The following is a 136,593-nucleotide window of genomic DNA, read 5'->3' on the forward strand; positions in this document are numbered from 1 at the left end:
AAAATACATATCAGTTCCTGCATAGTTATACTGCAGTCTACTTTAAATAAAAGCTTTTTTCTTATGTATGTATTTGGTTCATCAGTTTATTTGCTAGGTTTTGGCTGTCTCCATTATTCACAATCCCCTGGTTTTCATCAAGCCAAGTATCTTACTATAAATGAGGTTGCATGAATGCTGTTAAAACTGTCTGACAACTGTTTGAATGCTCTTGCCACCTCTGTTACAACTGGCTGATGCTTTGAACAATTGGAAAGGTGGCTAGTGATATTACCATTTGTAGATAATATGCATGTCCACTGGTTGTGTCACCAGTAAAAATGCCTATTGTGCTTCTCAAAATCAAGACACATTGTCATCGTCAGCATCATAAAGTTTCATTTATCTGAGGGGTTACATCCACCATTTCTTCTCATACTCTTATCACTCAATACTGTCTGCATTTATAGTCAGTATGAAGAATGCAGTCTTATCATATATTTAATGGTACAATTTAAAGTCTTGCTCAGAAATGTCTCATCAGCAATTTACTGTGCTTAGATTAAGGAAATGAGCTCCTAATCAAAATCTGCAGCCTGGAAATGTGAGTTTGATCAGATGGCTCACTAAATTCTATCCAGTCTCTTGAATAGTTGTGTAGGGGGTCGTGCTATTGTATTTACTGTGTTTTACTGTATTTGCTTACAACCAACAATGAAAATAGGTGCGCTCCAAAATTTAATATGCAACTGCAAATTATAATTCACAGATGTGTTATAAAGAGCAAATTCTATTGCATAGTCCAATGCAAGCCATAAGAATATGTTTAACAAACTTTATTAAGTTTCTTAATGTTAAAACATCTTGCTTTATCACAGATTTACTGTTCAGATAGCATAATTTATTGTTTAACCTAGTAAACCTGTGCTGCAGATTTAATTTCCAGGGAATTGGTGTTGTGAAGTTAGATTTCAAATTATTCCCCTATGAAACTGTAACCTGGTCAAAGAGGGGCTCTCTCCCACCTCTGAGCCACAGACCAGACCCAGGACCAACTGCTGCTTTGAGGTTGAGTAATAAAGCCAAAAACAGCCTAGCTATCAAGATGACCTGGTGTTCTGACCCTCAACCCTCTCTCCTTTGATATCACAAAACCAGAGAGGGGAAGGCAAAAAGCTCTTATCAGTGTGATTATACTTCAAGGAACTATGGTCATAAATTCCATCAGACTCAAATCTCAAATCAGACAACATGCAGATTCAGAAAGTAACAACTTGCCATTTAATCATGTCAAGTCATAATCAACCAGTAATGTGTGGTTATTGTAATATAATCTCCAAATTGTGATGTTTGCGCCTGTTACTGTTACTTTTGTCAGTTTGTAATCAAATCAAGTTTATATAATGCTTTTTACAACAGATGTTATCACATAGCAGCTTCACAAATGTCCAAGTCCAAGCCCCCAGTGAGCAAGTCAAGGGTTACAGTGGCAAGAAAAAATTCCCTAGAGCATGAGGAAAAAACCTTGTTAGAAACCAAGACTAAATGGGGGGGACGGGACAGCATCATAACATCCTACTTTACCATAACTCTAATTGCCCATGGACCCCCAGATCTACACCTTTACCTAAGATGGGAAATAATTAATAAAATGCCTGACTGTACAGATAGGTTTTCAGCTTAGCCTTAAATATTGAGACTGTATCTGAGTCTCGAACATTTACAGGAAGGTTATTCTATAGTGTGGGAGTTTTATAGGGAAAAGCTCTATCCCCTGCAGTAGATTTCCTTATTCTTGGTATTAGAAAAGAGCCTGCATCTTTTGATATAAGCAGATGTGGTGGGTCGAAATGAACTAGAAGTTCTCTAAGGTACTGTGGGGCAAGATCATTCTTAGTTATGTGCCTTGAAAACCACAGGTCAGCGCCTTGAGCACCTCAATATAAAACTGGTCTAACTTCAAAAATTAGCATTTCTGACCATATCCTTAATTATAGGTCAGCTCTAAATACTCCCTGTTCATGCTTTATTTCTTGTGTTATCAATGGTCCTGGACATAAGCCCAAAATGCTCTTTTCCACTATTAATAAGCTCCTTCAGCCTCCATCTTCTTCTCCATTTTTGCTCCCATCTGTCATCTATTTAATGCATCCCTTACTTCAGGTTATGTTCTTTCAGCTCTCAAAACCTCAGCTATCACACACATTCTTAAAAAACCTGGACTTAAATGCTGAACGTCTTGATAATTACCAGCCCATTTCCATTTTCCCCTTTCTAGCAAAGGTATTAGAAAAAGTTGTAGCCTCTCAACTGCAGTCTTTCTTAAATACACAGGCTCTATTTGAACCTTTTCAATCTGCTTTGAGTCCTATGCACAGCACTGATACAGCCCTTTTAGATGTTCTCAATGATCTTTTTCTCTACTGATTCTGGTGACCTGAGTATTTTGCTTCTTCTATATTTAAGTGCTACATCTGACACAATTAACCATAACATACTCATTGCCCACCTCTCAACCATTGGCATTACTAATATGGTTCTTGAATGTTCACATTCTATATTTCAATTAGAACACATTTTGTTGTTTTAGGCAAGCAAAAATTGCACACTGGTACTGTCACTCAAGATGTTCCCCAGTGATCAGCCCATGGCCCTCTCCTGTTCAATATCTGTATGCTACCACTTGGTCAGATTATCTGCAGGCATTGCCTTCATTTCTACTGTTATGCTGATGACACTCAGATTTATATTAACACCAACCCTACCACCTCCTATTTTACTCTCTTGTATCCAAGATCTCAAGCAGTGGATGAACATAAACTTCTTAAAACTAAACTCTCAAAACAGAATTTTATATATTGGCCCAAAGTCCAAAACCTCAAATTTCTCCAATTTAAAAATTAAATCTGGATCGTGTCTTGATCAAATCCACCTTGGTGTACTTTTTGACTCCTCACTTTCTTTTGAACCCCACATCAACTCACTGGTGAAAAATACCTTTTTTCACCTTCATAATATCGCTAGGCTTAGGCCCATGCTCTCCAAACAAGATGCTTAGACTACTACTGATGCTTAGTCTTGACTACTGTAACTCTCTCTTTGATTGGCATCCCATACAAAACTAACCACTCACTTTGATATGGCCACAATTCAGCCGTGGGAATTCTCCTTCATATAAAGAAATCAGAACACATCACCCCTAGTCTACACCAGTTACACTGGCTCCCCATCCCTGAATGCATTCTCTGCACTGTCTTGCCCCTCTCTACCTAGCTGAACACATACACTTATACTGCCCCACCTGTACACTTTGGTCTTCTGATGCAGGTCTCCCCAGATTTAGATTGGTCTCTGTAGGAGGCAGATCCTTTAGTGTCATGGCCCCAAAATTATGGAACACTTTACCTCAATCTCTCTGTCTCTGCTCTTCACTTTCCTCTTTTAAATCATAATTTAAAACATACAAATTTTCTCAACAACTTCTCTTCCTATTTGTATTTGTTAATTAATGTGTTGATTCTGTTAATTAATGTATTTTTTCTCTCCATCTTTGTCATTGTAAAGCAACCTTGACTCTGTGAAAGGCACTATATAAATTAAACTTATTATAGTTATTATTACCATTCAGTGCTTTGTAGGTGTAATGTGTGGCGGCCCGAGAAATACTCTATTATATGCTGAAACATTTCATTCCACAGCTCTAATGGAGCGCTGGCCTATTGGCCAATTCACTAGACTCAAGAGTCTGTGAGGATAAGGAATATTATAAAACAAGTAAATATTACATGATATTTAAGGAAGATTGGCTTGTTTTTGCAGACATAAAATATGAGATATTTTTACACTTAATGAAAAAGTCCAAATCAGATTTAATCTGAACCATTTATATAAAAATGTTTTATTGTAGCATTTACATGGTTTATAAGTGATCTTCCTTTAATATACAGTTAAAGGCCCATCTATTTAACTTTTAAGAAAGCCAGGAAATATAAAAATAGATTGGTTAGAGTTAGTCTCCCAAAATAAAAATAGGTTATAGGTTGGAATTATTAAAATAACCAACAGGGGCTAGGGGGAATTACTGGGACAGATTATTGTGCCAAATGGAAGTATTAGGAATTTCCCTAAACTAATTCTAATATATAAAAATTAGTTACCCAATCAACATCAACAATTAAATATATGAGGAGAATTGTGAACTTGCTGTCGTCTGTTTGGATCATGCCAAAGTTACATTGCAGGCTAATCCCAAGGCTTGTTTGGAGTCTCAGAATTGGAGTCTCTGAATTGTTTGGAGTTTGGAGTCTTGGAATTGCAATGCAATGACCCAGCTATCTGATGGATCTTCCAAAAGAGGGGATATGGTATTTTCCTGGCTCAGTAAAAGAGCTGCTTTATTCATATCAAAATATAGGCAATCTCCATGGATGTCTGACTGGTAAATCCTATATTTTGTTCCTGTCTTTGCTGAAGCTATTTTATTTAATCACTGGCCACAAAAATGTCTGTCTGTATCAGCAACAAACAAAAAAAATGGGTCTACTTAATGAAAAATGTAGGACACCGTCATGCTTCCCCTGCAATAGCATTGTGGTTCCTTTGGTAACTTGTCACTTGTTCTTGTTTTGCTTTGTTTCCTATGTAGCCTTTCCTTGTTTGTAATCTACGCCCTTTGTTAGTTTCACCTGTTCCTCATTTCCTTCTCATTAGTCTGTGTATTTAAGCCCCCTGTTTCCCCTCATTAGGGCTGGTCATTGTCTAATGTGGCTGTTTCTATGGTTCATTGCTTTGGTCTGTTCTGTTTTGTGTACCCTGTTTTAACTCTACTCTAGTTACATATTACCCATTTAACCTGTTAGCCTGTTCTACATTGCCATGTATTCTGATTATGCAACCTCTGATTATAACAAGTGTGGTTATGGATTTGCCCAAAATACATGTCACTCCTCACAGCATTTGCATACACCTTCCTATTGCTTAGTATTACAGTCACTGAGAAAGAGAGTGATTGAGTAAAATAAGACAAGCATGTAATAAAGTAGACAGCAAAAAAAAAACAATAGACCTAGATTGAAGAAAATAACATGAGTGATTTCCAATTTTCTCATGAGGCTCTTTTGTTTCATTTAACTTTTAATTCAGTTTCTTCTTTAATCACTCATTTTTCTTCCAAGAGAAGCAACCAATTTTCACCTATAAGGTAATTCTCCACTGTTACATGACCTTGCCAAACAAATCAGACACGAGATAGGGGACATCCAAAAAATAACAATGCAAAAGAGTCCAGGTCAAAAACAGGAAAGACAATGATATCAGGCAGACATAACCAAGCAGAGTAGGTAAAGAAAATAGTAGAGAAACAAAAACAAACAAAAAAAACAGGTCATCAACTAGAATAGACAACAATACCAGGGAAACCAAGAATATTGAATAGTGACAACTGAATAGCAGCAATACTTTGCATTGATTGAACAAAACAGAAGTGGTTAAATAGGTACATCTAATGAGCTACAGGTGAATTCAATAGTCCAGTGATGAGGATCTCGGGAGGCTGTGCTTAGGAAACTGGGAGTTGTAGTCCGGTATGCTGTTGGCAGAGGACGGCTGCATGACATTGCACAACAGCTGGGAGAGCACGGTTAGATATGTGTTTCATCCAAGACACATGCAGCCAAATCATTACATGTTTTTGAACTGCAGCTCATGCAATATCATGGGGCAGAGTAACACTCAGAGAATAGTGCTATAAGCCTCCTTCTGATGCATGAGCTGACAGACCTGTGATTGGCCAGTGTTGCTGCACTTCACAGAGGAAAACAAGTTTGTCACCCCTCCCTCCCTTTCAGCAAAGCCAAATTTGCTCTCTCACGCATCCAGCCAAGTATGGCTATGGCATTATCAGGCATCAAACTCACAATCTCCTGATAATATGGCAACCACCTTTTTGTTGCACCACTCGGGAGCCCTGTGTAATTCAAAGTTTAAATTATGTGAACTTGTGACTCAATTATAAATCATAACCTTTAAGCAATTGTTTATAATTATACCAAAAATGTTTCGTACTGGAATGCATGGTTTATGAACATCACTTCACATCTCTGTCACTATGTGGCACTGTAAATCTATCACAGAAAAAAAAGCTATTTATTTATATTTATAATCACATTTTGGTAAAAATAGTCACAGAGACATAATTTTAGAATCCTTAGAAAGCACATGGAGAGATATTTCATGTTATGTAAGATAAAATCAGATAGAATGTTGGGAACATATAATTTTAAGAACAGTGGTAATAGGCAGAATAGAGTGCAGTACCACCGTGTGAATTTTGACTCCCTGGATTTTCTGGTAGGTGGACAGAATTCTTTCTCTGCAGATGGTGATAAGGCTTTGCTTGTTTTAGGGCTTTAAACATTATTTATGATGTGGAGTACAAGTTGTCTGACACCAGAGGTTACAATTACAGTGTCGATAAACGAAAACATAACGGGGAGGAAACTAATTACATTGCAAGACATAAAATTGGTCAACCTATTTCCTCCTTTTTTACTTGGTGCTGATCAATATACAAATAGAGGAGGCAATATTTTTCTAATAGAGCAACAATATACAAACAGAGGAGACAATATTGATCACATCAGGGGGAAAAAGCCTTCTGGATTTACCTGGAGGGATAAATGAGCATTTTACAGTTCAGGATAAAACAGTGTGTGTTTTATTTGTATCAGGTGGAGACATCACATTATTGATTGTTTACATTTAGGCATGGTTTTAGGCCATTTGTCATATTTAATATCTCTTTGTTTTTAGACTGTGAATTAGAATATAGAAAGACAAAAACTCAGACAATGAGGAGGACACATAAGAATGGAAAGAAATCTGACTGGGGTTGTTAGCCATGTCTGATGACTCTTCTTCCGCTTTTCCCCATGCCATATTTACCTGCTACAGATCTCAGTGCCATTCTGATTCTCTCCCAAGTGAGCCACAACAATCTGAGAGATATATTATTACCTCTGAAATACTGGACTTCACCAACCAGGCAAAATATCCAAAATAACTACTTTTGCATTTGAAGAGCAGTAGCCACACATTATGATGTGAGTAGAGTAACTAGTAACATTCTTTTAAGTTATGTGTAACGCTTGGTGGCCCGAGTGCCGAGGGGCAGGACCCACATACTTCTTCGACAAAGACGAACATTTAATTGAAATAAACACAACGGCACTCACACGTATTACAAACAAACCCGAAACAGTTAGCAATAAACAGGAATACTTGTAGTAACGACGACGCTAACATTTAACATCAATAAGCAATATTAACAATGACCAACAACGCTTCACACCCTGACGTGGGTTTAAATACACATAGATAAACGAGGCACAGGCAAACGAGGCGTGGCCACAAATGAGGGCCCTCCTACTGCACGTAGCTGGCCAAACCACGTGCCCCGCGGGAGGCGAGCGTTCCGTGACATTATGCACTAAAACAGCAGTTCAAGAGAGGTCTGTTTAAGGGAAAGCACCTTACAATCATTTTAAAATTGTTTAATATGGTTGCATTAAAAATAGTACTTCTGTCATTTACATAATTTACAGAGTCTTCAAAGTTTAGAACTAAAATATAGACTACTGCCAGAAAGAGAAGAACAGAGATCCTGTGCAGAAACGTATGGTTTCAGTATAATATTATATAAAAAAGCACATATATGTACTGGAGGTCAAAAAGCTTTCTCTGATTGAAATGTATGCACATAACAATTGGACCAATCACAGTTCAAAGGTTCATCTAAGTAGTCTTGTCCATTCAACTCTGCACAATTAATATTTGAGAAGTTTAAGGGAGATGCTGTGATTTAAGGAGTTTGATAAGACATCACAACCTGCTCTACCATTACTAAGGTGGACTGGCAATGTTGTGGATGTCCAGCAGGGTCTTTCTCTCTCTTGCTCTCTCTCTCTTTTTCATCCCCATTTATTCCCCCTTTCCTCTCTCTCAGCTGTTAGTGTCTTTAAATAGACCCAGCAGGTTTTGTTGGTTGCTATTCTCAGAGGTAATTTGAGTCGATGTCAAGAACTGAGCTTCCACTTGTTCTTTTGTCCCTAGTCTGCCAGGGGTGAGGCACTGATAGTGTGAAAGGGAAATGCTGATGGTTGTATTATTATGATGATTCAGTCACCATTTTTCCTACTACACAGTAAAAATCACCTTGGCTAAATAAACTTTCACAATATACTTTGAAATCCATTTTACACCATGCAAAGATAAATTGGACTGAAATATGCACTTTATGAATTCATTCATGTTGACTTTACTGATCAATCCTGTTGTTTATTGTGCAGGTGTACAATATAGTTGGAGTTCAATTGTCAAGATTAAGCAATCACAAATTTAATAGGTATTGTGAGTAAAAGAGGAGAAGGACATGGAGTAAAACCAATGATAGATGAGGGCTAGAGGAAGCAGAGTTGTTTTCATCAGTACTGTACAGAAAATTACATCTCCACTGTTAGTGCATGGGAATATAGCACTTACCCATCCCTATGTCAGAATGCTCTTTTTATCTCCCACAGCTCCAGGAAAGATAGAACTACTGCTGAGGCATGCACAGAGGCAGACACAAACACGTGGGTGTCTGAGTTGGACCTAAACACTTGTTTGCACACACACAGACACACTACAGATTTGAAAAGCTGATTTAATCAGTTATGTATATGATAATAATTATTTTATACTGCACTGATAAACACTGCAGGGGCATGAGGGATCATGGAGGCATTAATGACTGATGAAGTTAGTATTCAAAGGTAATTGTTTGTAATGTGGATTTTCAGCAGCAATGTTATAATTATACTGAAACCAAATATTTATGATGGTTTTCAATAAACATCTAAAGTGTCATGAAATAAATGAATATAATATTGATAATATCAATAAATAAAATATAATTGAAATATAGTAGCAAAAACAGGGGGAAGGTTATACAGTAGTAAAAACAGGGGATTTTGACTGTCTAAACAGGGAATCTGTTGAAATATATCTAGAATATATTTGAATAGAAAGAACCAAAAATATGAAAAAACACCCAAATACTGCAAAAAGATTTTTATGCTAGGATGACGTGGAAAAGTCAGAATATCGGTTAAAAAAGATGGAAAAGGGTTTTTCAAATAACCAATGACATATCAAACTGTAGACCAGTTAAATCGCTCTAGTTTGCTTGTTTCAATGCTGCCCCTTATCACTGTAGCCTATGTAATCTAATCTCTATTCACATAACTGTGTATGGAAGCACTACCTAATTCATTTTTTTTCTGCCAGAATTTTGTAAATTAGCTGACACTTTTATCCAAAGCAACTTACAATTATGATTGAGTACAACCTGAGTAATTGAGGCTTAAGGACCTTGCTCAGGGGCCCACCAGTGGCAACTTAGTAGTGGTGGGGCTTGAACCAGCAACCTTCTGATTACCTAACCACTGAGCTACCACTGCCCTGCCATAATATTACAATATTATGACTATATTCTACAATTAACAATGTATGAAGCATTATTTTGGTATTACAAACAGAAACACAACAGCCCACTATTCACTGCTTCAAAGTTTCAATTTCATTTAGAATGTTCTAGTTTTTTCTGAACTGAATTGTGTAATATGACTGCATGTCTGACAAATGGGTCACTTTTATATACCTGAATACCCACTGCTAATAGCTATGCAGTAGTCATTTAGCACCAAATATCTCTCTGTTATTTTGAGATCAAAGCAGAAACCAGCCACCTTGATGTGTGATAATGTAATCGTTCCATCAGCCGCATCTGTCGTTCCATCTGTCTGTCTGTCTGTCTGTCTGTCTGTCTGTCTCTCTCTCTCTCTCTCTCTCACACACACACACACACACACACACACACACACACACACACACACACACACACACACACACACACACACACACACAAAAACGTATTAAAGCATCTGGTATAAAGGAAACTGTATATACCATGGTAAATGAATGAAGATCAGGCTACTTCTTTCATACTAGTAGGTTAGCTAATGTTTCACACAATGCCACTGAAAAATAGCTTACGTAGACAACGGCATCAATAACAGTAGACCTACAAAACATCTGAATGTGTCTAATGACGTTATCTTGTACAATTTGTTTCTTAGAAGTATGTCCCTTACAAGGTCTCTTTCTATGTATGTAATGTTTAGATTTTTTTTATATTTAATTGTGTGTAATTTTGACTAAACCTAACCCCCTGTCAACAATACTAACAACAAAACCTAAACCCTGCCCCCACTCAACCCCCACAAACATCACTATTTAACCCTGGCACAGCCCTGGCTAGTAATGTTATTGAATTCTGCATTGAAATTACATACATTTGAATATTTACTTACCTTTACTCACACTGACTACTTCTGTTGCATATTAAACTGCAAAAGCCATTATGTACTTGCCTGAGAATGCCTACTGCACTATATATGTGGATGAACAAGATGGCACCAATGCGAATGGCTGCCATGCTACAAGCTCCCACCAAGTGTAGTGTGTTTTGTGTGTATTTTGTGTGTCTACACACCAGTGGTTTTGTTTTGAGTGTTATTATTTACAACTGTCAAAGGGTGTTAAGTCATAAGATTAAAAATTTGTGATATTAAACCTAACTTTGACCTCCTATATGATCCTGTGAAGTAAACAAGGTGACAAGGTGACATCATGATCACATGTTGCCCATTCTAGATACTGAGGAAATTCTGCACTATAATAGCTAATACTGCAGTGACATAGCACTGCAGTTCTTGTATGACACGACCATGCAACATGAGGTTGTGTTCACTGGGCTTGGGAACTTTAATAAGGCAAATTTGAAGATGGTACTACTATTGTACTTCCAATTTATAGCACAAAGCAGACCTGCACAATAGATCACTGCTGTTCTCCCTTCCTAGTAGTCTACAAAGCTCTCCTGTGCACCCTGTTTGGCCAATCAGATCACTGCTCCATTCTTCCCCTCCTCGCTTATAGGCAGTTATTTAAACAGAGTAAGACAGTCTATTGCTGGTCGAACCAATTGGATGTTATGTTGTGGGACTGATTTCACCATATGGAATGGGAATAGTACCGTGATGCCTGAAACAACATCAAGGAATACATGGAAATGGCCTGCAGGTTCATCAGGAAGTGCAAAAAACATGTTGTTCCAACCAAATAAATAAAATTATACTGCAACAAAAAGCCCTAGATGAACAAAGAAGTCTGTGCTGCTCTTAAAGCACTGCATTCAATTCCAATGACATGGTAGAATTCAAGACAACCAGCTATTCCCTCTGTAGAACCATTAGAGCAGCCAAATAAGAATACAGGAATAGAGGCATGCAGCAGTTTAACAGTGACACTGAGAATGCTGTTTGTAGATTACAGCCCTGCATTCAACACTATAGTTCCCAGTTGGGTCTAAATAACTCCATATGTGAAAGGAGCCTGAGTTTCCTGTCAGACCAGCACCAGTTGGTCCTAATTAGCAGTCTTATCTCCTCACCTCTCACACTTAACACAAGTGCTCCGCAAGGATGTATACTGAGCCCTCTTATGTACTCATGCATCTCCACACATTTTTGTGATATATACTGATGATGGTGGGTCTCATTTCCAATGGCAATGAGAATTTGGAATATCATGACAAATTCAGTGTCCTCACACAATGGTGCCAGGAAAACCAGTCTCTCCCTCAACATTGCCAAGACCAAAGAACTTGTAGTGGACTTCAGGTAGTGGAAGGCAAATCACACACCTATAACCATCAATGTAACCCCTGTGGAATGGGTTAGTTCCTTTAGGATTCTTAGCGTACACAATCTATGAGAACGTCATGTGGACAGAGAACTGACTGAAGAAAGCACAACGCCACCTGTTTCCTCTGACCACTAAAGAGGTTCGGCATGAGTTCCCAAATCAAAACACCATACCTGTTCTGTTAAAAGCAAGCATCCTGACAGGATGTATCACAGCTCGGTATGAGAGTTGCATTGCCCTCAACTGAAAAGCGCTGCAGAGGTCTGGCTATCCTTCACAAGCATAAAGGGAGCAGAGTGCTGAGGCCCTGGTTACAAAGCATCCATGGAAAGGCATCCATTTTAAGGACCCAGTATTGTTTAAGAGGTTATATATAACAGCCTGAAGTACAAACCTGGCAATTACAGAGCAAAGGTACAACACCTTGGACTACCAGAGCTAAATGTAAACAATTGTATAGAAAATCAGCTGCAGATAGAACTCCAGCAAAAAACAAAAATCAGGTAAACCACCTCCCACCAGCCCATCCTCAAGGTGAAACTGATAGAATCCTTAAAAGGGGGAGATTGGAGGTTCTCTGAATGAATACAAAAAGAAACAGTACGATCACGAAGCACACACCCTCAAGGGCCCTCAGATCATCTTATAAAAGCTGCTGATAGTGCACACCATAGAACTAAAGAGTTCCAAGGATGCTTTTACTGCCATTGCCCCAAACTATGACTTTCTTCCAAATGACCTGAGGGACCTTGATACTTTCAAGAAGAAAGTTAAGACATTTCTATGTCATAAGGGCTTTATTTAAGATGCTTTGCTTTTTCTCATGGATTGAGAGAACACTGATATCCTCTCAGGGATTGAGATAAGACTGTTGTTATAGCTGTTAGTGGTTGTGAGAAGACTGATATCCTCTTAGGGATTGAGAGAAGACTGTGTTGCTACTGCTGTTTGTGGTCCTGTTACCACAACTGATGGGCAAGCTCCAGTCAATCTGGAAAAAAATATCAATACCCTATTTTTATCAGGAACTTGCCAAGGGAGGGGGTGTGCAGGGGGTGTTCAGTGTTCATGCATATTAATATCCTTTGTTTTAAAGATGGGGGAAATACATTTAAGACATTTTAAGGACTTTCACCATAAACAAAATGAAAACAAAGTAAAATAATCATCCATTCACAGTCATTGAATGTTGTTGGCAACCAGTAAAGTATCAAACATGTAGAATGTGTGAAGCACTTTAATTAATTTGCTATTTTAGCTACAGACTTTAACTGAAATATTTTGTCTAGTTAGTTTCTATAAGATCAGCAGTAAACACAATTAGAAGTGGCTAAGAATGTTGTTTACAATAAGCACGAGGTAAGCACCATGTAAAGAAGATAATTGTAATGATAAAAAGGAATAATGAATAAATAATGAAGTGAATAATAAAAGAAAGCAACAGACTAATTAACAAAATAATAAATATCAGTGCGGGCATTGAACCCGTCCCCTGAATTTTACTCAGCAACACCCCCCCCCCCCCCCCCCCCCCCCCTCCAGCTCAAACCACACAAAGGCTATTTTTCTTTAAGTTGTGCCATTCTCTCTGAACCAGTCACAAAATTGTGTTTTTGCTGTTTAGTGTAAAGTTAATTATTTGCTTATTTCTGATTTTGCTTGATATTTCTTTCACAATTACTACAATTACTTTTAATATTTTTGTTGCTAACTTTATAATGTTTTATTAGCAGTTAGCCATTATCTAGTGGCAGATAATCTCTTGTTAGCTTGGCCTGTTCATATAATTGATATCTTTTCACATATCAGTATCAATTGATATCTATTTTTGGGCATTTTACATTCTTATATTGATAAGAAAACCAATGATGCATCGTTTTCTGCTAAAAAAAAGAAAAAGAATTTGACAACACCACATCTGCGAGATTTCTGCTAGCTGTGCTCATGGCTTGAACGATTCTTTGCTGTCACAGCCAGTTTTGAAGGCCTTTGAAAAGTGCACGTTTGTCCACAAAGACAAATTTAAATATTGAGTGTACACATTTGAATACATTTTTTTCATTTTCTTTCTTTACCTCATATTTCGATTTATTAGCTCTGCTGTCATCATTTACCATCAGGGTCAACTGCAAACCCTTTCTCTGAACCTTTATGTGGTCTAAATGCACAGATGTAATGTAACTTTAGTCACATTGCTAGCAGTAATAACTCACTAAATTAGCTTAGTAGTTCTCATCTTGATGCTGCTATTGATGGTGTAATGTTTTATATTTGCCTGTTTTTTGTTTTGTTTTGTTTTTATTTAATTAAATGTCAATCCCAAAGACAATGTCATTACATTTATGGCATTTAGCAGACCCTCTTATCCAAAGTGACTTACAAAAGTGTTTTGTCATTTACTCATAGAATACATCTTAGCCAGTAGAGTAGGTTAGAATCCAATATACCAATGATCTAGAATACTGTAGAAATACAAGGATCACTGCTGATGCCTAGAAGTACAAAATTCATAAAGGTCTATCTTAAACAATGATAAGTACAACAAACTAAGTACTAGAGTTTGTTAGACAACATCAGTGTAATAAACAATACCCTACAATAAGTATTAGTTTAGTTAGTCAAAATAGGAGCAGGGTCAGTGTCATTTAAATATTCCACAAATAGATGGGTCCTTGGTCTGCCTTTGAAGAATGCAAGGGACTCTGCTGTCCGGACAGCAAGTGGAAGTTCATTCCACCATCTGGGAGCCAGGACAGAGAATGCTTATCTTCCATGAGACTTGAAGCATGGTATTTCAAGCCGAGCTGTACTTGAGGTTCACAGTACTCTAGGTACGGCTCGGGCTATGACCATAGACCTCATGTATGGAGGCGCTGGTCCATTTTTGGCTTTGTAGGCAAGCATCAAGGTTTTAAATCTGATGCCTCCAGCTACTGGAAGCCAAGTTATGCCCAGATTATGGGCATCTTTGGATGGTGATACCAGGGAGTTCTCGAAAGAAACTGTAAGGTCATGGTAAAGGTTGGAAGTACATGGGATGTACAGAAGCTCAGTTTTACTGGGGTTGAGCTTACAGTGGAGAGTCTACATGGTTTGGATGTGTATCCTCTCCATGTCACCTGATAGGACCGTCCCTCCAGATAGGACTGAAACCATTTCCATGCAGAGCCAGTCCCACCAAGCCTGGAGAGAACAGAGAGGTGAATGTTGTGGTTTAATGTTGTGGTGTCAAAGGCTGCTGAATGGTCTAAAAGAATCAAAACAGATGACAGTTTAGCAGTTTTAGCAGCATGAAGTTTCTCCATCACTGCTATGAGGACAGTTTCTGTAGAATGTGCTGGTTTGTAGCCAGACTGATTGGGATCATGCAGGTGAGTGAGAAAAAGAGACAATTCATTGTCTCTTTCATTGTCTCTTTTCTCAATTCACTCACTTTGAGCTGTTGTTTAAATGTCCAGAATTTCAGAAGAAACATCCTGTTAAGGTCTAATCTTGTTTGAAGGGAAAAGCAGAGAGAAAGAAGTTCTGTGGATCAAGTGTATTTAAACACCTGGGTGTTGCGTTTTATTGAACACACATCCTTTTCCTTTTTTTTAAAATGCAAGCTTGCTTTGCGCATTGCTGGTGGTACTGCTACCAGCTGGTCTGCATGATAGCTACAAAGGTCTCTATTGAATCTTGAAGAACCAAGACAATTTGATAGTAAGTGGGCTACTGGAACACACCATACAAGCCACAATCACAAGCAAACAGCTAGCTACCCAGTGGTCAAACATCATCAAACTGAGCCTCCTCTCAATTGTAAATCAGGGGAAATGCCACTTTACAAATACATCAACTACTGCTGCACCTGTGAAAGAAACATCAGAACCCATGAATCCAGGCATACCAGAGTGGATAGTGGAAACATTCTGTGGGCAAGTTATATGACAAGTGGAATATCATCATAAGTAAGCTAACTACTCTTAGCCACTGGCAAGCTACCAGTAGGAGGGAGTGGAGCATACAAAATACACGCCTGACGAAAAAAAAAGTCACCACCTGGATTTAACTAAGCAAATAGGTAAGAGCCTCCCATTGGATACTGCATGGGTGATTGTTTTAGCTGGCAACAAGTTATTTAACCTGAACTGATGCAGTGAGTAGCTTCTCGTTAAACAACCATGTCAAAAGACATCCTGGGGTCATGGAAAAGATGTTAATCTGTTTCAGAAGGGTCAAATTATTGGCATGCATCAAGCAGAGAAAACATCTAAGGAGAATGCTGAAACTGCTAAAATTAGGTTAAGAACTGTCCAACGCATTATTAAAAAGTGGAAGGACAGTGGGGATGCATCATCTTCGAGGAAGGAGTGTGGTCAGAAAAAAATCTTGAATGATCGTGACTGCCGATCACTTAAACGTGTGGTGAAATCAAATCGTAGAAAAACAACAGTTAGAACTCAGGGATATGTTTAATAGTGAAAGTAAAAGCATTTCCACATACACAATGCAAAGGGAACTCAAGGGATTGGCACTAAACAGCTGTGTAGCCTTAAGAAAACCATTTGTCAGTGAGGCTAACCGGCAAAAACAGCCTCAATTTGCTAGGGAGCATAAAGATTCTGGAGCAATGGAAGAAGGAAGTGGTCTGATGAGTCCAGATTTACCCTGTTCCAGATTGATGGATGCATCAGGGTAAGAAGAGAGGCAGCTGAAGTGATGCACCCATCATGCCTCGTGCCTACCGTACAAGCCTGTGGGGGCAGTGCTATGATCTGGGGTTGCTGCAGTTGATCAGGTCTAGGTTCAGCAGCGTTATGTATCCAAAGAATGAGGTCAGCTGACTACCTGAATATACTGAATGACCCGGTTATTCAATAGATTTTTTCTTCCCTGATGGCACGGGCATATTCCAAGATGACAATGCCAGGATTCATCAGGCTCAAATTTTGAAAGATTGGTTTAGGGAGCATGAGACATTTTCACACATGGATTGGCCACCACAGGGTCCAGACCTGAACCCCTTTGGGATGTGCTGGAGAAGATTTGTACAGTGGTCCAAATCTCCCATCATCAATACAGGGTCAGCACAGGGTCACTAATCATGGTGGTAAAAGAACAAATACTAGTTCAACTAAAGCTAGGGTGTATCTCATCAAACAAGACCTAAGGTGCAGATTATGCAATGGTGCCCATGAGACAATTAAGTACCTAGAAACAGGATGCTGACAGGAGCAGTGTATACTGAGAGATATAGCCAAGTGGTAGGGAACATATACACACACATATGCAAGGCATATGAGCTGGACATCTGAAAGTTCCAATAGGAGGAGCCAAAGAGAGGGGTCAATGAAGCTAAAATCCTGTGGGACTTCCAGATCCAGCCAGACAAGCATGTAATGTTGATCAAATCAGACACAGTGCTAATATATAAAAAACAAAAAACAGCAGTAATGATAGATATGGAAATCACATATGATAGGAACATACAAAGGAAGTAGTATGAGAAGTTAGAGAAAAACCAGAGTAAGAGAAATAGAGAGAATGTGGAAGCCAAAAATACTACCAGGATTGTTTCAGTCATGATATGGATACTTGGGACAGTGACTCTAATGTTAGCCTTGCACCAAATGACTTTTCATGCAATTCCACTGTCACAAGCAAATTTACAAATCTTGAATTTTGCTAGAGTTGTGGTGCACTCACATCATCTTGATTGTTTGTTGTACGGACATCAAGATAGCTGTCTTAAGTCTTTTTCTCTACCTGACATTCCAATAAAATCAATCGTTAACTTTATCATGAGTTTTTAGTCTTGGCTTATGCAAATAGTGATATGACATCGTTAACAACCAAAAGGTGAGTTCTCTTCAGCACCAAACAGGAAGCAGCAAAGCAGGTACAGGAACATCTCGAGCAGGTAGATGAGCGAGACATGGAGGAAACTCTGGGGAGGCCTTGGAAGTTGTGGTTCTTGTCTTTTATGTTTTGGCTGGAGTTTTTTTTTTTTTTTTTAGAAAAAAAATCACTGCACACACAATGCAGCTGTGGCCAAAGGCATTCTGGTTCATTTTTCAACAGTTTCTCTACTTGTAAATTTCTATCAGGTGCATGATGCGAAACAATCTCAAAAGGAATCTAGTTCCAGTCTTGCTAATAATGACCCTGCAAGATCCACAGTCTTTGCAAAATAATAGTTTGTGACTACAATGTGTTTAGATGTGAGAGTTTATCAGACTTTTGTGTTTAAAAGTCTTTTTGAAGTCTATGATGTATGGTTAAGCTGGAGGAGTTGCTTCAACAGATCTCAGAAATGACAACATTAACCTTAGTCCAGAAGAAAGCAATCCTATGAACAGAGGAAGTACTGCACAGCTTTTTAAAATTGCCAAGCTTCTGGTAGAAGTCCTGACTGTGAGGAAGAAAAAAGATATGAGTGCTCTTAGTGATAAAGGGATTTTTATGTATATACACTTAATTATAATAAAAGTATGCAAATGCAACTAACAAATATATTTGCCTTCCACCACTACAGTTTCTGTGCTGGCTTTTTTTCTAGAGTATTTCCAAATGTCAGGAAAGTGGCAATGTAAAACTAATTTCTGTAATTAAGTAATATACATTTTGCAAGAGCTGTTTAGCCCATTTTTAAATACAACTTGGGCTGGTGTCAGAGTAAACGGATATCTATTGTAAAAGTGCATAAAGATAACTATACAGTTTCAACACAGAGATGATGTTCGTATAAATGCTCTTCTTAATAATCTAGTACTGCAAGAAAAGTATCAAACATAAAGAAATAAAGATAAAGAAAGATTTATTTATATATTTTTTTTCTTTTATTCAATCAGGTTATTAGACTGGTAAAAAAAAATAGCTTTAAATAAAATAAAAGAATAATGTCACATGTCTATCACTGGTAGCATGTATCCAGTGTTCAAAATCCTCTGAGTACTAATTGCTCCTCATTTCACTCTCATTATTAGACTTCATTTACACTCACTGTCTCTTACATTTACTGTTGCTCTAACTTTGTTCTCTCTGTTTGCATCCCATTACTCTCTATGTTTTTCTTTTACCAGCATCTAATTAGTTTTTTAAAAAATATTTTTTAAATATTTTTTTTAAATAATTGTCTTGAGCTTTTCACATACTGGCAATTCAAAGTGCTTCACATAAGAGTTAAATGTCAAAGCTTATTACATCGTGAGAGCTATTACCACATAAGAAGGGGTTTTCTCAGATAATCAAAACTATTGTTTTAAAATAAAAAATTAAATTAAATTCAACATATTTAAATTGAATAAACCAAAAACAAAGTTTCAAAACAAAAGATCTAATCAAACTAGAAATTAAACAAAATGCTAAAAAATAAGTGCTAAATGAGTTAAATGTAAAAAGATAAGATACATAACACTTTATTGCTCCCAGGGTAAGTTGCTGAAATGATCAAGATAAAAGATTAAAATAAAAACTTTAAAAGTGATATACATGCATTGTACTGTTAAAGGTGATGAGGCACAAAAAAAACAAGAACATTTTCAATCAGGACTTGACAAAAATGACTAAACATATCAGCATGTATGTTGTGATATCTGAAAATTTGTACATGACCACAGACAAATAGTTGTATATATTGAGTTACTGGTAGGCTTGCTATCTTAGGATTCTCATTTATGATATGGTTACTGAAACTCTTGGCCATTTTGACAAATCATCCTCTCAGTCTACTGTTCTCTAGGTATCTGGGATCATTTCTCCTGTTGGTAGGGGTGAGTTTGCTCATATAACTGATATGATCCTGATCATTAAATTGATTCGCATAGGGACGAAGTAGAATTTAACATTATTAAAGTCTTTCATTTTAAAGGACCTTATTTAAATGCCTGTATATATAGATCATCACTGTGTAAGAATAAAAGAGAAATAATCTTTTGACACACATATGTTCAATATCTTGACATTATCCTTTATTAAATAATCTAGCTGTTAAAGAAATGGGTTCAGTACTGTGGCTCAATGTCACAAATCTCAACTTCTGTTGCCAAGGTGAAACAGCCCTGTGTCAACCATGGAGACCTTCAAGTTTCTGGGAATTAACATTTCCCCCTAAGACCCAAGGTTGGAGACCAACATTAACTTTATCCTCAAAACAGCCCAGCAGAAAATGTACTTCCTGTGACAACTGAGAAACTATGGTCTACCACAGGAGCTGTTGAGTCAGTTCTAAACCGCAGTTACTTAATCTGTCCTCTGAACATCCAACATGATCTGGTTCAGAACAGCCACTAAATACTAAAACTTCCATGCACAGGAACAGTTTTTTTCCTCATATTATTACCCTCAAATAGCTGACTAGTACCATCTGCAAGGCCATAGCTACTTTTTTTTTCTCTAATAACCTTAGTACATTGGTGAACCAGATCAGAGATGTTGGTGGGAAGAAGTAGGTGTGGCAGTGCTGGGATTTCTAATTAATTGGTTTCTCTCATAAAATGTCCAAAGTAAGATAGTGTGTTAGTCTCTATGTTAGACAGTATCATATAATGTGTCACAATTGGCCACCCTCCTGGCATCCCTGTTTCCATGGTTTCCCTGTCACGTCTGTTTTTCTTTACTTCCTTGTTCTTCCATTCCTTGGTTTTGTTTTCTCCGCCCCTCATCTGATTTTCCATACCTGTCAGTACCTTCACGTGGTCCTGAAGTCCTTGTTTTGGTTTTCGCTGTTGATATTTCACGTGTGTCTGGTTTGACAATTGACAATGTGATGGTATAATTAGCAAAATAATATCTGATGAACACTGCCTAAGTATTCAGTTGCCTTGGCAAAGCAGGACTAACACACCACACTTGTCCTTTACAACACCACATCATGCGCTAAAGTGCAATTAATTGAAATGGCAATGGAGTGAGAAATCCAAAAGCACATTTAAAAATCTGCAAAGCTTAGTGGTTAAGGTTCTTACACAGTAACTAGAAGGTTGCCAGTTCAAGCCTGACCGCCACTGTTGGTCTCCTAAGCAAGACCCTTAACCTTCAATTGCTCAAGATGTACTACTAACTTATAAACTTTGTGTGAATCAATACCTGCTATTTAGTTAATGCAGTATTAAAGTTTTGCATTATATTAATTTAACATTGTTTTCATTTGACATGAATATATATTTGAGTAAACATTATCACCTACATTATAATTTATGAGTAAACCAATACACGGTGTCTAACGTCACCCATGTGCCTTGTATCCTGGATTTACTTTTCCAAATGATCAAGATGGCTGCATGTTAGTGGGGAGAGGTTTTCGAGCAAAATGGGTAAGTAGTTGTTACACACAACTTGTGAAAGCACACTTTTGTTTCAATGTTTTGAATTAAACAGTTTACAGGTCATTTTTTCAAACCAAGATTTGTGACTATCAGTATTTGATGCCAGCTTGGGAAAATATTCGTTAAGTTTAAGATAGTATGTCATTATTCAAAAAGCTAATTATCTTTTGGCTTTACTATTCCATTGTTTAAAAATTCACTTGCGCTTCTTGTAGTTTTACTTGATATCCTACTTCTAATAAGTGTTTTGGTATTGAAAATAAAATTTACATTTATGACATTTAGCAGATGCTCTTATCCAGAGTGACTTATAAGTGCTTTGCTATTTACTCATAAAATAACCTACTCTACTGGCAAGGATGTAGAGTCCAATATACCAATGATCCAGAATACTGTAGAAGTACAGGGATCAATGCTGATGTCTAGGAGTACAAAATACATAAGGTCTATCGTGGACAATGATAAGGGCAATAAACAATAAGTACTAGAGTTTGTTAGACAACATCAGTGTAATAAACAATACCCTACAATAAGTACTAGTTCAGGTAGTCAATATAGGAGCAGGGTCAGTGTCATTTAAATATTCCACAAATAGATGGGTCCTCAGTCTGCCTTTGAAGACTGCAAGGAACTCTGTGGTCCAGACAGGACAGCAAGTGAAAGTTCATTCCACAATCTAGGAGCCAGGACAAAGAATAGTCTTGATGCTTGTCTTCCACGAGACTTGAAGCATGGTATTTCATGCTGAGCCATACTTGAGATTCGAAATACTTGAGGTACAGACTGGGCTTTGACCATTGACCTCATGTATGGAGGGGCTGGTCCATTTTTGGCTTTATAGGCAAGCATTAAGGTTGTAAATCTGATGTGTGCAGCTACTGGAAGCCAATGAAGGGAGCACAGCAGTTGAGTAACGTGTGAACTTCGGAAGATTGAAGACCAGCAAAATGGTTTTCCACATTTTTTACCATTTTTTAACTATTAACACTAGTCTGTTGGCAGTTGGGGTAATAAAAAGAGTGTTAACAGGGAAAAGAGGCCTAACAGTGCATTAGACATATTAACAAAACATAAGGGAGTATAGAGATTTGTTGTCCCTTCAATATGATTTGCGTACAGGGCAGAGGCCTCTGCAGGCTTCAGCAAAGGATCCTGGGTAGGCTTTTGTGGACTGCAGGGTAAGATATAAGGGTGCCTCAGTAATGCTTGTTAACGTTAACCTGCAATAAAGGACAGGACCAGCTATTTTCTTCTACTAAGTCTGCATCTTCATTTTATATTTGAATGTTTAACTTTAAGACTAGCTGACCGGGAGATTTAGGAATGACACAGTCATGATAACATAACTGTAGGGCTGATAAATTGCTGGGTAAGGCAGGAAGGTAGGTAACGCTAACTTTTACTTTGCATCATTTATAGGTTAACTGCTCATGAGCAAAATACAACAGGCACAATTTTTTTTAAGAACAGCTTGCCTGATACATGCATTTTGTCTTGCTGCAGGAGCACTTGTAACCAGGCCTTGTCTGAAGCAACACTTAAGTCAGTCATTTATGAAAACATGAGATGGTAGCATGCCCATTCAAGTACTGTAATTACTATACAAATGTGTACTCCTTATTTGACACAAACAAAAGTAGAAAATGTGGATAGTTCAGACTTTGGTAATGTTGTACCATCAGACAAGGATCGTGGTAGCGTAACTTCATCTGCTGACTATGATGCTGAAGGACCTGCTCAGTGTGAGAGCTCAGCACTTTTTTTTTACCTTTTTGAGGTTGCGAGTCAATGTGACACTGATAATTTGAGAGGCCAGTTGCACCATAATTTAGCATCATTATTTTTAATGATGCAAACTGTTCTTCACATAACTCACATGGCAACTCAGGAAACAGTAGAATGTTTGACTCAACCCCTTATTAAGAAGACTATTGGAGAGGACTTACAGAGTCATCACATTGCTGCCACCGAAGCATCTCTTGATCAGGTAGCTGGTGCTGTTATGGGCAGTAATGTTTTTGCCAGTGCAGCATCTAAAGGTGAAGACTTCTCTTCAACCAAGAGAGGAAAAACTCATACTGAGCAAAATTTCCATGTAGTAATACAAGTACAATATGTACTAGAGCCAGGGCATACAGTAGTACACATTCCTGAGATGATCCAGGAAATTTTCAGACATACTTATGTTCCTGACAAAATTAAAGAAACAAAGACAGCACTAAAAGGCTATTGTGTGAGCCACCAAGATGGGTCATATTTTTTAAATAAGGAACTATTGTCTTTTTCAGATGACCTAATGCTACCTCTCCTTTTGTACACTGATGATCATGAAATACCAAACCCACTTGGCACATCACATAAGCTAAGTGCAGTCTACTGGGGACTTGCTAATCTTCCTAGTAAATACAGATCAGGCTTGCATATGATTTAGGTTGAAGCATTGTGTAAAGTTTCTGACATTCAGAAATTTGGCTACAAAAGAGTACTTTGTCCTCTGTTAAAAGTCAAAGTCAAGTCAAATTTATTAATATAATGCTTTTTAAACAGCTGTTGTCACAAAGCAGCTTTACAAATGTCCAAGTCTAAGCACCCAGTGAGCCAGCCAAGGGTGACAATGGCAAGGAAAAACTCCCTAGAGCATGAGGAAGAAACCTTGAGAGAAGCCAAGACTCAACGGGAGGCCAATCCTTCTCTGGCCAAAAATGGACACCACAAACTCAGTGGACAGCTAAAAGACATCAGTACTCGTGAACAAGATTTCATTGAGTCAGTTGGTAAGGCAGTTTGGGGCACTGTCATGTGTGTGGTGTCTTGCAGTTCATGCATTAGCAGGCTTTACAAAGTCTTTCAGAGCCAGATATTTTTGCAGATTCTGCACAGCTATTCAAGGCCAAATTCAGTCTTATAAAGTTGGATGTGGGGACTTTAGTCTGAGGACAAAAGCCAGTCACGACTGACGTGCAAGCTGTGCATGGAGAGAATCAGGATCAGCGTGGCGTTCAAGGAGATTGTGTTCTTAAACAGAGTTTAGAATAGTTTCATACAATTACTGGTTTCCCACCTGATCTTTTTGAGGACATTGTGCTCATAGAGCTTGCCCTGTGTATTGGGGAGATGATACACTGCAAATACTTTAGTCTGCAGTATTTTAACAAAAGGACTGTCTCATTTCAATACCAGCACACAGACAAGTTTGACAAACCAAAGCTTACCACAAAGACATTTGCTGTAAAGAACACAATCAGTGGCAATGGTCATGAAAATGCTACATTGCTTAGACTGCTCCCTTTATTATTGGTTATTGGTGATACAATTCCAAAGGGAGATAGAGCATGGAAAGTACTCATTTGAGATTGGTAGTTCAGTTTGTGCTGTCCTTGACATTTACAGAGGAAACTATCCAGTATTTGCAGACAAAAATACAGGACCATAGACAAGTGCTGCCAGAGGTTTTTTTCTCATTTCACATCCCACTCTAACCATCACTACATTGAACATTATACTGATCTCATACACTCTTTGGAGTCACTTGTCCACCATGTGGACAATGAGATTTGAGGGCAAACATCACTTTTTCAAGCATATTGTTCAGGATACACAAAACCTAAAGAATGCACTAACCACATTAGCAAGCAAGGATCAATACATGGTGGCATACCCTCTCAGTGCCCCATCGTTCTTTAAACCACACCAGCAGACTAATCTAATATCTCCTCTGTGATTGTTTCAGGGCTTCCTGATATCGCAAAGGCATACATTGTTTGGAAAACAGAAAACATGATCAAAGTACTAATGTAAGAAGTAGAGTCCCAAAATGTAAATAAAAATTACATTCACTGTAACATGCAAAGTGGATACTTGTTTTGTTGACTGCCAAAGAAAAATGGAGGTCACACTTTCCTCCTGATCCCTAGTGAGTTTGAGGAAGATATTTCTTAGTATACTACTGCAGAAAATAAATTTTCTATGTGTAAAGCACATAATTCAATAAAGCCCTATTTGGATGGAATTAGTTTTACATGGGAAGGTGGAGTAATGTAATTTTACTACAGAAAGTCTGCAAAAATTTAATGAGTGAGTTACATGGGATAAGAAAACTCAGCATAAATTACTGAGATGGAGTGACTACTCAATTTATGGACTGCCATCATCTCATAATATGCTCATAATACGTGGCAGAGTTTTACGCTCTTTGCGTGCACACATGTCACACAAGCATATGGACGTTATAGATGACACTCGCGATGGTGTTCCAGGTTGTTGATATGGTTTTGCTAGGTTGTTACTATGGTATCTCAGGTGGTTACTATATTGTTGCTAGGTGTTTACATGGTTGTCATGGAGTCCCAAATTGATAACCAGTTAGTGTGTGTGTGTCTTTGTGTTTGTGATGGATACAAACATTCCCTATGGGAAAAAATCTAAAAAAAAAGGTTGCTACACGGAAACCGTTTGTAGAGTCAAAAAACTGAATACAAGCACTGATCAGACTGAATGTTACCTTCAAGTCATGTCAGAAATATTGTATTTACGAGATGAGTGCACATGAATGCCACCACAACCTTGTATTTACTAGTGGGAAACTCACTTTTTCGATATTTTTTCAATAAGGATTTTTCAATAAGGCCCGTATTTCCAAGTTGGGGGCATGTCAGCAAAAAAAAACATCACGGCAGCTGGCAGTATGGATGCTGATAGAATAGACATTTTAAGCTTATTAGTGGCAGTATTGCATGACATCTGTACAGTTCAAGCTTGTATACAGTTTATGCACTTATGTTGATGAGAAATAGCAATCAGAAGCTGATCAGAAGAGCCCAGAAAGTGTTGCCTAGTGCAGATATTGATGTTGTGCACAGATATTTGTGTTGTTTATGTACATTCATCCACTTGTTTCAGTATATTCAGTCTATGAAGAAGCTGCATTACATATAAATAATTGATTGGTGGCTCTTACCATATGCTTTGTTTATTTTTGTGGAATTGACATTTTTTTCTGCTGTTTTGTGATGTTTGTAGATGCAGCAAATAAATTGCACTGGAATCCAGCTCTTACTATTCCAGTGACGGAGACATTATATCAACCTCATGGTTCTGCTGCCCTGTATCTTGATGAGGCCTTGACAATCCATCTCAACCTCAACAAAATCACATGTACAGGTGTGGATCTCTCATTTACAATATTTTTATCATCAAGACATTTAAGTGTGGGATATTTGCACAAGCAAATTTAACATTGATGGCATTTAGCTGACACTTTTATACAAATTGACGTACAATTATGACAATATAGTTTGAGCAATTGAGGGTTAAGGGCCTTGCACAGGGGCTCAACAGTGGCAACTTTGCAGTCATGTTCCTTAACTACTGAGCTACCACTGCCATTTTATACTTGGAAAGTGTAACATCATTAAGTAAATTGTTATCCAGGCTAAATTATTTTACACAAGGGCATGATATATTTATACTTTTATATTATGTTTCATATACAGGTTCCTGCTGTGTTCCTCCTCCAACCACCGCAGCTCTGCTATCTCCTGTCACCAATACCAACCCCCTTCCTTCTTCTAACCAGCCTGCCTTTAATGCAGAATGTCTCAGTCTACAGCTCTTGTTTTTCCTCTCACTCCTCCTCTACATCAAGTCTTTACCAGAGAACTTTTTTTTCCTAATTGACTTGATGCGTGAGCACCTGACTAGAAGTTATGCTCACTAAGTTGGGAGCTAGAGTGCAAATGGCACATGGCCAAAAAAAGGGCTCTTTTGATGGAAATATCACAGAAGCAAACAGAGCAGTTTCATTTGCAATTTTCTCAGGCAAACACTGCAAGAAAGTGGGCAACCCTAGAGAACGCTTTCAAGAAATAAAAGACAAGTCATGAAGATTGAATTCTATGATGACATGGAAGCTCCGATTGGAGGAAAACATCATCATGATGTTCCAGTCCTAGGCTCTGCAAGAGATGTGGCAATCAAAAAACTGGAGGCACTGAAGGGATACTTCAAGGACCAGTTCTCCTTGTATGATCCACTGATTTAAACTTGTTTATTTGTTTCTATGTTAGTAGAAACCTGTGCGTCTATATTTTTAAGAAGACTGCTCAGATCATTTCATTTATAATTGTATACTTATTCCTGTTGTTTATTTAGAGATGCACTTAACACTTATTCCAGAACATTGTGGTCTGATCTTTGTTTTTAGTTATCACCATGTTAATAATCCAGGGACATGTTAACCAAGTGTTGGTTTCATGTAAAAAAAAAAAAAGTTTCCTTAAACATAATCTCTCTCATTACAACTCTGGAAAACTTTCTGTTCATGACATTACAGCATGACATTACAGAAGTAAGAGTCAGGCAGATACACATATGTCAACAGTGTAGACTATTAAATGAATCATACAAAAAAAAAACCTGCTTTATATAAAAAAACAGACATGCTTCTGAATGTGATGAATCATGATGTCTTCACTCAGCATGTAGCCTATACAGTATTGTGGTGTGGAAAGCTTGGCCTCCCATATAATCAAATGTTGTCATCCTTGAATCTAGGAATCAAGGCCTACACTAATGCTCATATTATGTAGTTTACATGCTGCCACAGTAATTTTGACCAAAACATCCAGATGTGAGTTCTGGAGATCATGTAGATGTCTACATTTGCATTTCATTCTATTAAAAGCTTGTTCCACCATAACTCTCCCACGGCTGATGTTGGCATTTCTCTGCAAATCATCTTCACTTAGTTAAGATTATCACATTTAGGGGTAATGATAAAAGGGTAGTCAGTAGAGATATATGTGGTATCTCCCCTCTGGATCTCCCCTCTGGATTTGTATATGGCACTGATGATGCAACTAATGCTACAGAGATGCTAAAACACAGCTGAACTAATTCTTTTATCACACTGACTGGGCCATTTAATGTAAACATTTGCCAGCAAACAGGTCAAATCCAAAACCTCCAGGAGGATATTATGACTTATGAACTACTAGTAAATCAGTTGAGCTGGTCCTCCCTCAACTGGATTAGCTAGCATGCTACTATTTTCCCAGTCAGCTCTGTCTCAACAGAGCTGTCTGTGTTGAGAAAGTGTTAATACTGCAACAGGCCAGAAAGAGGTGTGATAAAAAAGAAATACAAGGTAGGATCATATGCAATGTAGGCTGCCTTGTTTCATGCAGCTGGAAATAGATCTAAAAGAAAATGTAGCTTTCCCTTTGTCTGTTGTGCCATCTGAGAGTGGCACTAAAAATGATGAGGCCAGCGCTGCATCTTGGCCATAGTCTACCATCATGGAATCTGCCTTTAGAACAGGGACACTCCATTGTGCCCCTTGTCTTGATTGCTTCAGTGCAAGAGGATGAACAACGCTCATCATGATTAGAGCACTCTCCAGAAGCAGACCTTCCATGACCTGTGAGAACCCTGTGAGAGTCCTTTCTTACATCATTACTCTTATAAGATTATCACTATACAAATACATTTGTTTTTAATTGAATAAATATTTCTGTTGAATAAATAATATTTATTATTTAATAAATATAATGCCTATACTACAGTGATATGATATTTGTATTTAATATATGTCTGTCTTATATTCTTTTATTGTTGTTGTAAATGTCATGGATAAAATGGGAATCCAAATTGAACTTTTCATGTATCTGTGGATGTATTTAAAGAATTGTAAAGTCTAACATTGGAAAGTGTAAATTTTGGGATTTTAGAATTTTTTTTAAGGATTCTGTAGGAGCCAGGGTTTACCCAACTGTTTTTATACTGAGCAATGGTCTCCATGACTTATAGTTCCTATCTTTGATTTTCTGGTAGAAACATTACCTGGTTAAGCAGAGGCACAGCAATAGTGACCTTTTCATTTGGACAAGCCAAATTTTATTTTTCAATAAATCAAAAATAATCACAGAAGAACACTGAACTGTTAAAACGTATGACTATGAACCAAGTCTCTGAAACCTCTGAAAGATATGTGTATAAGATAAAAAGTTATAAAGTTACTGAAATATATTTCCTGTGATTAATGTTGTAATTATACACAGGATAAAGTGTCAAATCCTGTGCCAAATCATTACAGATACATATAGGGCCCAGCCCTCACAATTCATAAAAGAACCCACAACCTCACAGCTTCACAAGCTTTTTACAAGGCTGATCAAGTAGGCACCTCCTTTCATTAGTATTTTTCTGAATTATACCCAGAAAACCTCCAGAATGCTCAACAGTGAGGTTTGGCATCCTGGACCCAACCCCTTCAAGCTCACTTTTAAACTAACCACAGAACCTCTTTAGACCCGCATTGGCCTCCCTGTACCCAGTACCCCAATGATACTGTTAATGTGTGCTGAGAGTTATCTGTCCCATATGGGTCCTGCACACTACACACTACACCAGCAGAACATGCTGAATTATTCTTCCTATATTTACCCAATGCACTGCCCTCATGTCACTTTCACTTTCTAACTCATAAAATCCATATTGGCATGTCCAGTAACTAAGGCTGTACCAAGTTCCACTGGCACCACTAATGCGTATGCAGTGCCACCAGTATATTTTACATGTTCCACCACCAAACACCATACTATTTTAGACATCAAATCAAATGTATTTATAAAGCACTTTTTATAACAGATGTTGTCACAAAGCAGCTTTACAAATGTCCAAGTCTAAGCCCCCAGCGAGCAAGCCAATGGTGACAGTGGCAAGGAAAATCTCCCTAGAGCATGAGGAAGAAACCTTGAGAGAAACCAAGACTCAAAGGGGTGGCCCATCCTCCTGTGGCTGACAAACGTCACCACAATGTCCAAAACCCATCCCACAAGAGAACGTCCATCAAGGGCAATGGAGAAGTAGTTGGCTTGGGTGGCACTGTGGTTGGCTATAGTAGGGGACATCTGGGGTGGTGGGAGTAGACATGACACCTAAGACGGGTTGAGGCTCAGTAACATCGTGACATCAGGTGTAGGTGTACATCAGGAGAAAGAGAGAATAGATTATTAGGCGTGTCCCGGTACCAGAGTGTGTAAGTTACGGTAATTAAGTAAAATTACTCTAGTTGAGGCATGGTCAAGGTACATTTTGAAGCTTGTATCCACATATATGATTCAGTTATATATATTTATTGTAATGAACTCTATAACACAATTTATTTTGAGGTCCTCATTCTTTAAAATGAAAATTTAAGCAATTCATGTCTATTCCAGTTTTCTAGAGGTCCTAGTCTTGTCCCGGTTGTGTGCATGTGTCTGAAACCCATCCCACAAGAGAACGTACCTCGGCAGAAATAGAGAATAGATTATTAGGCATGTCTAGGTATGGGGGTGTGTAAATTAGGGGACTATAATGTGCAAAGAGGGACTCCTCTAGTAGATCTAGCTATGACAGCACAACTAAAAGGACAGAGCCAGAAGGAAACACAGGCATTAGGGCACCCTGGAACATCAGCAATCCGCCAGTCTCAGTCAACAAACTCGAGTAGCAAAAGAGAGGTATACGTATAATGTCACCTAGAGGTAGCATATATACAGAAAAACTTGTGGACCTAGTCCCAAATGATGAGTCTGGGAGATTCTCAATAAACTTAGGTGCAGTAGCTGAGGTGTTCATGCGTCTGGTATGATAGCAAGGCAAGGTTACTATATTGTGGCTCATATGTAGGTCAAATTGAATTAGGGAATGGTCTGAGATGGCATCTGACTGGGGTAGTATAACTACTTTCTCTATGTCTACACTGTATGTAGTCCCCTATAACCAGAGCTCTTTCAACAGGCTTCTCAGCGAGTGCCTCACTGAGTGGGGCAATCCTGTTGGACACACAAAATGGGGATGTGTAATGTTCCCAGGGGTGAGCCGAAGCTCAGCTATTTTGCTGTAACATCACCAATTTGCCCCACTGCAAGGGCTGCAGAGTTGAAGGCTTGCTAACTTCCCCTAAGACATCCAGAGCTTGTACTTCTAGTTCCTCAATAGGTGTAATACTTTCTAAATTCTGGATGTGCACTTCTAGTGCTAGAGTCTTCTCCATCAGACTAGCAATTAATCTACACTTCTCACAGATAAAATTACCACTAATGATGGACGAAGAATAGCTAAACATATTGCACTCAGTGTACTGAAGGAGAACGGAAGTGGCCATGATGGAAACACAAAATGTTTACTTATGTTTTTGTTAGTTCTTTGGATGTAATTTTTGATGATAAAGTAGTTTTCAATGTCTGGTGGGAGTTGCTGGTTTCCAGGTAGAATGTACCAAGGAAAAAACTGATAAACAGCTAGAGAGCAGTATGGACTAGTATTCCAACACAGTGGTGTTGGCACAAAGTTTTCATGACATGACTGTGTCATGACACAATAATCCACTGACCTGCTCAGTCCTCCATGTACCTGAGACATCACCAAAACCCTCAGCCATTCCATCTTTATAATGCATTTCCACAACTAGCCTGTGCTCTCCTCATCCACAGCGACTGACTAGCTACTTCAAAGCTACCCTTAGCTCACAGCCTCTAAAACCAAATTCCACAAGCAACGATGTGGCAGACCTAACTACAGATCTCCCAGCAGCTCTCTCTCTATATATTTGCCTGCCACCCATGTTCTCTCCTCTGCACCCAGTCCATATATTTCAGCTTTTTCTTTTGGAATTCTTCATCCACAAATGGAATTGTTAACTCTTTAAAATAAACTATGCTTACTTTCACAGGAAAACACCATCTCTGGCCTGAGTGTTCTTAAAGCAATCCACATTGGGCCGTGTAGTTAGGGCTTGGCTTGATGGCATTGGGTGTTAAGTTGCACCAGAAAAGATAATATATTGTTTATAATATAGTTGAGCACACATAATATAATATGATAAATTCACAAAGCCCTAAGTTTTCTTGAAATAAAAGCCTCATTTAATATCTTGTGTCTCCCCATTTACATGAACTTCTCATCTCCAACTTTGCACTGTCATGAAAATACCAATATGACATAGCTCTACATTATGCAAAAAGTGAAGCTACAGTCTTTGAAAATGCATAAAAATACAATTATGTATTTTCATTTTGTAACACTGGCCCGAGTGCCACAGGGCGTGGTACAGAACGCGCAGACTCCCTCGACGGTGACAATGCAGACATTAACAGTGGCACTCACATGTAACATTTACGAGTAACATGACTCTACACTTAACATGTAACAAAGCTAACTAACATGCAACTGAAGATGATACAAACAGGCATAACAACTACACAGACGTTTCAACATTACAGGGCGACAATGCCTAAAGGGGATCATACACTGACAGGGGTTTAAGTAGGCAGACTAACATTTAACATTAATCCCTGTCCAGGTGTACACAATCCCTGGTGGGGGGGGCGTGGTTACAAATGACACCTGCGCGTCCCCCTGCACGTGTCGGGCCGTACCACGTGACTCGTGGGGGAGGAGTGTTCTGTGACACATTTGGTGTTTTAAATTTTCATTCAAATGTCTGATATCAATATAACATTATAATAATAGTGATCATTCTAATAGTAAAATTACAATAGCCTCCCAGTTCAGTAATGCAAATACATTAGTCCTCATAAAGTGCAATACTGGGTTTAGGAAATATTTACCTTCACACTTTTACTGAATATTTTCTATTTAGGGTGATAATTCCTGAGCAGTTTTGGTCAATTATAGAAACAGTCCAGGCATCCTTAAGATATAACACATTAAACCTCAAAAGTGCGGACAGACAATTTGACAATTTGTTAGCATGTGAGCAAATGCTATTGAATATGAGCAGCATGTGATCATAGTATTGTACATGCCCAAGAATGTTCTTGTATACATATAACTTCCCTCCCCCAAGGAATTCAAATTCACCATGTAATGCATCAACTCTATTAAACATACAGACTGACAACTATTATATATAAAAGGAAAGCACTTCCAGCCTTCCCCTCTTCATTAATGTGTGACTGACCTGTCCTATTAATGATTTTTTTGGCTGGAGCACCACAATATTAATTATGTCCTGTTAGACAGACAAAAGAGACATTTGTGGAAGATTGCAATTCCAGTGACTTGAATTATGAGGAAATGAATATTCAACAGCATAGAGCCTGCAGAAATTAGGCATTTACCTTTTTTCCTGGATTATTCTCTCTGGTGATACAGTATCTGCTTGTGTGTGTTGTTTTGACTTTGCTTTAACAACTGGTTTCTTTGATGAATATTTGCATGGCTTTGACACAAACATGACCTTCATAATTAGTTTTTAGTTTTGCCTAGTTCTTATTTTTAATAACTATATAGGTGAAATATAGATTACTATTAAAAAGTCTATATGCAGTATCATTTTCTGTGCCTACTCAAATGTTTTGGGGGGTTTTTTGTGGGGGGGGGGGGCGGTTTGGTTTGTTGGTTGGTTGGTTGGTTTTTTTTCCCTTTTGCCTGCCATTTTCATCATAGTGACAGGTGACTAATACATTCAAGTTCAACTTTGGTTTATTTGTCACATACATAGTCATACACAGTATAACTCGCAGTGAAATGGTTGAGAGTGCTCTGTCCAAACTGAGGAAAAGAAAACAGGGGTGCATAGAGAAATATAGATATTCTATATATGTGAAATATATATATGCAAAAGGAAATATATATATATTCTATGTATGTACAAAATATATTAACAATGTATGTACAATATATGTATATTATGATTATATACACAATGTACAATGTATATGGTTGTGTATATATGTACACAATGTACAGAATGTACAGATCCATTTTGTAGAATAACATATTTACAGTTGTTGTGTTTTATATATATATATACACACAGTTATACAGTTATGTTACATGGTGGTGGTGGTCCCCACAGTTTATCAGTTTCCCTGATTCAGGGCCCGAATGGCCTGTGGGAAGAAGCTTCTCTTCAGTCTCTCTGTCTTGGTCTTCAGGGAGCGAAAGCACTTCCCTGACCTCAACAGAGAGAAGAGTCTATTGTTGGGATGGGTGGGGTCCTTCACAATCCTCCTGGCCTTGGTCTGGCACCACTTGTAGTAGATGGTCTGCAGCCCAGGAAGTTCCGTGTGAGTGATGCGCTCTGCTGAACGCACTACCCTTTGGAGTGCTTGTCTGTCCTGCTTGGTGCAATTCCCAAACCAGACTGTGATGTTCCCCGTGAGGATGCTCTCGATAGTGCAGGTGTAGAAGCTCTGCAGTACCTTGGAGGGCAGTTTGAAGTCTCTTAGGCATCTGAGGTGGTAAAGACGCTGACGAGCCTTCTTTGCCAGGGAGTTGGTATGGCGGGACCAGGACAGGTCCTGTGAGATGTGAACACCAAGGTACCTGAAACTATCTACTCTCTCCACCGTGGTTCCACTGATCCTCACAGGTTGGTAGTGCCGCTCCTGCTTCTTGCTGCAGTTCATAATCAGCTCCTTTGTCTTACTGACGTTTAGGAGGAGATTATTTTCCTGGCACCAGTTTTCCAGGTGTTTAATCTCCTCCAGGTAGGCCCTCTCGTCGTTGTCCAAGATCAGACCCATGACAACGATGTCATCAGCAAACTTGACAATGATGGTGGAGCTGGAAGTGGCTGTGCAGTCGTGGGTGTACAGTGAGTAGAGCAGGGGACTTAGGACACAACCCTGAGGAGCTCCAGTGCTGAGGGTGAGGGTGGATGAGGCGCAGTTGCCCACCCGTACTGATTGTGGTCTGTCTGTTAGGAAGTTGCAGATCCAGTCGCACAGGGATGTATGCAGTCCTAGATCCCCCAAATTAGTAGTGGGGGATCTGAGTACATCCATGCAAAACTATTTATTATAGTGTAAAACTGCTTTTCACCAGAGCACTGCATATTTATGATTTTAGCCTTCATGACTTGGAGGAGAATAACTCTGGTATCATTAGCTTATTCTTTGTGTTAAACTTGACAGCAGAGTAAAGTATAGCACCCCAAAACAAAATTACAAAAACCATCTTGGTACAAATTACAAAAATAATGATGTAACACTCACTGTTAAGTTTGTGTTAGGTACACAAAAACAAGTTACATGCATTCAGTAAATGCATAATGCATAGTTTTGCTCCATAAACCTGTCACACACCAGTGCACAGCATTTTTGTACTATGGTTTGTTCTGTGCTTGGTACAGGAGAGTGCAAGAGTTTTGATCCATTTTTACTTTTTTTTTTTTTTTTGCATTTTCTCTGTGGATTTATATTGTATTTAGTTATATGTTGACGCCCACTGAATGCATAGAAAGTAATTCACAGTGCAGCAAATCCAGAACGCATAAACACTGGTTTGTCTCCCCCAGTAAACTATAATAGAATCTCCTCTACAAGGTTGTCTTAAGCTAACAGGGTTCAACAACATTAGGAGGAGAGGGGGCTCTCAAGAAACAAAGTGAAGCCATTAAGCTGGAAGAGCTTCTAAGCTTCTACTGGAACAGATGCGAGAATCCTAATTTGAGACAATGATGCTTGGATTTATTTCCTTTCTTTTTTTCCATTTTACATCTCCTTTCCTTTTAGCTGAATTCTAGGTGCAGAGGCTATAGTATATAATTTCACTTTCAAGAAGTAAAATTTCGTAGGGCAACATCACGTATCACAGTAAAAATGATAATGCCATCATGCCTCCCAGACACAAGAGTGTGATGCCCATTCTAGCCAACTGCTTTACCAAGAAGAATTTGTAGAGTACTTGGGTAGCTAACCTGAGAAGACGATACGTATCTGATAAGTTTCTTAAACAGCCTTTCTCCCGCAGCCTCTCTTCCACAGCTTCTGTCTCACTCCACCACCTGTCTTATGACTACCAGTAAACTTAATTACTGAGCAAAAGTCTTTATTTATTGCCATGTAAAATTATGATATACATGTAAATAAACACAAATTCAGTAAAATGCAATAAAATGTTTTTGGGGTGAGATTGTTAGAATAACACAAGCTTGGTTCCAAAACCTCTCTTTGAAAAATCTAGTCCAAAAATGACAACATTTTGAACACTTATAACTTGGGCAAAACATTGTTCAAGCCTTGCTGCTGCTCAATGTGACACTCCTATGAACTATATAAACACAAAATGAATGTGAAATGGCTGTGTAAGACCCTGGAGATACGGCAATAAAAATATGTGAGTAAACATCTCAGTAATCCTATCTGTGGGTGACTGGCACTGTCTTATACTCTTCACTCTGTGTGTGTGTGTGTGTGTGTGTGTGTGTGTGTGTGTGTGTGTGTGTGTGTGTGTGTGTGTGTGAAAGGCGGTTGTGAGTGATAGGGAGTTGGACTAAACGGTGGCTGCGTCTCTTGTGTGTGTGTGTGTGTGTGTGTGTGTGTGTGTGTGTGTGTGTGTGTGTGAAAGGCGGTTGTGAGTGATAGGGAGTTGGACTAAACGGTGGCTGTGTCTCTTGGTGAAACGTGTCGAACGGTAAGGCGAGTATATATATATATATATATATATAATAGCTGCACTGCACAGCATTTCGAGCACCCCTACTTGGTAATAATGGTTGCATCCACATCAATACTCTTTAAGAGCGGAACGACTGCTCTCTTGATTCATTACCTTGCTGGTATTACTGGCTGCGTAAGTTCTCGTCATTGCTCTTTTGTTGATTTTGCGACATTTTTTACTCATTCAGACCTTATAATTGGTGAGTACTTCTTTTCTAAATCTCAAATTTCTCTTTCATCTTCTTTTACCTTTGGCCCGCACTTCCTCTTCTTACGTCGCTTCTAGCTCTTTTTTTGTTGTTGTTCATTTATATAAACATTAGCTGACATTACACTTATGGACAAGTGACAGGTTTCTGGTTTGAGTGTCTGGGAAAAGTATAGGATATTTTTGTTTAGTCCCAGATTTTTGTCATGGTCACTATAACTTTTAAAACTGTTGTACTGAATGGATGCTTAAACGTCGTGCAGGACCAATTAATGACGGGTGCATCAAACAATGTATATCTTGATTATATCTTTTTAATCTCGCTTTTCGGTATTTCAATTTTGTTTCTTCTTGTAATCTGTCCGAGGCTGAGATGATTTTCCTGACAGTTTGGTTGCTCTTTGGTTTACTTTCTTTATATAAAAAAGAGTTAGTCTGCAGACTTTGGAGGCGAGTAGTTTTACGCCGTTAACGGAAACACGGTTGCTAACCGGAGGGAATGGAACTGTATGCAACATACTTGACTACTCATCTGCAAATCCAGATCTCTCTGAACATTACAACCGGTCACTGCCGGCAGTTCCTAGAACTAATAAGCCTACGCATGCCTAGTTTAGTCATATATATTTTTCTTTCTTTCCATTCTTTTTGGGTCTTCCAAGGACAGATGCCGCGACTCCAGACGACATGCTTCACATAATGTAGAGAACTAGTGAGCTGTGTTGTCAATGTTTTCTATTCTATTCTATTCTGTTGTTTTATAACAGGTTCTGTGATCGTTACTGTCTTACTGTAAACGATCTTTTTTGTTTGCGTAGACCGAGAATGCAGTTAAAACTGTGAAATATCCTTATTCTAATAGACATTTTGTCACCTAATTGAGTGTCTTAGATAAAACCCTGTTGTAGACTTTACAGAAAAAAATATACGCTTAATTTAGTTGTGTGTTTGTTACTTTTTTTCTAGGTAGCCTTAATTTCACTTATTGGATTGTTCTGAAAAACACTTTTAATGTAATGTATGATATAGTAAAACAAATTTACATTTAAAGTTTCAGCATGCACATAACACTTAAAGTCTTCAAATATTTATTTTCCCTAAATTTGTTTAATTTTTTATTATGAAAATAAAGTAAAAATCACTTAAAAAAAAAACAAACTAATTCTGTGCCACTGGATTTAATTTTGTCTGAAGCCTTTTTGGATTTTATATTGGCACAAGATTTTTTTTTTTTCCCAATAAAGTGTTTTAGACTAAAGCAATGTGTTATGATTAACATTGACGCTTTAGAATAAATGTCTTATGCGTAATGGACACTGTCAGTCAGTTTTCCAAGGAAATCTATAATGTCATGATTTATGTTTATTTACCCTTATTTGCCAAATTAATATGAATTATATGGTCAAAGGATTAAGAGCTGGCAAATTTAACACAAAGTCTGGGTAAACATGACTCACTATCTGAAAGCTGATATTCAGTTAAATAAGGTTTATGTATGGCCAATGAAACCCAACCTGAAGAAACTTTACAAGGGCTGATGATCCCACAACACTTTCAGATTTTCTCATTTATTCAGTTAGTTGTATGGCTTGTCTAACTTGAATAAACTGCAAGTAAACAAAGCTAACACAAATCTTAGTTTAAAATAATTGTACTTGTTCAATTTGTACTTGTAGAATTTACTGGTCAAAAGTTCCTCCCCAAAACTCATTATGATTCAAATGTTTCTATACTTGTATATGGCACTACTGTATTTGTACACTTACTGTGTGCTATGATAATTCTGGGTTTTGGTGTGCAAGTGAGTGTATGACTGGAATGCTACTCAAATATCCGTGCCTCTGCTGCAGGCTCAGCTTTACCTCATGGTGGCAACTTTGCAACAATACTGAACATATCTAGACTCATTTAAAGCTCCTGTCAGAGATTTAGAGAATCTAGGTTTGTTAACTGTGGTTGCATAGGGAAAAAATACTGTGTCCCCAGTATTGCTTTTCACATTTCAGATCTTTCAGATCTGCAATCAGAGCATAACTGTTAATAAATTACTTACTGTTAACATACTGTTAGTGTTTGGATGTGTTGAGGAAAAATGCAAGAAGGGTAGAAAAGTGAAGGTGCATTTTAGGAATGGAATCATTCCAAAGAGATTTTCAGGAAATCGAAAAACGGGTCGAAATGCACATACTAAATTACTGTGAACAGTCAATAATAATAGCTACAGCAGAATGAGAAGAATCTATGTGCCTTCTTTTGAACTGAAGGAAACCTTGCACACTTTGAACCACAATGAGATATATGCATTTATTGTCACATTCATCCACTGGTCAGAATGGAGATGATGTGACATTTTTGCTCATAGGACAGGGTTTGACAGCCACAAAAATTAACTAAAAAGGTGCCTCAGTACAAGTTATAAATACACCTGCAACAACTGTATCAAATTACATAATTACAAATCATAATCTAAAAATATTTATAAAAGATGTCATTTGTAGTTCAATCATAGTAAAATACCTTGAAAATATACCTTGCAATATTTTCCTTATTGGGTGGCATTCATATGAAACCTATAAGTTGCTAGGCAGTACTAGGCTGCTTAAAATTTCATACATGTCAGATTGCACTGATCTTCAATAAGCCTGGAAGTCTTGGCTGAAAAGTCACCTAAAGAAAATATACATTTTTAGTTTTGTAGTCAAGACCACTAGAGCCAAGTCAAGACTGAGACTGGGACACACTGAGTCCAAGTCAAGAGCAAGACATTTGAATAATATATAGCCAAAAAATTGTATTAATTATTTTTATATTATATTCTTAATCAGACTAAGGCATTGGAACTTGCAATGATTGTCAGGTTTTTCTGTGTCCCTTCTCTAAAATGTATTCAAAAGTGAAACACACAGTAATAACATTTAAATCTGCTCCATATAAAAAAGATATCCAGTTGAAGTTGCATTATTCAATGTTCCTGCTTTTGTTACTAATGCAAATAAACTGTGAAATACATAAAACATAATAAAATTATTTTTGCGATGGCATCAGCACATGTATATCAAGTTCATGAGAGAACCTGTTTAAAACCTGCATTATGGGACAGCATCTTGTTTAGTGTTTATATTGACCTTTATAACACCCTCCTCAGCACAGCATTACTCCAACCCCATGACTATCTGACTAAGAAGACATGGTGAAATCCGTTAAGCACCCTGCATCACCAGGAGCAAAAACTTTACAAAAAGAAACATTAAAATAAGAATTACCACTAGAATTGCTTTTCTAAACTGGAAAGAATTATTTCATATGATGACCTTGGATGCAGAATTAGTGATGTACCTCCTGGACAGAAATTCAGTATAATGCATTGAACTGTTTTGAGGACAGAGTTTTCATGAATTTCAACTTGAAACTTTCTTGCAGCCAGCAGTACTAACTCTCTAGCTAACACATGAGTGTTAATTGGAGTGAAAACACTCAACTCAGGGAAGCAAATCATTATTGGCTGAATTCTAGGTGTGGAGGCTATAGAATATATTTTCACTTTCAATAAGATAAATTTTGTAGTGGGCAACATCACGTATCATTGTAAAATGATAACGCCATCATGCCTCCCAGACATGAGAGTGTGATGCGCAGTCTAGCCAAATGCTTTATCAAGAGGAATTTGTAGAGTACTTGGGTAGCTAACATAAGAAGTTGATGAGTTTCTCTGGGAAAAAAACCCCAATATGGTTCACTTTTGCTAACAATAATAAAATATTAATAAAACGCCTACCTCATCAATCAAAATTGAGGTCATGACAACTTTGGTAGCTAATCCTAGAAAACTTTGAAGTTGAACTCCACTGGCCACCATAGATCTCCAAGGCATGTTTTATGTTCATGGGCAGGAAAAGGTGGATACCAAGAGTAAGAAAAATCATTCCAGTATTGTGTTCACCTACTTAAGATAGAAGTGCTGTTTCTTGAATCTTGACTAATGTACCTAAAAAAACTGCCAAGGGTTAAGCCATCATGGAAAGTAAAAGTTAGATACTCAACAACAATGTAACAAACTTCTAAGACACAGAAAAGTATTCCAGTTTCTCTGTCAGTGAGTTACTGACCTGCCAGCCAGCCAATTAATATTCAAGTAAAACAAAAAAGCAATTAATAGAAAATGAAACAAACAAACAAAAAAAACTGACAAAAGGTGACAGCCATTGTGCACTGGAGTATATAATAATATTATAATTTGCATGATAATTATCAAATCAAATTTATTTATATAACCCTTTTTACAACAGATGTTGTCACAAAGCAGCTTTACAAATCTCCAAGTCCAAGCCCCCAGTGAGCAAGCCAAGGGCGACAGTGGCAAGGAAAAACTCCCTAGAGCATGAGGAAGAAACATTGAGAGAAACCAAGACTCAAAGGGGTGGCCCGTCCTCTTCTGGCTGACAACGGTCACCACAATAGTAATAATTTTAAGAGAAAAAAATAAAATAAAATAATAAAATGAAAAACAAAATAAGCAATTGTCTAGTTTTGTTTTCTAGAGGTCCCAGTCTTGTGCTGATGGTGTGCACATGTCCATAACCCATCCCACAAGAGAACATCCATCAAGGACAATGGAGAAGTAGTTGGCTTGGGTGGAGGTGTGGTGGGCTACAGTAGGGGATATAGGGGGGTGATGGGAGTAGACATGGCACCTGAGATGGGTTGAGGCTCAGTAACATCATGACATCAGGGGTGGGTGTACCTCAGGAGAAAGAGAGAATAGATTATTAGGCATGTCCAGGTACAAGGGTGTGTAAGTTGGGGTAATTAAGTAAAATTACTCTAGATGATGCATGGTCAAGGGATATTTTGGAGCTTGTATCCACATGCATGATTCAGTTCAATTTATTTATTGTAATGAATATGAGGTCCTCATTCATTAAATTTTACAGAAAATGTTACTTATTCATAAATAAGGCTGTTATTACACTTAAAATACATACAATCTTTAACCTCCCTTTTAAGTCTCCGGTAATAGTTTGCCAACATAGAGGGGCTCCACTTTCCTTGGTACCAACTTTCTATAGGCCTACTATATAATGATGATATATGAATATAATCAGTTGTAAACTATTATTCCTATCTTAGACAGCTAAAAAAAGCACTTTGGTAGATCATGTCTGCAGAAATGCCATACAAGTAGATGCAAATATAATGGAACAAAGAACCCTATGGTTACTAGAGAAATTCTGAAAACGTATTTGGCATGCTAAAATTAATATAAACAGCTGATTTTATTTGGGTCTGTCCTACTTAGCTTATGTGTTGTCAAGTTACATGAGGTTTTTCATATCGGCAAAATATATTGTTAGTCACAAGCGTCACACTGGACTTGGTGATCGCTTTTGTTATAAATACAGTTTAGGGAATATTCTGAGCTCTTGCCCAAGGTCACTTACTACTTTGTTATATTTATATTGCAATTAGGCGACCAATCAGTCAGCCTGGCTGGCTAGTTAAATATCCTACGTTGTCCTTCTAAGAACTGCACCTGAATGTGGTCGAAACAAATAGCAGTCAATAACAAACCTTAATTTTTATAACCTTGAAAAATTTATAATCTTGAAAATATGCCTCAAAATGGGACATGCATTCCTGCACGCCAGCTCAGTGAGTTCAGTTGAGCTGCTGCATTTATTGTTCTACTGCTTATAGCTACCTAGCTAGCTAGCCATTTATGCTCAGAATATAATATCAGACCACACTTTACTTTCATATTCATAATGAGAGAGCAGTATGAGAGAGCACCAAATTCACACACGTGAGCCTTAAAGAAAAGGATATATTCTGAGCTACTTTTCATAAATAATTTGAGTCTCACACCGGAAAATGTGTCTGTTCTCTGTTCATTGTGTCAGTCTACTGTCCATTTGTCTAACTTACTGAAGTAATGTGTTGACACTCAGTGAACATCTTTAGGGATTTCACTAACCCTCCCACACCTGATAGGTTGTGGTGAGATGTAGAAAATGTAAACATTATTTTAAAATGGAAGGAACGTTGATGAATATAATGTCAATATAGAATATATATTCACTAAACAATGCCAAATTGTAGAGGGACCATGCATTACAGTGAAAATGTATTGAAAATTGTTTATGTATTTAAATTAACTAAATAGCGAAAGGTATTTGGATACATGACCATCATGCCTGTATGAGTTTGTTGGGCATCCCATGCCAGAGGTTACAACAGCCTCCACTTCTCTGGGAAGGCTTTCTATAAGGCTTTGAGGCCAAAAGAGCATTTGTGATGTTAGGCACTGATTTTGCATGGCTCACAATCCGCATTCCATTTATCTGAAAGGTGCTCAGTGGAGCTGAAGTATGGTATCTGTGCAGGTCAATGCAGTTACTCCAATTCATCAAACCATGTCTTTATGGACCTCACTTTGTACACAGTAATACTGTCATGCAGGAACAGGAAAGGGCCTTCCCCAAACTGTTACCACAAAGTTGGAAGCATATGATTATTTAAAATGTCTTTGTATGCTCTGCCCATACTATTACTTTCCTCTGGAACTAAGCAGCCTAGTCTCTTAAGTAGTGTCAGCAGAGCTGCTTATGTGGGTTTGCATGGGGAAAATCCTGGTGCATGTGCTCAAACTGCATTCTTTTCATTAGCATATATAATTATTAAATTACCTTAAACATTCAAGTAAGATATTGGAGATATGAATGGTTACTCTTTAAAAAGAGCTATTTAAACAGTTTTATATGTTGTATGTCCTGGTGAGATGACACTGTGGAATCAGGTGGTAACATGACTATTTGGATCAATCTGTTTGATACATGGGAAACCCCTAACTGTCAGTGTTGCCTTTCTATAACATTTGAAACCATCCTATGGGAGGTATCTGTTAGGAGATCTGTTAGAAGAATGTAAAAATACTCCATACAATTGTTTTGCTTCTTAAAGTGCATGACGATATGCCTCCTAAAGCCACATGAAATTGTTAAAAACTTGTGTATGGATTACCTTTTTGTACATTAGTAGAATAAAGAGTAACAACATAAACTAAGCAAGAAGGGAAGGCAGGTTTATTTATTTGCATTTATTACATGAGGCAATTCAAGCAGTACAAATAAAATAAAAATAGATGGGTGCCAACTGCAGCCAATTCTTCTTAATGAGGGATAGTAGGTTACTCTAGGCAACACAAGCAATGTTCCTCTCTCTGAGGAAAGTTTGTTACTGCAGAGACCTAATGAGTGGGTAGCTGTACATGCCCTCCCACAGCCCTTGCAGGAAAACCCTCCATTCTTTTGGGCACACTCCAGACCCCCACAATAGGGGAGAGTGCTGCAGGAGGATTTTGGGGAGGCTCCGAGTGTGGTCCAGGGTCGGACTCAGCGGAGTCATACGGACCCACGTTGGACTACCGGGACTGGTACAATGGGGTCCAGTACTCGGAGTCTGACTCCGCAGGGTTCTACGACCCTACCATGAACTACGACAAGGGCTGCGTGGATTCTGAAAGGAAAGGGGAGTATAGTGACATTAGTCTGTGGTTGGACTTTGAGTCTGATCCTGACGAGCACCCATCTGTGGAGGAGGTCCTCCATAGGGACCCTCTATCTGTTGGCGACACTGCAGACTCTAAAAGCAACGAGCCTCCAGCACCCAAGGCTCCACCTAAGGCTCCGCCTAGGGCATGCCGCTCCGGAGCAAGCAAGCTGCCCCGGGTGAATTGCAAGGAGGCATCGTTGTTGTCAGAGAGACACTCCTCCCCCTAAGGCAAATAGCCCCAGAGCACATGCACCTATACCTAAGCCTCGCAGAAGCAACAAGGCGGCTGCACTAGCACCCACCCCAGAAACAGGCAAAACAGCTGGTGCGCTTCCTGACACGCATGCGCCTAAGCCAGAACAGCCGCCGATACTCAAGCCAGTGATGGACAATCCCCGCCCCCCAGGCTGGTCGGTCTTCGACCCAGCCGATGACTGCGGGACTGGTTGGGGTTTCCGTCTCCCTTTCCTGGACTGTTGTCCAACCCTCTATGTGGTGTTCTTTATGTATCTGTCTCCGTCACCCTGTCTATCCCCCCATCGCTTTATCCCCCTTTGTGTCTGTGCCCATGGCCATTAGTGTGTGCATCCCTGTGTCTGTCGTCAATCTGGTCCCTGTCCTTCCCCCTGCTGTCCTGTTTGTGCGCTGTTTGTGTGTTGTTTGGCTTTGGTTTCTGGACCGTAGCCTGATAGGCTGGCACGCTGGGAGTCGTGCTGATGGGGAGGGGCTCTATCACGGTACGGCCCTTCCTCCCCCAAACGTGTGCGTGTGTGTGTGTTTGTCTGGATGTTCGTCTGCTTGGTCACACCCCCTCATGTCTCTCACCTGATCCTTGTTGTTGTATGTGTATATAAGTCTCTTGTCTTACCATGGATGTTGTCAATGTATGACCCATTAGCCTGTGTGTTACGTAGTGTGTGTTAAGTGTGCAAATAAATGTATGTTTCTGTTCAAGGTGACTCACCCCCGCATCTTGCTTACCCTCCTCACGTCACATAAGTGATCTACAGAAAAGTTATGACAAAATATATTATAGTATAAAAATACTTTTTCCATTGCTGCTCAGCAGTGGAGTGATGTGTGAATTTCTGATGGATCTTAGAGGAAGACCAGCAAGTAGCAAGTCTAGCTTTGAGATTACAAGAGACTACACAAGTACCTGGGCAGCTGCTTATGAGACAAAGGGCAGAATCCTTCGTATGTTACAAAGGATAAATATGCAAGATCAGGTCAGATCTGAAACGTGAGTTGAGAACGACAACTGGTTCGCCAAAGTTATACCCAGGTGAGGTCATGGTAAGGGCTGGGAGTTCCTGGGATGTACAGAAGCTCAGTTTGACAGGGGTTTGGCTGTCATCCATGATGCAATATCAGTCAAGCATGCTGAGATGTCTGGAAACTTGTGTGTCAGAGAGTGGGAAAGAGAAATAATTGGGTGTCATCAGCATTGGGTGTCACTGGTGGAGAGTCTACATGGATTGGATGAGGATCCTCTCCATAATACCTCATAGGACTGAAACGATTTCCATGCAGAGCCAGTCACACCAAGGCTGGAGAGCACAGAGAGCAGAATGTTGTGGTTTACTGTGACAAAGGCTGCCGAAAGATTCAGAAGAATCAAGACAGATGACAGTTTAGTAGCTTTGTCAGCATTACGTTTCTCCATTACTGCTGTAGCCAGACTGATCGGGACCATGAAGCTGGTTCTGGGTGAGGAAAAGAGATAATTAATTATAAACTGCTCATTCAAAGGCTTTTGAGAGGAAAGAGAGAAGCGATACCAGTCTGTAATTGGCTATCTTGGAGTTGTAGAGTGTGACCTTCTTGAGGATTGGTACCACCCTGGTGGTTTTGAACACAGTTGGTACATGTCCAGAGGATAAGGAGTTGTTGATGACAGAGATGAAAGGAAGCAGATTTCTTGAGATCGTCTGGAACAGAGTGGAAAGAATGGGACTGAAGAATTTTGTCTGAGGACAAAAAGAAGCCAGAGAGTTAGATGTAGGGGATGTAGTGGAATGAACACTGATTGGAAGAGTTGGAACAGAGGAAAAGGACTGGTGGATTGCTGCAACCTTCTCCTTGAAGAAGGTAATGAAATCCTCAGGAGTAAGAGATGAGGAAGGAGGGGGAGGGGAAGGGTTAAGGAGAGAAGAAACAATACTGAAGAGATTGCATGGATCAGATGCTAAGGATTCAAACTTTCCTCTGTAGTAGGATGACTTTGCAGATGTCACCAATTCTCTTTGCATGAGTATTATCCAGGGGGCAGGTGGTGAAGATCTTGCAGGTTTAGAGGAGAAAGGACACAGAAGATTCATTGATAAGGACAGTGTAGAAAGTATTAGTAATTGTATCCAGAGAGAGAGAGAAGAAAGAGAGTCAGGGTGAGGAAGGGTGAACAAAATATTAGAAGTAAGGTAAGAGGGAGAAGGATAGAAATTATGGTCTAAGAGGTGGATGGGGATGACTGCAATGTCCAATGTTGTGGTGGTCCAGGTGAATATCAAGTCCAGAAAATTGCCCGCTCTGAGTCATTGTGGAGAAAGGTTGAGGGTGAGGTCAAATGATATGAACAGTGGAAGGATGCAGGATGAATATAGCTTGTCTGAAGGTTGAAGTCACCAAGGAGAATGAATGGATGTTCTTAAATGGGGGAAATGAGAGGATGTCAAACTAGTCAATGAAGTTATCTAGGGAATCTGGAGGGCAGAGATGACAAAGATGTGAAGTTTGGTACGGAAAGACACTGTAATAGCATGAAATACATGCTATGTATTCAAAATGGAAGGAGCAGAGAAAGAAAGTGGAGTGAAATGCCACTTTTGAGACACTAGTAAACCTGTGCCACCACCCCTGCTGAGACGCCTCAGAGAATGTATGAATGAAAAGGATGGGGCAGCCGGAGTCGCTGAGTTCTCTGGGGTGATACAGGTCTCTGTTAGAGCCAGGAAGTCCCTAGCGAGTGGAGGGATGCTAGGGCTGAGATGAAGTCAGCCTTCTGGACAGCAGCTTGGCAATTTTTTGTCATGCTGTTCATTTCTTGAATGGAAGGACATATTAATAACTGTTTGCATACTAAATACTAAAATGCAATGTCAGGCTTACTTTTTCATATCCCCTACAATTTTTTTTTGTATGTTTTTGTGACTGTGGTGGCACAGATGGAGCAAGAAGCATGGCTGAAAGAGGGTGCTCTTTACCGAAGGAAAACAAAAGGCGAACAGACTTGGCATAGCTCTCAGTCTTGTTACTTCAAGGCATAGTCCGCTAATGTGCAGCACTGTCCTTAGGGACCTGTGGGTTAAAATGGTGAAGGAGAGAAACAAGGAATAGGTGAGCGGGATTAGTAGGTAGGTGATTGGGAGCGGGGCAGGTGTTTGCTGTCATCCTGAGCAGGAGTGGGGGTGTGTCCCTCCTGACCGGCCAACCGTGACAGTTTTTTGTTTGGTTTTATTTCTTACCTCATACCCTGGATTTAGTGTTGTTTCTGGGAAATCTCCTAGAGTATTACCAAAATTATGACAAAATGGGGTTGAAACTGTTAAACTGTACATTGCAGAGTAAGGCACTCTATGTTGTTGTTGTGTTTTGTTTTTTTTTTTTTTTTTTTTTTATTAAACATTTTTTTTGCTCACTGTTAATGCATGCAGTGTGCCTGGATTACTATGCACCCTAGACAAAAATAAGTTCAACTTAAAGCAACTGAGTGGTGTGAGTACCAATCAGATAAACAAGAAGGCAGCAGTCTTGTGTTTGGGTTAGTCTAATAAACAAGAATTTAGCAATAGCTAACTAAATCCTAAAAAAACCACTGCTGAGTGGGTTACAACACTGACTTCTTAACAACAAAAAATACAGACTGCTCCCACAAGTGAAAAGGCAGCTCATTGCATATTCCATTTTTTATCCTTCAAAAAATGTGAACTCTGTCTAAATGTCCCACAGCAAAGCTTTTTTGGAATGTGAAGGCCTTTTTGCTGTATTCATTCTGGTAACATGACCATTTCAATATGCTCATACACATTATAACTTAATCAGATAAAATACAACTACAGTGCATAAGATATTTGCATACAACAAAATTATCTAATTGCATGATTTTTAACAAGAGCTAATTTTAAAATTTCAAAGTTAGTATAAAACTAACTTTGATAATGTCTTCACAGTACTTTGAGACAACTGTTACTTTGATCAATTTCAGCTGATCAAGATGACTTGTCTGACAGGTTCATTTGGATCAAAACAACTTTCTACAAATAAAGTGCTACCTGATTTATTCAGTCCAACATAAGTTAACATGTTATTGGGTTATGGGGTCTCTTGGGTTCTTCTCTTAAGTTGAGCTCAAGAAAGCAATATGTCTGTTATGCGTTTGGGTTTCACCTCAAGAAATATATATATAATATATATATATATAAAAAAAACCAAGGTGAGAAGTAAATAACATCAGCTTTGGTTCTAATTTTAACTTTCTGCTGAATCCATGAGTTGGACACTGTGAAGCTGACAGCTGCACTTGGTAGCTTTTTCATACCATAGTTGAAGGTCTGGGTGGAGGACACTGATGTTCCATTAGTATTCAGCACAATCTTTCACCACATACTTTAAAAGACCTACAGGCCTTTTAGGTTTTATCTCAAGCTTGTTGCATAAAAATTTAAATGCCTCTGAAAAGTGCTTGTCATTAGTGTTACCTTTTTGGTCTTCACTTTGACAGTCTCTTGCAGTTGTTTCTGTGGATGTGTCATTCCATGAGTTCTCCTGTCAAGTTGCTCATCCATGGTTCAATTTATTGCTTAAGAGAGGATGTTGGCCCTTCCACTTTTGAATCTGTAAAGGAGACATTTAGAGCAAAGGTGCCACATTCTCTGAAGACATAATTAGGGGGCATGCATCTTCTGAAAGAAATGAGTGAAATTGTTCCATGCCAGGCGATTGAGTTTTTCTTTAGACCTTTTTAGCTGCTCCATTTAAAGTGCTGTCATAGTTGTGTGTCAGTGTGACGTGCATTAGAGTTGAGGCCTAAATTTCAGTTTTGATACATTTATGTGCTCTGGCAGCTAAAACTTTGCACAAGATTGCCTAAGGGATTCAGTAAAGTGTGACCTCTGCTTGTAAGTTTTATGCAAGTTTCTATTTAATTTTTTAAAATTGTAGTAATAATAATAATAATAATAATAATAATAATAAAATAACAGTAATAATAATAATAATAATAATAATAATAATAATAATAATAATAATATTCACAATAATAATTAATAATAATAATAATAATTATTATTATTATTATTATTATTGCACTTTATTTTATATATTGAACAAAAAAATACAAATCAATACCAACAGAAAATCTCTGTTCTGTTGGTGTAACGGGCCAAATGCCACAGGGCAGGGAGCAGGATGTACATATTCATTCTACATAGTGGCACACACACATAGTGTAAACAGAGAACATGAACAATGTGACTATGAACAAAGGCAACACAAACAATGACCGACACCAATGCACACACCTACAGGGGTTTAAACACATATAGACATAATGAGACTAAACTAGATGCAGGTGTGTGCTAAACAACATAGGTTACAAATAAGACAAGTCACAGTCAAGGAGAAACTCCCAATGCACGCAGCAGGCCGTACCACCTGATCAGCAGGAAAGGTAGCGTTCCGTGACAGTTGGAGACAGAATGACAGAGTTTCTGCAGTTAAGTTTTTGGTTCTGACCTTTGTGCTTTGCTGGTGTTCCAGTGACTGTAATATTTTGTAACAATTAGCATCAGTTCAGAGTAAGAGTAATCCCACTGCTCCAAATCTCTCAGGAAATTACAGATGCTGAAATGTCACTGGCCGGTGGGGTTTGGTGATGTTGTGGTCTTGGCCCTGATGATGATAATGTGTGTTCAGATCATTGAGACAGAGGCATTATTTAAGATAAAGACTGTATATGTTGACCAAAACACACCACACCCATGCTCATCAGATGAACTGGACATCAGAGTGGTGAAAATATGGTTATTTCTATTTGGAGAGCATAAGAAATTGAATTCATTATACATTTATAGTTAATAATAAATCTGTTCATTTATTTTTTTTCAGATTTTAGTATAACTACGGTTAGGTGAATGTGGTTTGGTTTTGAAACTGTTGGGCTAGGAAGACATTTGTGTGTTTCATGAAGATATAGAAGATTCTGTTTTAATCAGTTCTCTGTGTAAATTTGTTTTTGAATAGGAATATAACATGTTTTTATTCATATGAGCTTGGGCATCTTACTTCTATTACTTTGTGCATTTTAATTTTTGGACTTTGTTTAGAAGTAGAACCCTACTGTCCTAACATAGGATCGAACTCAAATACTATGTTCCCAACAAAAGAAGCTTTTGTAGTGTTTATCATTTATTAGGAGCCTCATAGTATTTGCTAATTTAAAAATGCAATGCAATGCTATTAATCATATCTAGCTTTTCAGTATCGACTGAAAGTACTGTTTCCACGGGTATAGAGCCAATCTATTTTGGATTACATGTCATCGTATCAGAATATTTTAGGAGTTATTTTACATATAGAAACAAGGCATAAGTGCACATTTTCCTCACATCACCTTCTGTAGTACAATGCTAATTAAATACAAATTAGTATATAACCTGTAAGTAGAATGCATTTAATTCAGTTTCAGCTTGTGTACAACATATATCTTATCTTAAAGGCCAACCTTCAATAACTTTACATACTGGGGATATTTTTCTCAAGACATGGGAATGTGGATAGCAGCCAGTGTGACCCACAATTCAATGAAATATTTGAGCTATTTTTACATAAAAAAAAAACAAACTTCAAGTCTAATTAACTTTCAATAACATCAACAAGAATTGATGACTTTAATAGATTGTGTGCATGGCTGTGTGCATGCATGCAGGTAGTCTAAATTCATTGTGCATCATCTAGGTGGGTGGGTGAGAAGCATGTTGAGAGAGCTTAACAGATTGCTGGCCCATTGTGGTCTGACCTTTACTGTCAGCAGAACACTATAAACACCAGAGCAAAACCTTCAGCCTCAACTGAATACTAACTAGGCCAGCTGTGGTTCCAATTGGTTTCATTCATCTCACTCTCTAAATCTCAAAAACAATTTCAACCACTTTCTGTTTATTTTTGTCCCCAATAGGCAAATATGAACATTTGTGAACAAAAATACATGTAATAAACATAGTAATCTAGTAATTTCAATTAGATTTTATTGTTAAATGTTTAGTACTAAATTATATATTTTATTTGAAAGAAAATTCAGTGGTATTTTTGCATGATATTAAATTAATAATATCATCACATACACTTTGAATAATGATCAGTGGCTAAGATGACAAAAAGCGCATGTATCTAAATTAAAACTGGTCTTACGTTTTGAGAACTGATTTTTGTACTATCAGCATATCTCTCTTATTCCCCTACCTCATTTCATCAGTGTGTGTCAGAATAATGTAACTTATGTAACTGAAAAAATAGTCTGTTTGACAGTTTTGGAGGGAAAAAAGGGGTGGGAGAAGTAGATGACAGAACATCGAAGGAGAATGAAACAGACAGGATGAGAAGACCCAAAAAGGTAAAGAAAATAAATGCAAGTTATCGATGAAACAAAACAATGGTTTGCACATGTAAATGTGCGTTGCACAGTGATAGGAAGAATAATGTAGAGGAAAAATTCTGATCTCAGTGAATATGCAAAACAGTAACAGCAGCTTATGTTGAGAGAAATCATTATAGCCTTCATTATGGGCTTCATATTTTAATGATTTAAGCCAACCTGTTAATTTTCTTCTCTAGTCCTTGTTAAAAATGTATTTCAAATGGTTTATCTGATGGTATGGTGTGGCTAAAATCAAACATAATTCTACTCATGCTTAGCTACACTTTCCACAAGCTGTGTTGAGTCAAGTTTGCTTAAAATATGAATATAATGTACATTTATAAACAAAGACAGAGAATACCAGATTTCTGTTGCTTTCCATCTATTGCTTGGACATCAATGCTAAATTAGAGGTTGTCCTCTGTTATGTATCTGTGTGTGTGTGTGTATTTTCAGAGTCGGTTGAGTACATATGCTCACAACATAAGTTGTGTAAGTCCCCACAAATTACACAGGGGCCCTGCCTCCACCTCATATCAATTAGGTGTTTATGTTTACAATTTTGGTGAGATGATTGAGTAGAACTATCCTCTGTTCATGACCTGAAGTAAAAAGAACATAATGAGAGTGAACTGCACAAGATAAACTTGTTCTCTCATCTCCAAGTTTGATGTGAGCAAATAACAGTAACATTAAGTTCATTTGCTGGCTTGCAAATCAAGCTCTCTCTCTTTAGTCTGTCTCACTAACCTAACTGGTCACAGTGCATCTGTCTGTCTGTGTCTTGCTTGCTTGTCAAGCCACTTCCAGGGCTGTGTTCTGTACATTTTGTATATCAAATGTGAGAGTGAAACACATTTACTATGTTTGATAAACATCAAGAGGCAAATGTGATTGTAAATTGTAGCATGGAAAATATAATCACATCACATGAGTTCATACATTCAAATACATTAAATGAAACTCATGCACAATTTTACCTGGAGCTCCAGGGAGGTCAGGGATAGCTCTGTATAGTTTATATTAATAAGTAATGAACTCTTTTCTGTTTGCCCACCAAAGTTACGTGATGGTCTACACCCACATAATAGCCTATGTATCCAGCACTGTGGTAACTTTTAACAAACTGATATTACAGTTTACTAAATAACCCCAGAAAGCCTGAAATCAAGCATGAACATCCAATTAAGTCCACAACTACTGGAAGGAAACAAAAAAAACCCAGTAAAATCAAAGCCTTGCAAGTATTGTTTTGTCCCTGGTTTAGACAGATAGCGGAGAGAATTAAAGGGTTACATTCACCCATTATAACAAGCTGAAGCGAGCAGCTAAGCTCAGTGGCTGAATGCCCAAACTACCTCACTGCTGCCTTCACCAAAAGCTGTTGAGATTTCACTCTTTGATTACTGTGATAATCTTTAATGTTCTTCTTTTTTGAGCCAAAGAGGGATATACTGAAATAAGGGTAAGAAACATGATCATGGCCCATTTAGTCACTATAAAACAGCTTTGCTTAAGCAGGAGTAATTCCTAGAAGTCAAGGGTCACATGGGCCAAGCTATGAGCCTCTGCAGTCCATATTCACATGGGTTTAACACTATTGACAGGTTAGCATTAAAAAGGTCATAAATCCATAATTTTGTTTGTATGTGAGAAAAGGTAAATTTTGTGAAAGTGATTGTGACTTCATTATGATTCTCTCTGCTCACTCTAGTTGATATTAAAACTGGATATTACATATAGAATTTCACAGTTGTTGCACAATACTGTATATTCACTAAAAGTGGACAAAGTGAGACAGTTTTTTTTTCTTTTAACATTGCAGTCCAAAGGTTTGTATTATGGACATTTCAACACATGCAGTTATAGTTCATTTTGACAGATTTTAAAACACTTTTAAAACGTACTTCAAGCAAGTATTGATTGGAAGTATTTGCAAAACATTTCTGTGTAAATTCTAATATTTGAAGGCCTTCTCTCCATTATGTCCACAGAACAGTTTCAGGCTGACCTGTCTTTCATAGTCATCTGGCTTTAAAGTGCAGCCTCATGTTAATCCTGCACTGAAGCTCTTCCATGTTTTCCTTCTGTGGTATGTTTCCATCAAACAGATCATAAATTTCATTTTTACAACCAAATATCTATTGGTTGTGGTGACTTTAGAGCTGTTCTTTGCAAATTCCATTACAATTTGTTCTTTTAAAAGTTTGTTCTTCATTATAGTTGCAGAAGTTATAGGTGGAAATAAAACAGTGCTTCATAGGCACTCTAGCTGTGGACATAAAGGAATGCTAATTAATCCATAAAGAGTGATTCAGTGTCTGAGTTAAGGAAATAGATTCAATCAATGGAATCTGTGAAAATGTGACAAACGTGTCAGGCTCTGTAACAAATATCCAGTGCATTAAAAACCATGATAGATGCTACTGTGAGAGCACGTATGTTGTTAGATTTAAGGAAGTTAGTTACACATATTTTAGACTCGACAGTTTTAAAGATTTGGTCGTTTGTAACGCGGGAGGAGGTGGAGAGCGAACACACGTGCGAAGTGACGACACCATAACGAACCAAACTGATTGAATAAGATAAATAAATAATAAATTTAATAACTGACAAACTAATAGAACAGAATAGAATGAAGAACAAACAGGCTAACAGAAAAATACGATAACAGGGTGATGGTGAGAAATGGGCAACAAGGGAATAAAACATTAAGGAAAGACTAACGGAGAACAACAATAATAAAACATAACTGTGAGCATAAAGACAGACAAACGGGAACAACACAGAACCGGGCTACGTAAGTTGAACAAACAATATTGACGACGAAGATACAGAACTAAACAAGGAAAGCAACATGCAGCAAGGGTAACCAAACAGAGAGAACAAATGAGAACTGACCAGAAACCATGAAAGACACTCTAAGACAATGACCAACAAACAAGATACGTAGGGACGGGGTTTTTATAACGCTACAATTAGGGACAAACTCAAAACATCTGGGACTAAGGGGCGGAGAGAGGTAACCACAGAGACTGACGTAAACCCGGAAGTAACTAGGATGCCTGGGAAATGGGGAACGCTCGGGTCTGTGGACGTGACATTGTGAAAGTGATTTAATGTAAAAGTGTTGTTTTTTAAAAACATTTATTTTGGAGGAAGGATGTGTGATTTAGCATTCACCTATATTTTCCACAGCAATAGTAACACACATTAAAACACAGTGAGTGCATTTAAAAAAATAATCTGCCATGCATTAAATGTGGAAAAAAAAAAGTCATTTCACCTGTAAATGAGCAACCTGGCTCTCTCAAAGATAAGGACACAAGTTTGATACAGAGAAAGACAAACAAATCCAAAAGCCGAGGCAAAAAAAATAAAAGCAACAATAGGCTAGGTAGAGTGGTCTACATACAGGGCATACTGGGAATGTAGGGCAGAAACAAGGAACAGGCAAAGGGTCAAAACCAGATTGGCACACGATAATATACAAAGTGTGGCAAAACAGCTGGGACTCAAACACAGCTAAGCCGTGTAAGACTTCATCAACAGAAAGATGAACAAATTAAATAAGGTAAATTACAGGGAATGTGAAAACACACAAGGAATGGGTAAAAGTAATCAGTAGGAGGAAGAGGCAGGGCAAAGGTATGTGCAGTCTTGGGAGTTATGGCTGAGGGTGGACAACTAAATTTGTAAAACTAATTTGTACATTCATGCAGTTCATTTCACCTGTAAATGTGCAACCTGGCTGTTGAAACAGTGTATAATGTGTTAAAATATGCAGAATATTACAGGTGTTGTGAGCTCCATGTGGGTGGAGTCCAGTGCCTCTGATTGGCTGTTTATGAGTTATCTATTAGCTGAGTATTTATGAGGGCAATAAATCTGCTGCCAGTACAAGTTGTGTGTTCTTACCCTCAGGGGCGGTGGGCATCCTTTGTCTGTCAGAGTGATGGATGTCTCAGAGTTCCCGGTGGTCTCATCAGGGCTCCAGACACTGTTAGTGTCAGCATGGAACTGGCCAACTGCTGAACCATAAACAGTTCTGATGGATGGGCCGGCCACACCCTTTTTAGCTGAACTGCCTCAAGATGCTATTCATGAACATCTTCAGGTTATAGCTGAAATGCATGAATGGATTTGGGAGTGTCACTTGTGGACAGGAATAAATAATTTTCAACTACCATGAAATTTTATTTTTATACAGTAAAGAAAATTGGTGACATTCAGTAGGGTTCTTGTATCAAGAGAACAAAGACAGAGAGAAGAGCTTCTGATTATTAGCACTTCCATTTGTACACATCTATAGTGCCATTAGTACACATCTATAGTGCCAGCACAAGGGGCATTTTGGTAATTTCATGACTTGAGCGTTGCAAATTCTGAGAAGGTTCATGCAAAGAAATAGGAGATTTAAGTAATTGATTAATTGCTGTTTTTGTCCACAATGCAGAAATGTGTCTTTGGTTGCTCATGGCATTAAAACATTTCAAAACAATTAACAAGACTTACAACAGACTGTATAAAACACACAACCATCCAAATACTGAATCATTCCCACAGTTTAGAAATCATGATCTCCAATGTTTTTGGTATGAATGACTTGTAAATATTCTTTATAGCCCCTGGCATCCTCCATCACCTGATGGAAGCTGCACAGACTGTAAGGAGGAGACGGTAAAGGGAATTGGGTGGATCCACTATAATTTTCTCCACCTCCTTCTTAATGCAGACCCTGCACAAATCCGTCAGCTGAGTTTGGGTTCTTCTAACTTGCTGCTCACTGTTCACTTTTCTCATATTCTTTCCCTTCCCCTTACAGCATAGTGTCACAAACAGACTGTTATGTTATGATGCAACATGTTTCCCACAAGGGACATGCATGAGAACTTCACCAGATCCTGGCTGGCCTCAAAATGTTCAAATTTTTCTAATTTTTTCTAGAGTTTTCTAATGAGATGCATGTTGTTGTTTAATTAAATCAGTGCTGCCAGTACAAGTCACCTTGACAAATTGACACTGTATGGAAACAAATGGACATAGTTACCAACCGCTAACCAAAAATTTTCAGACAGTACTAAATGATTTTTGACTGCATGACAATAGCACCTCTTTTGGACACACCCTTATGACTTTGCACTCTACATAAGACATTGAACATAGCCTCATGAAAATCTGGCCCATTATTCTAATGTGATGAGAATTTAGTCCATTTAGTCTTTTGTGCCTACAGTGATTAAGCATATGTCCCTATATTAATTCCAGTATCCAAATGTCTTATAATAACTAATCCAACCATCTGTCCAGTGATTGTAAGACTGTTGTCTCACTATTTGTATTGTAACTGATAATATGAGATCTAGGCTTGTTCTAAACGTGTGTGTGTGTGTGTGTTCATAGGATGGACTGCCATATATTTGGTGTGATTTTTAAATATTTTCCAAAAGAAGCAGTGACACCAGAGCTTAGAATCAGAAAATTGGGAGGAGAAAAACAAGAGTTTTGCAAGCTTGCTGGATTGCTAGTTTCAAAGTTACTTTCAAAGCTACTAAAACAACCTTTTTTTTTTTTTTTTTTTTTTTTTAAAGAAGCCCCCAGCAACATGGAAGTGACTATCATATTAACATATCAATTTCCTGCTACAATTGAAATAATGTATTTATTACATCTAATAACTTTATTACTACTCTTCTGTTATGAGTTATGAATATGGGATGGAAGTGACTTGATTACATTTATTTTAACTAAAGTAAAAATACAAATCATCATTTTTTTGTAACTAGTATACACCATATTTCTTTCTCAGCCCTTTTAACCATATTTTATCAGGTCTGTATCTACCCCATTTCTCCTGACCTTTCCTCTCTTTTTATCTGTCTCTTTCTTTCTCACTATTGTTATTCCCATTCCTTTTTCCAATGCCTTGTGTATGGTTATCTGAAGATCTCTATTAGGCCTAATTAATTGGGTCCTAAAATAATGATAACTGCAGAAGGATGAGGTATCCTAAAGGTCTGGGTCTTCAAGGTGCCATTTGAGAGTGAGTGTAAGTTTATCTCAAGTTGGTATTAATTTTTTCCCCCAAGACTCCAAGATTTGATACACGGTTTGGTTTTTGTAAGTGGTGAGTGGCCAGAGATGGCTGGCTCAGAAATTCAATATGCTTGTCTTGCTAGTGATTGCTGTTCTGGCTTCTCCCTCCCAAGGGACCACCTCCCAAGATGGACTGAATCTTCTACGTCATGCTTTTGCATTCTTGTATTTTATCCGAACAGACTGCTGATAAAGTGATAAAATGTATCAGGACATTTGCTTATATTTGCTGCTGTGTAGAATTTTACATTTTTAAAGACATTATGCATTGATTACCCCCAGTGTTGCATGGTTATGGCTTTACCTAACTGTTGATAAATGGCCAATAATTAGAGAACAATGCTATTAGTTATGTAAGTCAATAATAAAGTTTCATGCTATGACTCACCAAAATTGTGTGATTACATTTGTAGAAGAGAAAATATCACTTGCTAATGCAAGAAAAACCTTCAGTCCCATTTTGTGTGACAGAAGCTTACCTTCAAATAACCTATAAAATGAGTCTTTCATAAACAGACACCTCTTGAAGGTCTACATAGATAGGACATTGTGGATTTTGCATGAATGTCTCAAGTTGGTACAGTTTTAATTAAAAAGAGGAGCATCTTCCCTGAGTAGTCTTTTTGTTAATTGGTTATCACTTTGCAGAATATGATTACAATGTTCTTGTTTGTTCGTTTTGTTTGTTTGTTTTTGTAATGTTGATTGAATTAAAGGAGCAAGAATATGATTACAATGTTCTTGTTTGTTTTGTTTGTTTGTTTTCATAGTGTTGATTGAATTAAAGGAGCAAGATCTTTGCATTTGTAAAGTAGGCCTGAGCAATCCAACCTATTATTTATGATGACACACCTACAATTAGTTATATGTGCAGGTTAACTAACTATACAGTAAATTGATAAGAAAATTATAAAATACCAAAAATATTTTAAAAATCAAATACCTGAAGAGGAGTGCTGACAAGTGTTAATATGACATTATGTTAAAATGTTAAATATGTTTAAATGTTTCATGGTGAACTTTAAGGCCAGACTTGATGTGTTTTATCATTAATTTTGGACCCCCATAATTATTTAAATTATTTCAATATTTTGCTGCTATCCCTGCATGTCATGACTGACTCATTCCAGCTCTGTATATTAATCTGACTCTTGATTTGCTCTGATTATTAAGATTAATTGAAAATACAAATGACTTCTGTATTTACAGGAATGATTCCCAGACTAGCTAAATGAGTGTATATCACTTTGCAACCAATTCAACCTACTGTCTTAGCAGTTATGCTTTTGTAATTTTTCTTGGCCATCTATCAGCATTATAGCTTCAGTTCTGAATGCTATAAATATTTTATTGTTTGAAATCCAATTTTTTTTTTTTTAAATAGCAGGGCTCAGCCAGGCAGAGAGAAATAATTGAGTGACTGTAACGAATCTGCTGGCCCAAGTGCCGATGGGCGTGGAGCAGGACGCATAGACTCCCTCGATAAGGTGAAACATTTATTAACGAAAGACACAAACAACACTGGTGGCACTCATACACAATATTAACAAAATACATGACTTCCATAATTAACACAACACACTACACAATAACACTTAACAAGGACTACATACGCGCTTAACATAACAGCAGACTAACAATGACCAACACCATACACACACCAGCAAAGATTTAAATAGACATAACAACGTTAAACCCCATGCCAGTGTGCGTAATCACAAAAGGCGTGGCCACACACAAGATGAACCACCCCCTGCACGCGGCAGGCTGTACCATGTGACTCGTGGGGGGGGAGCGTCCCGTGACAGTGACAAATTTTTGCTTTGTATTGCACTCTGTATGTATGGATGTATTGTAGACCAATGCCTTATGGCCTTATATCAGAAATAGAAAGGGCTGCAACTTTTAATTTTCATTGTTTGTCTGTTTCAATTTGGTTTTATGTTTGTTGATTACTTTGAGTTGTTCGAATCTCACCAATGATCTTTTGTTTTGCAAAATAGCTTGTTTGTGTGTATCTACAGCTCTAGAAATAAAATAAGAGACCACCACTCCAATTTTTTCTTAAATCAGCATCTCCACATGTAGAGCAGCCATTCCATTCAAGTGTTTGTTGAATTCCTTCACAGACACACCTCGTTCTACTTAATGAGATGCTGAATAGGTGATCACCTTAACAAAATCCTACTGTAATGAGCAACAGTATAAAAACCACTGCTGCTGTCATCAATATTCTCTCCTTATAGAACTAGTTGGATGGGAAAAGCAGTGCTAGGACTACCCAAAAAGTAAGTATTGTCAAAATACAGCAACAGACCATGCCCAAAGACTTGAAAAGTAAGGTTCTTAATGAGGAAAAGAAGGGTTCAATTGTAGCTTTACTGGCAGAGGGATACAGTGAGCATCAGGTTGCTTCTATCTTGAAAATTTCAAAAATTACAGTTCATAAGAACAAGGTCAAGCAGCAAACGCATGCAACAACAACAGCTACAAACTGGCAGAGTTCAAAAACGACTCTACCCACCGTGATGATCACCACCTCATTCGAATGTCACTTATCACCATAAGATGATGTCAAGTGAACTACAAAAAGAATGGCATGCAGCAGCTGGAGTGAATTGCACAGCGAGGATGGTTCGAAACAGGCTTCTGGAGACAAGGCTGAAGTTGTGCAAAGCTAGAAAAAAAGCCTTCATCATTTAGATGCAAAGAAGTGCCAGACTGAAGTTTGCAAAAGACTATAAGGATTAGACCGTAGAGGAATGGAGTATGGTCATCTTCTCTGATTAGCGCAATTTTTAGCTTTGTCCAACACCTGGTTGTGTAATGGTTAGACGGAGACCTGGAGAGGCCTACACGCCAGAGTGTCTCGCATCCACTATGAAATTTTGGTGCAAGATTGGAATGAGGCAGATTTGTCTTTGTGAAGGACACATGAATCAAGCCACTTACAAAACTGCTGGAGGAAAGCTTCCTTCTGCTCTGACAATGTTCCCCAACTCTGAAGATTGATGATTGTTTTTTTAAATAGGACAATGCTCCATGTCACACAGCCAGGTCAAACTGTGGATGAGGGACCACCAGATCAAGACCCAATCATGGCTACCCGATCTCCAGACCTGAACCCCAATGAAAACCTCTGGAATGTGATCAAGAGGAAGATGGATGGTCACAAGCCATCAAACAAAGCCGAGCTCCTGGAATTTCTGTGCCAGGAGTGGCGTAAAGTTACCGAACAGCAATATGAAAGACTGGCGGAAACCATGCCAAGACGCATGAAAGCTGTAATTAAAAATCAGGGTTATTCCACCAAATATTTATTTCTTGACACACCCTATTTGAAATATTAATACTGTGTCATTGTGAATATGAGCTTGTTTTCTTTGCATTTGTGGTCTGAAATTTCTGTAACTGTTTTGACCATTAGTCATTTTCATTAAAAAAAACATGCTCTAAAATGCAATATTTTTATTTGGAATTTGGAAGAAATGTTGCCAGTAATTTATAGAATAAAACAAAACTGCTCAGCCTGGTTAAATGCATACCCATCAATTGTAAAACTAGAGAAACTGATAATTTTGTAGTGGTCTCTTATTATATATATATATATATATATATATATATATATATATATATATATATATATATATATATTACTTACTTATTTATTTATTTATTTTTGCCTAATTATTTATTGTAAATACGGAAGTTTGTAAAGAAACTTACCTTTGTCTCTTTTGGCCTAGTGTCTATATGAGTAAATCTTGTCTCTTAAACATCATTAAATTAATACAGAATACACCCCACCACAAAAAATGCAACAATGTCTTGCTTTGTGCCTTTCTATACTCTATTGGAAATGTGATGACCACTGTAAAATTGGATCATGTCTAATCAGTTTTTAGTCAACATTTGGACTTTTGTCCATTTTTGATGTTTTATTATTTGGTTTGGTCTCTAGCAGGGACTATATTACATTTTAAATATAATTGTAAACTGCAAATATAATTAGAGCTACACAACAGCAGTAACTGCTGCATCCTGTACCTCAGCACTGGCTTTTTCTTTCTTTCTGAGTTCTTCTCAGACAGTTGCTGTATTTGAAAGCAGGGGTGTTTGTAAATGGGCATAGACATGAGATTCTTATGTGAATTCTTAGGATGTCCTGAAAGCTGATTTAATTTCAATCCTAGCATCCCTCCACTCCCTACACTTCCTGACAGGAAATTTAGATCACCCATGAGAACTCCATGATTCTGACTGCCCTGTCCTCTGCCTTTTTATTCACCATGGTGTATTGGCAGAGGTAACAGCATAGGTTTACTGTTGTCTCAAAAGTGGCATTTCACCCCAATTTCCTTCTCTGCTCTTTCAGTCTCTTCTTTCAAATTTCACACTATTTATAGTGTCTTTCCCCACTAATTTACCACCCTCCAGGTTCCCTAAACAACTACACTGATGAGCATGACATCCTCTTGAGACAATTCCCCATTGACAGAAAGCTTCTTTTAGGAGAAGGTTGCAGCAATCTACCAGTCATTTTCCTCTGTTCCCACTCTTTCCACCAGTGTTCATACATCTACATCCAATTTTGTGGCTTTTTTTCTCTTCTCTCCTTCAACACAAAATCCTTCAACTCCTGACTTCCAGCAATCCAACTACATGCCTGCTGAATCCCATTCCTTCTACTCTGTTCCAAACAATTGCTTCTGCTTCCATCCATCTCTGCCATCAACAACTCCTTATTCTCTGGTACCACCCTGGTGGTACCAATCCTTAAGAAGGCCAGATTTGTCAGCGCCAACATGAGCAATTACAGACCGGTATCACTTCTCTCTTTCCTCTCAGAAGTTCTTGAACGAGCAGTCTACAATCAATGATCTTTTTTCCTCACACAGAACCAGCTCCACAATCTGAATCATTCTGGCTACAAACCACCATATTCAACCGATCAGTCCTCATAGCAGTGATGGTGAAACGTCATGCTGCTAAAGCTGCCAAACTGTTCTCTCTTCATTGTTATGGACCTTTTGGTAGCCATTGACACAGTAAGCCACATCTTCCTCTCTGTTCTCTCCAGTATCTGTGAGACTAGCTCTGCATGGAAATGGTTCCAATCCTATCTGGAAGGCTGGTCCTAACAGGTAACATGGAAATCTATGTAGACTGTCTACCAGACCTCAGTACTAGGCCTCTTCTCTTTTCTTTGTATACTCACTCTCTTGATGATATAATAACTTCTCATGGCTTCTCGTACTACTGCTGATGACACCCAATTAATTCTTTCCTTCCCATTTTCTGACACAAGTTTCCAGTAATATCTCAGCTTGCTTGACTGATATTGCTTCATGGATAACAGCCCACCACTTGAAGCTCAACCCCAGCAAAACCAAGCTTCTGTAAATCCCATGAACTGCCAATCCAAGTTTCTTTTGAGAACTCCATGGTATAATCATCTGAAGCTGCTCGTAACCTTGGCATAACATTGGACAGCCAGTTGTCATTCTCAAACCTGACCCAGTCTTGCAGATTTTTCCTTTATAATATATGAAGGATTTGGTCCTTTCTCTCACAGGAAGCTATCAAGGTGCTTGTGCAGATACTTGTCTTCTCAAAGCTACACTACTGCAAATTGCTACTTCCTGGCCTTCCCCTATGGGCTATCAGACCTCTGAAACTGATCCAGAATGCAGAAGCATGACTAATGTTCAATCTTATGAAGTTCACGCATGTCACTCCATTGCTGTTTTCCCTTCACTGGCTTACAGTAGCTGTCTGCATCAGATTTAAAATCCTTTTGCTTGCCTACAAAGCCAAAAATGGACCAGCCCCTCTCTAAATGAGGATAATGGTCGAAGCCCGATCCATACCTCAAGTACTTCGAACGTCAAGTATGGCTCGGCTTGAAACCCCTTACCTGAAGTCTCATGGAAGACATGCATCAAGACTCTAGTCTCTGTCTTGGCTCCTAGATGGTGGAATAAAGACCCTTGCAGTCTTCACACACAGACTGAAGACTTATCTATTTGTTGAATATTTAAATGACCATTAATCCTGCATTTATGCTGAATAACTGAAACTCTAGTACTTATTGTTTGGGATTGTCTGTTATTAGTTATCATTGTTTGATATAGAGCTTATGCTTATTTTTGCACTTCTTCTGTGGGTATCAGCATTGATTTCTCCATTTCAGCTGTTTTCTAGTTCAGCTGTATCTTGAACTCTAACCTACTGGCTAGTATGCATTCTATGAGTAAATGACACAGCATCTTTGTAAGTTGCCCTGGATAAGAACATCTGCTGAATGCCAAAAATATAAATCCAGATGTAAATATCATGTAAAAATGTAGATGAAAACAAGAAAAGATAAATGCAAATCATTTAAATTTTTTGCTTCCAAAAAGCAAAACATTTTGTTTCTAAAAATTTCTAGGGGTGCCAATAATTGTGGCATATGTGGTTTTGTTACAAATAATTTCTTGATGAGGGATTCTTGGATTTCTCTTATGTTTTCAGTGTAAGATTCGGCTAATTCACCAAAAGGTGAACTCTTTTCACTCATCTTGAGTAGGAGTGCCAATAATTGTGGTTCAGATTGTATATATGGAATTCACTCTGGATAGGGGCAACTGCCAAATTTACATGTTTCTGGTAGTCATTTTACAACACTAATATCTGAGAATTAAAGTGCAGATGAGAGTGAAGATTAGGGGAAATCCCTTATTGTGAGATTCATAACAAGCTGTTAAATTACACATTAGGCCCTCACATTTTGTAACTTATCAAAGTCGCAATTTTATATTGTCAATTAAAAATTGAGTTATGAGTACATTTGTCTTGTTTTTTAGAATGATTGCATAGTTTTAGGCTAACTAGATATCGGTTAGGTGGCACAAGCCCTGGGGAAAGAAGGATGAGACACAGGCGTGAGTCCCAGAACAGAAAGACCTTTAATAAAAGGAACGTAAAACAACAATTGACGTGCACTCACTACAAATAGACTGCCATGACCAACAGTCCAGACATTGTGACGACAAAGGGAGAAGCATACAACGCGGTTTAAATACATTTACTAACAAGGTGCTTAACTATAGACAGGTGAAACGTATCAATCTAACAAGGCTGCATGGCTACAAATAAAGGAAATGTAAACAAGGGGGAAAGTCAAATAGACACAATGACAACCACAACAATAGCATGTGGCAGGGCTGTATCATGTGGGCTAGGGCTGTGTGCTGTGACATTAGAACTACATATCAGTGAGACAAATCCTTTGCTGTGCTGATTGGCTGGTTGAAGTTATTTCCATTCTGTTTTAGTTTACTATTTGAATGTACCTGTGTTAGTATGAGCTACTGCAAAACAAAATTTATTGTAAATTATATCATACTATCTTGTTAAAGCAATAAAACCATTCTAAATCTAACTATGACTCCAGAGTTGCCATGGAAGAAGTGTGGTGACCCCAGTACCACAAAATTAGCCCTTTGGGGAGTTTCTCTTCTCAAATTAAAATTGCCAGTAGATATTAGTTCTGTCCAAACAGGTGATTTAATTCAGGCATTTGGCTGAAGAGCTGAAGAGCCACTGGCACTGATCATTTGTGACATTGCCATCTCTCTTGCTATTCATTGCTACAAACAGAAGCACAGTCAGAATTCTGCATATAATTTAGTAGTGTATTTGTTATGAAAATAGAAACTCAGACACAAATGGCCATTCTGCAAAACTACTGGAATATGACCGTGCCAAAGCTGGACATATTGCGTGCTCAAATCCTGTATTTTTCATTCATTAGTTGGATCCATTCATCAGGTAGTTAGTTTACCCACTTTAGAGGATTAGGTTCTATGTGTGTTCCCTTCTCTAACATATTGTCATCCCTTTTTACTAATTTTCTCTTCCACATCATTAAAATTTCTCATTTCCTATCATCTGTTTTCATTCTTTTGCTTCCTATCTGTCTCTTGTGTCCAGCTTCTCCATTCTTCCTCTTTTGTTTGCACTGGTGAGTTGCTAGTCATTAACCCATGCTTCTCTATCTGCCTCTCTCATTGTATGTTTCTCCCTCTTGTGGCTAGTGGTACAGCATGTGTCTGACAGGCATTTAGCGACTAGGGGAGACTGACTGTTGGTCTTTTCTGATTCGTTTTAATCCATTCGAGTGAAGAAGAACGGGACGGGAACAGATGGAGTCAGGTGACACTCAGAGGTGACATCACTCTCTCCCTGTTAATAACACATTTACGTTCTATGTCGTTTTGTGCTCTCACCCGCTGTGCTGCCCTTTTACTAATTTTCTACCTCTCCCTCTTAGTCTTCCATATCATTAAATATTCCTCAAAATCTCTTTTCTTATTTTTTCTCCTATCTGTCTTCTAATATCTATCTTTCTTATTTTCCCCTTGAGTGATCCCCTTGTACTGATTTCTCTGTGTCCCTGCTTTTGTTCATCTTTCTTCAACATCCCTACCTTTACAATGTCTCGCTAAGCATTCAAGTTACTCCTCTTCTCTTTCCCCTGTTTCCCCACCTCTTTCTCTGTGCATGGGCCTGATATGTATGAGGGAAAGAGTGCAGGTTGCTAGAAAGAGGGGCCTAATGAAGAATGTATTGATTTCCTATAAGAAGGATTTAATCAAAGTCCCTCAACACATCCAGAGGGACAGGGGCCTCACTGCAGCACGAAATTACACTTCATACACTATCTATTTTTCAGCCACTGCGATAAATGGAACTGCCCAGCAGATAGATGAAAGTCTCTGTAGCTCATACATCATTCCTGAACAAGGGGAGGAAAGCAAAGTGATTGAGACGGGCAGGAACAACAACCAATGATAAATAGCCAGGGAGGTGGCAAGAGGGTGGAGTAAGCACTAACCAACTGCAAGAGGGAGGTGGAGAGAGGTCACATATAACTAAGGATAATTCACAGATTTTACTCTCCATTGAATTAGAATTAAACATTATTGCATTATTGGTCAACAAGGATCTACAAAGCAATTAAGAACAGCATCTTGAATATGATAGGCTGTTGCTGTGGAGCTTTTTATATGACACACTTCTCTTTTGCTTTGCTACCATAACACCCTTTGATGAAGACATTGAGCAATTAAAATTCAATAGATCAATACAGTACTGCATTAATGTGGTGTTGCCTATGGTGACCTCAGCATTGCTGTCGTATGTTATGTGTGTTTAGCCAGTCACATTGCAATCTCACCCACACCTACACACACTTGTAGAGAGTTCCATAAATATAGTACGTTCAAATGATTCTTGCCAACGCTTTTCCACCAAACCACCAAATCATGATATTGAATGTTCATTTTTTTCAGCACCAGAGATATCAGAATTATTTTCTTGGTTTAAGATATGCAAATAAACATACTGGAGCAAGTAAACAAAATCTAAATGAAGTACTGTAATTCAGCTATAACTCTGAATAAGGCAAAAGCCAGGACTTTTGATGAAAAGCTTTTTTACTTAGTCCATAATTTGGTTTTGGATAAAACTGACTTAAAACATTAGATATGTAGTTATTATTTTAAATTTTCTCATCCACCATTTCATAATGTTTAAGATCCTTAAGCCCCCCAGGAAGAAAGGTTCTATTGCATTCCATAGTCAGCATGCTGCAGAGGCACCTAACTAAGATTATAGCTCCTTCAAACAACAGATGTTCCCATATAGGCCAGCCTGTATTATTTAGGGCTTGCTGCAATCTGATAGAGCACGACCTTATTATAAATTGCTGGAGAATGTGTTCCCAAGCCAAAAATCATGAAGCTTTAGCCAGTGGGTGTTGAACTGAGTACAGATTTGCTCAGAGGTCTTAAAATCAAGAAGTATGAAGATTACTTTCATACTGTCATACCACCCAAACCCCTATCACACTACACTACCCAGCAGACTGTTCGTCACCCGGCCAACGACTCGGCCAATCAAGGACATTCAATCAGATATTTGTCACCGGAATACTGAATGTTTGTTCAGAGGATTTTGTATATAAGCCTGTCTCAAGCTCTTAAACATTGCAAAGTATTACCTCTAGATTCTCTAAGCATACAGAGCATAATTTTCTTTGATTATCTTCCTGTGTACCGTATCCTGATTTTCTATTTCTCTTTGCTGATTTTTGTCTGCCCCTTTTTTGGAATTACTGCCTGGTTTTGGATTGCTCTTCTGGTTTTGGATTGCTCTTCTTTTTTGGAATTACTGCCTGGTTTTGGATTGCATCAACGAGGTCACATACCAACTCAATCTGCCTTCATACTTCCGTATCTCAAGGTCCTTTCATGTGTCTCTTCTCAAGCCTGTTATTTCAGGTCCTTTGGAAGAGGTTTCTCTAGATGATACCCCGCCTCAGCCTATTAAATATGACAGCACTCCGGTATACGCAGTGCACCACATTCTGGACTCCAGGAGAAGGGGTGGTTCAGTACAATACCTGGTGCACTGGGAGGGATTTGGCCCTGAAGAACAAAGCTGGGTCCCTTGCTGTAATGTACTGGATCCTGGCCTCCTTTCGGACTTCCACACAAGATTCTCGGACAAGCCTGCTCCTCATCTGTGGGGTTGCCCTTGCCACCTTCCTGTGGAGGATTCTCATACTGGACCGGAGTCCGCCATGCAGGCAAGGGATCATCGTGGTCATCCACGTGCCTTGGCCATCCCAGACTCTTTAGAGGGAGGTACTGTCATACCGCCCAAGTGCCTCACATCACATTACACTACCCAGCAGACCGAGCATAAACATACCAAGCGTATGCAAAATCAGGGTACTATAGTCACAGTGCATTATGTTATAATTCTTGCTGAGCCAGTCAGAGGAACGAACACATTAGTTTAAAACACAGATCTTTTTTTTTTTTGGTTTTGTTGTTCTTAACTCTGCTTTGAGAAATGTCTAAAATATGACATGACAAATGAAATGATGATAAATGTAACTGAAATGTAAGGATTAGTTCATTTTTATTTATTTATATAATTTAATTTTACAATTTGATTTGGGGTGGCAACTGGAGGGACAAGGATTTTTTGTGTGGCAGCTGCCACGCTCTGCCACCCATGTGACTATGCCTTTGCAGTTTTCACAAGCATTCCTCAAAAATGCTCCAAGCATTTTCAATGTGCTTTTAACAAAGTGTCTCAGAAAAAAAACCTTCAAATCATTGTTTAGGCAAAACTTGACTCTTCATGCTAATACAAGCTCATTTATGAAGCTGTGTTGCAAAATATACCCAATTATCCTAAACCTTTGTCAGATTGTGAAATAGCCCTTATTTTAAGCAAGAGAGTAGGCCAGGATCTCAATGCTTATTGTACTTCTGTATGTAAAATTTGCTTTTTGCTGCTATGTTTTTCTTTCACGGATCATAATTTGATTTTTTAACATTTTTTTTTGGTTTATGTTCTGTGTGGGTGTATCTCAACCTTACCTGCCTTCCTGCTGCGAGCTCTCTCCCTACTAAATTTCACTTTTGTTGCTTCTTTACTGGGTGAGTTTTTAACCACACATTGGTTGCAATGTGTGTCCTTGCTGTTCCTGGGCTGGTTGTTGATTGGTATAGCAGGATGGCTAACGTAGCATGGTTAATAGGTCCAAGTCACACTGGCCACAGCTTTTTTTCTACCAATGCAGACTGGTTCTCTGTCAATAAAGACCTGCCATGATCTTTTCTGGTTGTATGCAGCATCTTTTTTTTTTTTTTTGCCTTGGAGTGTTTGTGGCTGGCCTACCTACCTCACTACTAGGCTATGCTGCTCCAATACACACCATTACAACTTCGCAGCTTCTGTTCCTGCTATCGCCTGGACTCTTCCACCTACATGCTATGCCAGTCACTTGGCACTGTTCGCCGCCCCCATTATATTCATCGCTCCTACAGGCCTCTGTTCTCTACTTCCCATTCATCTGACTCTGCTATTCCTGTTTTCTGGAAAAATGGATGACACCAACAAACCACAGAATTAACTTTAATGTTCTTCGCCCTCTCCCTCGCATCCTTTCCCAGCCCCCCTTGGGGAAAACTCTACGACTAATAAACTTAACTTTGCATTGCTGAACTGTCACTCCCTCACGAATAAAGCCTCCATATGCCACGATCTCATTGTGTAAAACAAATTTTACTTATTCTTTCTTACTGAGACTTGGCAGCAACCTGAAGACTACTTGCATCTCAATTTACTAACACCCAGTGGCCATAATTATTTGGCTAAACCCAGAACCCAGGGAAAAGGTGGTGGTCTGGCTGCTTAATGTCTCTGCCTGTACCTTTCATGAGGTATCCTCATTTGAATATTTGGTGTTGAAGCTAACCAGTACTTACCAGTACTGTTTTTGTTAATCTACCGACCACCCAGTACATCTTCAGACATTCTTTCAGAATTCATTGAGGTTCTCACTCTGGCCAGTGCAATGTGTTCAGCGATGGTTGTGCTAGGGGACTTTAATATCAATGTTGACACTAATTGTTCATTTTCAGTTGAATTCCTATCTATGCTTGACTATTTTTCTCTGGCTCAACATGTTGATTTTCCTACCCACTCTCATTGTCACACATCAGATTTAATCTGCTCTTCTGGTTTAGATATTGCTTCTGATACTGGATCGCTAGTTGGTATCTCTGATCATAAACTTATTGAAGCCACAGCTACTATCTCAGTCACTTGGCCATGTACTAAATCCCTCATCTCTTTCCCTTCATATCAAAGCTGTTGACCCTCTCACTTTCTCTGATTACCTCTACTCCTCTCCCCTGATGTCTGTTTCAAAACTGTGTTCTACTGATGATATTCTCTCTATGTATAATGTTTCCATCTCTGAGCTACTTGAACAGTTAGCACCTCTCAAGTCCAGGCAGGTTCCCTCTGGTCATTCTTCTCCATGGTTTTCCCTGAGTTACATACCCCGAAAACCAAAGGTTGGCACCTTGAGCACCTCTATAAGAGAACTGGTGTCATTGTTCATAAAGTAGCCTAATCCAGCCATATGCTTAATTATAGGTCAGCTCTAAATACTGCCCACTCACACTTTATTTAATCTATCATAATACCAAAACTCTCTTTTCCACTATTAATAAGATCATTTAGCCTCCATCTTCCTCTCCATCTGGTACTGCTGAACAATGTGAAGGGTTTCTTAGATTCTTTAATGAAAAAATAACCAAAATTAACCAGTTTTTCCCCTCTGCTCTCCCTACATCCAATTATGGGGACACCCTTATCACCCCTGCTGCTGAACAATTTTCTGCTTTCTCTCTAACTCAACCTTCCCTAATCTCTGAGATTATAGCAAAATATAAACTTGATCCTGCCCCCACTACTCTTCTTAAGAAGTGTTGTTCTCATATTTCTGCTCTAATCTGTCATCTCATTAATGCATCCCTTACGTTAGGTTATGTTCCTTAAACTCTCAAAACCTCAGATATCACTTCCATTCTTAAAAAACCTGGACTAATTGCTGCACTTCTTGATAATTACCAACCCATTTCCAATCTCCCCTTTCAGGCCAAGGTATTAGAAAAAGTTGTAGCTTCTCAACTGCAGTGTATCCTAAATACACAGGCTCTGTTTGAACCTGTTCAGTCTGGTTTCCATCCCATGCACAACACTGAGACAGCCCTCTTGCATGTTCTAAATGATCTTCTTCTCTCTGCTGATTCTGGTGACCTGAGTATTCTCCTCCTTCTAGATTTAAGTGCCACATTTGACACAAATAATCATAACATACTCATTGCCCACCTCTCAACCATTGGCATTGCTAACACAGTTCTTGAATGGTTCTCATCCTACATTTCTAATAGAACACATTATGTTGTTTTAGGTAAACACAAATTGCACACTGCTACTGTCACTCAAGGTGTTCCCCAGGGATCTGTCCTTGGCCCTCTCCTGTTCATTATGTATATGATACTCCTTGGTCAGATTATCTGCAGGCATGGTCTTCATTTCCACTGTTATTCGGATGACACTTAGATCTATATTAACACCAAAGCTAACACTATCCTACCACCTCCTGTTTTATACTCCTGTATCCAAGATCTCAAGCAGTGGATGAGCATAAACATCTTAACTCAATTCTGATAAAATGTAATTTCTACTTATTGGCCAAAATATCAAAATTCTCCAATCTTAAATTAAATATGGACAGTATCTTGATCAGTTCCTCATCCACGGTCAGGAACCTTGGTGTATTCTTTGACTCTTCTCTCTCTTTTGAACCCCACATCAAGTCAAAAATGCCCTTTTCACCTCTGTAATATTGCTAGGCTTAGGCCCATGCTCTCCACACATGACGCTGAGACCTTGGTTCACGCCTTCATCACCTCCTGTATTGATTACTGTAACTCTTACTTGGCATCCCTAACAAAACCATCCACTCATTTCAATATGTCCAAAACTCAGCTGCAAGCATCCTCCTTCATATAAGGAAATCAGTTCACATCACTCCTAGTCTACATCAGCTACACTGGCTCCCTGTCCCTGAACACATTCAGTTCAAAATCCTCCTCCTTACATACAAAGCTCTGCATGGTCTTGCACCTCCCTATCTAGCTCAACTCCTACTCCCTTACTGCCCCACCTGTACACTTCAGTCCTCTAATGCAGGTCTCCTCTCCATCCCCAAGTTTAGACTGGTGTCTGTAGGAGGCAGATCTTAGTGGCAGAGGCAGATCTGTAGGAGGCAGATCCTAGTGGCTCCAAAATTGTGGAACACTTTACCTCAATCTCTCAGTCTCTGCTCCACACTCTCCTTCAAATCTCAACTTAAAACATACCTCTTTTTCCCAACACTTTTCATAACCTCTTTTCTTATCTGTATTTGTTAATAATTGTGTTGTGTAAATTTGTGTGAACTTCATTTTTTCCCCCCACTATCATTGTAAAGCAACCTTGTGTCAGTGAAAGGCACTCTATAAATTGAACTTATTATTATTATTATTATTATTATTATTACTGAGCATCATCCTTAACACAGTTACAGATATAAATCATTTGGCTAACTATAAGTTGGACAGTGCCTGTAAGGTTATTAGCATGATGCATATATTACCCCAGAGTCATACAGATTCTCTATCTCTACACACACACACACACACACACACACACACACACACACACACACACACACACACACACACACACACACACACCAAAAATATTGCCTAGCTGTCTGCCTTAGTACAGCAACGACTTTCCCCCTGGCCTAGAAGGCTCACGAAAGCTACAAAAGTACTGTAGCTCTGTTTATTTAACAGTGTTTAGAAGTAGATGGGCAGAGTCAGGTTTGCCCATGAGCAGTATTCATGGTCCTAAAGCTTGCCTGTTTAATTATGCATCCAACATGTGAAACAGGAAGCGAGGAGTCAAAGCAAGAGGTTATCCGTGACAGCAGATGGACCCCATGGCTAATTGAAGCTGGCGGAGGGAAACATTCCTCTCCATTGGCTGGCTAGGATGCTCTTAACATGAAGTATCCTTTTAGTTAGGGCTTTGGTTTCATATGTTCCTTCTAGGCACCCATTTGTGGTCAAAAGTGAATGAGATGAGACTGGAGAACATGTTGCCTTTTTAAACTTTTGACTTCACAGTTCCTTCTTTTGTGAGTTGCATTTTCTGCATTTTGTTTGTGGTCTTATCCTAGATTTTGCACTTGGCATTAAAGTTTAGGACTGATGACTAGTGTGCGTTCATGGTGTTAGGCAATGGCACATGTAATGTGTTTTTTAGGGGGACATATCTACTATATTGACAGTACTTGATATTTTTAAACATTATGGGTTCTCTTTCAATAATAAAGCTTATAAGATCTTCTAAGATAAGAACTATAAGATCTTATAAGATAAGAACTGGCATGCACACAAATGAGCAGGCATACCAGCTGTCCTTTTTCTGGGGGAAGGGGCTCTATTGCACAAAATCAAATCAAATCAAATCAAATTTATTTATATAGCACTTTTTACAACAGATGTCACAAAGCAGCTTTACAAATGTCCAAGCCCCCAGTGAGCCAGCCGAGGGCGAGAGTTGCAAGGAAAAACGTCCTAGAGCATGAGGAAGAAACCTTGAGAGGAAGCAAGACTCAAAGGGAGGGGCCCATCCTCCTCTGGCTGACAATGGTCACCACAATAGTAACAATTTTAAGAAAAATATAAATAAATAATAATAAAATGGAAAAAAATAAACAATTAATGTCTAGTCATGTTAGACATTAATTCCCAGTTGTAGTCTGGTCCTGATGGTGTGCGTGTGTCTGAAAGCCATCCTCCACGATAATGTCCATCAAGGGCAACAGAGAAGTTGTTGGCTGGATAGAAGGTGTGGTTGGCTACAGCAGGGGACATGAGGGGGTGGTGGGAGTATCCATGACAGCTGAGATGGGTTGAGGCTCAGTAACATCATGACATCAGGTGCACATCAGCAGAAAGAGAGAATAGATTATTAAGCATGTCCAAATATGAGAGTGTGTATTATGGAACTATAATGTGCAAAGATGGACTCTGGCTGATCTAGTTATTGTTAAAAGGATAGAGCCAGAAGGAAAAACAGGCATGAGGGCACCCTAAAACGTCAGCACTCCGCTGCTCTCAGTCAACAAACTTGAGTGACAAAAGAGAGGTGAAGTGACAGCATCATAACATCCCAGTTTACCATAATTCTCAATACCCATGGACCCCCAAATCTGCACCTTTACCTAAGATGGAAGTAGCTAATAAAATGCCTGACTGTACAGATAGGTTTTTAGCCTAGCCTTAAATATTGAAACTGTGTCTGAGTCTCGAACATTTACAGGAAGGTTATTCCATAGTGTGGGAGCTTTATAGGAAAACACTTTCCCTTCTCAGATCAAGTGCTTTAATGAGCCAACCTGACATAGGAATAGCTGTAGATCAGTGTTCCCCCCAACTAGGTTTCACATACAAGCCCATACACACAGACAGACAGACACACGCACACACACACACACACACACACACACACACACACATATATTTTGCCTTTATGCCCATATTTCCTCTTGCCAGCATTGCCTAGCATCAGAACAAGCAATGATGCCACAGGTCCAATAACTCAAACAAGGGAGGAAAAAGAATCACTACTGTCACCTGTCCTCTCTTTCTTTCTCTCTCTCACTCACTCTTTCTCTCATTTTCTCACTCTCTCATCTTTTTATGTTTCTCATTCTCTCATCTCTTCTCTTGCAGGATATGACACTCTGACCTTCATGCATTAAGGTCAACCAGCATTCATTTCCATTGGCTAATTATTTTGCAGATGATATAGGCACAATGAGTAATAAGCAAGACATCTTCTCCTGACAGGAAATTAGGGGCCTAACACAGGCAGCATTCTGTTCAGGGAAGGATAGAGCAATCTCATCATTACAAGTATACTGATTTACTATGGACTTTTCTTTAATCTCAAACAACACCTGCCTGTGGACACACTCAAACTTTGAATTTAGAGGGAGATTGGAAGAGAGAGTGACAACAGAAGCAAGTACAAGTTTAAAACAACACTAGGACATTCAGAAAAGTGTTCCTTCATCTATGGTACCACCTGGAGTAACAAATTGAAGATTACAAAAATCTCTTTAGAGACAGCTTTGTGTGTAACTTCAATGAGCACAAAACCTGTTGTTTTTGTATTTGTGAAGAACTTTCTGTTCTTTGACATGTAGAAACCTAGCCACCTGAAGTAGGAGTGGAATAAACAATAGCAAATGTGCAGATTGCAAACAGGTTGCTCTAGCTTGTAGACTCTCATTCTCATTCTCATGAGAGTCTTTTCTAAGAAACACACTGAATGAATGAGAGTGTGTATGTGTGGTTTACTAACATAGACATCTTTAGAACAAATGGGAATGGGGGTATTGCTTAATATTTATTAATTAATTATTAATGAGGACAAATCAGGCCTCCAATTATCAAATGATCCTAAAGCAATTTCACAAACAGTTAATGTATTATCCTTGTTAACATAGTTTTTCTCCTGGTAGTTTGTTGGCTTGGAGGTGGTCTTTTAGGTAGTTGAGTGCTGTTTTGAGGACTGACTTAAGTTTGTCCCTTTGCTGAGATTGCATCTGGCTTATAACGTGAAGGACATCCCTTCTAGTAGCAAGGAGAGATTTTCTTTCAAAACTCATCAATGGAATTTAAGGCCAAGAGTTTGAAACTGCCAAAGGTCTTTCACTGTGGGCCAAAGTTCAGCAGCAAATTACATCACATCCATGTCAAATGCCACAAAACCTCACGCTGCCAAAAAAGCAAAAGAAAGTAGAGTAGCATTTGTAAGTATTATGCCTTTGGACTGACTTTGGACTGACTGGAACTTGGCTGGGTGTGCATGAGTGCACAGGAGAGAGAGGCAGATTCCCAAGTAGTTTGGAGGTGGAAGCAGATGCTTGAAGATGAGAACAAAACTTTTTAGTTTAGTCTGATGCTCTGGCAACTTTCTCTCAAATGCCAGTTCACCAGTACATACAAAAATGTAACATTCACTGGGGCTACTTCCTTTCTCATAACTTTATCTGCTGTGATTAAACTATTTACATTGCCAAAGTAAATATCTTTAGGAAACTTTGAGACTTTGTGTGTGTGTGTGTGTGTGTGTAGCTCAAGTATTTATTTAATTTGTACCTGTATTTAAAGTTTCTAAATAGATTTATACTAACATTTACAGCATAGGTTTTCCAGAGTGACTTGAATATATTTACATATATTTATTAGCATTGATTCCTGTATTCAGCACTATTCTATTTCAATGGTATCTTTGAATCTAACCTTCTGTATTGGCTTGGATAAATTCTATGAGTAGATGATAAAGTACTTTTGTAAGGTGCTCTGGATAAAAGCGTCTGCTAAATGCCGTATTTGTATTCTTGACAAACTCCTATATGCCAAAGTCACATGTTTTCCTCTTCACATGACAAGAGAGAGGGGTTTGTATTTATAGTATGTATAATCTGTGTATGTAGGATGGTGTATAAGAGAAGGCAAGACAGAAACAGGGTTCAAAATGATGAGAATAAGATTGAAGTTGACATCAAATATCTGCTACTCAAATTTCATCACTTTTCTACGCAAAAACTAGTTCACCTATTGGTCACATATGATTGGAAATTAAATAACAATTATGTTTCACTAATGATACTCCTGCTAAGCACATAAATAATTATCTGGGCTGAACCAAGCACTCTTGATTAGGTCAATCTTGACAAATGTTTAGCAATTATTTTCTTAATACATGTTGAGAACTAATAGCACAATTAGCTAATTATCTCATTCAGATAGTGTGAGATGATAATACATTCCTGTTGCTAAAAATGAAATACCAGCTGGTAATAAGAACACAAGTTAAACATTTATCGATTGTATAGAATAGAAAAAAAAATTAAGCATGAAGTGTATACTTTGAAACTTCAGTTATTCATTTGCATTGTCGCATGTGTGAGTTACTAATGGTGTTAAAAACCTGCTGTTGGTCAGGAGGATCACATAAGTATGTCAGACAGAGGTAGTAAGAATGGAGCATTGAATTAAAGATGCATTAGTTATAGGTGTTAGGTGTTCTGCTACCATGTGATTATCTATGCAGTCATATGCATAGTTTCCCTGTCTAGGGAAAACAGGCCTATCTTATTAGTTTTTCATGTGATAGAAGTATTTAGGCTGCCAGTCTTGCTTCTTTGTTGTAACATTTTATTCCTATTATTAAAAAATAAACAATAAATGGAACTACAAAAACTGCACAGCTCCATCAAGAAGATTTCAAAAGCCCATTCTGAATTATCATGTCATTACCATATTATTCACTTCCTGTTTTTAATTTTTTTTTTTTTTTTTGCAGAGCCATGATGTCACTGAAAGTCCAGACCAGCAACATCACCAACAAAAATGATCCCAAATCCATCAACTCACGTGTGTTTATTGGGAACCTGAACACTACAGTGGTGACAAAGACTGATGTTGAGACGATCTTCTCCAAATATGGGCGTGTATTAGGCTGCTCTGTTCACAAAGGATATGCTTTTGTTCAGTATGCTATTGAGAGACATGCCCGTGGAGCTGTCCTTGGGGAGAATGGACGAGTGCTGGCTGGACAGACCCTTGGTGAGCAGATTTAATCAATAGTTTGACTATTTATTTTATAATTTATAATTTGGTTGTCCATAATATCTCATGCAAGTCCTTGCTAGACCTAAACAAATATACTTAGATAAATGGAGACAGCATGTCCTACATTATGAGTTCTGCTATATTGTTTGATTGGTTGCCCTTACAATTTGCAAAGGAAGAAAGCAGCATATCTTACCTTATCACATTTCTTTAATTCTTCTGTGACAATTTTAATCTCACTCCGTAACCACAAACTAGAGGCTGAGTTCATTGATGTAACTCTGAGTGATACTGTGGAAACTAGCAATGGAGGCTAGGTTAAAATTAGTGTTGAAGACACAACAGAGTCTGTGTATATATATGTTAAAAATATCTTCTGACAGGAAGATATTAAAACATAAGAGAAATCATAGCTTCTCAAAGGAAACAGAAGTATGACATTTTATAAAGAGATTTTGAGGATCAAAAGATTGTGAATATTTTTAAAATTTGGGGACCATGACACTGAACCACAGCTTCCATCGATGATCAGCTCATCCCAGTGCCTGGGGTGTGTCTCCAGAGCTAGAGAGTGTGCCAACAGAGCACAAGGACACAGAAGCTAAAGCCAAGGAGACATCTCAGTAGCTGAGATGGACTGTTGGTGGAATGTAATTCTGGAAGGAGAATGCCCAAAATGACAGTAGTAGAGATAGGAAACATTTAATGGTTTAGCATATCATATCTATGAGAACTTGGAAAGTTATAGAAGTTATAGTACCGGCAGAAAGGAGGTAATCATTTATCTTTGCTCAAGCAGCAGATTTAATACTGTTTGTGTCAGAAATTCTAAGTGGTATTTCTTTTTTTGTTTAAGGAAGAAACACAAACATTGTCTGATATAGGTATCTATAAGGCATAGAAATACATGCAGTTTTGTATTCAGAATGTAAGTATGAGTATAAAAACAGTTGACTATAACATCTTTGTCTTATTGAATATATAATAGTTTATGAAAAGGTATCCAGCAGAAAATAATTTGCATAAAACATGTATTTTACCTATTAGCTAGTATTCAGGTAATACCAACTTCAGTTTGGTGTGTTCACACCTGATGGTGAGGAGGTGTGATTCACAGGCTATTCATAAAGATCTGATTTGAAAGCACACTGTGCATACTCATTAGTCTGCAAATTACAAAATGCAATGCACATCTGGAAAATGATGACTGGAAGGTCAGTGATGCATGACTAAAAATAAAGTGCTTCACGGGTGTAATGTTTACACCATATCTTGTTTTAGAAACACATATTCATCCCTTCATTTATTAAATATTGGTTGCTGTCACGTTTGGCCCTCCTCACATCCTTATTGTCATGGTTACCCTATCTTGTGTATTTGTTTTGTTTTTGTGTTTCCTTTTCTCCGCCCTTCATTTGTAGCACCTGTGTCTTCTTAAATTCTTATTAGTACATGCATTTAAACCCTGTCTTGTTCCCTTTTTTCTTTGCTGGTCATTGTGATAATCCTAGGCTTTGTTCGTTTCCAAGCATCATGTTTTCACTGCCTGTTTGCTATCTCTGTTCTTAGTTATTTGTTCTCATCATTGCTTGTGTTTTTCTTATAGCCTGCTTCCCGTTTTTCATCGTGTTTTGCTTCATTTAGCTTAACCATGTATTCCCCTGCTTTATGTATTGGTTCTCTGACCCTGGACTGTTTCAGTGATTATGATTCTGGATTTGCCCATAATAAATCTCACTCTTCTCTGCACATGCATCCGACAACTAATCGCTCACTGTATTCAGGCCATCACACATATTTTTAAACTGTTTTCTCCTGATCAGTTATTCAGTCAGAGCACAGTGGGTCCTCTAAGAAATAACATTTTTTGCTCCTTTAAGATAAATAAGGGAGAACACAGGTGTTCATCAGCAGGTGTTCATCTCTTGCTGACACTCTTTATCTATTTTAGTCCCAACAGCTCCCATATGCTTGTCCTACTCAGTGTTTTCCTCCATTGTTCTATCTCCATCAACCTTATTTGCTAGTGACTACATCTTTTTCTCTTTTTCATCGCCCTATTCTCCACTGCCAGTTATCAATACCAAGTATGACCATATCAGGATCAGGTTAACAAGATTTGAGAGCCTTCTTAAGGCTCCTTCTTAACTTCTGTATGACAGTCTGACTCCTTGTCTGCTCCATCTCTACTACACCCATCTTTACCATATCTAAAACTGTCCATATCTCTCTAATCTTGGTCTGAAATACCTATGCACTTGTGCCTGCTCTTGTTACATGATTCTTGGAATTAAAGTTTAGAGAGGCTTAGAAAGGTGAAGAGTGAAGAATAGTATAGAAGTACTATATGTTGCAGTGTATTTTAAGGCCCTCTCGCTGAAAAAGTTATCATGTTAATGAAGCTTCATACCAGGTAACCGGTACTTTAATAGTCTTCATAATAATTGAATTGTAGTGACTTTTTCTACTGTATGGTTGCCAGTTTTTAGTAGGTATCACTGTGTTGCAGTGTAATTGTATGATCAAATATATAATAATAATAAGAAGAAGAAGAAGAAGAAGAAGAAGAAAGGAATGTCAGTATACAGTGAAAACCATGGTTTGGTCACGATAAAACTTTCCTCTGTTTGCAGATATCAACATGGCAGGTGAACCCAAACCCAACAGGCCTAAGGGTTTAAAGAGAACAGCAGCAGCAGCACTATACAGGTAAGGGCAGAACTCACCTCAATGCTCCACCACTCATTCTCTGGTTGTATTAACCCCATGGGTAACTGTGAACATGAGTCAGGTTTAATTTACACAAAAAAATGCTGGAATGAAAAATGCCCTGAATTAAACTGAAATCCATTAGGTTCCATATGGTTCTCTCATGTGGTTCTCTCTCATTTATAGTGAAATCCGTATGAAATTGGACAGTGTAAATAATATTGGTGGTTTTAGTTCCATGCTCAAAAAACATAAATTACAAACAGTGGGCAGATCTCATAATTTTAAGTGTTCATCCTCATTTCCTTTCATTGCCTCCTTTCCTTGTGTCTTATCTCCTCCCGCTGAGGAAATAAGGAAAAGATATGTGAATGGAAGAATCTCTTAAATACTGTTACATCTTGAAACCCAGGTCATATGAAATGTAATATGAAATTGTGCATACGATGCAGGATTTGGACAGACTTGCTTGACTGTGCGTTAGCAAAAGTCAACAACATAGTGAACATGAAATCCTAAATGTGCCAATTATTATATCAAAATGAAATACAGAACAAAATAAAATTGACAGAAACAAATGCACTTTGTAAAGAGATGTTGCTCCTGCCACAGCTTTTAAACTGAACCAGATGTGGCTAGAGGTGAAGAAGTATACCATAGGCAAACATCACATGCTGGATAAAAAATTATTCACCACAGAAAACATTTGGCATTGTTAGGTCCGTAAAGACAGTGGAGTGCGATCAATTTACAGGTCACATGCTGGAGGAGGTAGAACAGAGGAATCAAGGAGGCAGTTAAAGATAGGAGATCCACACGACTACTTTAGCTTAAATTTACATGGTGAGTGAACAGTATAGACATCATAGCCTTTCTTATATTTAGTACTTACTAAACATGACAACTTTATTCATGTAGGTTTTTCTAGTTACTTCCAGTATCCTTTTAGTACAAAGCGGAAGAAACAAAAAATGTGCCATTGTCCAATTATTTACCTTTTTTTCCCCTTGATATTATTCAAATACAACCTTATTACAGAAATATTAGGCAATTTTGTGTAGGCAAAGTGTTATAAAGTTTGAAAAAATAAAAAAGGTTTACTCAAATCTCTGTCTGATATTGTAGCCTTTAGTAATTTTGTTTGTTTTTTGTGTGTATTTATTTTACAGTGGTTATGACTTTGACTATGATTACTACAGGGATGACTTCTATGACAGGTGAGAGATTTTTTGGAAACAATAATTCACTTGACATACTTTAAACTAGGTTTAACTCTCTGAACTGAAATTCTAAAACATGATGTAAGAGAAAAAAATCAAAATCCAATTTCATGATTAATCATCAGCATAATTAAATCCAATTTCATTGCCAAATCTAATTTCATGATTAATCATCAGCATAATCAAAATGAGGACATCGCGTAAAAGACCAGGCAAAATAAAAATGCAGACAACTTGAACAATAAATAGTTTAAATTACTAAAGGATGCATGGTTATTTCAAATGAAAAGTTATAGCATACTTATAGTTTTGGAAAGTAGTTTGCATGTTTTAAATTAGGACCTGTTGTTTTGTTATATACTCTGATAACTGCCACAGTCTTGGGCTGTGGACTCTTGGGCATGTAGAGAGGCAAGGATTCTCAGGATGCCAGGCGCCTCTCTGGTTCCCTTTATTTAGTAAATAAATCTGTTCATTAATTAACTGAGTTGTGTGTATGTGTTCAGTTTTGGTTCACTGTTGCTTTTTGCAGTTATTGGGGTGTTAATAGTTGTTACTGTTGTATGTGATTTTTAATTAACCCTCCCCCTATTTTTCCTGTTAAAGCAGTCCTTTTCTCTATTGCTACATTGCTTCAATAAAAGCAGTTATTTTTTGAGAGATGGTGTTGTCTGGTCTTCTGTGCTGATACTACATTAGTGTTAGAAGTTTGATGTTGCAGTCAAGCTTGAAGCAATCGAGTGACATGTCTACAAACTTGAAGGCAGGTGTCAAAGAAGATGGAGCTGTAAGGAAGGGGGATGCCAAGCATAATGTCTGTCCCCTGCTGGTCAGGTCCAGCCAGCCAAGAGAATGGTGGATGGCTGGGGAAGACTCAGAAGGAAACAGCTTGCACTGCTCAACAGCGGAGCCCAGCTGGTGACCGGCACAATAGAGATGACATGCATCACCCTATCATGCTACAACAGCAAGGGTGTATGGGATCCATACTGTGCACAGCTGCAAGTGGCTGCTCAGCATCATGGCTGGATGGTGACAGTCACCAACATATCTGTGTCTGGCACTGGAGAGAAAGTACTACAGGTGCTCCTGGACCTGCTGCTGGAGCAGCATGATGACCTCGCAGAATTGACCACGGCCATATGATGCTTTTGGCATATAATGGCAGCACCTGTGTCTCTCACCGGCAACTGCTTATCTCAAGCCTGTCACAGGCAGCCGCGTGGACATGAGGGGAAGGAAGGGTTTCTGGTCATAGAGGGTCTGAGCCAAGTGCACAAGTTCTTGCTCGTGCTTAATTCAGGATGCATGCATACTCGGTATGGATTTGTTCATGGTGGCCAGCGCTGTGCACAACCTCAAGAAAGAATCGTTGGATTAAAAGAAGAGGTAAGTGAAGCTGGCAGTGGCAGCTAGTGGCAGCTAGGTGGGTCCAAAGGAACTGAACACCAGTAGGTTGGTGGAACTTCAAGGATGGGTGCACTGTCACCACGATGTTTTTTGTTTTTTCATTTTTTTTCATTACAGCGTTTTGTTTTTTTTTAATTCGCATGCTATTCCAGATATAAAATTTAAATATATTTAAATAGCGCTTTTTACAAAGGATGTGGTCACAAAGCAGCTTTACAAATGTCCAAGTCCAAGCCCCCAGTGAGCAAGTCAAGGGCAACAGGGCAAGGGAAAACTCCCTAGACCGTGAGGAAGAAACCTTGAGAGGAACCAACACACAAAGGGAGGGGGGCATCCTTCTCAGGCTGACAACGATCACCACAAAAATAACAATTTTAAGAGAAAAATAAATCAAAAGATGAAAAAATAAGCAAACAATGTCTAGTCCAACTTTCTAGAGGTCTTAGTCTTGTCCTGATGGTGTGTATGTGTCCATGACCCATCCTGCAAGAGAATGTCCAGTAAGGGCAATGGAGAAGTAGTTGGCTAGGGTGGAGGTGTGGTGGGCTACAGGAGGGGACATCACGTGGTCGTGGAAGTAGCCATGGCAGCTGAGATGGATAGAGGTTCAGTAACATCATGCCATCCTGCAAGAGAACTTCCATTAAGGGCAACGGAGAGTAGTTGGCTGGAGTGGAGGTGTGGTGGGCTACAGCAAGGGACATCAGGGGGTGGTAGGAGTAGCCATGGCAGCTGAGACGGGTTGAGGCTCAGTAATATCATGACATCAGGGGTAAGTGTAGCTCAGCAGAAAGAGAGAATATCCAGGTACAAGGGTGTGTAAATGATGGAACTATAATGTGCAATTATGGACTCAGGCAGATGTAGCTATGGCTAAATAAGAGCCAGAAGGAAACACGGGTATGAGGGCACCCTGGAACATCAGCACTCTGCAGCTCTCTGTCAACAAACTTGAGTGACAAAAGAAAGATGAAGTGATAGCATCATGACATCTCAGTTTACCATAACTCTCAATGCCCATGGACCCCCAGATCTAGACCTTTACCTAAGATGGGAAGTAGTTAATAAAATGCCTCACTGTACAGATAGGTTTTCAGCCTAGCCTTAAATATTGAGACTGTGTCTCAGTCTCTAACATTTACAGGAAGGTTATTTCATAGTGTGGGAGCTTTATAGAAAAGGCTCTGCCCCCTGCCTTAGATTTTCTTATTCTTGGTACTAGTAGAGCCTGCACCTTTTGATCTAAGCAGACATGGTAGAACGTGGTGGAACGTAATGTTTCTCTAATGTACTGTGGAGCAAGAACATTCAGTGCTTTGTAGGTTATTAGAAGTATTTTATAATCAATACAAAATTTTACTGGGAACCAATGTAAAGTAGCTAATATAGGATTGATGTGATCAAATTTTCTAGTTCTAGTAAAAACTCTGGCTGCTGAATTTTGAACTAGCTAGAGCTTGTTCAGGCACTTAATGGTAAAACAGGATGGTAAGGCATTATAGTAGTTCAAACTTAAAGTAATAAATGCATGGACTAGCTTCTGCCTTGTGTGAGGAGAACATGTTAATAATTCTTGAAATGTTCCTAAGGTGGAGAGAGGCAATAATAGAAATATTATTTACATGAGCTTCAAATGAGAGACTGGGATCCTTAATAACTCCAAGATCTGATCCCAACACTGGACTAGACCTACTCACTGGTGACAAAGCAAAATGTCTCGGCCCTGTCTCTAGATGAACTGATGCTGCCATGTCAGAAACAGCCTGCCTAACCTAGACCCACTGGAGTAACTGAGGCTCCCAAATCTACATAAAAGTGGCTACTTGAACTAAACATAATGTAATAAGGCATAGAATGGTTACTAGCTGGGCCACCCAGTGGAAGATGAGTTCCCTCTTGCATCTTGGTCCTCCAAAGTTTTCTTCCTTAATCCACTCTAGGTTTTTTTCCTTGCCAATGTCAGTAGCTTGCTCATTATAGATCTGGCTCCATACATTTGTAAACCTGCTTTGTAACAGTGTGAAAAAGTATAATGTGCTGTATACATTTTTAAAAAGTGTTACATAAATAAATTTGACTTTGCCTTTGACTTAGCTTATTCACAGCCAAGGAGGAAGATTTAGTGCTGCCCAGCACTTACACAAGTGACACTGCACCAAATCAGCTCCATCACTACCGGCACTGTATCAATCCATAGAATAGTCCCTGGGCAGTGCCCGTGCTCCTGGCAAAGAAAAAAGATAATAGCAGGTGCTTCTCTGTGGACTCTGTGTAGTCTGTGACTCAACCATATCAAAAATTGAGACTCATATTACCCTGCTTCAGTCAGTCTGCTCCAATGCACACATGGATAGGGTCATCATGCATGTCCTAGGCCTCCTTTTCACCACAGATGCAGGAGACACTATATCTCTGTGGCCAAGGATTATGTCACGAGGCATATGCGGTCCTGGACCAGAGCATTGGCAATGATGGCAGAGTGAATAGTGGATTAGTTTTTCCTGCCAGTTTGGGATACCAAAGAAGCTCCACAGTGACCACAGGTGATATACATTCTACCACATGTATGCATAAGCAAGGCACTACAAGCACTAGCAGAGCAGATCACAAGTGCTGAACACAAACAGCCAGAATCACTTTTCATCATTTTGGGGGACTTCAACAGTGATTAACTCACTGGTGAACTGCCCAAATACAAACAGCATGTGACCTGCCCCAGTAGGGGGAATAACATTTTGGGTCACTGCTATACTGTATTAAAAGGTGCATATCACTTTGTCCCTCGTGCTGCTCTGGGCCTCTCTTACCACTACCTAGTCCGTCTTCTCCTAACATACAGGTATAAGCTCAGATGCGCCAAACCTGTAGTCAGCATTATTAAGAAGTGGACCAGTGAAGCTAAAGACAGACTCCAAGACTGCATGAAAGCAATGGACTGGGTTGTGTTTGACAATGCTACAAGCAGCCTGGATGAATGCACAGACATCATACATCAGCTTTTGCAAGGATATCTGTGTTCCCACCTGGACTCAATGACATTGTGGTTTAATGCCAAGCTGAAACAGCTACGCTGATCCAAGGAGGAAGCATACAGAAGTGGTCACTGTACAATCAAGCAAGGAAATCCCAGAACAAAGTGGCCAAAACAAACTACACAAACAAACTGCATAGAATGATGTCCTCTAACAAGCCATCAACCATGTGGAAAAGGGCATCACCAGCTACAAAGGCCACCCTCCCAGAAAATGGGTGGTCATCAACTGGCTAACAACTGTAACACATTCTACTGCAGGTTCGAAATGCCCAGCACCACACACCTACTCAACCACAATCCACACTTCATCAACACCCAGCTACCCACTCAGCCCACCCTGAAGATCTATGAGGGAGATCTCCTCATCAAAAAACAAAAAGTGAAGTTGGCACCTGGCCCTGGTGGAAGTTAACCCTCTTGTCTGCGGGCCTGTGGGACCAGCTTGCACCTGTCTTCACAAATATATTCAACAAATCACTGGAGCTGTGTGAAGCCACCATCACTGGATTGAACAACTATAGACCTGTTGCCCTAACATCTGTGGTCATGAGATTCTTTGAGAGACTGGTACTGGCTCATCTAAAGGACATCACAACCCACCTGCTGGAACCCCTGCAGTTTGCATTCCAGGCCAGCAGGTCAGTGAACTTCACCTGATCCTCCAGCACCTACAACACCCAAGAATTTATGCAATAATTCTGTTCTTGGACCGGCCAATAGATCAAAAACTTTATCACTGGCAGAAAGCAACTGGTAGGGTTGGAAAAGTTCACATCAAGAACCCAGATCATCAGTATGGGTGCCCCACAAGATTGTGTACTCTCCCTGCTGCTTTTCACACTGTACACAAATGACTGAACCTCCATGGACCCCTCAGTCAGCATTCTGAAATTTGCAAATCATCAGTCTGATTCATGATGATGATGAGTCTGTTTACAGATGGGTGGTGGACCAGGTTGTCCTCAGGATCATCCACAATAATCTGGATCTGAACACAAAAAAAAAAACAGTGGAAATGACCGAGGTCTTCAGGATAAGTCCCCTGACCAGCCTTGACAGAACTGTCGGCAGTGAAGTCCTTTGAAGTTCCTGGGTACTACAATTACCAAGGATCTGAAGTGAGACAGTAACATCAGCTCTGCAAAACAACCCAGCAGAGCATATAATTTCTGTGTCATCTGAGAAATTTCAACCTGCCCCATGAGCTGATGGTCCAGTTATACACTGCCATCATAGAATCTGTCATCACCACATCCATTACAGTGTCGGGCAGCTCAGCTACCAAGCATGACTTCAACATACTGCAGAGCATTATCTGGTCTGCAGAGAAGACCATTGGTGTTAAGATGCCCACACTGCTAGATCTGCTCACTTGCAGAATCAGGAGGCAGGTGGAGAAGATCACAGCAGACCCATCTCACCCCAAATAAGGCCAAATGAGCCAAATGAGGATCCTGACAATTTGGCTACAGAGAAACTTTTTTCCATATGCCATCAAAGTCATGAACAGTTGAATATCTCAAGGCACACATAATAATACACATAATCACACTCCTAAATATTTAATCTCAATCATGTAGTACTTCACCTTTATCTGCTCTTTTCTGCCCTACCTTTACCTGCCAAACTACTTAGTTATTTTACTTCATTCTACAGTTGCATCTCCCAACTGCTGTACACAACACTCTTAACAATTGATGCACATGTAATGTTCCAAGTATATGACTATGTGTGTGTGTGTGTGTGTGTGTGTGTGTGTGTGTGTGTGGTGGAAATGTCTTTTGTTGTACTGTGTACAAGCAACTGTGTGGTATGAATAATTGTAACCAAGAACAAATTCCTTGTATGTGTGAGCATACTTGGCCAATAAAGCCTGATTCTGATCCAATGGTATAACTTCATGGCTGAGATCTGAAACTGGCTGGAATTCCAGAAGACTCAGATTACACTGATCCACCCCCAGATTGATGGCTTTATGGAGCATTTTCAAATGGTCCTTACCAGTCAGCATCAATGTGATGGGGACTACCACTCAGCTAGCCATCATCACCCCTCAGCATCAGTGTGACTGGGACTACCACTTGTCCCTGGTTCTGCTGGCAATACTGCTCCTCCATGGAGGAGTCTAAAGTATTTACTACAGCCCTCCGTAAGTTTAGCTACAAGCGTCAGACTGGTCTGTCAAGACCGACTGGCCCCATATTGACCCCATGAAGGAGGGACTGTGGCTGGCCAAGAGGCCAGATAGACTGATGGGGCACCCACTGTCAGCATAGTTCTTTTTTCTGTATTGTTGCAGTGCTTTAATAAAAGTGATGTCAGCCTTTCAGAAGCACAGGTCACATTTTGCAGGTCACATCAAACCTGAGCTGAGAATGAATAAATAGGGCAAATGTTTAACTATGTAACTCCCAAAGCCAAAAGACAATGTTGTCAACTGAAAACATAAGACATTTTCACATAACAGGTTGTGATAAGAAAAACCGTTGGTATCTTGCCCAAAACAGTGGTAGCTCAGTGGTTAAGGTACTTGACTTGTAATTGGAAGGTTACTGGTTCAAGCCCTGCCAAGTTGCCTGAGTAAGGCTCTTAACCCTCAATTGCTCATATTGTACTCTGTCATAATTGTAAGTTAATTTGCATAAAAGTGTCAGGTAAATGTAAAACCACATAATTCTGACTCAGCATGAGTTGGGACAGATGCCAAAAGAAAGATTTATCTTGTTTATCTCTTACAAGCTCTGCAACCAATGCTAGATTACTTAAATATGAAAGCTGACATATCTTCTGCAATTAAGGTGCTAGACTAGTAATCACAAATTCAAGCCCCACCATTGTCAGGTTACAACTGAGCAAGGCCTTGAGCAAGGCCCTTAACACTCAATTGTTCAAATTGTACTTGGTCACATTTGTCATTTTGGATATAAGCAATAAATGTAAATGGGACCTATTAAGCCCATTTTCAGAATTTTATTTTTAGGGTCTACTAGAATAGTAGTACATTACATTACATTATTACATTACATTATTTTGCTCATACTGTATATCTCTTTTCACCCTGTCTGAAACACTTTGTTAGTGCTCCTGTGTGTTTAAATTCCCCCCTGCCGATGAGCTCAGACTGCTCTGATTGGTCAGGCAAATCAGGCAGAACCATCAATGATATGTAACCTTGATAATTTCATAATAAATGGTTTTTATAATCTTCATTATAGCTCTGATACAGCCTAAATTCCACCAAAATATTTTCAAGACTGTGACTTTTGCAATTGCAAGTTTGGCTGTCATTTGGCAGCTTTCCCCAAAATCTTAGATAAATGGCAGAATTTGAAAGCACACGGGTCTAGATAAGGGTGCTTGAAAATAGGCGCGATTAATGCTACCTTGAGAGCTGTTTGAATGGAGCAAAAAGTTAAGAAAGTCTTAATTATTTCTGGTAACATTTCTTTCAGCAACCTTATGTAAGAATGCAAAGTCAGGCAGGTTTGCACATTCCAAATCCAGTAATGTGGGACATTGTCAGTGTCAATGTGGGATGCTGTGGTGATTAATTAGTATTTTCAGCTAATCACATTACTCATTCCTTTAAAATATTGTGCACTAACTGCTATGGCTAAACAGAAAAATCTTAAGCAAGAGTGGTTTACATCAAAGAAATACATCAAAATGTATGCTAGTTCTTTAACTTTTAAGAGAACTTTTTAAGAACTTTTATAGTTTATGTTAAAAACATAATTCAAGTATTTAACATGCAAGTACTTAACATGTAGGGCAGTGTTAAGTGTTAAGGGTCAACTTGTAATTGGAAGGTTGCCAGTTCAAACCCCACCACTGCCAAGTTACCACTGTTGGGCCCCTGAGCAAGGCCCTTAACCCTCAATGGCTCATAGTTGTACTCAGCAACAATTATAAGTCACTTTGGATAAAAGCGTTGGCTAAATGCCATAAATGTAAATTTCCAGAATGCATTTCATTTTTCTACATCACTCATAAAATCTTTCTCAAAAATAATATGACCTTGTCATGAGCTACCATTTCCATGGAGCTGCCATTTATTTGAACTATCCCCACCACCCATGCACAATATTAAGCCATGAAGGCATACTTAAACCCCACTTTATCAAGAGTGGGTCCTTTTCTAACAGAGGCTGCCTTGTTGTGCTGCTTTATTTCTACAGTAGCCTAGAATGGACAAACCTAACACTGGCTCTAAAGAGTGCCTTTTGCATTCTCATGATGAGACAAATCTGTATTTTTATGAATTCTCTGCTGCTATAACAATGGTTGGAAGATGTAGAAGAATCTGATTGCTGCATGTACTGGCTAACCATTTAGTGTTGAGGTATGTCTTAGAACCAAAATTTGACAAATCAAGGATCTTACTTATTATTTAACCCAAGAAAAGCAAAGGAAGGTGAATCCTTATGATCAAAGAAGTGAAAACATAAAGAAGCACAATGAAATCAGGACAGTTGATGGTAGAAAACAAGGATAAAACGGGGTGTGGCCTTTTCCAGATAGAAATCACTGATGAGGAATAAATGTTTTCAGACCAATGCTTAAGTTATCTATTTTCTGCTTGGCATTTACTTTAGGGTACCACTATAAATGTGATTTGTTTGATAGCTTTAGCTAATCTAAAGCATATTTACACTAAAGCTTAGTTACAAACGCATCCTTTATCCCTATGTAAGTATGGGACAGTGAGATGAAAACATTTAATTGCAATCAGTATTGTGGATTGCAATTTTACATTTATGCATCAAAACTAGAATTTATCTGTGGTATTTGGTATAAAAAATGATGTTACCAAGATTGGTCTACAGCTAATGAAAATTATTGTCAATGAAATGTTTAAAAAGCTTTGGAGCTCAAGTCTCAAACCTCTAATCAGGTAGTCTGTGTGGTCAACATAACAAGGTAGTCTGTGTGGTCTGTGACTCTGCAAATAGGGAATAATATCATGTCTTGTTATCCCACAATCAGACTAAATATCTATAATGTAAACCTTCTTGTTATTACTATGATTTTTTTTCTTTGTATTACCATGCAAAGCAGCTAGCTACCATTAGTAAGAAAATGTTACTACAATATGGAACAAGTATGGTTAGTAGGGTCTTAGAAATGTCAGCTTGAAACCAGATTGCAACAATACATATGTGGAAATGGAGAGGTGAGGGAGAGGGTGTATAGTTGGTTGTAATATGCAACCACTAGATGCCACTAAATCTTACACACTGCTATTTTAAGATGTCATGATAGTCTTTGCACACATATGAAAAAAACATGGACAGATTTAGATTTTTTGATGTACTTTAACGGAACATGGACCCAGCTAAGTTCTTTAAAGCAGCATTTATGTTCAAGTGAAAATTCAAATGCTAATTTAAACAATCAATGATCTTTGATTAAAGTTAAGTTCACAATATTATAAAATTGTAAAATATTACAATTTGAAAATGATGGGTATTTTAGTTTATCATTAACATCTTTGTGGAGTCACAATGCTAAGTTTAAGGAACCGCTAATAACAGCCATTAACATCTGAGTTAAAAAGAAAACATTTCACAAGAACTCCCTCTGTGACCTGCTAAGAAAACTGTGGATTAGATGCAATATGAATGGCTACGGAAACCTTATTGTGAGGATCAGTTTAATGTCTATGTCCACAGATGTTCAGAATATTGTATCCATATGATTGTCAGTCATGTTTATTTATTTGCCTCTTATGATCTTTGTTCCTTGACTTACAGCCATTTGATGGTACCCTTGACTCTAGTCAGTATTTTACAGATCAGATGCACAGTAATTTCACCATTTTCAAGTGAGCAAGAAAATAGCCACTGACTGCTTTCAGTTTTTTGTCTAGATAGCAGATGGCCATCAGAAGAATATCTTTTGTCTTTCACTCTGTTTCTTTTTCACTGTCTCCAACTCTCTCACATATATACAAAACAAAGTGTTAGGATTAATTAGGATTAATTTGTTAACTTTCATAACATACAGATACCTTTTACTTATGTCAGATTATTTGAAACAAATCCAGAAATATGGTTACCCATCCTTTATTAAAATGTGTATAGTAGTGCTGATTCACTCCTTTTAAAAAAAGTATATGAATTTAGCAAAAAAAAAAAAGCCAATCCACAGTGATACAATACTTCTTTTCTTGAAAGCTTTGCATGTAGCTATTAGGAAACGTTCTTACTGTAATAAATATGTGAACTAAAATAAAACATGTTTTATTTAAAGCCAAAACTAGCTAAATTTAGCATGTTATCAATTTCCACATTCTGCAGTGAAGCCAACTACAGTGACTGTGACTAATAGCTGACTCTATAGCATATGTGGATTGCACTCTCCTGCCAAATAAAGTGACACATATCACTATGGGAGATTTGGTCTCATTATAATTAGGTATCTGCAACACCTAAAACAGTGCTCTTATCAATGTAAATTATATACATGATAGACACACCTGCTGTATTTATTAACTATTGAATACTTTTAGTACATTTATGCAATAGCCCAAATCTGGGTATCTTCAAGTGTACCGAGATCATCTTCAACTTCAAGATCAAGAATTATGGACATTCATTCATCATTCAGCCACAAATGTTAACTACTATCGGCACCTTAATGCCAATAATATTGCTCAAGTGAGTTATTTGAAATATATTAACACTATTGCACTAAAATGTGCAGATACAAAATATTAAATACCTAGAATATTAAGTATTTAGAAGAATTTGATCACTCTGAAGCTTTATATTTTGTATCTTTAATTTCACATTATACTATATCTATTCTTTTCAGAACTCATTCTGATGTTTCATATTTTTCTAGGTCTGCAAATAATTTTTATATTCCAGCTACAGTGGTAATGTAGAAAATGAAGTTTCTGACCACTAATTAGTTGTTGTTTGTCCAAATGATCATTTATAGCATTTAGCTGACACTTTTATCCAAAGCAACTTTCAATTCTGACTGAAAACAACTTAAGTAATTTAAAGTTAATGGCCCAACAATAGTAACTTGGCAGTGGTGGGACTTAAACTAGCAACCTTCTGATGACAAGTTGATTACCTTAACCACTGAGCAACAGTTATGTGCCTCAAACTATTTCCGGTAAAGTAATTTCAAAGCACATTGACTCCTGTGCTGCTTGTTGTGGATTTTTTTTTTGTCTTCGTAGTTCAGTCTGAACACTTCATCCATACTCCAAGATTCAATATACATGGCATAAACCTGATGGAGACCCTCATATCTTTTCCACTGAAGTGTGCTGTGAGGTCTTAATGTTACTAACAGATGATACAAGTATATCATGTAGGGGTTTTCTTTACTCCTACATGACATGGTACACTAACATAAGAATGCCATGCTTAATAAATATTAATCGGTCCCAATTAATCAGTCTCAAAATGAATAAAAAATTATCACAATCATTAATTTATAAGTAATGAAAGTAACATTAATGATATGATTTCCAAAAGATTTAATAAATCTGATTTCTTGTCAATACTGACAACAAGAATTTCAATAACAAGATGTGATAAATATTTTTTCTTTTATCGAGAACCAAGAAAATTGGTGCCCCAGAACGATGTGGCTGTATGTTAATAAGCTCAGCTGGTCTTGTTTAAGCATGATCACAGAACAAAGGACAATGGCACCAAGTTGAAACAAATTAACAATAAGTCGGCAGTGTGTTTTGTCCTTGTAAAGGTGAAACAATAGATACCACATAGGTTTGTTAGTAAAGAGAGAACACATGCTAAGAGGAAAGATGCTATTTTCTGTGTGCACAGATCTTGATTTTAACTGATCTAAACAAAGATGGTTCAAACCAAATGCAGAAATACATTAAAACTGTATAATAAAAAAGTAAGTATTATCTAAAAGTATTAGTTCTCTAAGCTTTATGTTCTATGCTCTCTAAATAAACTATGCCCAGATCTTTAGAAAGTCTCATATCTTTAATATTTTTGGAGGTTTTGCAAGCATGTTATCCTCACTGAATTCTTCTAGAATTTCCATTGCTTGTTCCTTGGTGGGTGAAACACAGTGTCATCCAGTTGTGCTGGGAATCATCCTTCTGGCACTAATGTCCAGCAATTGGAGATCTGCCTCTAGATTCAGAATAGGGATAGGGAATGATGGGGATGTTGGAGGTCTTGGTCATGTGAGTACCAGAACATATTTCCAGAGTTCCCCACCCACAATATCTCAATGCAATCAGCTAGTGAAGTTAAAATTACATTTTTCATATAATGCTTTTTTCAGCACACATTGTCGCAAAGCAGCTTTATAAATGTCTGGGTCCAGATCCCTAATGAGTAACCCAGGTGTGACAAAGATGTTGTTGTGTGGATTAAGGAAGAAACCTTTGGAGGCTCGAGAATCAAGAGGGAAGACCCCTTGAAAGACCCAACTTATAAACAGTCCATACAGTCCATTGAGTGCAAAACAGCAAGTGCCACATGGTTAGATATATTTGATAAATTAAATTTAAAGTAGGTGTAGAAGTTTCAGGATCTGTTTCTGCATCAATTGGAGGAGATGAAGTAGGTGGTGCTATATGACAGCATCAGTTTATCTACTGGTGTCTTTTTCTGGCATTACCTCAGATTTTTCATAATCAGTGAGTGGGTCTGATCCAGAGTTTCTCAGCCATCTCAGCCATAAACTGCAGCCACTAAGGGAATAGGCCCAATAAGGAAGAAATCTAATTCTACTACTGTGGAGAAATTGGTCACACTAAACCCTATTGTCAGTGTAGGAAAAACAAGTTTACCCTGTTTTGAACAATCCCTAGAGCAGATCCTACAGTTGGACAAGACCCACTGTTTCAGTGCTGGTAAATGGTCATTGATTTATGTATTGATTGATACATGCAACACTCATTAGAGAGAAAGTCTGGTCCTTAAAGAAGAAGGGAATTAGATCAGAATAAGGGTGAGCTGTGTATGTGAGGATGAAAAAAGTTACCCTACTGCTGAAGGTTAGTAACAGTAAATTTCCTCAGTAGCTCAGTGGTTAAGGTACTTCACTTGTAATTGTAAGGTTGTTGGTTCAAGCCCCACTACTGCCAAGTTGCCACTGTTAGGTCCCTGAGCAAGGCCATTAACCCTCAAGTTGTATGCAGTCATAATTGTAAGTTGCTTTGGATAAAAGCATCAGCTAAATGTTCTGCTGGCTGTAGCAGCACATTTATTATGTTTTGTAGTTTTAGACCAGGACCTTCCGGTGATTGTATGCCTGCTCCCTAAAATTAAACAATGTATAGTCTTGATAAGAATGCAGAGTGCTAGAGAAATTCTAGAGGAGTTACCCTTTAAAGACACTAAAACAGATGTAGCTTCCCCCAAGCCTTCCAAATCCAAATGCCAGAGAATCAGGGAAATCTTTCTTAAGTCAGCACTGGTAGTCCAAGAAGAGGAGCTACCACATCCTGAAATCTGAGTGGACCTTCCAATTCCATCAAACATTGCCACACTGCAGGATCAGGATTAAACTTTTCAGATACATGGTTTAATAAGGTGTTTTAGGTTGACTGGTGTAAAGCAGAAAAGCACAGGACTAAGTGGAGAGATTTATATCTTGAAGAATGGACTCCAATATCTATACAGAGTTACCTAGTTACCACAATGGGTAACTTGTGATGTTATGTTTATGAATGATCTGGCTCTTTTTAACCAGCTCCTAGGTAAAAGAAGAATTCCATAACAGCTGCTTTTATTACCAGATTGATAAACAAACTGAACAGATGATTTTCTTCTGAAACTTTAAAGGAACATCTGCTCTTCATCCAAAGTACACTTCTTTATTTCTTAGACCAACATTGCTTTTTTGACATTGTGTAAACAGTATGAGATATTAGACAACAACCTCTGAGCTGAGCTTCAACAGGCAAAGCCATTCATTGGAAGGACATGATGCCATTCTGAAACAGAAAATGTGTATAACTTTTGGTTTCCCCAACATCTGAAATATTTTTAAGATTGTTAAAACGGTGGAGGTTTCATCAAGTGTTTTTGGTGAGTTTTAACAGTGCTCATATACAAGGGTAATGCTCAGTGAAAACTGATGCCTTGCTTTTTTGACTCCAAATGTCAATAATAGACTGAGTGTGTTGACATTTCTGCCTTTCTCTTTTCTCTTCCATTAGACTGTACAGAGGTAGAGTGTCACCTGTGCCTAGAATGGTACCAGTAAAGCGCACCCATGTGGCAGTGCCCGTGATGCACAGGGTGAAGCCATTACCTGTCAAACTCCTGACCAGATCTGGCATCCTACCAAACACCTCCATTAAACACAAATGTAAAATTATTTTTCACTTGATTGATCCCCTTCAATAGTTATTTTCAGTTACTTGAACCCATTGTGAGATGAGGTGAAACAATGCTCATTTACTTTTTTGTATGCACTGGCATCAGAAGCTTTAAAACATTAAAGAAATTACACATGATCCCCCCAGAATGTAATTTCAGATCAGATCTGCTATAAATATAGAACCAAAAGGTTTATTGTAGTTGTAAAGAAAGGTCCACACTTTGAATAGTTTCACAGTTTGGTTCAGGAAAATGAAAGATCAGCTCACATCAAAGATCATGAAACTCAGCTAACTCAGAACTCAAATAAGTAACTATGTAAACTCTTCAAGCAACATTGAAACTCTCAGGCATTGTGCAGTATAATATCAAATGCTGGCATTTTCTCTTCTGAGTTTTATAATATTTTGACTTATTAAAGCGAAGCAGTTTTGTTCTTTTTTCAAGCTTGTTTCTTTGTGTCTGTGTGTGCACATGTGACCAGCAGTAAAATCCAATGAACTTCAAGCTATCAAATTAGAACTTACTCAGATCAAATCCAACATTGATGCGCTGCTGGGACGTCTAGACCAGATCACAGTGGACAAATTCTGCACAAGAGGTGAGAGACTAAACTACAGCAAACATCCACAATCATACTGTCAACTTGAGAGAATACTTATAATGTTTGAGATAAGATTTCAAACCACAAAACATTTACCATTTTTACTTTTTGGAGGTTGAGATATATTTGGTAGCAAGTGGATAGTCAGTTCATGAAGTTCATGTGTTGGAAGCAAGAAAAATGAGCATGAGGATCAGAGCAACACATGCTGGTGGGGAGCAAAGGCTAGCCCATCTAATGCATTTTTTATTTATGTATATGGATGACATGTGCATGTGCAAATATGGCAACAGGATGTAAACTGGCAGAGGTCCTGACATTCATGTGGAGTTACATTGGCACATACCACCTATTTAAACACTGTTGTGGACCAAGTACTCCCCTTCATGGCAATGATATTCCATGGCAATGATATTTTGGGCTGCCCATTGTACACTATATTGCCAAAAGTATTCGCTCGTCTGCCTCCGCACACAGAAAAGAATGAGAGTGACCCATTCTTTCACAAATGGTTGCATGCCTAGGTGCTTGGTTTTATACACCTGTGGCCATGGAAGTGATTGGAACACCTGAATTCAATTATTTGGATGGGTGAGTGAATACCTTTGGCAATATAGTATATTTCATCTCTACCCAGGCACCATGTTTGGTCTTATTACCCTTTGAAACGCTTGCTGGCTTCTATAACAGTCATCTTTATCTCAGTTTCCATACTACCAGCTTCTAAGGAGGGCAAAGAGAATGTCAATTGTTTTCTTTATCTGGAGTTTTTGATGATTGTTTATAATTTTCTCAATGTGCTAATTATTAGTGGTAAAAATATTACAATAACTTTTTTGACCTTAGTGAAGATTCTGTGGTGATCCACAATTTGATAAACTTGTAAAAGCAATCATTTAAAATTCTGTGCATATGCACTATATATATATATATATATACCTAAGTACTGGTTAGAAAAGGCCTTTTCCAAAAACGAGGCAACAGATTATTTTTATACAATTTTATAGATGCGTTCCACAAAATGGTATCATGCCATGAAAACCAGTTGAATAGAACAGATCTTGGAAAAAATCTGTGATGTATTGGTGCAAAGTAAATTTACTTTGTTGCTTTGAATCATAGTTATACCCACAACTACATTTAACTCCATGTATATGTGTATGCACGTGTATGCGTGTTTGTTTAGAGCTGCGGAAGGCTGATGAAAACAAGACTGAATTGTCCCAAGATGAATCGGGCTCTGACTCAGAGCAGCTGCCAGATGAACAGCATCACAGTTACATAGAGGAAGGAGAAGACAATATGCAAGAAAGGCATGATGAAGACATGGTAAATGTGAAAGAGAGATAATGGGAGAGAGAAAGAGCACAAGAGACAATGAGAAAGAGTGCACAGCAAGCACAAAAAATAGGAGCAACAAAGCGCAAGGGTTAATATGGCACAAGGAGTACCATGTGTTGATTTGGCATGTAACTTCACAAATCATCCCTGCAAATATGCAACATCAGATGATCACCAGTGTGTGTGTGTTTGAAATCCACTGTCAGCACAAAATGACCACAAAATTATTTCTCAATTCTTTTCTCTCCAGGAAAACAACCGCTTGCCAGAAACAGACCCTATTCTCCAATAAAAGGCAAGTTTTTGAACAAGAGATCCTCACTTGTGCAAGCAAAGTGCTTCTGTTTGTATGTAATTATATCATCTCAATCTACAATATTATTGAATGATTTTGAGTTTTCTTCATTTTGATAAGATGCGTGTTTGGCAAGTAATATGTCTGCAGCTGTTTCAAAGAACATTGATATCTGTAACTTCTTAATGGACAATATTATGGCAAATGGCACAAACAGTGGAGAACAAGCAAATATACATGCACACATACATAAACATGCACACAGATATGTATATGGGTGTGTGTATAAATATGCACATATACATATACTAGACATTTTATTTCACTTTATAGGTGTATTATTACATGCTTTAGCCTGTGAGTTGACCCACTGATGGCTGTATATTTTTAGGTGGCAGACCATTTACAATCCAGCAGTAACAGTGATATGGTAGTACTACAATAATGGGATCTTTTAACTAGTACAATATGACAATAGATTAAATGTTTGAAGATGGATAATACAAATTCTGCAAGGCAAATGCAAGGGTACCTACAAGGTGCTTCTAACTTTTAAAAATTGTCCACTAATTGTCTAATAAATGTCCACTGCATAGCTGTCTGTGTTCTAATGTTCTGGAAGTGTGAAGGAATCCACATCTGGAGGCTTAATTATATATTGCCTTGTTGGAGTGCATGACCTATGAAGAAATTACCCCAGTTGCGGTTTCTAATCTGGCTTTAAGGTAGTATGGCTGAACTTTGTTTTTAACCCATGAATATTGCTGATCTTATGTATAAGCAAACACACTGGGCAGTGGGGGATCTGCTCTGAGTTGTCATTCTATCTTTTGTGCATTGTATTTGAAACCATACCTTGTTTGCACAATTCACTGAAAGGGTCATGATACCTGTGCACACATAAGCTCAATAGCAGCTGCCCTTGTCTAGTGCAACTGTGTTTGTTGCCAGATGAATTAATACTGCACTAGACATAGTTTCTTAATACATATAAGCCATTAGTGTTGGGTTTACTTTTGAGCTCCCCCAAGGTTGCATTGAATACATTTGATGGTGGTTAACTTACATATGGGAGCAGAGGTGCATACAAAAATACTAGGAAGACACGGAAGAGAGTTTTTAAGAGAACCTGGCTAAAAACTTTCACAATGTACTTTGAAGACACCTTTGAAATTCTGAAATTATGTAATACACCACAATTACATTTTGTGTGTCCAATGCAATTTATATAAATTATTTTTATTGGCATAATTAATTTCATCCCCCTTAAACAAATGATATTTTATTTTTACATTTTTAAATTTTACTTTTGCCATTTCCATCAGCATTTTCTGTATGACATATTTCTCACATAAAAACACTTCAAAAACAGTTAATGTTGCTGTAACATTTTTAAAATTGTTTATCTGAATGCAAATGTTGTTAAAACGCCTATTCTTTCAGATTTAAAATTTCACACACATGGTAACAAGATTATTAAAACAAGACATAATGTAATGTATTTAGTAATTTGTTATAGATAAAGTAGTTTATGTCCTGCTGCAGAATTTGGTGTCACCTGTGTGAATGGGGTAAAACTTCTCCTGTTTTCATTCTCTTTAATTTAAGAAAATATTTCAATCTAAGTATTTAGACTTAAACAGTGATTCGGGAAAAATAAAGTCATGTGTAAACACGACAGATGTTCAGCCCTTTTCTTTCTGGTTCCTGTATATCTCATCTTGTCCTTCTTCTTCTCTACTTGTGCTCATATCGATGCCCCTCTTCATTTCCCTGCAGCTTGTGCCAACAGGGAGCTGGAGAACAGTTGATTGGAAGCTGTTCAAACACCACAGACACAGCAGGAAAACACTTGAAGCAGAGGAGTGCAATGGAAAGTCCAACATTAGCTGTCAATCAGACTGACAGCTCAGTTAGGTGGGGAATGTGTGGAGGCATGAGCACCAAAACACACCAAAAACCAGGAACTCATGAATGAATGACAGCTCCTGTCAAGCAACAGCATCCCTCTAAAGCTACCAGGCAGATGAGACATTGAAACCTTTCAAAATGTAAAAGACAGATTTAAATTATTTTCAATATACACCCCTTGTCACTGATACCTCTTCTGCTGTTTTCTGTTTGTATCTTTTGTGTTTTTTGCTCTTTTGTGTTTTTCAAATATATTTTTGCTTTATTTGTATAATTATCTAAAACTTTTGCATAAGCTTGCACTTTCAGGATTGCAAGAGACATTTACAGATGTGAATAAACTGTAAGAACTTCTGAACAAGGTGTAGTTTTATGGCTAGTGTCAAGACCAAAGAGTCAAGATCAAATTGCATAAACTTGGTTTTCTAAATCATGATTAATGCTTAGTCTAAGAAAAGGGGGTTCATTTGTTTGTCTTTGTTTTGTTGTATTTTGTTTTTCTCAACTTGTTACTGTTAAACAAATTAGTTTATTATTCCATTTTCAAGTGGATTATAGATCGTTTGTTAATAGCTCTTAGAGTGATGGCTGGTTGAGCTATCTCCTATAGGTCATACTTGATTTTGCACTGGAATTGATGACAAAGCTTTATTAAATGAATGAAACTAGGGGATTGATTTGGGTTTAAACAGCCACAAGCTGTCTTCAAGTAAATGGTTCATGTAAACACCAGTAGGTCCTAGTTTTGGACAAAACCCTTAGTTCAGAGTTTACCTGTTCTAGCTCTGGAGTTTAGTGTTTCCCTTTCAATAAGAGAGTAATCAAGTCTTAATTAATTATCTGAAAACATGTCTTGGATCACGGATAGGAAACATTTACATTTATGGCATTTAGCAGACTTATCCAGAGCGACTTACAAAAGTGCTTTGTCCTTTAGTCATATAATATATCCAAGTACAGTACAGTAGGTTAGAATCAAACATACCAATGAACTAGAATACTGTAGAATACAGAGATGAATGCTGATACCTAGAAGTGTAAAATACATAAGGTCGATCTTAAACAATAATAAGTGCTATAAACAATAAGTGCTAGAGTTTGTTAAACAACATATACAGTGCCCTACAATAAGCACTAAGTCAGTCAATATGGGAGCAGTGTCAGTTATCCTTTAAATATTCTGCAAATACATGGGTCTTTAGTCTGCGTTTGAAGACTACAAGGGACTCTGCTGTCCGGACAGCAAGTGGGAATTCATTCCACCATCTTGGAGCCAGCACAGGAAACCTTGCCTTATCTGATTATTGTTATAGTACTAAAGAACTCATTTGTCATGCATGTACTGTATGCATGAGGAGTACAGTTTGCTACGGGAACCTAGACCAGATAAGGACAGGTAAGACCTCCATCCATAAAATGCACACACCAGTTCAGTTAACTGTAATGAAAGAAAAGCTCCAGAAATACAGTAATCATAACAATGTCATCCACCCAAGGGTTTTGTTTCAGACTATATCCACCATGTTTATAATTTCATTTATTACCTTCAAACATTTTACACTTGAATTTTTTTGATAATTGCTATAATTGTAAAACATAAGAATTGCAATGAATTCATATAACCCCACATCTTGTTATCTTGTGTGGAATAATACCAAGTTAAACATTAGTATTCTGGCCACACAAGGTGGCAGCCTCCATATTGTTGCAGCATTCAGTTATGAGGTGAAGTTCTGTTTATTTTTATAGATTAGATTAAATCAGACACAAAAACACAAAACACAAAAGGAAGTATGAGTGAAAACTCTTAAGAAATAGATGCAATTTGGAAAACGTAATGTTTACAAGAGATTTTAGGTACTGAATTCCAGAATAATTGCAAGTTTAAATTAGCCTCACAGTTTTGGTACAAAACTAATAAAGGAAACATTTCTTGGCTGATCAATTACATTTGGAGTAAGTAGAAAACTGCAAAAATATATTTTTTGACTGAACGATCCCTTTAAGATGCACCTGTAGACCCTGTGTGGTAATCATTATCTATTCAAAAAACCTCCCTCTAACCCATTAAAATGGAAAACAAAAACCTCAAGCTCTTAGATCATAATTTTAGTGTTCACCGTAAAAACAAACTTTTTTTTCTTCATATAATTCTTTACTATACTATAAAGAAAATTTAGTTTCAAGCTGAACATAAACTCATCACCAACATTACTTACTTTCTTGCATTTTATTAATAATAATAATAATAATAATACATACATGCATACATTATATTTATATAGTGTAATTACTCACTACAGGTGTAGTTTCGCCCTGACCTTAGGTGTGAATTGAGGGGCGGGCTCAGCACTTAATCAACATCTGGAGAAGGTTTCGCGTTGTTCTCAATCAGTTCATCTACATCTCACCTACAGGACTTCACAAACTCAGCTAAGTATCTTCTCATATTATCTCAATCCTTTATCTCATACATCCACAAATCAAGCATCTGAAATGTGCTTCACAATTCCTGTCCACATATCCCACAGATCTCCTCGACACAATCATAGACGTCGCAATCTCAGCAACCTCACTGACTCACAACGCTTCACACCATCACATATCATGGTGGCAGGAGGGCTCTGGAACTGCCAATCTATTGTCCAGTAGGCTGACTTCATCTCAGCATTAGCATCCCTCCACTTCCTACACTTCCTGGCTCTAACAGAAACATGGACCATCCCTGAGAACTCAGCGACTCCAGCTGCCCTGTCCTCTGCCTTTTAATTTACCCATTCTCCGAGGTGCCTTGGCAGGGGTGGTGGCACAGGTTTACTAATGTCTCGAGATGGTGTTTCACTCCACTTTCCTTCTCCACACTTTCCATCTCCTCTTTTGAATTTCATGCCATTACAGTGTCTTTCCCCAACAAACTTCTTATCATTGTCATCTACCACCGTCCAGATTCTCTAGATCACTTCATTGTTGAACTCGACATCCTTCTGAGTCAATTCCCCATTGAAGGAAATCCACTCATTCTCCTTGGTGACTTCAACCTTCCATCAGACAAACTGCATTCCTCCTGCATCCTTCCACTGTTGACAGCATTTGACCTCACCCTCAACATTCTATCCTTCTCTCTCTCCCTTCCTTCTCTTTCCATCCAGTCCTCTCCAACATGTTCCTCCTTCATCCATAGCAATCTGCACTCCATAACTCCCTCTTCCCTTACTTCTATTTTGTCCACCTTTCCTTACCCTGACTCTCTATCCTCTCTCTCTTTGGATACAGTTACAAATACTTTCATTTCTACACTCTCATCATCAATGAATCTTCTGTGCCTTCTCTCCTCTAGACCCGCTAAGTCCTCCCCACCTGCCCCCTGGCTAACAGAAACACTTTGCTGCCACAGGAGAGAACTAAGGACTGCAGAGAGGTGGTGGAGGAAATCTCACGTAGATTCAGACCTTAGCTCATACAAGTCTCTCTTTTCCAAGTTCTCACTGGAAGTAACATCTGCAAAGTCATCCTACTACAGAGAGAAATTAGAATCATCATCATCATCTGATCCACGCAAGCTCTTCACTATTTTTTCTTCTCTTCTCTTACACCGGAGGATTTTATCACCTTCTTTGAGGAGAAGGTTGCAGCAATCCGCCAGTCCCTTTCCTCTGTTCCCACCCTTCTAACCAATGTGCATTCCCCAACATCCAACTCTCTGACTTCTTTTTCTCCTCTCTCCACAGATGAAATTCTTCAACTCCTGACTTTCAGCAATCCGACTACATGTCCGCTGGATCCGATTCCTTCTGCTCTGTTCCAGACAATCACAAGAGATCTTCCTTTCATCTCTGTCATCATCACCAACTCCTTATCTTCTGGATATGTGCCTACTGCATTCAGATCTGCCAGGGTGGTACCAATCCTCAAGAAGGCCACACTTGACAGCTCAAGCATTACCAACTACAGACCGGTATCACTTCTCTCTTTCCTCTCAAAAGCCCTTTAACGAAAGGTTTATAATCAATTGTCTCATTTTCTCACCCAGAACCAGAGGCATGATCCCAATCAGTCTGGCTACAAACTGGCACATTCTACAGAAACGGCCCACATAGCAGTGGCTGAGAAACTTCATGCCGCTAAAGCTGCCAAACAGTCATCTGTTTTGATTCTTCTAGACCTTTCAGCAGCCTTTGACACAGTGAACCACAACATTCTTTTCTCTGTACTTTCCAGGCTTGGTGTGACCGGCTCTGCTTGGAAATGGTTTCAGACCTATCTGGATGGATGGTCCTATCAGGTGACATGGAGAGGATCCACATCCAAACCATGTAGACTCTACAGTTGTTCCACAAGGCTCAGCATTGAACCTCCTTCTCTTCTTTGTATACTTGTTCTCTTGGTGATGTAATATCTTCTCATGGTTTCTCCTACCACTGCTATGCCGATGACACTCAATTACTTCTTTCTTTTCCTCCCTCTGACACGCAGGTCTCCAGACGTATCTTGGCATGCTTGACTGACATTGCGTCATGGTTGACAGCCCACCACTTGAAGCTCAACCCCAGTAAAACTGAGCTTCTGTTCATCCCAGGTACTCCCAACCGTTACCATGACCTCACTGTTTCCTTTGAGAACTCCCTGGTATCACCATTCGAAGCTGCCCGTAGCCTGGGCGTAACTTTGGACAACCAGTTGTCGTTCTCAGCTCATGTTTCTAATCTAACCCAGTCTTGTAGATTCCTCCTTTGTAACATACGAAGGATTCAACCCTTTCTTTCGCAGGAAGCTACCCAGGTGCTTGTGCAGTCTCTTGTGATCTCAAAGCTAGACTACTGCAACTCGCTACTTGCTGGTCTTCCTCTAAGAGCCATCAAACCTCTACAACTTGTCCAGAATGCAACAGCACGACTGGTCTTCAATCTTCCGAAGTTTACACGTTACCCCACTGCTGTGCTCCCTTCATTGGTTCCCTGTAGCTGCATCCATCAGATTTAAAACCTTGATGCTTGCCTCCAAAGCCAAAAATGGACCAGCCCTTTCATACATGAGGTCAATGGTCAAAGCCCGATCCATACCTCGAGTACTTCGAACCTCAAGTATGGCTCAGCTTGAAATACCTTGCTTCAGGTCTCATGGACAACAAGCATCGATATTTTCTTTTTTGACTGATGGCAACCCATTCTTGCCTAATCAATACTTGAAGTTGATCAGTTTCTGTGCTTTTGTTTGTCCACCCTCTTTTGGAGGACTGATCACATGTTCTCAGTGGGATTGAGATCTGGGGAGTTTCCTGGCCATGGACCCAAAATTTCACTGTTTTGGTTATCACTTTTGCCTTTTGACATGGTGTTTCATCATGCTGGAAAAAGGCATTGTTCATCAACAAATTGCTCCTGGATCATTGGGAGAACTTGCTCTGGGAGGATGTTTTGATACCATTCCTTATTCATGGCAGTGTTCTTAGGCAAATTTCTAAGTAACCCCACATATGAATGGTCTCAATATGCCTCACTGTTGGTATGACACAGGACTCAAATTTTGGATTCAAAGAGCAAGGAGAAGCAACTACGGTGCTGTCAGGGGGTTTAAATAGCTTGACTGTTAAGAAGAGATGGGAGTTTGTACTGTTAATGAGGCTGGACAAATAGGTTGAATTAGCAGTGAGTAAAGTATCACTATAAGTAGTCAAGTGCTGCTTATAAGCTTCCACATGAACAGAGAGCTTAGACTTCCTATAAAGTCTTTTCTAATTGATGACTAGTCTGTTTTATAGTGCATAGTTCATTAGTATCTTACTTACTAATCTTATTCCTCTCCATTCAACTATTCTTAACAAACAAAAAAAAAATGTAATATATAAAGCAAAACAATATATTTTCATAGACATAGAATATCATTTCATGGTCATAACAACAGTTGCCATACAAATCCACTCCTTTACTAGACACTTGTCAGTAGTTGATATGCCTGGGTGTACTTCCTGAAGATCAAATTGTTTTAGATACAGATATGTAGTTTTAAAAGGGCAGTTTTGTGTGGATTAAGGCCAAATTCATGAAATGAGTTTTTGCACAGAACCAATGTCTTTAGCACCCTTGACATACAAACTGGATATTGGCAAATAAGTGCTGACATTTGTCACACACACAAAAATAAATAATAATTATTATATGAACTATATGAATATAACAATTGATTTTATATGACATACAGAAACAAGATGTGGAAGAACACAAAATAAATCTGCAAATAAAAACATGTAAAATTACTGAAAAACACTACAGTCAAACTGATGACATTGATGCTCTGAATAAGAGCTGAGTATGCTGAAAATGTAAATGTATCTTTGATTCATTGTTAGAGTTGCCTTATTTGCAAGTAATTTCACATTCATTACTTTCCTAACATAAACAGTAAACACATTACTAATGGTATACTGAGTTATTCAAGACAAAAGCAAAATAGTTATCTATGGCCTTTTATACCAAGACTAGTTTAGTTTTTTGCTACTGTTGTGCTGATCAATCAGGGCCAAAATATGCTAATGAAACCATCAAATCTAATCAAATCCAATTTATATAGCACTTATTGCAACATATGTTGTCACAAAGCAGCTTTACAAATGTCCAAGTCCAAGCCCCCAGTGACTAAGCCAAATCATCTATGTAATAGTATACCATAGTATAACTGACAATATGGAGAGATGAAAAGACTCCATATAAAGATATTTATATAAAGACCCTCAGTTATGGACCAGCCTTCCACCATTAGTTTGTAAGTCAGACACACTTCCAATTTTTAAAACTATGTTCAAGATTTATTTATGTTAGCTTTTGGTTAGGTTCCTGTATATAAAAGGTTCAGTGCCTTCATGTACTCTTTTTATTTTTAAATGATTAAACAGTAATAATGTTGCAATCTGCACATGGGGTCTGTTTGCATTTTGAAACCAATGAACAACCACCAATACAACTGAGTTATCATGAAAGGGAAAATTTAGATGTATCTTGTTAGCCAGGCAAAACCATTTTTAAAGCATTATTTAGTATTAGCTAGCTGGTCTCATAAACAATTTCCAAGACTTATTTCAAATGACGTTGAGCTCGATAGGGTCTCAACATTAATTTATGGTCTCAAGACTGGTCTAATATACTACAGTTCAATACCTAAAAAAGTGATTGCAAGACCTGGACAGCCTGACAATCCCTAACTTTGAACCTTGACTTCCAAGTGATTGCACACAATGCAAATAAATGCTGTAGAAGCCCAAAGTTCAAACATGGGTCAGTCACTTCCACCTAGCAAATCACAAAGACATGAGGTGAGACAAGTTCACTGTTCTTTCTTTGTGCTGGGTTTACACAACCACAACTCCAGGAAAGGTATACAGAATGTCATCTATATTGTATAAATAATCACAGGTAGGTAAAAAAAAAAAAAAGTACATTGTTCTCATTATAGTGCTTCTTTTTTTGGTTTTAGTAGGCCATGAAGATTTGTGAGAGGATGAGCATCTCTGGTGATGCAGATATTGTCTGTAGAATCCAGTTCTTGAGCAGCAACTTTTGACACAGACAAGACGTGTTCAATAAGTTGATTTGCACATTAACTATACACAGCTGCATTGCAGCAAACAAGCTCAGAGCTTTTCAGCATCCTTTATCAAGATCCTCTCAAAGGCATTATTTTGCATCATTTGACCACAATACATTCCAAGTGATCAAACTGCTCATAATGGATTCTACAAAATAAGTTGACGTCATTGAAAGCCACAACCATTTAAGTCAAGTGGTCTAAACGGGTGCATGGCTGCATGTCTATCCCTGAATCTTATCCCTTAGATTGTTCCCATTTGCTTTTGGCATTTTTCTAGGCTGCACACTATATACTGACTATGCCATTTCCTTCACTGTAATAGGTGATGATATGAGGACACCTATTTGCATGGAACAACTTCTACTTGCATCAAAAAACTAAATTGTAATTTTCAATTGTCTGCAACATGACAACTACAAGTTTTGGGCACAGAATATGTGTGAAGCATTCTAAACCAAAGTAATCATTTTAATCTATTTCTATAATCTTAATAGGCAAACATTTTTTACACTTTTTACTGTTGGTAACTCTGCTTGTTTTAATAATTATCTATGGACAGTTATTACCGTTCAACCTTGACTGAAGCAGTTAAAACATTCTCGATCATGTTGTAAAAAGTTGGTGAACGATAGTAATCTTTGGACATGCGCGTTCGCAAGCACGCACATTAGTTCTTTATTTCATCAACATACTGAACTTTTTTAATTTCCTACACTGAATCTACACAGCACATTATCGGCCAGCTGGTATGCATTTTAGTGATTTTTTTTTCCTACACCAACAAGGCAGCAGTAATAAATTCAACAGTTCATAAAAATGTCCAGGCCTCAGGATCCTGTACTGCATTTCACTGTAAATGTCATGCTTCACAGCCAGACTGCACAACTTTAAGCAACCCTTACACTCCAGGTTAATGAAGCTGCAATGGGTCACTGACTATTTTACAAGTGTCTGACAGCATTTGGCCTCCATTTGATTCGAATGAACACCAACAATTTTGTTAAGAATTCAAGAAATTCTTGAGTTGTGTGCAGTGCTATGGAATGCAAGTGGTCTAGAGCAGCATTAGTTGGCTTTGGCACGCAGCTGTGCTCTTTTGCCAGTGACAGCCTGGAAGCCCATCTTGATGCTTGCAACAGAACAGCGGGAATGACATGTCTCACACTGTAAGAAATACAGACGAGTGTCCTTCTGCAGGATGGTCTCAGGAGACCTACATGTGTGGCACGTCACATATTCCTCTGAAAAGATGGAAATAAAACAAATGCAAATAAATAATTTTACACTCAGTGTCTTAAGAGATGAATGCCAAAGAGAAATGCCAAGAGAATAGGATTTTGGGACCTCAGTTTTTAGATCATACCAGAGACCATCTTAGACCATGGAAGTTTTACATTTGTTGAGTGATTAATTTTGGTGATACAGTGCATGAAATGTACTGATATTTCTGCAAATTACTAAATGTAGCAAACATACATTTCTTATATTTAAACCACCAAAATATTAAATAAATTGTAAATTTTAAATCAAAACTCACTTATGTATCTTCGTAATACATTTTCTATCTGTTTTTGCTGGAACCTTCCTTTGATAACAAGTTGATTATTTCCATCTATAGAACCACTAGAGAGAGAAAACAATCGTTTATTGATATTAAAAAACAAAGAAACAAAATGAATATTTTAAAAAGTTTCAATTTTGCTACACATATATGGGCACAACAATATACAGCTGACAGAAAGCTCTCATCTTTATGGCTTGTATAAACCCAGTGAAATCTGACCTTGTACCCAACTCAGCAAGTAAGAATGCCAAAAGGTGTTTGGGTTGTCGATGCAACCTAAAAATCATAGACAACATTTGATAAGTGTGTTAGAAAAAGTAAACCTAAGAGAAAGAATTAGGCAAGTCTCCCATATTAGGCAAATTGCCCATATTATAAGGTTAAAACATTTCTATCCAAACACATGCAGGTCCAGAACAAATTTGTCCACAAAAACATTTAGAAATATACAGTATAACTCTCCTTTAGCTTCAGAGAAATTAGATAGTTTATAGTTGTACTCACAATTTGCAGATGTCTGTGAAATTTACAAAGGAGGTCTTTTTAGTGCCAACTCTGACGACCTGAGGGGGCTTCATTACAAACTTCCGCTTTTCTCCAGCAACCATGTCTGGATTCTTCTCCCGCATGATATTAAAGACTCTGCTTAAAAGCTGGAATGGAACGGGAGTGGAAAAGTATTGTATCACAGTAAACTGACAATAATGCATGAAATTCTTAGAAAGCCTTTCCTGAAATCAAACATTTCCTAAGAAGAATAAGCTGTAAAAATTTTAAAAAGATGACTAAAACCAACATGTAAAAAGGCAGAGGAAGGCTAAATGAAGCTCTGCAGTGGCTGCGAAATTCAAAATGATTTTGCAAATGCAATGCCTAAGTAAAAATCTATATCTCAAACACCAACAGGATGTTTACCTCATCATATGTGTAGTCCCTCTCTGAGCCTGCCCAAGCAGGCCCTGTCTGGGTGCTGAATGTGATGTCATCCAAGTTTTTACTGTCATCATCGTCAAGACCTTTGGAATCATATCATTTGACATTACATTAAGCCAGAGATGAGGTAACACACTACCATACCACTTTCAGTGTAAGTGCAGTTTTAGTTGGTGTGCCCATTAAATAATCTCTACTACGTACCATCATCTCTGTTTTGAATGTCAGTGTCATCCTGAAAATCTTTAACCTTTCTGGACTTTTTCTTTTTTGCAGGAAATAAATCATCATCATCTAGAATCTCTGATGGTTCTGTTTCAATTTTCAGCTCCTTTGGAAATTTAGCAACAAAGTGGATTGTGAAACAATATGAAACAATCTAATTCAAAGATATGCATTGGTGGTATTGTAAAGATTATTTATTTTTAAAGTATTGAACACAGGGTGGTTTACCAAGACCTGGCATGAAGTCCTATATTGCACATCTAACTGGCTATTAGCAAAACAATCATTCCTTTGCCACCCTCACAAAAACTCATGCATTTATTTAATTAAGATATCTACTATGCACAAGACAACATGACAAGAAGCCAAAGAAAGTAAGCAATCTACTGACCTTCATTCCTTCCTCCAGCTCACTGTCAAAAATCTTTTCTTTTTTGGATTTCTTTTTCTTTTTCTTTTGGTTGAAGAAGTTAAGGTCGTCAAGGTCATCTGATGTTTCTTCATATGAATTTTTTTAAAAAAAGAAACAAAATGACTAAATAAAGAATAAGATCGGTTTGAATGTATGACAAGTGATTTTCAATCAGCTTTCATCCTCTACACTACCAAATCACTGGGTGTAGTGTTCATACATGACTGGCAAAAAATTTAAATACACCCCCTTAAGACTTTTCATGATTATCTTTTCATGAATACAGTTTATATTTAAGCAAAGTATAATGACTTAATTCAAAATAATTTGTAATAATAATAAAATAGCCAAAAGCTATGATTTAAGGTTCCCAAACAAGGTGTGAATGAGGGCAAGGTTCAGCAGATTTGGAGCACTTGGGCAGCACGCTTTCTGGATATGATGAATATTCGACTAGGAGTGAAAAAGTTTTCACTGCATTAGGTCAACTGAATCTTACAGACAGTTCTATTGCGTATACCTGTTTTGAAGCTTTGACAAGGAGAATCTTTTATTTTCCCAGATTTGCAAATGTGCGAATCTGATTAATGCTGAATGAGACATCCGAAATTGAGAAGTATATAGACAAGTTTTGGTAATGGCCCACCTAAGAGTCCATGAATTTTCAATGTTTTGGAAATGTCAACTCCATGATAATTGTCCATTATGAATGAAATTCCACCAAACTTTGTGCTGACTCAGACTGATATACTTGACAAGACTGTAGAGGATCACATGATTTGGAGGTGATTTTGAAAAATTAAAAAACAATAATTTAATGCTACAATGCTATCTACTGTCCAAAATGCATCAAAACTCTTGGGAGTCAGGTTTGGTAAGGATTGTGCAAAGGAGAAGGATTCAGACTTCAGTCTAGCCATAATACCTAATACTATTTTGGGGGTGTGTCAGCCATTTCAAATTTTAATATTAAAGCCATTAAAAAAATTGATTCTTCTGAGCTGTGTGAAATTTGTGAAGGTCAGCTGTTCACCTGATTTTAAATACTTCTATTGATAATATGCAGCTTTTTGAAAAACATGCAAATTATCAAGGTCTTAGTGGGTAGAGCTTAATGTTACATATGTTTTCCACTCAGTGTTGGATTGTTTAAAAATGCATTATTAAAGTAGGAAGGAGAATAAAGTAGGTACATCAAGGGATTAGCACATTAATGTTTATTGTTTTTAATAGTAAACTGGCTAATAAATATTATGTAGGCCAAATTAGAATCCAACTAATCAGTTTATATAAATCATTTTGTAAATAAAGATTTTATGTGAAACACATTTATATATAAATAATGATTAGGCTAGTAAATATAATATGACAGATCAGCCATTTGTTACAAAGGCTACATATCAATTTTAAATTGGGCTGAAACATACAGAAATGATGCTGAAAAGAACTGTCTGTACATTTTCACCAAGTAACTGCTGCCAAGTTAAAAAAAAACACCTACAAATTACAGAACTGTGATTCTTATACAAAGGTTACCAATTCAGCCTGACCAAGTTATACAGAGTTACGGATTTAAAACTCAAAATGAGATGTAACAGTAATATTAAAGTAAATTAGTGATCAGCCGAAATGGGTTTTTCCAATGGTTGATGCCAGCAGAGAGACCGATGGCAATTTAAAATAAGTTACAACTATTATTTACAGCTAATGTAAATTACAGTATTTGCATATTTGAAAGAATCAAATTTCAAATTTTTGGATAAAACATTTAACCAGAGGCCTGCACTCTATTGCAGATGAGTACTATCTGTTACAACGCAACTGATGTAAAATAAATTTCATTTGTTGTGTCAGAACCCCATGATTGAGAAATGACTGAACAACATGAAAAGACTAATGAGGTAATTATGTAATAGGCCAACATATGATATGCCTTACCTTTATATTTTTAATATATAAAAGAAACTATCCTTACATTCTGTAAAAGATGATTGATTCAATAGGCAAAAATGAAGGCCCTTCTGAAATCCTGTATTTATATTTTATTTATCCTGTATGTTATCTGAATTTTCAGAATTGTTGTTTATACTTATGTTCTCCTTTTGCATGGCACCATGGTCCTGGAGGAGTGTTATTTCATTTCACTATATACCTGTATAGAGCTGAAATGAAACTAAAAGGCCTCTTGACTCCTCTGATATTTCCTGCAAGCCTGCCATTAAAAAGAAGCAAAAGACAATAAAGTGTGCTTTACCTTTCTTTTTCCCATCATCTTCATCTGCATCCAAGTCTTTTTCTTCTCCTCCATCTACTTCAGGCTCCTTTGTCTCAATCTGCATCACATCTTCTCCTTCTCCTCCTTCTTCCTCCAACATGAAAGGCTTCTTCTTTTTCTTCTTCTTTTTGGTCATAGTGGGGTCAAATATCATCTATGCAATGACAGATTACAGTTCAAAAATATGAATTAGTTACAAGCAAATGACAGAAATTAACAGTTATGGGTAAGTTACATTTAATAAATATTTAAATTAAAGGCATTCACAGTAACATTACTTTAATCTTTTACTAACTTCACAGGCCATTACTAAAGTCAATCAGTCTCGCTCTGATTTACTAAATAAAGTGGGTGGTAAACACTTTCCGGCAGTCCAAACACAGATGTAAGGGGGAATGAAAACACACTAAATGGGTATGTACTTATTTGCTACCTCCATAGTTACCACGTTTAACTGTAGTAGTTACGGAACTGTTAGCTAACTAGCTGGCTAACGTTAATTAATTCAATAACGTTAGATTGTTTCGTTTGAACTAAACGAGTTAGAAGTGCGAATTTAGACAAAATAGTTGAAACAGCAGAATGTGCAAGTCTCTGGCTAAACTGACATTAGCTTTCTGTTAACTTCGCAAACTAACTAGCTAGCTAGCTAGGCCAACTATAGAAAATCCAACTAATCTTCGACAAGGCACCGAATTGGGTGTGTATATGCAATCATGATAAGAAACAAAAAATGGACATGTCAGATTTGAATATCACAATTAAATAATAAAAGGAGAGATCAAATATGGGAAAGGCTAGTCAGGGAAATGCTGAACCTTTGAAGCTAGTTTAGCTAGCTAAAACCATTTCCATATAGCGAGATGGTGATGCACGTGATGCGACTAAACCTAGGTAGCTAGCTATCCTAGCTTTGGTAGGTAATTAGCTAGCTAACAGCCTTCTTTTAAGCAACTACATAACTAATTTTGTAATCCAAATATATACGTAATGCCTGTTTACATACCTCGTCTCCTGACATATTTTTATATTAATCTAAACACTCCACAAAGAAATTATAATTAGCTTGCTAGCTGCGTAAACCGCTACTATTAAACACAGTCTACCTTCCCTGAATTATGGCTCTCACGTTGGGCCATTGACAGTGGCTTGTATTATCTTCTGCATTGCATCTTGGTAGCTGTAGTGTCGGTAATTTCAACGATATGTGAAGCAAACCAAATCTTCTGTTAACATACATTTTATCGTCTATTCCCCAGGACTAAAATAACGATCATATATATAGTTATAAATAACGGAACACCAACATTCTTTGAAGCCTAAAATATAAAGTTTAATGTAAACAGCTGGCCATGTTCAAGTATAGCATTCATTGTTCATATCATCTTTGTGTTTGGTGTAGAGTACATGTGTAGTTTTTTTCAATATAGATTTGACAGATTTGATGTCAATATTATATATAAGACAATATAAGTGTTATAAGTTGTATGTGATCTGTATGTTACCAGTTCTGCATAACAGCATTTTGATTATAGCAACTCTTGACTACAGTAGTGAGTCAAATTCTGTCAAAATAAAGGTCCTGTTTTTTTGTTGTTTTTTTTTAAAGTACATTTTACAACAGAAAACAAATAGAAGAAATGAAGTAACGTATGTCTTTGGACAACTAGGAGCACGTCTTGTATTAGGTGATGAGTCCAAAATGGTGTGTTTCCTTTATTTTGGGTATATAGCCTGTTGTCAGTCTAGTGTGGCTAGGAAATGCAGTTTTGCACTGGCAATCTATTGAAATTTCCATACTGAAGACACATCTTACTTCAAAATCACATTTACTTAATGTTTCATCTGTCTTGACTATGACAGTATGAAGTGTCAGTGCAAAGCTTTCTAGCCAATGTTAACTACAAAGCTATGCTTTGCAATAGTGAAACAAGCTTTGATGCTTTGGTATTGAACATCCCATTTTCAGATTCACTTGGTTTTCTAGAATGGATAGACCTATGCCTCATGTTAAGTTATTTGACAGAATATATTCTGTGCATTGTCTAGGTTTTAATACAAACAATTACTCACTTAGCTCTTGCCTAGAAAAAAAGCATTACCAAGTTTCTGAAGAAGACAGTACACTCTCTTACCCATCAGGCAATATATTGCTGTGAAAGGATTAACATGGGCCTGTTAAAGCATCTAATAGTTTTGAGTAATCATAGAGACTACATTTGAGATATACCTAATGTCTAATTTTATTTTTGAGCAACATAAGATTAATAATAGTTATTAGCTAACTATAGCTAAGGCTACATTCAGCTCATTATTTGTCATCCTATTCCTCTGCCTCAAACTCACATTCTAGTCCACCCTGAATGCTATTCAGAATGTGTGAACTTAATGTGTAAATTATTTTAACAGACCCTAAAATATGACAATTGTAATTCTACACAGGATAAGGTATGTTTTGTGCCAAACAATTAGAGTTTCACATATGGCCTAGCCCACTCACTTCATACTAGAAACCACAGCATCGCAAGCTCTTCACAGCGGTCACCACCTCCCTTCTTCAGTGTTTCGCTGGATTAAACCCATGACACCTCCTGAAGGCTCAACAGCGAGGGCTGACATCTCAGCCCCAGCCCCCTCCAAGCTCACTTTTATAACAACTGTATACACCTGCTCGTAACCTGGGCATAATTTCGGGCAACCAGTTGTCGTTCTCAACGAATGTTTCTAATCTGACCCAGTCTTGCAGATTTTATCTTTGTAACATACGAAGGATTTGACCCTTTCTCTTGCAGGAAGCTGCCCAGGTCCAAGTTCTAAAAACTAAACTACTGCAACTTCGTGCTTGCTGGTCTTCCTGTAAGAGCAATCAGACCTCTACAACTTGACCAGAATGCAGCAGCATGACTGGTTTTCAATCTTCCGAAGTTCGTGCATGTCACTACACTGCTGTGCTCCCTTCATTGGTTTCCAGTTGCTGCCCGCATCAGATTTAAAATGTTGATGCTTGCCTACAAAGCCAAAAATGGACCAGCCCCTCCATACATGATGTCAATAGTCAAAGCCCGATCCGTACTTCGAGTACTTCGTACCTTAAGTACAGCTCGGCTTGAAATACCATGCTTCAAGTTTCATAGAAGACAAGCATCGAGACTATTCTCCGTCCGGGCTTTCAGATGGTGGAATGAACTTCCACTTGCTGTCCAGACAGCAGAGTCCCATGCAGTCTTCAAACGCAGAGTGAAGATCCATCTATTTGTGGAATATTTAAATGACCACAGACCATGCTCCTATGTTGACTAACTCTAGTACTTATTGTAGGGTATGTTACGCTCCTGGGCTGCTGCAGTGCGCTCCTAGTCCAGTTCGGGATTTGGGTCTTTCCTTGCACCTCTTTACTGGCTCTGCCCTACCTTAAGTGATTGCTGTGGCCAATATGAAGAGCCTACTGGGAGAAGACAGCAGCTCTCCCAAGCTCATACTAGAGTTGGCACAACAGTGTGTGGTTTGTGAATTTGTATGGCTTGGTTTTTGTGGTTTTGGCTGTGCTTACCTTATCTTGTGATATCCCTAGTCGGCTTGTGTTTGAGTATGTGTAGATCTGTACGTAAGCATTCACTGTGTTCTGTTTATAATTGTGATCCCTGTGATAGTAAATGTTCTAATGTATGTTTATATATATAGTTACTGATTGTATGGAGTGGTGCCTGTTGGTTTGCAGTTATTGTCTGTTTATTGTCAGGGACTTGGTTTAAGATTGTATTTTATTTTTGTCCTTTGAAGTGTAATTGGTTGTGTTTTTCTTTTGTATTCTGGGTTTTATGTTGGCATTTAGCCACTCTTGGAGTTAATCAATGTTTGTGTATGTGTTCACCATTCTAAATTCAATACACAGTTTCACCTCATCTACTATTCCAGTGTTTAGTCATTCCACATGCCATCCTGCTACCAGTCTTATTACATTGCTGTTGCGACCTCACCACCTAGACAGGGTCGTAACGGGTATTGTTTATTGCACTGATTGTTGTCTGAGATGGAGCTGAGGTATTTTGCACTTCTATGCATCAGCACTGATCCCTGTATTTCAGCAGCATTCTAGTTCATTGGTATCTTGGACTCTAACCTACTGTACTGGCTATGGTGTAGTTTGAGTAAATGACAAAGCACTTTTGTAAGTCTCTCTGCTTAAGAGTGTCTGCCAAATGCCGTAAATGTAGATGTAAACCCATACTGACCTCCTTGGTGACGAAGGCTATACCCAGCTTTGCAGTTTTTCTGGCCTCATACTGACAACTTCACCTATGTACCTGTATCTGTATTTTCACTCTCAAGTCACAGTTCCTCCAAATTCTCTCAAAGGCATCACCTCATTTATATCCAAACCACATGAAATGACTTGAAGAGCCATCAGTGCAGAGAAGTTGCACATAAATAACATATTTGAGTGTAACCATTTATCATTTTAGTATAATTTAAAATACAAGCAGCTAACCCAATAACTGTAGTTACTTTGTTAATAAAAGCTTTTCTGGATTTGAACCCTAGATCCAAACTACACAACCATGCTATACTGCCTGATGCAAAAAAGAAAAATTTGTACCTCCAGAACTGGGCTTACCATAAATTTTTGGAACAGGAAATATCTAACAAAATATAAGGAGGGGCTGCTGAAATGGAGTTTGATCAGACTCTGTGGTGGTAAGTTGGAGTACTGCAAAAAAGTACTAATAGACCACAATTCTCTAATGGGTTAATGTGTAGAGCTAATTGAGCTGGCTAATGTGTGTCAGGTGCGTGGGCAGATGTTTTAAGTGGTGGGGGGGGCTGCCAACCAGGAGGAGCATAAATATAACCCCAGGAAAAAAAGGTAAATATCTGTGTAATCACACAATAAAAATTGTTGCTATTTTGTAAAATGCTAAAACAATGAGGGTATATGAATGTTAATTTGTTTATTTCGTTTTGCCGTTCTACCAAAACTGTGTTTAATGTGATAAGTAGTAGTTGGGGATGTTTACTGTATCAGATATATTCTGATTGATTCTTAAAATTGTGCTCCATTTAGCCCTAAGCAGTTTAGCCTACACCTCCCTCCCCCTTCCCCCGCTAATGGTTTGTCATGTAGCTAATGAGCCTCAATGATGGCCAGATGAGGCTCATTTGTTTAAATCTAAAATCTAGTCTTGTACTGTAATTAGCCTATGTGCAAGTCAGTGAATCAATTGAGAAAATAAATAATTTATCAGAGTTTAGATGAGCCAGCACAGGGCACCTTACAAGTACATGCTTCAAGTTAGACAGAATTGATCATATGCATGTGTGCAGTCCTATGTGTCAGCAGAGACCTCTCCTTCATCTAGGGTTATCACTACTCAGAGATGGAAGTAGTTTGAAAAAAAAGTAGAAGGGCGAAATTATTGAAATTTGGTATCATGTCCCAGTGGTAATAGTTTGAAAGACTTAGGCCATTCAAAAATATTCAAGAGTAAATACATTAAATAAATTAAAATTAAATTTCCAATTTTGAACCTCTTCTACATTCTCAAAACATTGATAAAAGTGGTGACTCCTATCCTCCTCTGATTAATTTTTTTGACCTAAATTTGACAATTTCAATGCATCATGAAACTAGCTAACTCCATTTCTATTTAACATATTAGGGTAAAGACTATATATAATTTCTACCTACCAAAGTAAAAATGTCAGACATATTTTAAGCAAACTCTGTATAATACTCTATAAAAGTGGCACCTGCAGTATAATACAGTATAATACATAGGCTACATAGAATTGAGGCAAGGAAAATGTTGTTTCTCTGAGCTCCTGAAATAGATGCAAAACTGACTGCAGTCTAAAATTGTTTAATGATATTTAAATACCACTGTTTTATATTCTTAGAGAGGATTGTGGATGTGGACAGGGGTCATGAAGCAGCTGAAGACTGCGAAAGCAGGACCCAGCAGTTTCTCTACACCTGTTGCCCCCAGTGATGTCTCTCGTGCCTCATGTACCTACAGTGGAGGTCATGTTCTCACAGATGCTGTGTTACAAATGCAAATTAATACAATTACATCAGTAAAGCTGACAAATGAGCTAAAAAAAAATAAAAGGGATAATGTCTGAAATTGCAGCAACATTAAAATAACTTGTTAAAAAATGTAGCTTTGCTCTGAAAACTACAAATTGCCAGGAATCCAAGGGTTATTAAAACCTGTAAGTGGACAGGTAGCACCCGATTTTGCAAGAGAATGGCTCTTGGGAACCTAAATCAGCTCATTAACCAATCATCGTGGTTGGCAAGAAAATCTCTGAAAACACATTCTCGACTTATCCGTCCTTCAGTTAGGTCTTTGATTAATGCCAAAAATCCATTATGACAGGTAATGCATCATCCTCCCTTGTCTATTTATAGACCTATGATTGTGATTAGTTTACATTGGTTTAGACTAATTATCTGCAACTATTACCAGTCCATTTACTATCTCTTTAGGAGTGGGGATCAAGAACATTAAAAGTCACTAGTAATTGTTTGGAGGAATAAATGTCAATACATAAAAAGATGCTAATGAACTGGTTTACCCAAATAAATAAACACATTAAACAAAATAATGGTTAGGTATGAATGATTGTGTTAACTTAGTGGCCTATTTTGGAGCTTAATTTGGTATGAACTTATACACAAGGAGATGCTTTGCACACTTAGCATGCACACTAACCAATAATGTACTGAAATGACTATCACATACTTTTCAACAGAACAATGAACTTTTGAGTTGCAGGCTGCTGGAGGACATCTGATCTGAGGATAGCTGTGGATATGACTTGTGACCTTGGTTAGCTTATTAGTCCATCTTCAGTTTCAGTTTAGTCTTATTAGTCTAAGTTGAGTTTCAGTCACCACAAGGCTCATTGCAACTGGAAATGCATTGCCCTCCAGGTTTGTTTTCTTCTCCTCATTCATTCATTGATGGTCGGGACTTTGGATGGCTCTACAGACCATGAGATCAGTTTGAGGGGGCTGACATCTAAGGCCACACTGAAATATATCTTAAAGGCATGCTTTGTGTTCATGGGCAGGAATGGAAGGCAAATCCTATGAGTAAAAAAATGGTTGTTGTGCTCACCTACTTAACTGCTAGATGTGGTGTTGTTTCTTGAATCATTCCTTCTGAATTCTGAAAAGACTGAGGTGCTATTGCTTGGATCCAAAGATGTAAGAATAAATTTATCGATAGTATTCTACTAAATCTTGATGAGTGCAATATTTTTCAGTAACACCAAAACTGTAAAAAAAAAAGAAAAGAAAAAAAAGAGCAAATCCATGATCATAATCCACAGAATGGTCCAGGAAAATAAAACAATACTCAAAAACCAAAGGAAAAAACAGACAAGCTAACACAGTGAAAAGCATAGTGCAGGGTAGAATGAAACCGGCAATAAGACAATACATAGAACACAGGCTTTAGAGTGAACACATGACAAGGGCTTGTACAATGATCAGCAACAAAGTTCTTAAATAGACTAACAAAGGCAATCTAGGAACAGGTGATACCAATACATGAGGGAAAAAAAAACAAAACAAGGAGCATATAACAGGCTTCCAAGGGGACCGTGATGCTAGCAGAGGGGAACTATGACACATACTTAATGTTACTAAACCTGTCTTTTTCAATTTACATGTTGCTAAACTGAGACATATGCTTTCTACATCAGATGCAGATAAATTGGTTCATGCTTTTAACTAATCAAAATTAGATTATTCTAAAGTCTTCTAATTGGATGCTACAAAGTCATTAAATAAACTCCATCCCATAAAGAACGTAGTAGCTGTACACATACACAAAGGAGAGGATCCAATTGCTAGAGGTTTTATTTAGATTACGGGGCAGGGGGGACTGAAGGGTTTTAGTTGAAGTTTTAGGACCTTGAGCATTGCAAGTCATGAAGAGGGGGGTAGCTGATAATCTTGGTCAGGTCTGTCTGAGGTCAAAAATGCAAAGCAGAGTCCAGAAAGCATCCAGGGGTCAGGCGGGAGACGAGGTCTGTAAAACAGACCAAAATGATTTTTTTGCCTAAATCACCTCCTCACCATGCTTGCCACCTCTGGTAAAATCGCCTATGTCCTCAGGTTAACAGATCGTGTGATTCTACCCCTGTAACATAATGGCCTATGTCAAGAATGTGACTTGGGCAATTTTATTTTGCCTAAGACAAAAGACAATATGACTTCAAAATGTCAGATGCTCTAAAAAGAACAAAACTCTACTAAGCCCATGAAGTTATTTCCATGATTCAGGACTCATCCCCTATTGGTAAGTGATGATATTTCCTATAAGATTGATAATACTATAAATATTGCATAGTTATATATCTTTTTAGTCAGTCTCTTTAGCCAGCATTTTAGTTAGTAAACTAATCTGTGGCTGTGACAAGTGATAGGCTTTCTGTTAACACTTTCTTTTCTGTATTTCATGCATAGTAATAATATTTCTTTCCACATTCAATTTTATAAATCTTGAACATAGTATTAGTAATTCTAAATAAATAATTATTAAAATAATTTAAGCAGTATTACAGTACACCTGTTTTTATAGCTTGCAAGCATGTTCTTGTTATAGCTTAACAGCAAATGATTTTTCTTAAGGATAATTACTCAACACTGATCATGCCTCTTTCATGGAAGCTGACAATGAGAAAAGAAATAAATGGCTTAGTCTGGGAACATGGAAGCAAAATTAATCCAAGAAAAAAAGCCTCAAAGGAATGTCTTACAAGATCAAAGGTGGCAAAGAAATAAGTGCCAAAGGTTTGGGTCCTCCCGACACCTCAAAATTCTGTCAGCGAGTCTCAACTCGAGACTGCCAAGCCATTACAGAAGAGCAGCAGCAGTACATGTTTCAGAGGTTTTGGACAATGAACACCTGAGAAGAATGTCGATTATATTTTACAACAATGGTCACAAAGGTTAACACAAAGCAAAAGAAAGTTGCTAAGGGATGCAGATGCAGTTCTTCATTGTCCTACCAACAAAAGATCAAAGATGGAAGAAGTATTAAACTGTGTAAGGCACTGTTTTCCTCTACACTTGGTCTCCCTGAAAGAACCATTACACACTGGCTAAACAAACACTCCATCGTACATGAAGAACGAGCAGCAGCACCTGGACCTAAGGGAGGCAAGCATGCAAAGCTTGAAACTGATGTCAAGGATTTCCTTAAGGACTGGTTGAGGGACCTGCCAACTGTTGATTCACACTACTGCAGAAGCACAGAGACCTACAAAGAAGTTCCTTCACCCAGGCACAACCATCTCCCAGCTGCATCGGGAATATCAACAGACAGCTGCAACTGCTGGAGTGAGAGCCGTTGGAATACAATATTTCACAGATGTGTTCCATGAAGAGAATTATTCTGTATTCATTCCACAAAAAGATCAGTGTGATATTTGTGTTTCATTTAAGCATGGTAATATCAGTAAGGCTGACTATGATGCCCATGTCACCCAGAAAGCTGAAGCAAGGCAAGAGAAATCCCATGACAAAGATTCTGCAAATAATGAGGACCTGCAAGATGTGCTACTGTGTCCAAAGACCCAAGCCAGCAGCCAGTATTACTAAACAAAACTGCAGGTCCATAACTTTACACTCTTCAACTTGAGGTCAAAGGAAGGGTACTGCTACATTTGGGATGAAACAGAAGGTGACCTCAGTAGTGAAGTGTTTGCACACCTTCAATATTGCCATTTTGAACGTGTGATTAAAGACCATCTGGAACTGAAAGAGATCATAGTGTGGAGCGATGGTTGCAGTTATCAGAGCTGCAACGTATGTACAGCCAAGGCATTCTGTGAGCTTGCAGGAAATATGGGGTAGTAATAACAGAAATACCTTGGTGCAGGGCACACACAAATGGAATGTAACAGCATGCATAGTACTATTGAATGCAAACTAGTTACTGATATCTTCATACCGAGCAACTACCTCATCATACTCCAGACTGCAATTCGGCCATCGCCGTACCATATGAAAATGCTCAGACATGACAAGTTTCTGAAACTGAATGCATCTTACTTTATTAGCATCAGACCAGGCAAAAAAGCTGGAGATCCAACTGTGCATTTTTGCGCGCGCTTCAGTTTACCAGTGAAGGCAAGGTCAATTTCAAGCTGTCCTTCTCAGAAAAAGTGTGGGAAGAACTGCCACAGAGGATACAGATACCAAATGAGCCAATAGCATGGATTAAAATGTTTCCATGTGCTCTGCCAATCAAGGAGAGAAAGTTCCAGGACCTCCAGTCAATGAAACACATAATGCCCGTTGAGTGTTCTTTGACAGTTTGCCACATTAAAAGGCATCAGTCAAGAATCCAGCAATGAAAAGTTTGAAGAAGAAGTGATAAGATGCACGTTTCCTCAGCATTATGTTTAGTTAGTTCGTTAATTACTCTTCATTGTTCACAAACTTGAAAGTTTAAAATTGTTTAAGTCACAAAGTAATGTTCAGGTATTTGCCCAAGTCATGTATTTCTCTTATGCTGCATAATTGACACATTCTTATAGGAATGTCAAAAGTCATCTATTTTTATGCCCTTTGTCAGTAAAGAATTAATAAAAATCATATTTTCTATATTTTGTTCAGTTTTTTGTGTTTCCTGAAAAACCTGAAAAAATGACTTAGGCCATTATTTTAGGAAGATGTCAATACTCAATAGTTTTGTTGATTAATATTCCCACGATCCAGATCAGAGACATTGGTGGGAGTGGCAGTGCTGGGATGAGCATGTTTCATGGAATCTGTGACAGCAGCCAGAGTCCTAACAAGTGCTAGAAAATTTGACATTAGTCCCACTCTTTCAGATCTGCACTGGCTCTGAGGTAAATTTCAGATCAATTTTAGAATTCTCTTGTTGACATAAAAAGTAGTAAATGGTCTGGCCCCACAATATTTGAGTGAACCCATTGCATACTATATCCTACCTTGTCTACTCCAATCTCAAAATACAGGGTTTCTCGTAGTCCCTAGAATTAGTAAAATTACTGCTGGGGGTAGGGGCTTCTCCTATAAAGCCCCTCGTTATGGAACAGCCTCCCAGCTTTAATCTGAGACTCAGACACACTCCCAATTCTTAAATCTAGGCTAAAGACTTATTTATTTACTCATGGTTTTATTTAGCCTTCTCTATATAAAGGTACAGAGCCTGAGGCCCCCAGTCATAGAGTTTTCTGTTAATCTGAGATGCTGATGCTGTCATTAGCCACTTCATGTTTTCACTCAGGTTAGTGATGATGATATGGGTGAAATGCAATGTCTCAGAGAGCCCTCAGGACTGTGGCCCTTTAAGTTGTGCTACTACAGATAAACTTTCTGTTTTATTTGCATGCTACTGCAGAGATGGTGCCAACACTGGACTAGCCCACTGGACTAGTTACGGAGATAACATATTTCCTCCAATAACTTATCTCTGCATTTTAACCAAATAAAAGTTACTCTGATCAAGTTTGTGATTTAGATTACCCCCCAAAAAGATATTGTAGTTTAAAAATCATATTAAGATTTTTTTCTACTACCATTTGTATTGTCATAACTGATGAAACCTCTTGCCAGTTAATCATGCATGGTCATGTAATATTGGTCATTTGAGTTAAGATTTAGCAGGTCATGCTGATTTAACATATTTGATCACAAGGACTGCAATTCTCTTTCTCACTCACTCACACACACACACACACACACACACACACACACACACACACACGATATATGTGATCACAATATTTATCTTAGAAAGATTCAGTGATCTAAAATATTTCAAAATTGTAGAGAATGGCATAGCTATGTTATTTTAAAGCAAATGTGTCATATGTATGTAAGAAACAGGTACTTGTTTGTTCTGAGGCTATGCTGAATGCAGTTTTCCATTCATGCCCTTCTCTAATCCAAATGAGATTATAGGCATTGCGTAGATCTAATGTGGTGAAGTACCTGGTGACTCATGTGTGGATACTTCACTAATAGGGTATTCAAGCCACTGTAGTCTATGTATAGTCTTAATGCACCAATCTTTCTTTTTTAGGAAGAACACACTGGCTGAGGCAGGGGAGGTGGATGCGCAAATATAGCCTTGGGGTAGGGCCTCCTGAATGTACAGCTCCATGACCTATTCACTTCCTGGGAGAGGGGGTAGACCCAGCAGCTGGGTGGACAGGCATTCTCCACAATCTGTGCTCCTACATTGTGGTAGCTGAGGTGCCATGTGCTTTGGCTCTCCCAGTGAGCCGACCGATGACCAGCACCAATGTGAGTGAATAGTGTTCTGGTGATTGGGAGCAGGAGAGTGATTGTGAGATATGTCATATGTAACATCACATATGTCATGTTAGAAATAACATTAGAAATAGTAAATATAGAAATAATATTTTCAAGGGAAAATAAATAACTAAGCAATTGCTGCTCAATAAATAACTAAGCAATTGTGTTTTGGAAAGATGAATGTCTATTTTATTAGTTCAGTAAACTCACAAAAGTTTAGAGTTGAGTCCATCTGAGGCACTTGCAGTCTGAAATCTGTTACAGCTTCTCTCTTCATGAAAAGAGAATTCATTCATTATAGACAAATTGACAAGGACAAATAATGATAATGATCTGTATGATAAAATTTAATCCAGGAGCGTGCTTGTCCTCTAGTGGCAGTGAGTGTTTCCAGCCTATTCAGTAATATGTTGTGGTTGATGGTCTCAAATACAGCACTAAGACCTGAAAGTATAAGCAAAGATATGTATCCTTTATCAGAGGATATTAAGAGAACATTAACTATCTTAGTTAGCACAGTTTCAGTGCTTTTATGTGATCTAAATCCAGCCTGAAATAGTTAATGGATAAGATCTTTGTGTGCATAAAATGTGCATAATTGCAATAAAACATTTTTTCTAGTACTTTGGAAATAACAAACAGGTTCAAAAATGGCCTGTAATTGGAAAGCTCATGCAGATTAAGAATAGTTTTTTTTTTTAATTACTGGTCTAATGAATACAAGTTTTAATTAAGTGATTATTAATTAATTTATTTATTTATAATTTATAGAAATAATTTATTAATTTACAGGCTCTATACCAATAGGCAATAAACAATTCTTAAGTAACTGAGGGTGAATTGTATCAAGTATTCATGAGGTGGATTGGGAAGAAATGCGCTCTTCAAGACAGACTGGGGGAAAGTACTGTAATTGTTTATCTCAACTAACCAGGCTTTTGTCACATTCACTTGAAGGTTAACAAGGCCTAATGAAGCGCAATTCATTTTTTTCCTGATATTTTCAATCTTGCCAATGAAAAATTTTATAGATTTGTTATTGCTACATTCCTGCAGAATCAGGGATTGAAGTTCAATATGATTCCTGCTTAGTTCTGACACAGTATTAAACAGAAATCTTAGATTGTTTACATTTTTTTATTAGTGATGAAAACCCATAGTGAGGGCATGCTTACATTTAATGAGGCTATTTTTCCATGACATTTTAAATGCCTCTATTTTATTAAGTCAACATTTACATTCCAAACTTTGTGTCACTTGCTTCAGACTGTGTATTATCATTGTACCAACATGCCATTCTCTTCTCACTAATTTTTTAGTATAGATTTGCAAATCTAATTCACTGTAACATTTCTCTGAATGATTGTGTAGTAAAAATCTTCTTGGACAGTTTAGAGAAACAATATGATGATTGCATCAATTGCTGTGCTATGAATTGACTCGGAGGCAAGGGTAAAAAACAAAAATAAAGTTTTTCAAAGACTCAGAAATAGGGTGTCTCAGTTACACACACAAGCGTCTGTAAGGGACCATGCTTGGCATCTGTAAGAGAGGTGACTTGCCCCCTCTCTCAGCCCACCTTTATACCATTCATCCAAAGCAGAGAGAAAAAAGAACAACTCCCTACTAGGAGTTGTTTTGTCCTGCTGCACCTATCTTCCCAGTACCAGTGTCAAGAACCTGGGTGGGTCAGATAATGGGTAACGTCAGGGTCAGAGAGACAAGAGGAAGCACCTGTAACATCTTAACTTACTGCACAAACTTTTCAAGAGGTTAATTAACTATAAATTTTCCATTACATTTCCCAGCTTTTGTCCTAAAGACAACTAAGAAAAAAAGTTTATATTTAATTATACAGGGATTGTTAAATACATTGTAAAATATATTGCCATAAAAGAACAATGTAAAAGATATTTCCATAAAAAAATATCTTTTCAATCCATGGTCTTCTCTTGTGAGATTTTCGACCAGATTGTCATTAGTTTAGACAATATTAAGCAAAGCGCTGTTTTTGTGAGGAATAGGCCTTTACATAAGAATGTTATACACTGTCAGGCCAAAAAAAAGGTCACACACTAATATTTCATTGCACCACCTTTAGGATTGATTACGGCATGCATTTGCTGTGGCATCATTTCTACAAGATTCTGCAATGTCACATCTATTTATGTCCAGAGTTGCATTTATTTTTCCCCAAGATCTTGTATTGATGATGGGAGATTTGGACCACTGCGCAAAGTCTTCTCCAGCACATCCCAAAGATTCTCAATAGGATTCAGGTCTGGACCAATCCATGTGTGAAAATGATGTCTCATGCTCCCTGAACCACTCTTTCACAATTTGAGCCCAATGAATCCTGGCATTGTCATCTTGGAATATGCCCGTGCCATCAGGGAAGAAAAAAATCCATTGATGGAATAACCTGGTCGTTCAGTATATTCAGGTAGTCAGCTGACCTCATTCTTTGGATACATAACGCTGCTGAACCTAGACCTGACCAACTGCAGGAACCCCAGATCATAGCACTGCCCCCACAGGCTTAAACAATAGGCACGAGGCATGATGGGTGCATCACTTCAGCCACCTCTCTTCTTACCCTGGTGCGCCCATCACTCTGGAACAGGGTCAATCTGGACTCATCAGACCACATGACCTTCTTCCATTGCTCCAGAGTCCAACTTTCTGCTCCCTAGCAAATTGAAGCCGTTTTTGCCAGTTAGCCTCACTGACAAGTGGTTTTCTTAAGGCTACACAGCTGTTTAGTCCCAATCCCTTGAGTTCGCGTCGCATTGTGCATGTGGAAATGCTCTTACTTTCACTATTAAACATATCCCTGAGTTCTGTTGTTGTTTTTCTACGATTTGATTTTACCACACATTTAAGTAATCACCGGTCATGATCGTTCAAGTTTTTTTCTGACCACATTCTTTCCTCGAAGATGATGTATCCCCACTGTCTTTCCACTTTTTAATAATGTGTTGGACAGTTCTTAACCTGATTTTAGTAGTTTCAGCAATCTCCTTAGATGTTTTCTCTGCTTGATGCATGACAATAATTTGACCCTTCTGAAACAGATTAACATCTTTTCCACGACCACAGGATGTCTTTTGACATGGTTGTTTAACAAGAAGCTACTCACTGCATCAATTAGGGTTAAATAACTTGTTGCCAGCTGAAACATAATCGCCATGCAGTAATTATCCAATGGGAGGCTCTTACCTATTTGCTTAGTTAAATCCAGGTGGTGACCTTTTTTTTGGCCAGGTTGTCCATGTTAAGCATGCAAAACATAAACTAATACTACAAATAATAAGATTGGATTTTGAAAAGTCTTTGTAATATCAGCCTAATCCTTTCCTGGTGGGTCATAGTTTCTGTGTGGAGCTGGGGGCCAGTCTGGAGTGGAGTCATATGGATCCTCTCGCATGGGCAGTACCCAGTCATTCGCACTTGTATGAGCTGATAGTTATTGGTCATTGCAGATTGTATCAGTCTATCTAGGAATGACCGCCTGCAGGAGACTAAACATGGTCCAACTGGGCATATTGCTATCACAATGATTACTATAGGCATGATCATGGCCAGAATCCAATGTCCCCCACTCCCTAGGAGGTTTTGAAGTCACTTGAACCAGGTGCCATCTGCGGTGGGAGGGACAATGATTGTGTCGCACATATGTTTCATTACATCTGAGATGTTACAGTGGTAGTCAGGTATAAGTAAACAACATGATGTGTTCAACATTTTGTAGACACCACCTGTTTCTGCTAGAATAAGGTCTAAAGCTAGACTATTTTAGATAATGGCCTCTCTGACCGAGAAAAGTTCCTCGTTTAATAGTTCAAGGTCCATCTCTATGTCATTAGCTAAGGTTAAAATTTGCCAGGCCAGACCACTGATCTTATTCAGGGATCCTGTATTGCCTTCTCCCAAGAATACGAACCATCCTACTGCAACTCCCGGTGTTGTCCATGAGTCTGCAAGGGTGTATCCGTCATATGACACTGGTACTGGGGACACAGAGCACTTCTGTCTGGTGTGTAAATTATGATGGCCTGCATTAAACACAGATAATCTAGGGGTCACCACTGTGGGGGTGCAACAGCCTTGCCAAGAGAACGTGCCATTGTATACTCCTGCAGGTAATAGGCCCTAATTCCACAGACCCACATAATGGTGGCTATAGACAGCATTTTTTTTAAAAATCACAGTGGTTGAATGTTTAACAGCCAATAAGAACAGCTATCCCCTTTGGGATCTAGGATATAAATGGTCAACTTACAGCTGGTCTGTCCCACCCATCGACATTGGGGCAAACCTTTTGAACATACACAGCTATCACCCCTTACAAATCATATTTGGTGTGACTCGTCTATATGATGCACTATCTGTGTCACATTGAATGTAGTAATTAGCATCATAACTTTTATTCTTGGCCCACTCTGGAATTTTGCCTAGTGCTTCAAAGGCCACGGTAACATTCAGCATGTGTTGTGGTTAAGAATTTTGCCAGTTTCATTGTTAATTGGTAGAAGCTCCCAAGTGTGTAGAAATGGGTGATATACAAGACATGTGGAATTAGGATACACTTCCTTGCATGCAGATAGTGACAAGGCTGTGTTTCCCTCACACTTACTCAGGATTTCATTCTCTATTATGGATGTGTGAGACACCCTACGCAAGCTGAGACACTACATGATAAGATAGAGATACATAGTTGACATTGTTATGTCTTATTGTGTTTGTTCTACATCTTAGTCAAGGTCCAGATGGCCCTTCGCCCTTCTTGATGTATGTTGGTGCTCAGAGTGCGAGCATGCCCAATCTGCACATGTCCCACCTCCTTCAAGGTTCACGGTCACTTCGGTTTTGTCTAATCTACAACAGCTTTCTCGAATGTGGGCGTTGCTGCAAGTTACTGTTCTATTCCTGAGGTCTTCTTATGGGGGGTTAATTATTCAATCTCCTGGCTCTATTCATGCCCACGTCATCATCTGTCAGTTGCTAGGGTGCATCGGTTCTCTTGTGGGCTTCCTCTGGCTCTGTATTCCCTGCTGGGTAGTTTGCTGGTTCTGGAACCTGCTTGCATTGACTGGCGTGTACCCAAGTGGCTCTCTCAGCTTCTGTCTGAGTTGTGAGGAGCATACGGAATGGTCCTCGCCACTGTTTTGCTTTCCCAAGCTTTCATCAGAAGTCTCTTACTACTACCCATTCTCCTGGCTACAGGTCATGCAGCTGGGTACTGGTAGGCCCTGGTAGGCTCCAGCAAGCTGTCTTTCACTGACCTGTGAACTTGTGACAACACAGGGGATACATTTGTGCAGTATGACATTTCTGCTTCATATTCCTGTGTTTGGAGCTCTGCCAAAATGGATCTTGTATGAGCTTAGTCCTACTCTTCTCCTAACTCTAGTCCTCATGTGTAAGAGCACTATTAGGAGTGCTTTTACCCATGAGAATCCTGTCTCAGTGCAGCATTTGGCCATTTTCCTTCTTGACTGCCCCTCCACTAGCTGGGTGATTGTTGTTTTAGATCAAACCATAGATACTCTCCTAACTCTCGCAAAGCCTTATTAATGAAAGGTGTGCTGTTATCACTGCCAATTTGTTCTGGGATCCCCCACCTGGAAATTATTTCATTCAGGAGTGCTTTTGAATCCTGTTTTGCTGTTAGGAATGCCTCAACCCATTTGAAAAACATGTCTACAATTACCAGACAATACCTTTTCCCACAGCTAGTGTCTAGTCCAATGAAATCCATCTGCAAGTGTTGAAACAGCCAATCTGTCAGTGGGTGTGCACTCTGGGGCATCACAATTCCCAGGCATACATTATTTGTGGCACATATCGTAGTGCTAGGCTCTGGAGCTCTGTGAGGTTGGCTGTTGGTGCATCAGTTTGAGAAGAAAGGGAAAAGTTAGTTTAGTGAGTTTTGCTTAGGATTTAAGTTGTGATGGGTTTCCACACCACCGCTTTGGCTGCAGCATCTGCTCATTCATTCCCTAGAGAGACTGTTTCGCTGTGCAATGTGCGAGCATCACATTTGAATACTGCCGCCTTGGAGGAGAGCAGGATTGCATTCAGGAGGGCCAAAATGTTATGGTGTGTAATGGGCAATGAGGTTAAAAATCCAGTTTCCAGTTTGCCAAAATCGTGGACTACTTCCAAAGCATATCTTCTATCTGTGTAGATTGTCACTGTCTTCCCTGCTGCTAATTTGCATGCCTCAGTCAATTCCACTGCTGCTTGTGCTGATAATTGTCCTGGTAGTGAGTCTGCCAGGATAGTTTCAGTTTGATTCACCACTGCAAACCCTACACAGGTTTTACCTGATTCATCATCCCTGAATTCAGATCCATCCACAAATAGCAGCATATGGGGATTGTGTAATGACAAGAGCTACCCTAGGAGAGCAAAGTTCAGTAACTGCAACATTATAGCAGGGATGGGGCGAGAGGCAGAACGCAAATACAGGAGGGTATTTAATGAGCAAGGGTAACAAAAACACAGAAGGCTGATAAACAGAGACAAGGGGAAGAAACTGAAGCAAAGTAACACACGAATTAAGTATACAAATAAAACAGGGATGACAATGGTCAAAATGACAACAACTCCACACATGACCAGAATTATCAAACTTACCAAAATAACCAACAATATGGGAAACCAAACACTGGGCTTAAATAACCAAGACAATCAAGCACTAATCAGACACACGTGTACATATGAACAGGCAGAACCAAAACAAGGACTGGAATTAAGGAACAGACGAGGGGTGGAGAAAACAAAGCCAAGAAACGGAACAACAAGCAAAGAAAAACAGACACGACAGGGAAACTATGGAAACAGGGATGTCAGGAGGGTGGCCAATCGTTACAGAACCCCCCACTAAAGCGCAACACCGGGGCACGCAAGACAGTACACAGGACTAGGACTAGACACTGACAAGTGGAACTGGCAAGACGTTGAGCAGGGACAAGACCCAGACAAGACACAAGAACAGACAGAAACAGGAGAATCAACAGGAGCATACAAGAGGACAGATACAGAAACCAGGGAAAAGGAATGGATAGAAACCGAGGGAACAGGCCAAGAACAAGAAACAGATGTAGGAACAGAGGCAGGAGTTCAGGTAAGAAAGAGAGCAGGAACAAAAGTACTACATGAAGCAGAGACAGGGACAGGACAAAAGGAGGCACTAGGGATGACGTGGCAGGACATGAAACAGAACCATAGGACATTGAGGAAGCTAATCTGGACATAGAAGTCTGAGGGACACAAGCGGGCATAGAAACAGAATCCGGTTAAAGAGCAGAAACAGATAAGGGGACACATGGAGCAGACAAAGAAGTAGGCACAGGTCCAGGAGCAGAACTACAGATAGACATAGGGGATGGGGCAGGACCAGGGGCATGTATGGGATTTGAGGCTAAACCCTGGACAGGTACAGGAGTCAGGGCAGCTCGAGAGACAGAAGTAAGATGGGGAAAAGGGGTAGGACTGGCAATGTGGCCGGAACAGGAGGTGGGTAAAGATTTTGGAGAGGAGAAGAGTGGAGACACATTCATATGAGGTATAGCTGTGGGAACGGGGACAGAAACAGAAGCAAAGACAGAGGTAAGTATGTTCAACACAACTGAGACAGGCACAGGAACAAAATAAACAACAGGCATGGTTATAGGTACTGGGATGGGCAAGGGAACACTAATTCCACAAGGTAGGGTTACAAGTTTCACCAGGGTAGTATAAACAGTCATGGATGTATAGACAGGAACACAGACAAAACCAGGAACAGGAGCAGGCAAAACAGGAATGGAGGAAACATTAGAAGTAGACTCTGGGGCAGTAAGGGGGGCTGGCGCAGCAGCCTCAAGGGGTAGAAAAAGGTACAAGAAGAGCATAAGGTGTAGACATAGGAACCGTAGGGGTCTGGGAGGCTGACGGAGAGGCCTTGAGGGTCACTGGCTTGCTGCGAGGTGTGGCCAAAGGAGTCCTAAGCATCTCAGAAGGCACACCTGCAGCAGCTATTTAGGGGCACAGGGGAGTCTTGAAGAGCAACCATGGGGACTGGCCTGGCACAAGGTGTGGGGACAGGCCTGGCACGAGATGTGGGGACAGGCAGGACAGCTTCATCCATTCCAGGAACCGTAACCGATAAGACAATGACCTCTGTGCCAGCAGGGACTGGCAGCGCTGCCTGGAGGTCCGGAGGCGTGGCTTTGGTGATTAGCGGCGCTGCAAGGAGGTCTGGAGATGTGGTTGCATTGGTCAATCACTATGCCGGGAACAAGAACTGGATCAGAACGGGCAGCGTCTCTCACGCTGGAGGCAGGGACTGGATGGGTGGCGTCTCTCACGCCAGAGGCAGGGACTGGCTGTGCGGCATCTTTCTCGCCAGAGGCAGGAACTGGCTGGGTGGCGTCCTCCACGCTGGAGGCAGGGGCTGGTTGGGTAGCTGAGAGTGGAGTAGCTACAGAAGGCAGGTTTGGTGGGGTTGCTGCAAATCATGCTGTTAACAGCCGGAAGAACCCTTCCACAGTCCTAGCATTCTGAGCTCTGTGTTGCATTATTATCTCAGACTACTCCAGTGCTTTACCCTGAAGAAAGGTTTTGAATTTATACCCATTATCAGATATACAATTTATTGGGGTTGAAAACAGTTGTCACCGACATACCGGATGCCCCTACTGAGTGACGGTTGTCCACTCATTTTTTGAATAGTTAAGAATTCACCCTTCCTAATCACAGATCTTCCTGCACCTGAATCTAATAAAATATCATGTCTTTTCCATTAACATTAGTTATAGTTGGCCTTTGTTCAAAAGCATTCTGGCTATATTTAGTATATGTGCCTTCTGGCTGAAATTTTATTTCCAGGAATTCTATAGCCTGAACAGTTAAATCATATGTACCTAAAAGAGATGGGGTTAATTGAAGCATTTCTTCATTGCAAAGCATAGAATACTGTGACTCACCAGACCCTTCTGCACATTCCTCCATCAGATCCTTTACCAATCAGTCTCCCCCATAGCTTTGCCCATTTTGTCTGTCCTTTTCTGGGCATTCCCTGGCCCAGTGTCCTGATTTCCTACAGATGAAACATTTGTCTTCATCTGGATCCACATCTACAACCTCTTCCTCTTCCATAGCCTCAGCTTTTTCCCTTTCCCCTGTGGCCCACGGTCATTTGGAGCATTTGGAGTTTCTCAGTGTGTACTGCAGGTTGTTCAATCAGGCATAATTTTCCAGTGACCAATGTGATGCACATACCTTTCACTTTGTGATGTCCTCCTGCACTCTGTTCAGGAAACTATTTATCAGGTGTGCTTTATAGGGGTTCACTTCTGCCCCTTCCAGATCACTTGGTTTGGACAGTCCACTGTGTGCATCGTGCATGTCAGTGAGGTGTGCTAAATATTGTAAAATATTTCTCTCTCCTGTTGTTTACACATGGCTCTTTTGGTCATATGCATTCATACAGAGAACACTGTTTGAGTGACATCATACAGTTGTACAAATGCAGTTATTTTGTTAGGGCTTCCAAAGTCCTATTTTAGATTTCCCAGAAATCAATTCCCATGGTCCCAGACCATTAACAGGTTTATGAGGTTATTTTCATTCAGACATCCAGCATAATCTATGTAATTTTTTTATTCCTAGTGCCCTGGAGATTTCCTTTTAGGGTGAGACACCGGTGTTGAGATGACACCTGAACCCAGTTCCTTTGACACTTTTGGTGTCTCAGTTACACACACAAGCATCTGTAAGGGACCGTGCCTGGCATCTGTAAGAAAAGAAGGTGACTTTCCCCCTATTTCAGCCCACCTTTATAATGTTCATCCAAAGCAGAGAGAAAAGGGAACAACTCCATACTAGGAGTTGTTTTGTCCTGCTGCACCTATCTTCCCAGCAACAGCGTCAAGAACCTGGGTGTGTCTGATAGTGAACAACGTCGGGGTCAGAGAGACAAGACTAAGTGTCTGTAACTTACTGCACAAGCTGTTCAAGAGGTTGATTATCTCTAAATTTTCCATCACAGATTGTTCATGTTACTTTATTGAAAATAATATGTTGGTTTACTCCCAAACTGCAGCTGTATACTAACATATCACTTTGTATACCTTTTTATATCACAAATCGACTACCTTTTGTGTGCTTCAAAGAAAGAATTTAATTTAATCTTGAAATGTCCTGACTGAGGTTATAATTTTTTAAATATTTGAATTACTACATTTTCTCTTACTGCATGATGACAGTCCATAGAGGGTTGAACTGTGTGTTTTCTC

The 136,593-nt window shown here is 38.5% G+C and overlaps 2 protein-coding genes and 1 long non-coding RNA gene across 4 annotated transcripts; 2 read left to right on the forward strand and 1 right to left on the reverse strand.

Annotated features, from left to right (window-relative positions):
* The first annotated feature begins 36,474 nt into the window (after nt 1-36,474).
* raly (RALY heterogeneous nuclear ribonucleoprotein) lies at nt 36,475-101,573 on the forward strand. Its single transcript, XM_081718531.1, has 10 exons — nt 36,475-36,747; nt 59,417-59,519; nt 77,887-78,149; nt 80,789-80,864; nt 82,034-82,081; nt 96,700-96,851; nt 97,350-97,463; nt 98,653-98,795; nt 99,058-99,102; nt 100,882-101,573. Exons 3-9 carry the CDS (start codon nt 77,891-77,893, stop codon nt 99,097-99,099), a joined length of 834 nt encoding a protein of 277 aa, XP_081574657.1. The 5' UTR covers nt 36,475-36,747; nt 59,417-59,519; nt 77,887-77,890; the 3' UTR covers nt 99,100-99,102; nt 100,882-101,573.
* Nucleotides 101,574-106,853: 5,280 nt separating this feature from the next.
* On the reverse strand, nt 106,854-115,146 carry eif2s2 (eukaryotic translation initiation factor 2, subunit 2 beta). Of its 2 annotated transcripts, none has more exons than XM_081717873.1 (9): nt 115,010-115,146; nt 113,983-114,157; nt 111,708-111,814; nt 111,296-111,422; nt 111,074-111,174; nt 110,663-110,811; nt 110,390-110,434; nt 110,132-110,217; nt 106,854-109,835 (listed from the first exon to the last, which is right to left on the reverse strand). In XM_081717873.1, exons 1-9 carry the CDS (start codon nt 115,022-115,024, stop codon nt 109,660-109,662), a joined length of 981 nt encoding a protein of 326 aa, XP_081573999.1. In that variant the 5' UTR covers nt 115,025-115,146; the 3' UTR covers nt 106,854-109,659. The 2 variants fall into 2 exon arrangements, with proteins under 2 accessions (XP_081573999.1, XP_026866568.2); XM_027010767.3 differs by having other exon boundaries at nt 110,378-110,434.
* LOC145658743 (uncharacterized) lies at nt 114,128-117,905 on the forward strand. Its single transcript, XR_014124575.1, has 3 exons — nt 114,128-114,229; nt 114,306-114,417; nt 116,796-117,905. It is a non-coding gene; the product is annotated as an uncharacterized LOC145658743 (long non-coding RNA).
* The last annotated feature ends 18,688 nt before the right edge of the window (nt 117,906-136,593 follow it).

Source organism: Electrophorus electricus, chromosome 7 (assembly GCF_041902795.1).
Source record: "Electrophorus electricus isolate QZ-2024a chromosome 7, ASM4190279v1, whole genome shotgun sequence".
NCBI lineage: Eukaryota > Metazoa > Chordata > Actinopteri > Gymnotiformes > Gymnotidae > Electrophorus > Electrophorus electricus.

Coding starts and splice junctions, on each gene's coding strand:
- raly (XM_081718531.1), top strand. CDS start 77,891: ATGATGTCACTGAAAGTCCAGACCAGCAACATCACCAACAAAAATGAT. Junction 78,150..80,788: donor GCTGGCTGGACAGACCCTTG/GTGAGCAGATTT, acceptor CTCTGTTTGCAG/ATATCAACATGGCAGGTGAA. Junction 82,082..96,699: donor AGGGATGACTTCTATGACAG/GTGAGAGATTTT, acceptor CTCTTCCATTAG/ACTGTACAGAGGTAGAGTGT.
- eif2s2 (XM_027010767.3), bottom strand. Junction 111,175..111,295: donor CATTCAAAACAGAGATGATG/GTACGTAGTAGA, acceptor ATGATTCCAAAG/GTCTTGACGATGATGACAGT. Junction 110,812..111,073: donor GGGACTACACATATGATGAG/GTAAACATCCTG, acceptor GTTCCATTCCAG/CTTTTAAGCAGAGTCTTTAA.